Here is a 144,179-nt window from a genome sequence, read left to right on the forward strand (position 1 = left end):
CTACACTCGCGGCTAGAGTAGTCCACAGCAGCGATGACAACGCTATCTGTACGCTGATAGAACTCGGTGATAATCACTGCGACTACAACCACAGATGGCGAAACCAGTGAAAGCAGCCGCAGTAGCTATAGCCACAACCGCGTGCAACGGTCGCGCGAGGTGACAGCGGGCGTGTCGACAAGACACCGGGCAACCAATGAGATGCGTTCAAAACGCACGTACTGCCGCCGACGGTGGTGTCGCGCGCCCGACGACGAGATGACCGTGGACACAACGTCGACATTCTCTTCGCACGCTCTCGGCCGACAACACGCTCGACGGACCGCGCACGCGCGCCGACACGGCCGGCCATCGGCCACGGTCACTCTTCGGCGCCCTCCCTATACGCGCGCGCACGCACACGAAGCCGTTTCTGCCAACTCTGAGAATATTCCAATTTTTTTCATGTTCCGTTCTTTCACCGCTCACTCATTCATCCATCTCTCTCGCTCCCCGTTCCGCCCGAAACATTCACATCATTCGCTCACGCGCCGCCTTTCCCGCAACACACCTAATATTATGTTTGGGATCAATTCGTTCATTTTTTATTTTCTCCAACTAAAAATGGTTATGTCTCGACGTGACTTCACGCGTTCCTATAATATTTAACCGATTTTTTTATATTTATTTCACCGTCAATGCCGCCACCGCTGTACACTAAGGTCAGTATATCGTTATTAAATACATATTTTATATTTTTACCATAGGTTCAAATAATCAAATAATATAATACACAATACTACTAGTGAATTATATATATATAAATATATTATAATTATGTAATCGATGGTTTCTTTCCGTTAAGTTCAATAATTTACTGTAATTTAATTTATTATTTAAATTTCCAAATCTCGTCTTATAAGATAATAATACCTACATTGTACTAAAACGTATAATTGTTGTAAGTTTTTGTTTAACGGTTATAACATATTTGTTATATCCATACATAATATTAATAAAAAAAATATATATAAAGATCGATGATTGTTGTCTAAATTGTGTTTACTAAATGATAATTAAGTTTCGCAGATGTTTTTTCGACAAGCCAAACACTTTGATAATAATAATTACATGTTTAGTATTACGATTTTTTACCATAACATATTTTAAACTCGTAACCTTTAAAACCATTAAACCGTTAGTTTCTATATATAGGTTTATCTTATGTTTCGATAATGTAATATTGGTAAACACGAACATCTAAGTGTACTCACTATCAAATTTTATAAATAATATAAATAAACAATACATTTTTTAACATGTTTTATAAAACAAAAAATGCATAAATAGTATAAATATTTTGACTAAAAATAAATTATTTGTGCCATTACTATTAGTATTATTTATTTCAATGGTTTATGTATACTATTTATTTTGTATGTGATTATTTTAAAAAAACAATACTTCTTTGCAAAAAATGAAATTATGGTACATTTTATGTGAATTAATGTTTTTTGTAATTAAATTTTTAATAATATTTAGTAAAAATAGAAAGTTGTTATAAGTACATAAACTAAATAAGTTTTATATTTGGACCTACTTAATAACTATCAAGAAATGTTATTGGGCAATAATTTAATTTAAAAATATGATAATAATATCCCTATAAATAAATAATTTTTGAGATAATTAATAGTAAGTCATAATTATAATATACTAGTAATTTCAAAACAATATACCTATTGTTATGTAATTTTTTTTAAAAATAAAACAATATAGGTATACTTGGACACACAATAATTGTAAAATACGTATTACATTATCGCAGGTATATTAAATATCACAATATATCTAAATATATTCAACTTTCGTAACCACTGATAACTACGAAACCTTAATAATTCATAAATTATATTTTATTACAAAGTTTTTTTTTTTTTTTTAACTAACAGTTAATGATTTAAATTTGAGATAATTTTAAAGTGAGAAGCTATTATTTATTACATGCAAACTTTATGGTTTTAATTTTCTGAAAGGAGGTGGTTAAACGAAAATCGTTTTTATTTATTTATTTATTTATTTTTTAAGCTCTTTGAATATTCATAATATTATACTAGCAGTCGCAATTGTAATACTTAAATGTTATATGATCATGTTTCAACTATTCCTCGTTCCTTGCAACGTAATTATATTTAAAAATGGAAATCTAAACACACTTATATCAGAGAAAAAAACTAAATTCGTGTTTAAAAATAATCGTTTTGACTATTATAACAATATCGTACTTTATTTATTTTAATTATTAGTGTCTATAATATACTAGCTTGTTTACAAACTCTAACACGTTTCATATACTGTTCTTTAAATTATTGTCGCAAAGCGGGTGATGGTCTCCTGTGATATGACTGATCTTTTTAACATTCTCTGTGATATACAAGGTTTTTTTCTGAAAATAATAAATCATAATGTTGTATACGCCGGACGTAATTCTATATTACAGGCGTCTTTGGAAGACAACCAAATATACACGATGGTATGACCGGTCAGAGAATGGCACTCCTCAAATATGTGGTTTAACGTATAATTTCAACATAGGTAAATTTCAAGATGCATTTCATCATTGTAATATTATACTTTTTTTTTACATCTGAAAATTGAAAAAAAAAAATTTCCTCCAGTTTTGGAATTGTTAAAATTAGTAGTCTATCGATTTAAATTACGTTATGCTGCGGCGCATATATTTATATTATATAGATACATAAACGATTATATATTATGAGGTCAATGGCGATGACTACCGTTTACCGGTGACGTTTGCAAAAGGGGGTGGAAATAAGTGTTTTTGGCTTTATTTTATATGTGCCCCGATCCCGGGATACGTTTTTATTGGATTACCCTAACAGGGTCGATGCGTTGTAGTTGACAAATCCGCCAACGGATCGATTTTGTGTGTTAGGTCGTTCAGGACGATACCCCGACCATAAAAATATGTACAAAAAATTTTAAAAAAGGGGGTGCGGTGCGTACGATTGTTCCCTACATATACTGCACACGCACTACAGATTAATATATGAATGTTATATATTTATACATTATAGTAAATAATAAATTATAGTATGTTATATTTCTTCGATAACTGTAATATTCGAAATTGTGTCTTTACGTTTTTCCACTCATAGACTGCAATAGCGACCATCGAGTATAACGATAAAGTAATATATATAATTGGTATTTATCATATTATTATTGCTGCAATCTGTCACAAAACTTAAAATAATATTTATTTTTTTTGTCCAAACTCTTTTTTTCATATAACTATAAGTAAAAATTTTTAAAAAAATTCTGTTGTTTCCTTTTGAAAGAATAATATATAATCAAAAAATAGCGAACGATTATATTAAATTTAAGTACGTCGACCATGAAACGTTTAATTTAATTTTAAAAACTTCACGAAATAACTTGTTGATAGTATTATAAACGTAATTATTTTCAATTATTACTAATATTAAAATTTATTTTTGTGCTCGTATAATTATATTATATAATAGGTCATCAATAGTCGATAATTTTATTACTTTTCCTAATTTAATATTATAATATAAAATTGATTTTATATTATTTTACTTAGGTTTATTATTAATTATTCTGAAAACTTAACAAAAACACAAACGACATAAAAATATACTGCATATAATATAGAATACTTAGATTTAGTATAGTCGCGACTTGGTTATTTAAATTATTTCTCTTCAAATCCACTAGGTGGCAGTAACATAATATAGGTACGATTTAATATAGTAATGTACTGTACAATGATCACAGGTCAGGACGTCAGGTGATGTATAGCGTATTTCATATATACTTTATATATGTAGATAAGATTTTAATTTATTTTTCAAAGCGCAAAAATCATGGTTATAATAATTTCCAAAAACGTTAGTTCCCTAAATCGTTTTCACAAATTTTTCGAGACAATAATATTAACAATAATAATTGCATTCTAGAATCACATAATATTAACGAACGATGTCGATTTCATGCGGTGGGTATACCTAACCAACCTACCCATATACCTATGCCCGAGGCAGCGCAGATCGCTTTCAGTTTAGTGGGAGTTCGTCAGGTGGGGCCGTAAAAACTATATAAAATCATTTTTGAAAGTGCCTTCGCGTCTTCAGTGCGTTTCGTTAGTTTTTGGCGGTTAACATAGCGCGCCAGTAGTACATTCTTAAACAGTTGTCGCGTACGAGCGAAGGTTGCGCGTGTCCGGTAATATCGGTCGCCGTGGCTCGGACATACGGTTGTACTGGCGGAGTGGTGGTAGCATTTGAGAATTTGACGTGGCGCTGGCGGTAATGATGACAAAGTGGAAAGCGGATCGCGACAATGCTCTGTACGCATGCGCATCTTTCCCCCCACCAACTTATCATCTATAACGACGGTGATGATTGCGTGGCGGACAAGTGGCGCGGCCCGACGGTCGCCGATTCCGGCCGAGCGAACGCGGCGCGTCCGACCACTGGTGGTCACACCGTCCTTTTCTCCGCCACCGCCTTGACGATCGGTTGTGCTTGTCAACTATCTCTTACGCCGCACCGGCACGCAAACATAATAAACATACACTTACTCGACATCAGACCGGTGGCACCGCTGCAGACCATTGCAGGTGAGTCTCGAATTTCTTTTATGTTTTCATTCTTTCTTCACGTGTATATAAAATTTCTTGTAGTTTTTACAAATAATTAAATAAAAAATGTAAATTTTATGCTTTTTTCCTCCTTGCGAGCGCGTTCTCTTGATTTACTGAAGGGCGTGATCGTGCTCACTTGCACCATGTGTCGCGTCATCATCACATGGTTTTCGTCCAATTATTTTTTACATTTGGACATTTTTCAGCTCATGTTAACTATAATATTAATTTACTATTTAATTATTATTTTCTGAAAACCGACTGTGTATTATTTTTTTTCGACCTTTTCCGCCTAACGTAAAAAAAATACCGCGTGGTCTTAACATCTACGTCTAATTTTTAAATTGCATTAAAGGGCGTGGGTTTACCGCTAACGTATATTCGGTCTGTCGATCTACATTTTTTTCATTATAAATTTCTTTTGCGAAGAATATTTAGTATTTCGATTTTATTTCTAATAAACTTCATCAATTGTTCGTCACGTACACGTGGTGTGTAAAGTGGACCATTCTTTGTCCACCCCGTGGACGACATAACACAAAAGTAACTGCAAGAAAATATTAAATATCAAAGTTTTACAAAAGAGTTAGTTTCGATTTTCAAATTTATTTCTAAACAAATTCTCACTCGTGAGTATTACGTTGTTTTTTTTTTTTTTAATACATAATCGAAGTAAAAAAAAGATAACCCCCCTCCCCCCATATGGTGGTCGACAGGCCCGCCTGCTGCTCACTTCACGTTCTTGATTCTTCCACGCCACTAGTGTAGTCTTCAGTGCGCTGACAACTACCTGCTACTTTAGTTCTCCAACTACAACGACATCGACCGCCACATCATCGTCATCAATCTACGTTCACGGACACTTAACGGCAATGACCACTAGCGAGGTATAGAGTTCCTACGTTCAAATTTTGAATGTTACTCGTAGGAACTTCATACCGTGCTCTTGGACTTGCGACAATCAACGGTGGATATTTTCGTCTCCCTCCTTGTATTGTAGTTATTTTATTGTATCATGTACTCGTTTAATGTTTTGTAAATTTTATTTTTTTTTTCCGTATGTAAATTATTACCGTGGGTGACCTGTTAACGTTTAATAATCTTATGATTATTCTAATGATAATTATTATTATTACTGCTATAATGTGATAGAACTTCTTTCCTTGTAGACTGTAGTTATTATTAGATATTACCATGTGCATCCATCCACACATTTTCCTATAAATTAAAATCACAATCGGCAGCCTGCTTTTGTCCTACTCTGACCTTGATCAAGAACTCGCATTAGTTTTTAATTTTTTTTTTCTATTGTCTTTAGGGTGGAAACCGGTTTCGCCCAACTCGTATGCATCTGTATTTACCCTATGGATCCTCTAAGGTTAGCTCGATAAGACAACAAAAAAAAAAAATACCAATTCCTCTTGATTATCTCTTCGGCACAAAAATTGTTAATCCTTTCTTCTCTGTGTATCAAATTAAGTAAATCTCTTAGGGGTGTTTTTGTAAGTGCCACTTGCGTGTAGGTAATAATACGCCAGTTCTGATTGAAAAACCTTGCGATGAGTGGATTTATTGTAGTTATAATCGTAATATTTATTATTAATGCCATCGTCGTCGCAGGTAGTTGAATGAAGCCGACGACGACGACGTCCTCTCAATCGGCCTTACATCACCCTATTTATGATAAAGTGATTAATTTTTGTGTTATTATGACATGGTGTATCATAGAATTGTTTCATTAAAAATAATAACGCTAAGGAAATTTCAATGAGAAAAAAACCAACGCAGTCCGTTGTCGTTTTTTTTTTACTGTTCATCGCCCGGGTTAATATAAATTATTACTGAAACTAAATAGTACGTCATATGCACACGTATCCGTGTATTTACAAAGTATACCTATGTGATAAAATATAATTTACGTTAAGTTTTCAATATTATTGTAATACACTAATACGAGTGACATTAAATTCTCGGTAAAACTTTCGTGTTACACTAATGTACTCGTTAATAGATGAATCACGAATATAACGGATCTTAAATTTTGATCATTTTAAAAATTAATATTTCATGAAAAACGCGTTTTTAATTTTCACTTAATATAAAAATCGTTAGTATATTTTAATTATTGTGCAAATTTCTTGGATAAGTATGAACGTCCCAAGAAGTATTTAATTTAATTGTTGATAGTGTATCAATCTATAATTTGTTCATTATTGAATGCTTATGTATATAGTCAAACAAAAGTAACACGTCATTTAAAAGTGTTATCATTCAAGTAATATATTTTCCTTAACAAATTAGATATACATTTTTATTGTTATTCAATTCAAATATGATGGGCATAGTCAATTTTATTACGATTAACTGTTCAGTTTAAATAATTCGAATTCATACATTTAACTATTAAGTAACAATATAAAAAACGTTTTGGGTTTATTTTTTTTTACTTATAAGTAAGTTATTAGAATAAAGTAAACAATTAATTGAACAAATAATGACTATTTATACATGAGTACAAATACATTATTCTATAATAATATGTGTTTTTTTTTTTTTAATATTCAACTATTGCTATTGCGTGTGTCAGGTAACTGAACCAAAAATGTGATTTCTTTTATTTTTATTATTCTTCACTTCATGTTTTGGCTGTAAAGTAACACTACTTCAACTCATCGATTTAAAATAGTGAGCTATTTTATACGTAATACGTTATTTCTGTATACATTTTTTTTTAAATTTACCAACATTATTATGGCATACAAATTAATTGTATTACCTACTATTTAATTACTTACAAAATATTTTAAATGGTATTAGTTCGTAATAAATGATAATTAATGTAAAAGAATAACATTAAAATAGGAAAGTTGGAAAATACTTGCATTTTTTTAGTAGCGCAATTCGGGTACCTAGTTAAAAAAAAAATCATTGATAAAACACATTTTTCATTTAGAATGGTGAGGTTTTTTTTTCTACGCAAATAGTTATACTTAACTACTTATTTTTAATTTTATTCCGATGGTATTTTTAAAATAAAAAAATACTTGAATATTAATTATGAAAATATTTTTTAATAATAAGAAAAAAAGTATTTTCATTTAATTAATAATTGTATAAAAAACCATGAATGGATATCCAATACACTAATTGAGTTCGTAACAAAATGTTATGTTCGGGGACAAACATAACTTATATATGTTTAATGAAATAATGTAGTTATGTAATTACGGCGGTATTTGTAAAAAAGGAAGTCTATTGTCTATTGTTTCAACGTCAAAAGAAATCTTGACATTTGCATTCTAAATGCACAGAAAAAGTATTGACAACCACTGTTTTACAAAATTTTAGTAAATATTTTTTTTTTTTACCATTTTATACCTTTTTAACAAAAACTGCTGTCTTTGAAATGAACGCGTGTAGTTGGTTTAATTTCCTTACGTTTATTATAATACATGCATTTTAGACCCCGTCGAGAGAATTTTCATTAATACAACTGTACAAAGAATATTAACGGGCAATTCAAATCTGTGTATAAGTTTTTATTTTATTTCAAAAGAACCATACCTCTTGCCCTACCATATCATATAACTATAATATGACAAAATAGTGCAATCATAAATGTGCAACAAATATGCGTGATATGTTTTAAATAATTGCTAAATTTGGCTTAATTTGTTTAATTAATGATCTATGTAGTACATTTAAACAAAATGGTGTGGATTAGGTAAAATCAAAAAATTGAAACATTGGATTAATATAATCAATACTAATCATCGAAGTGACAACATTTTTTTGTTGTTGATAGGTATAAACAAAATATTATGTTAGTAATAAATTTGAATACCAGACGAGTTACCACTAACCAATAATCTTATCACACGCTCACGTATAGGTATTTATTAACAGAGTCCGTCGCTACAATCGGTCCCACAAAGTTTCACACTTGTTTTTCGAAGTAACTTTGTTAATATAATATTTGGTTCTTGAAAATCATTGATGACATATTTTATCATCTTTTAATTAGTAATATAATACAATGGTATTGCGTACTCAAAAATGTTGAGTTAGATTTAACAACATGATAACGTAGTTATTCGTACAATAAAAAATAAAAATGTATTAACACTCCATACTAAAAGTTTTCCATGGATACCGACCAATCACAGCATGGAAACCCGCCTTTGACAGAATGCCGTAAGTTAAATTAAATACACTTTTTTATTTATTTTCGCACATCAATATTATATTTAGTAGACAATACTGTTTGTCTATGCTTTAAAACAATTAAGAATAAAATAAACATATTGCTACCCGTATTTAAACTCCTTTTTTTTATTATACTTAATATAAATATAATATATGAATAGGTATGTAAATTTAAGAAAATCAACTAGTAAAGCTAAACTAAAATATTCACTACTAAATACTTCATAACATCTTGTGATTAATAAGTAAATAATTATAAATCTATTAAATACAAGTAAATTTATATTTTTTAGTATAAATGAGTAAAATAAATACAAACCAACTTTGACAATAGATTTAAAATGTATTTCAAGTTAATATGGATTTTTTTAAATTCTAATTATTTTCGAAAATAAATTGAAATTAGTTTTAAATTTGATTGCCATTGTATTTTTTATTTTGTTTTATTTTAATGTATAGATTTCTCAATTATTATTGGGAACTTTTTTTATGTTATCGTTTTATTTTAATAATAAATAAAAATCTAATTTTTTTTTTTTTTGATCACTAAAATAGTGTTACCTTATAAATATTTTTATCGGGTTACTATATTTTATTATAGTATTTTTCATACGTTTCTTGATAAAATGAATTAACTTTTTTCATAACTTATAACACTTGTAGAATGTGGACTTCATTAAATGAATATTATCTTTGCAGTCGATAAAGTAAATTGAAATAACCTTAATCAGAATGTTACAAAGGTTTAGAAATGATACGTCTCGTACATAAATATGTTATTAATTAAAAGTCTCACAAAGAATTGAACTAGAATTTATAAGAGTATAGTGGATAAAAACCAGTTTAGATTTATGTCATGAAAGTGTATAATGACAGAGGAAATTTTTCGTTTAAAGGAGCTAGTTTATATTGTAGTAAACAGCTATCAAGAAACAAACCGGCTGCTGTATACGAATTTTATTGACTCATAGAAAGTATATAAGTTGTACAGTAGAAATTAGAAATGGTGTATTTTCATTTAAACTATAGTGTAACTGATAAATCTTCATTTACTAAGTACCTAGTATCTACGATTATGGTGAGCTATGTAGTATATAGACAAAAATAAATATGTAAATTTCTATGAAAAAATTAAAGATATCCATCTTGTGTAAATTAACCGAAAATTAAACATAACCTCTTAATATTTAACTGCAAAACTGTTGGATATAATCAAAAATCATAAAAATTACTTGTTTAATCGACGAGGAAAGAAACCTTTTGATGACTTAAATGAGAATTAACGTTTTACGGCACACAAGTTCATTACGCGAACTCGGTCATGACGGTAAAAATACATCGTAAATACGTTTTTTTTCTGGCAGGGCATTTATTTTATAAAAGTTTTTCAAAAAAAATTTCATCCTGATCGAAAAAGCTTAAATACTTCCTTTTTTTGAATAACCAAAAATATCTGTCTTATAACCGGGAGGACAGTAACAGCAGCAGGTGTACACATGCCACTCTCCGTATCATCGTGGCTTGTGAGTTTTTTTCTTGGTACAAGCTGCCGTAATGCCGCATACTATATAAAAAAGATCAAACATATATTTTATGTAAGAGTTTATAATATATTCTTATAATGCCTACAGTATTTTACTGCATTGCTCACTATAATAATAATAATAATAATTGTCGTGTCCGAGACTTAAAATATAAGTACACTTCGTGTACGAGTACGATAAAAAAAAAAAAACCAACCTTTCGACAGGTAAAAATTAGACAATCCCTCCAAACTAAAAAAAGTAATTCTTGAAAACGGTTTATTTTTATATAGAAAATAATATTGTTTGAGTAAAAAAATCCTCGGTTTTCGCAGTGGCCGATGCATCGTTTGTGTGAACGTTGCCACGACTGCGTCCCGCGCTTTTTTCTCTTGTACCGCCGACGTCGGCCCACCGTTGCCGCGTTTGTCGCGTCGTTATAATGCCGTTTGTATATTATTATTTTATTATAGTAGGTAGTCGTCGTACACGGCACGCATATAGCCGGTTTCATCGTAGGCATGCGGGTCCCGTCGCCGCCAGTGGCGTCCAAACCACGCTATAGTGAGATTGTATGTGTACGTTTTTTATGTATAAGTGCATGCGTGTGTGTGTGTGTGTATGCGAGTACACAAGTATTTTGTCAGCGTCCCAACGCCGCCGCCGAACACCGCCTCTCCGAATGCATGCGTTCCTCTTCTGTCGGCCTATTCCGTGTGGGAACGAGAGAGAAAAGGGTTATACTACATGTATATTTTGTGGCGAGTGTTTGTGTCGACGTAGACAAGGCTATAGTTCCACGTGTCCGCGGAAAAATAGGAGATTGTGTATGAGTGAGTTTGTGTTGTCTTTACGCAAGAGAGAAAAAAAATAAGTACTCCTCGGGAATCTAGATGATTATATATCGAAGTCGATTTTCCCAATTTTGCATTATTTTCAAAATAGTACATGAAAGCACATGCTTGCTACATTTACATCGTAGTATTCTACGGAGAAATACGTATGTGATTATACATAACTATAGTATTCAAATGATTTTTATTTCAAAGGTTTCAACATTTTTATAACACCTTATTACTAAACTGTAATAATACAACTCATTTTTCCTAAATAATATTGGTTTTGAATATTTTCCAAACTATATCACTGACCCAGCTTATTTTTATTCACTGCACCATTTAAATCATGCAAATGAAAAGCTTGTCGACGTTATCATTTATGCACATTGTTTAAAAATACCAAAACATATTGCAACAGTTGACTATAGACGAATTTATTTTTCGATTAAAAACCAAAAAATACATTTCAATGGCTAAAATTTAATTAGTTTATTTCTGTTGAATTAAAGTGAGGTGGGATGGATTGTTGAGAACAAAATTACACTAATTTATTACGGTTTTAAATCAGACGATTTGTATTTCATTTCCCTTACACAAACAAACTACCCTCCTATTGGAAATGAAATACACAGTTAAACGTTAATCGATTTTTAACTGATAATAGAGGGGCCACCAATTTATTTGTGATATATTAAATCTTAACAACGTAATTGATAATTTGAACATTTACTAATGTATTATGATTATTATGGCTTGACAATACGTAAGTTTTATGAAATTAATAATTAATCTCATAAAAAAAAAAAGAAATTAGCTAACTGCTCTGCTGCGTACAGTAGTTGTTGGGTATAAACTTTATCATTGGGATGTAATTATACGCAAGTCACAACAATAATATACGAGTTAAATTTGTATTTAATGTTAAATCAATACAAAAAACGTTTCTAAGCAAAGGTTTGTTCATATTACTAATTACATTTTATAATAAATTTAAGTGTTTATAACTATTTTATTACCCAAGTAATTTATTTTACTATTAATAATACAATAGGTAGAAAGAATTCATTTTTTTTTCCAAAAACATTTTAATTGAAAATGTCATTTTTTGTAATACAATAAGATACGTTAAATAATACTGTAAAGTTTAGATTACTAAAAATCTTTATTTTTCATCTAAACGTATTATATTTAAAAATATATCTGATTTCAACCGAATTTAAACATAAAATGCTTATAAAAAACTGTGTTTTAAAATTTTTAAGAATTTTGAGTATAAACAACTTAAAAGTAACCTTGTATTAAATTTGTTTTTAATTATAGCCATGAAAATAGTATATATATTCTATAAATTTTCAACCACAAAACAATTTGAAAATTTTCGTAACTTAAAAAATTTTGTCGAAATTCTAACTTTAAATACTTGTAAAAAAAATATAACTATAAATTTTTGATATTTTTCAATTGAAAAATGAATCATTTATTAAAAATATTGAATTCAATTTTTAAGCATTTTTATGTTTATCCATTCATGAATCGGCATTTAAAAAATAAATCAGAAATTGTAATTGCCTGTAAATAATTTAAAAATAGTAAAACTATTTTAAAATTATACTTTTTATAAAAAAAAAAAAAATGATCATATAAATATTAAAATGAACATTTCAAGTTTCTACGCGGTTATTCATTTTCAAGTAACACTAAAAAACAAAATCGATTTTTTTTAAAACTGAATTTGTGTAAAAATTCATGTTCTTTAGTTATTTTGGAAAATACTAATAGTTTTTAATTTTGACCTTTTTAAAGTACAAACTAGATCCAATTTTTAGCCAAAACCTTACCCTCAAAGTTGAAAATCAAACTATTTTTTTGATTACTTATTATGTAACAAACACAAACAAAACACATCATTGTAAAATCAATACATTTTTTGTTCCTCTCAGGATCTAAATATACATACTTAAATATAACTAAATTATCACGAATTGTGATATGCTTCAATATTGTTATACATACAAGTATAATACAGATTTTTTAAAGTAAATTTGCAAACGAGTTAATTTTAGTAATACTTGATAATTAATAACCCATTTACCTGGTATTTAAGAAAAATAACATGATAAATTGATAACAATCGTATTTGAAATGATAAATTTAATAATGTTTCGAAGAAATGCAATTATTATTGCCGTAAGCTCATTTATATTGTCTCATCGATATACATTCGTTGACAAGTAGTGAGAATGATCGATAATATCTGACTGTATTATAGGTACATTAATTTGCATCTAGAACTAATGTGATAAATATTAATGTATTTAAAAATGAAATATTATTCTGAAATTTAACCACTGTGTTCTAAGTGTTCACAAATTATGTCAAATATTCATTATACACGTGTGTTATATATTATACATCTACTTCAAAGTCAATGGAATTGAAGAAAAATTTTTTCAAAATAATCAATTATTACTATGATGTTTGATATAATTATGCATTTAATTATCATAACATTTATAAAATAAAGTTATAATTTTTAGTTGTCATACTAATATATTTTACTTGGTTTTATTATCATTTTTTGTGTTTATAAACTCGAAATTCATAATTTTTTAATTCCATCACACCTTAAATTTAATGAACTACCTCAATACTGTGAAATTTATAGAAGTTCATTTTAATTATTTTCTTATTAAAAAAAAAAAATAAATAATTTTAGATATAATTTCATTTTTTAGTTTTATAATTTATATACAATTACTGTACAAATCGAGATTTTTCCTAAATACCTATAATTTTAATATACAATATTAACCAATGGAGTAATTCAAAAATCTTAAAAATAATTTGTCACATTTGGTTGATTCTATGATAATTTTTTTAAATATAATTTGTAGCTTTCTATATTTTATTATGTTAATTAAAGGTTACATTTCATATAGCATTAATCGTTACTTATATATTAATTATATGTCTAAAATAATATTTTATCTTTAATTACCTACAAAAGAAATTTTAATCTTAGATAATATTTTTAAATTAACAATCGAAACACTATTAAATCGAGCTCCGTTCATAGCCATTTTAAAAGGGCAATTATTTATTATTGCTGCATTCAAATTTATAATTATAATTATACACTAGGTACTCTTTCTTTCACAGGGATGAGAGCAGCGAAACGAGTGTTCAATATCCGGTTTCTGCAGTTGTATTTTGCCGACCTTTTTTTATATTGCTATAAACTTTTTATAGGACAATTAATTATCCTGTTATTTAATACTAAGGATAAATAATTATTATAAAACAATTTTTTTTTTTTATTTATCGATGTGCATGTAGGTGAATAAAATTGTATTTTCGATGTAGTCGGGTATTTCTGATAAAAATTTGAATCTGTATTTCTACTATTTACGAACTTTATACGTATTATACATTCACAGTACGCACCCAAAAAATAGATAAATACACTTTAAATCCTTTAACATCAGATTGTTGTATGTGTGCTTAGTTTTTTATTCTTCTCTTTCTTTATATATCTTTTAAGAAACAGTACTTAATGTGCGTTGGAATGTTAAGAGGTAAAAGCGAGTGTCCAGCGTGTTTGAAATGTGAGAATGTCAAGGTGGATTTGTGTTGTAATTTAGCGATGTTGTCCCGTATAAAAAAACTTTTAATTCTATAGGGAGAAGGGGAAAGTTGTTGATATCGATATGTATCGTGCGTGTGTCATATTGTATACAATTTACAGGAGAACTCCATCTTTAGTTTTTGGTGTCTTACGTGCCGGAGTTTTAGATATCTAAATACCTTGCTGACGCAAGTAATTGGTATCTGTGGAGAATTAAATCGCTTGTGACTTGATATAAAATAAAATATTAAAATTTTACGTACGTTTACTGTTTTATTCCTTTACATTTTTAATTTTGTTTGATTTGTTTGTGCATCATATTTAACTCGCGCAACTTTAGAGAATAGACTATCCCATATGTGGATATTGCATTGAATTTTCACATTCACGTTACTCTCACCAAATTTCTTCCTTTCTCTAAAACTTGAGCCAAAACTATCTGCGTTTAAGTACCCGCGTGTATCAATTGAATGAAACTATTAAAATAGATTTACGTTTTATAAGATTTTCACTCTATATATATTATAATCTTACGATTTTACAGTTTTTTTGATAACATTTTTTTCAAAACATGGTATTCACTATTTGGTTGAAATATTTTTGACATATTTTCACGTTGTAGAATGTAGTCTTTTTCATCATGATAATTTTTATAATTGAAAAATAGAATATATTCTATCCACTAAAACCTATTAATAAGTACCTATAGGTAAATTAATTTTCCTTTAAATAACCTGACAAGTACGTATTTTTAAAATATATTTAATTTTTTAGTAAGTACTTATTTAATTGCGCGATTTAAAAAAATGAATTCATATTTTATAATATTTATTTTGTAAAAAAATGCATGATTTTAGTATAAAACGATAATGATTGTTTCAATAAACGAATATTGCTATAATAATAATAATAATAATAATAATAATAATAATAATAGTGCTAAGATTTATACAACGCTGACTGTTATGTGTGTTAAAATATTGTTAGAATTCATTTATAATAAAAAATCCTCGATCGTCCTACACAAATATCTTTTTTTATTAATCTGAACGATTAATAATAAATGTAGTGCATGAATAATATAGAATTAACGTAAATCGAGTTATAAAACTAATATTTATATGAATTTATTATAAATCTTAATATATATTATATACAAGGCGATTCATCAAGCATGCTCACTCACCTTTTTTCTTTTAATAATAAATATATTATCATCATAATCATATTTAATTTTTGGAATTTTTAAGTACACTTAAAGATCATATTTTTAAATTACTGAGATTTTTATACTAATTAAAGAGTATCATGTAATGATAAAAACTTCTGTTTTTTTTTTTTTAAATGAAAAATCTTTTTTATTATAAATTATTTAGTGGATATTTTTTTAGAAAAAGATTTAATGTAGGTGTCTAAACCTTAAATTTGAAATTCGGACGAATAGTTTTTCAGTATGAAAATATTTGCACTTAGAATAATAGTTCTAAAAAATAGTTTTACAAAAATGTATAATTTAGATTTATAAATAAAAAATATTGATAGATTAATATAAATTATCAATATTTTCAAATTATCATAACCCCCATTGACCCATATTTTCCAAACTCATATTATTATGGATATATTTTTATTTTGGTACGCCAACATTTTCAGAAAAATATATTTATAGGTAGTAAAAATAACCTAACTTTCTCATTTGAAAACCAGAAGTTTGGATCTCTACAGAATATTCTTTAAGTAAGGTTAGGTCTTGAGAGTTTAAAAATAGTTTTTGAGTATGTTTAAAAATTCAAAGATTATTTAGAATTTAAAATGTTTAGATTATTTAAAAAAACTGAATTTTAAAGAAAAAATGGGTAAGTAAAGCAGTTAACCACTATGTATAATTTAGATTGCGATTATTATTTTAACACGCTGTATTAACTTGGGATGTTATTTAAACATTTGTATTATTTAATATTATAATAATATCAATTATTACACTTATTCTATATTTTAAAAAATTTAATGAAAAACGAAATTAAGTTTTTGATCTTAAAAACATTTCAGGCCAAAAATATCTTGTTCTTTTTTCACGATGGTCATAAACTTTCACAATTACATAATGCTATTCCTATAGATAAAAGAAATGTGTGTACATGGTTTAAACCAATCCGGTCTAATGTCGATGACCTGGCGTTTTTTTTCAACAAGTGATTCAAAAACACCTGTTCTGTTATGATGTGCTAATGAAATTAGTATTTTGGACATTCAAAATGTTATTTAGTATTAATAAAGTTTTAATTACCGTAACTTTGTATGATCATTTTGAGCAAAAATAATAAAATGTTGAACAATACTTTATTGTAAACCGTATGAAATGTAATTTAATAACTATTTATATTAATAAAAAAATAATAAAGTATACGTCTCAATATTTAATATCATGTATTATCAAATAATGTTTCTTGCATAAATATTACTAGGAAGTTTGATGGCCACTAAGTGTTTGAAAATACGGTCTAAAGTCTTATAGTATTTTTAATAATTGCAAAAATAAGAATTAAAAAAACTTTAATATTAATTATTAAATTCATTAGGATAAAAGAATAGCAAGAACAACTTATTGATGAATCATTCTGTAGGTATTCTATTTTTTTTTAATCTACCCTCTTGTTAATGTAGTTTGTTCTAGTATCATTTAATCATTATAATAAATCATTTAAAGTAATGCGTTTTTAAAATGTTCTTAAAAATTGTAATTTTCTTGTAAATTTATATGGATATAGTTAAAAAGATAAATTACAAACCAAAGTTTCTGACTGAAATTATTGGGTATAATAAGGAAAATTCAATGAAACATTATCGATAAAATAAATTCATAACACACATTATATATTATATTGAGTACCGACAATAAATATAAATGAAGTAATGTAGTAAACTGCGTTTCATTAATTTATGAATTAATTGGGTACCCATCATTTTTATTAATTAACACTGTGAAATTTGTATGGCGGTAAAGTTAAATCGTAATAATTAAAGTGAAATGGAGGGCACCATCGATTTATTTTAATTCACGGCCAACATTATATTATTGTCTAGTCATAATGTATTATTTTAACATATTACATATTATATAGGTGTATAAAAGTATAAATTCCACGCGATGAATTTGTGTTCGTGCGTGTGTATGTTTGCAATAATATATTTTGTTTGAGATTAATTAGGTGTTATATTGGGTGCAGTATGTAAAAAAAATAAGTCAAAGTGTAAAGGCACGAAGGTACTTATATATTATTTACACAGTGTGTGTGTATGCACAAACATCGGTTCTTAATTTCTTATCTAATTAAGCGTGCGTTGTACAGCGTAACAACGTTTCTGGTGAAAAAAAAAATATTATTCGATCATCTATTATATTATTATGAATTTTTTTTATATTCTTCGTTCGAACGTACATAATTTTTTCGACGACACTAGTACCCGTAAGCATATTATATAGTTATGTTCTACTCGGTGGCGCGTCGGCAGTGTGTGTGGAAAACATGAAATAAAAGACAGAATAAGAGTGAGTGAATAAGAAGAGTGAGAGAGAAGGAGAGAGTGATGAAAAGACTCGTAGGAACATACCAACGAACGGCCCAACGTCGCCGATGCCGTTGCAGTGCGGTAACCGGTCATCGCCGACGAACACGCACGCACCCGCACGAATGGTTCGCAGCCGCATTATTCGAGTGCGAGTATGGAGCGATCGTGTGCGTGCGCGCCGCTGTGTGTGTGCTACATGCATGTTACGGGCTGACGGCCATGTTTGGCGTATACCCGCAGTTCAGGCGGCGTTAGCACCGGCACAGACTCACAACTCGCGCGTGCCGTGTTGCTGTTGTCGCATTACTGTATAGCATCCGATGAAACATCACGTCACTGTGTCTTTAAGGATGTGGGTGGGTCGGCAAGAGTGAACGTCTCAGAGGTAGGGGGTGGAAAATGTGTAGGTGTATGCTGTGTATGTACCCAAGTGTAATAGTCCTCATAATAATATTTATGAACTAATTAAAATTGAAATACAATTTAACACGCGCATGAGCTCAATTATTATTGACTGATTGTGACGATTTTATCTTTACATAGGTAATATATCGAATATTACGTACTGTATACTTAATATTATGTTTGGTCGAGAAAGAAAATTACTTAAAATATTACCGACAAGCGTTCTTGTTATAAACGATTTAAATTATAATATAGTTAGAATGAGACAATGTTATTGATCAATTAGAATTAAAGAAACGTTTAATAGTTTTTAATAAATTTTTCATGCATTTACGAGGAAAGGAGCAATACTTATAATTGATAAATGAAAAAAAGAAAGGCGTCGACAAATTACTATTTAGACTATTTAAAAGATTCGAAGCGTGCGAAAAAATAAATAACTGATATATTTGTAAAATAATAATAAAAAAATAGAAAAAATTGTTAATAATTTACTTTTAAGTAATAAATATAACAAATAGGAGGGGAACGATGACTCCAAAAATATGATTCTGGTGTATATACCTATTACTTAATAATTAATATTGATAAATGTTAGGTGAGGTATAAATTATAAATATAGTGAAGTGATCGATTTCTTTCCAATTAAACGAGAAACCTACAGTAAAATGTTTATTTTATTTTCTAAAAATTTTATCCATAATATTTACGATGTTGATATGCGAGCACCAACAAATTTTGTCGATTCAGAAGGGCCAAGATGCATTTTGCAGAGGTGACATAGGAAAATTGACAAATTTAAGTTTACTATTTGTTATTTGGTATATAAAAGTATTCTGTATTTACTACGACAAAATAGCTAGACGTACTATCCGTGTTTTAAGTATAGAAATATATTATAATATTATACTTTGTCGATATTTTTATTGAAAAATAGTAGACCAACCGTGTCCTTCTGACGGTTATCGCGTATACACTTATATTATAATAATATAAGCAACCTATACTATATAGAGGATTATATTTTTTATAGGCAATAGGTACAGTATAATAAACACAAAGTGTTGAAGATATGTTAAAAAAAAATGCGTTTAATTTATTTTATAATGCGTGTTTTGGCTTATTCTTTTTTTCCTAATATGTTAAATCAAACGATTTTTTAATTATAAAACCTGTTTATGTACGCTGCTGTGTAATGCATTATGGGAAACGAGTTGGTATATATTATAATATATAGGTATACCAACTGTAAACACAAATTTCGTGTATACACACATATATATACCTGCATTATTAACTGAGATAAAATTAGACATCATAGAAAATGTTAAAAAATGCAAAACTGGTGTTGCGGCCATTAGAGATCTACAAGACAAGTTCTAATGCCAAAAGTTCTCTCACATAAATATACATTATACACTCGCATTTTTGTACATTAATTATAATTTTTATAATAATCTTATGAATAAATATATATTCGTATATTATTACCTAGTGAAATAGAATTAATTTAAAAAAAATGTTACCTAGTCGATATTAATAATATATAAATGTTATGTTATCATAGTTTTGTTTATTTCGGCTAGGTTAATTTAAGTTGAGAACAAAAATAACATGCTTACAATTATATTAGAGTATACAAAACAATTTGTTTACCAACGATTTATGTTTATTTTGAATATATTGGCCATTTAATTAACTTTAATCACATAACGCAACACGCGCCATGTGGTATGCGGATATTATTACTTATACATAAATTATAATATTATTATATATTATTTCAGAAAACAATCAGTATTACAGTTGCATTAGCATCCGGCATCGTATCCCGTACTATTTAACTGCACAGGAAAAAAACTGTACCAGTGATGTATGTAAAGGCCACGTTTACAAAACTAAATTGCGACAATACAGATAAATTTTATATAAAATATAATTTTCGTCCTGGAGTAGTATATTAAATAACATTATTAATAATAATAGTAATATTCCAACGTATATCATGAAAATCGTTTGACCTAATGTCGTTATGCAATGCTGCAACGAAAATATATACGATTGGTACCCACATTTTCTCACTGTAAATTTAGTGCATTATATAATATATACAACACCTGTTATGTATTCAGCAGGTGGTAAAGTAAATATTTTTTGTATTCTGTTTGACTCTCGGTATAACGTTAAGCCCGAGGAAAATCGCTGCGAGGAGAGAGATAGAGTGAATGAGAGAAAATTCATTGTCGGCGGAGCGGGGTGCTATAAAAAAATATAAAATCAGACGAATTTTAGTCGTAAATGAAGCACATGTGTTGTATGCAAATGTAATAAACGCCACTGTAATTTGGAAAAATGTATGTTGGTCTCTCTGTTATTACTTATTAGCCATGTCGTTACTTATAATATTATTATTAGTTATTTCTTAAGCTATATTATACGAAATATGATGAAAGTACTTATTATTATCTAATCTACGCACCCATAGGTACCTAGTACCTACGTGGTTGTGCGTGACGACAAAATATATTAACATTGTCCCAAACGTTTAATATTTTTTTTGTTTATCAATGCATTATGTTTGTATACCATGTTATTTGATTAGTGATGGGTTGTATGTATAGACAATAGTTGCTGTAGAATGTAATCTCATTGCGTTGGAATAATTGCTTTATTCGACAAAATAAAAAAAACAACTTTTAAATATTTCTACTATAGGTATTGATGAATATTGAATACCGAAAAGTGTACTATTACAATGATTTTATTAGTAATATATAGTATCAACGAGTATGTTCACTTTTTTTTAGTGTTAAATATTATATAAGTATTATTATATAATAATTATACGCGGATTAATATATTGTACAGTAATACAAATAACACTAATTAATTTAATAACTTTATAGTGTACATTTTTTAAAGATAATATTAAACTATTATAATTAGATAATTATGAAAAAAAAATAATACAATAAATATAATAATAATTTAATTCGAATAATAAGTATTATATATTTATATTATTGGTTGTGTATTGATCACAAAGTAGTTATTATTATAAAATATGCGTTTAAGTATACTAACTAATGTAGTGTTCCTCGTATATTTTTAACATTTTTTGCTTTGTTAAAAAGAAATCCACGTACTGAAGATATAATATTATCATAGCTAATACTACAGACACTTGTGCACATCGAAACGTGGGCCTTTTTAAAATGATCCTGTCCATTGTTTTATATATACAATAATATACATGATATTTTTTGAAGTTCGTAAAGACGATTAATGCTTTTTTCATAGTAAGTTATAGTGAAGGCTTCTGTTTCTGTAGTCTGGGGTAATTATTTAATGATTGGTCTGAAAATAATTATTTTTAATAGGTCTTTTAAAAGCTATTTAATGTTTCAATGTTGATTATACACAAGTACAATATTATAATAATATTCAGTTTTTGATGTACAGCTATGAATATTCTATGATCACTTTTTCCCATTCAGTATTCACTCTACAACTCTCTTCAAAAATAATATGTTCTATGAAATATTCTTTATGCTATAGTTATCAAATAAAGTGAATGAATTTCTAATGTTAACTATTTATATAGTTAAAATTATACCAGTTAGTTTCTATACAAAATATTCATGTTGTTTTTCAATACATAAACTCGATGTACATAATATGTATAGTAGTAAAATTTATTATACACAGTGAATACTAAATAGTGAATAATGAATTATATATATATATATATCACAATTCGTTAAACAATGCGTTCTACAAATGCTGTTAAAATCGATTAAAATGCAATTATGATTTAAAGGACACCTTGAGTATATGATATTGTTTTGTCATGAATCATGATCATAATATTAACTTTCTAACTTATTATAGCTTATAAGTTATAACAAAACTATTAATCTTCTACACTTTTGTATATATAATATTATAAAATAATAAATTAATTTATTATTTTTAATATTCTATAGTTAGCAAGTCGTAACTTGATATTTGAAGAAATATTTTTGTTAATTATTTTCAGAACTGAGAAAATTATACAATAATTAAACATAAGAATTTTAATGATTGATTATAATTTGCAAATGATTTAAGTACTTGTATGATATAGTTTACATAACCACGTATATATTCATTTATGTATAATAATATAATATGATATAATATATACATATCTTTCTATAATCACTTTTTCTATGACTTTTTATTGAATAATTTTAAAACATCAATTTAATTTAATACAGAAATTAAACGTTTATCAATATATAAGCATGATAAATAAATAAAACCTCATTTGAAATTATCTATAAATTTATTATAATAAATGAATATTAAACTAAAATGTGTTGTTGAACATCGATTATAGGATATATTAACATTGTATAAAAAAAAAATAATAATAAAATAATCTATACTATATTGTAATTTATTATAATTTTATATTAAAATTATTTCGTTAAAGTACGATATTTTTAAATTTAAGCGAAGCGATGAAAGTATTTTTTACTTGAGATTGGTAGAAAGTTCTTATTTTAAAACTTTATAAAACGTTTTACTTAAGGATTTCATTGAATATTCTTTTGATTATATTATAAACTGAAAAATAGTCTATTTTTGAATTTGTTGTTCTCACAAAAAGTTGAAATAAAATATGATTTTCTAAAATCAAAAATAAAACTTTTCATACTTGGAAAGTTTTTGTAGTCTTGGTATTAATAAATAGAGCAATTCGCCTTTTCATTAGTAGTAATAATAAATAAATTCAAATAACTTGCAATGCTTGCATATTTAAATGTTTCATTTGTAGCATTTATTTATTTCTATTTAAAGAATTTAAACTTTATAAAAAATAGTCTGAAATTAATGGATTGTTGTAAACACAAGCGTTGACAATTTAGTTTAAAAATAAAACATTTAAATTAAATTTTTATCAATTAAATTAAAATTATATTCAAAAGATTATTTCCAGTCGATTAGTTTTCTCTGCACAATGACGTTTTAAACATAGTTACTAGTTACTACATATCTAGTGTTGCTGAAATATTCAAATATTCATAATAGTTATGTGTACAACTTATTAGTATTCTAATATAGTTATTACTTATTATATATACGCGTGAATGTCTGAATGTGCCTGTGTGTTTACGGTGGTGTTATTTAGGTACTATGATAGTGTTATGACTGTTATGAGTGTTATGACGTTACTAATATATATTTTTATATTATGAATATTTTTTTTTCAACCTTTATTGTAGTAACAAATTTACAATATACATATATTTTATACAATGGCATTTGCTTATGAACGTCTACAGCCGTATGTTTTGGTGCCGCATTACAATATAATGTAGTGTATAAAATAATAAAAACCATCGAAAAAGTTTATTTATAGCTACAACTCTATAACCGTTACATAATATAGAGTCATATAGAATAATTTAAACATATAAGGAATACTATAATATCACCTAGGGCATTAGTTTTTTTTCACTAACACTTTTTCCCAGATTCCTAATGATAACCTTCAAATCCAAAAGATTTTAAATCGTAAGTTAATTTCTAAATGTCATATGGTACCCAATTCCGACCTCGGGCTTTATTGCCTACGTATAGGTACCTACAAAGTCATTGTTTATATAATTTTAAATAAGCGCTGTGATAGGGCTATTAATATCACTGTATAGTGTGTACTTACTCGGTGACGCGTCATAGAATCGCGTTCAGATTTATATATAAAAAAAAATGTTCATTGGCTAGTCGTTATTACGTTAGTGGTATCATTATTTATTCTAGTATTCGATTAGTTAATTATTATTATTTCTCTGATTACACTCGACTGCGTTTTATGATATTCGGCCGTGTTATTCACATCATGCTTACAGGCTGGAACGCCTATTATAATGGGATCGGGTCAGTCCGCGTATCAAAGGTCGCGGGTATGAGCACAACACATACAACTGATAGCGAGCAACGGGAAAACGGTTGCAGCGATAAGACCAAACAGAATAAACGCACATTATCGAAGCGATAGCCGTTCACAATTTTATATAAAACATAATATTAAATTATTTAAATTTTAACAAAATATTAATTTTTCTATTAATATATATTATTTTGAAAAAACTGTTCACGAAGTAAACATTTAATGAGCATTTCGTTTCCGCCAATATGAAAAAAATACGATGTTTTATACTTCTTAATCGATTTTATTATCTAATATTATTGCTATTAATAATAATATGGCATATTGGTGTTATATTATATTTTCGTAATAGTAACCTAACCTAATCTATTGGAAACAGTTTATTTTTTCCTACAATATTATAGTTAATTGTTGTTCTTTGTGTTCCTCTTGCAATAATTTTTATGTTTTTGATTTACTTCTATTTGTTAATTATTTATATGTATTATGTTTATACTTATAAGTTAAAAGTTATAACGAATTATATTTGACCAATTAGAACTTTTAAAAATGTATCATAGATAAAAGTGACTTATAGAAATGATTTTAAAAATACAATTATTATTATGTTAAAGGTTTATCTATAAAAGTACACCACAATAAATGTTAATAAATTAACGGAAAAGTTAGTTGCTGCACTACACGAATCACGCTGAGACGAAATCAATCGTACTACACATCATTTTTATTTAATTATTTTAAATGTTCCAATAAGCTATACAAGCATATTATTATGAACTTTTATAAGTATAATTATTCAAAGTCATTTGATTATAATGATTTTTTCAAGACAAGTCGTATCTAATTATGTTTTAATTGAAATGATTATATTTGGTCAAATATAAATCATAATAAACCCATAATTGATTAAGCTGCTCTGCAGTTACAACGATTTTGGAGTATCCATCGTTGGTTTTTATGTGTAGTACCAAATGAATAGTTTTGTTGTATTTAGGAAATTGTTTTATTAGACGAGTGATTATTAATTTAATATTGTATGGCACGTGTATCAACAGCCGGATGTATACCTGTTCCTAATACTTGTTTTATTATGTATATTTATATTACGTGAGAATAAAAAAATTATTAGTGAGATAAAAAAAAGCTATTTGTATTTATTTTTATGTTGATAATTTACACTCTCATAATTGTTCATGACATGTATCTAATAATATAAATATTACGATAATACTTAATAAATATTTTATTTGACAAATTATTATGATTATGACGGTTTGTACTAAAATTATAGTGCTCGCTGAGATCATTCATAAAAAATAGAAATAATAATATTACTTATAAAATATTTATTATTATTATTATTTTAACACCAATTACATCATATACAAACGAGAGAAGTGTAAAAAAAATTATTTTATAATCGCAACAAAATATATTTTTGAGGATTTCTAGAATTAATCGAAAGATACGACCTACATTCATATCGAATGACATAGCTGATTATAATTTATAAATGCCGATGTGTTTGTACATTAGTTATTTATTTTATACATCGAATAATAATTAAATAATTTAATATGACCACAAAAGAATATAATACTATAATTATCGCGATTTCCGGTCGTTAAAACATCTAGATTTTTAGTCGGGCATTTTCCCCGATTCCGTCAATACACGATTAATACAATTATACACCGTCAAAATATTGTAGATTTTCACCAAGTGTACCAACTAAGAGGATTAAACAATTATTTGTACAATGATAATGTCTATCGCAGTAAACAAGAAAAAAAAATTAGATTTAGTCATAAAATACGCAGAGAATTTATTATCACATTGAAGTATATTATTTTACAATATTATTGCATGTTCATATTACTGTTTGAATAGCAATGTTCACTGTAAAAAATTATATTTTTCTATATTTATATAACAATATTGTCTTTTTTCTGTTTTGAAAAATTGATTTGAAATACAATTATCTCAATACATCTATTTACCTTAACTAAAAAAAAGTGCGCATATTTCTAATTTTCGCTAACGAATATTACATAACATATGCATAATGTGTAAGTACTAATAATATAAATATTATAAATATAAAAATCATTTCAAATATTTAATATTATTAATTTAAAAAATTTTACTGTACAGGATCGATAGAATAATAAACAGAATGCAGTACAAAACATAGAATACGATTTTAAATTTTAGCTGCGTATACCTTACTTAGTATTATATATTGTATAATATTGTACGGTAAAGTCCTCTGCGTGATCAGCTGTAATAGGGTTATCGAAATAGTCTTTTTTTGTATTTTTTTTTAAAACAACATATTAACCGTGCGTAAGTGTGTGTTTGCCGGACACATTCACACACGTACACACTCACTTACAATAATTATGCAACGTTGCCGGATTGTATTTAAGTGTATATAACGACAACGCTGCCCTGTCGATAACAAGGCGGCGACAGTAATTATTAAGTATAATATAACGTTCGGATTAATATAATTAATAATAATTATTGTACACGCACACAATATTAAACAGAATAAATGTATGTTTAAATGTACGCGTATTCAATAGCAACAAGTAGGCATTCCAATATTTAATGTGTTGGAAATAAGAAAAAAATTTAAGCCAATAAATCTAATTCCTATAAACGTCTTGCGAAATATTTACGTAAAATTTATTGATTATTAACTATGTGATTTAAATTAAAATTTTTCGTTTTGTAATGACAGAGATAGGAATTATTGTTTTGAAAACAAATCGTCGCAGCACAACAATATAATAATATACCTACTATACCTATTAAATGTTTAATAATATAATATAAATATGATATAAATATATCTAACAGACAATAATATATTTAAACACATACATTTCAACATGTAAGAATCATCTTTACGACCATATTTCAATGGTTTTCACACGAAAAATTCGTCTATTTCAACCAAACGATGGTTGATAATATAGTCAATAGAATGTATGCTGTATATTATAATATTAAATAAATGTTTTTGTGATTTGATTGATTTATTGTTATTTCTTAATCGTGTGAAAAAGTGTGATATTATAATAATATAACTCTAATATACACGTGTAAATATATATTATATTGTATGTGTACTGTATAATATATATCTATATGTTATGTGGATATTTATTGTAGATTGATTTTTTTCCGTTATCAAACAACTAATTTTTTTGCGTTCCTCTGCTTTGCACCGGATATGTATAATATATATATGATACTGGTCCACTAAAGCCGTAGGCTTGAACCTTGAGAAATAAACTGTATTTATTATAGTGTAATCACTGAACTAGCTAGTTTTCACGCGCCAGTGTTGGTTTAACCTAACCTTATACAGCTGCACACGCACATCACAATAATAATTTATAAAACATAGTTCTTATACGCGCATAAGTATAATACATATTATGAACGAGTGCAAATGATAACGGACAGCAATGAACACCAGTATTCATAATACTATGTCATATAAATTACACACACTCACGATTGCCTATAATGTGTTTTAAAAACGATTTTTGTGTTTCCCTTTTCGCTCGCATAGCAGATCATTGTTATAATACGAATAGTCTGGTCGTATCAATGGAAATAAACGCGGACACGATCGTCTCGAGGAAATTTGTTTTAAAAATTCGTCCATGTTGCGCCCGAGTGGCACTGACAAAAAAACGTGTTCATCCATTTCCGATGCTGACGATGATATAACATACTAGAGCATCACACGCGAGTTATAAATACGACAGATTCATAGTCGTATAGGTGTAATAATAACGATTGTATTTATATAATAACAAATCAATACATAATTTTAAGAACTTGAATAATACATTTAATAATAAAATAATATAATTAGAAAGTCACCAAATAAAATATTGATCGTAAACGGGCACATAATTATTTGATGGGCGGTGTATTAATGGTTTTTGTTTTTTATGAATATACCTATTTAATTTCACAAATTAGCCATGCTTAATTATTTTACCAAGCATAGGGCATTATATACTAATTATTTATATATTTATTTATTTATTAATGAATATAAGTCTAATATGCTATATAATTATATGATAACATATTATAAGATATACTGTTACTATTAATAATTATAAACTTAGTTGCATTATACATACTTAAAGAGGGAAAAAATATAATTGTAGTTTGTAAGAGTAATATAGGAAAAACATTCTATGTAAACGGATATATTATTTTCTTGTATAACTGGATTATTTGAGTGTTTTTAATTAAATTTATCAATCTTGTAAAATTTTACCAAGCGTGAGTAAATTTATACTAAATATGAATGCTTATAGATTTAATGGTAGCTCGACAAATTACCTGTATTTAAATCAAATGGTTCACAAAAATATTAAAGAGATGTTCTATGGTTTAATTGTTACAATTTTTTAAGACTGGTAATTAAATTGTAAATATTATGTATAAATCTATACAGTATAGTAATTATATATATTTAAGTAATTAATTTTGATTTCTCAGATTATTATAAACTATTGATTAAGTTTATTAATAGTTAATGATTATTTATTTAATTTACATTTGGCCATATTTGTAAAATAAATAAAGCCAACACTAGGGTCAACAATGGGCGAAGAACAACTTGAAAGTCTCGTGTTTTTAATAGTGAAAACTAAACATAATACAAAAATAAATATTTAAGAAGCCATAAATAGATTTGGTTGTTTTTCGGGCTTACTAAAATCACATAATGATGTTTTAATAAAATAAATAAATAATAATATTACAATTAGTTTAGTTGTTAATTTTAATTTTCAAAGAATGCCAATTTAATGTTATTAATTTCAATAAAAAAATCGCTTACAATCTAAAATTATAAAAATAATGTTATTATAAGTTTAATTTTTGGAAATTTTCAAATAATAATAAATTTTTTAAAATTACAAAACCGACTGGAAACGAATATAACATGTCTATAGTTCCAATCTTATTTTAGAAGTTTAATTATTGCTGCATCCATCTAACAAAAATAGAGTTTTTGTAGGTTTTGTCAAAAAGCCACTGTTTTTAAGTTTAAATAATGATATTTACATTATGTTTTCCAAATATTCAATTGCTGGACTTAATTATTAGATACACTCCAAACACTCTAAGTATAAGAGAACTGTCAATACTATGGCTGAATCGTATTAATATACATATACCCGATACCGAAAAAATGATTGCTAGTATAATATTTACTTTTTCAAATAATAATAATTCGTTGCCTTGCATTTTTTAACACTGAAACGCAGTCACACGCTTATCCAGGTTAGGTATCATCACGTTATAAATTTTGATCATTTTAAATGAAATATAAATAATAAATTATATTAACATACTTTTATACTATATTTTACTCATGATAATATAATATATTGACATATTGTTCTCATGTATCCATTTCTGGAATACCAAGGTAGCTCTATCTATATTTACATTGTACTATTGTATGTGTTACTTACATAATATTTAAAAAAAATATATATAATAATGTAATTTAACTTGTAATAGCCTCCTATTAAAATTTAAACTTAAAAAATGTTTTATGTTATTAAAATTAATTAATTCAACAAAAAAAATTATAGAAAAATTATATTAAATAATATTAAATAATATTAAATACAATACTAAAGAAATTTATAATTTTAAAACGCTCAGAACTTGAAAAAATAAATTATCAAAAAAAAAAAAACCTGCGTGGAGCAGTAAATTTTAGGTGTATTATTTACACCTATAAATTGAATACGATAAGTTAATTCTCAAATCTAACTATTTTAAATCATGAAATAAAATAAACCATTCTGAACATAAAATTTGGTTTACTATATGTTAGACGTTATCGATATGAGATACACACGCGGTTATACTGTCCTTCTGCACTCTGTATAGACCAATAAATATACCTAATTAAAATTGTAATAAGTATTTAGGTTCTAAATTTCTAACATAAATTATTAGACATAAAATAATCATATAGTCCATCAAACCGATCAGTTTTCTCTGATATATGCTGTATGATAAAGAGATGTAAAGGATGCGACGGAGAATAATATATGCGACGAATGTCACCAATAATAATTATAGTTATTTGGTCTATAAACACCATTACGAATTACAATTATGATGCGTTCTGTACAACTTCTTTGCGTTACAGAATTGATGTAAGTTATCACTTATCACTTATCATCGTATTTAGTTGACCTCCGGGTATTTACTTTTAATATTTATATATAATATAATATATTAGGAGCATCATTATTATAAATCGTTTATCGACAAAGGTCGTTGAGGGTGCTATCGCCGATAAAATAATAATTTATGTAATGAATGTTACCAAATTATTTACCGAATATTATTATTATTATTATATAAGATTTATATAATAGGTTAAAATATAAAATAACTAATAAGTATAAACAATGTTGTATTACACACGGTGAAATTTGTTACTTTATAATATTATTATCTCTTTTGCCGCGTTTGTATTTATATCATGGGTGTATTTACGATTTAAAAGTCATTAGGGATATATCCTCACTAGTTAAAAGTTGATAAAAAACATATGTAAGTGTGTACAGTGTGATTAAATAATAATGCAAAAATTAAAAATAGTTTATTTTAGTGAAATTTCTAAATTACCGAGAGGTTATGTGATTAAGATATTACTTAAGAGTAGCTTGCAAAGCCAAATCTTTTGGCCTGCATCTCGTTGATATAACATATGTTTACTACAGATCTGGCTGTACATTTTTGCATCTGTTGACTGTCGTGTATTTCCTAATTCCAACCTCAGCCTAAAACCTATTTTTCGGTGATGTTAAAGAGCTTTATTTACGTGAAAAATTGTTGTCATCGTATCATCATTATATTTTATAAGTAGTATATTATACAGCGTGGTTAAACGAAACATAGCCGCTGCCACGTGTCAAATAATCTAATAATATACTATACTGCATGTATACCTGTAGGTAAGTTCATACCACAGTGACAGGTTGAAAGAGGTAATGGAAATCCTCTTAAATGAAATGAACAACCTACATAAATATTCCATATATTTCGAATAAGACGCCGTCGTGTCACATTTGTCATTTCTTACGAACCGGTTGTCGTCGACGAATTGGTGTTTTAAATTTTTTTTTTTTTTAAAGTATATACCGACCTATTTGGTTTTTCTACGACATCAAGACGCAAATATATACAAGATATCTGCAGGTATATACATTATTTTGATTTTAAATCATCATAATATATAGACACAGTAAAACGATTTCAAAACGCCCACTTCTTATACTATGCGGAAAAAAATTTTTACAAGCCCACACTATTTTAATACTACATTATATGCGTTATTCAATTATATTAATCGGTGAAAAAAAGTTAAACAAATTAAAAAATTTAAAATAATAGCTATTTGGATGTAATTTAATGTGCAGTGTGCACAAATTACTAAATAATTTATTTTAAATTTTAAGCAAAGCGATGAATATAATATATTGATCTGATGATGATGTATTTTTTTTTTTTTTTGTACAAGTATATAATGAGTTGTCGATGAAATGCTTTGATTTTCAAAAAAGGTGGTGGTTAAGTGGTTTTGTATATCAAACTGAATCTAATTTGTACTTTATATGAGTCAAACTTAAAAAGTCGCAGTATCTACTTATTTTTTATAATCGGGAAAAATAAGGAAAAACGGGAATTTTTACGCAAATTATTAATTATCAACAAAATCAATTTTGGTTTTTTGAATTAACTCGAAAACAAATTACCTTAAATACTTGAAATTTTCACCAAATATTGAAACCTAATGTACAGCCGAGTGGTACTTACCTACTTACCTTTTTATTATTGATTTTATATTTATGTATCCATTTGTCGAACGACGATTAATTAGTTTTTGTCCCTGAGAGAAAATGGCTGTGTAAAAGATATGTGCATTATACAATATAAATAGGTGAAAAAACGATTAATACACATTAACATTATACTGAACTTCATACTGATTTTTAGGTGGCTGGTTTGTGTAAGGATTTAATTTTATGGTTAGGGGAAGAAGTATAATTTTTATATTATGACCTTGAAATAAAGTTATTATATTTATGTTGACAATTCAACACGCATGCCAGCGGAAAAGTGATAGCTAACGTGAATTGTGTATTTTTAAATGCAATTATTGTTTTTGAATCGATTCAAAATTGTTTTGAAATGACCGTTAACTGTATGTCTGTATAGGTAAATTCAAGGCGTGCGTTTTTCAAATATTTACGTACAAAAAACTGGATATAACAATGACAACGAAAATAGTTTTTGATTTTAGTTGTGTAAATGTGTAACCATGGGTGGATATAACTGTTATGTCCACTGGGAAACCAAGATTTTCATGCTGGTCTACCTTCAAATTTATACGCATTTTTGAAAATTGAATATTTTCGTCGTTTGAAGGTTTGGTCATAAAATATGTACGATTTTATTAATTAGTAACCACAGAATACATGTATTATATTTCGTACAATAGAAATTAGAAAAGTTTGTTTAATTATAGGTACGTTTTAAACTCTGAGTAGAACGATATACAAGTAATTATTATTAAAATTTAAAAGTATTAGTAATATTAAAATATGTATATCATGTTGGAACTAATGTTTTCGAACACACTGATCCGATTATGAACTTGGGATTCATATATACTCCGCGCTATCCTTTGGGGATCACATTGATTTTATATTAGCTAAGGTTCTGCAAATACTTTGTTTTGTGAGACGGCATGCAAAGCCAGTTTTCTAGCCTTATATCATTTGTTCGATTTGTAATGGAATATGAATTGATAATGTGGTTCTCATAAACAGCTCAGGATAAATTACGAATTTAACATGTACAGAATCGCTTTCTTGGAACGATTGTCTCATGTGTGAATAATGAATATATAATAATAATAATAATATAAATATACGTATAAAAAACGAACCGCATGACTATCAACCCGTTTTGTTCGCTTTTAGAATATCAACATTAAAGAGTCGCAAGGATGAAGCTGATGATGGTTTCAAATAATATAGTTTCTGGGTATACTGATGCTCTAATGCCGTACTTTCTACTTTCTAGAGTTAGATTTTGAAGATCGGTAGTGGGTACAAGAACTTGGCAAAGATACCACATATATTATAAAAAGAATAAACTACTTAGGGGTTCATTCTCTAAGAAAAATCATGTCTCAGGTGAACTACGATGAATATTTTTTATAAAATTATATTTTTATGTTTGTGTATAAAAAGTAAAAACCCTAGTATTTACTACAAATAAAATCTGTACGGTGCTTATTGATTTAAGTAAAATAAAATATATAATTAGTAAGATTGGGATTTGTATATAAATACACATTTTTACTAAAACATGATAAATTAATTATTGCAAATGATAAATTCGTTTCACGTAATTTGCAATAAAATAAGATATTTATATAATATTATTTTACATATTTTAAATTTTTATATTATTTGTAAAATTTCCGCTTTTTTCACATATTTCGTAAATGTTGACAATTTTGGTGGTTTAGAACTTAGAAGTATTATACATTATACTTCGATAATAGTACTCGTAAAATTTGTAAGTGTATAATGCATATAGGAAATAAGTATACCTATGAAAGTATCAGTTAAATATTAATAGCTTGATTTTAGTTTATTTTATCTATTTCTGTTCGGTAACCATACCTTAATAATCTTTGGTTATACTTTATGTCCAACAATTAATTGACAAAATATGTTTATGAATTTACAACAGTGTCTATAGTATTTGTGTACGCGTGGTTATGAAAATATCTATGATGTGAAACGCTCTTTTAGTAGAAGTCAACGTTAAGATTAAATCACCGTACTTCTAATTTTTAAAAGTTAAAACAATATATGGTTTGTCATTGTTTCACTTTAAATTGATTAAAAATTAATTGTATTTTAGTTTAACACCGTTTTTTTGAATTTTTTTTATTACATATATTTTATTTTTAATCACATATTATATTTTTTAAATTAAATTTATTAGATATTATAAAAACAATGAATTGTATTATTCAAAAATTATTTAGAATTGTATTTTAATTTAACACGTTAACATATTTTTACATTTTTTTCTTATTACATGTTTTTTATTTTATACGATATATATTTTGGCCATTTTAATTACATATATGTTATGTACATACTTTTGGTTTTTATTACACATAAATCCCAGCTCTAATAATTAGTATTAATGATTTTACTATGATGTGCGTTCTTTTTTTCTTGTATTTAACGTTACCTTTTATGGTAAAAATTATAATTTTATATTCAACTTTAATATTTTTTTCTGGTATGAAAAATTAAAATTAATTAAATTAGTATTCTTGAGGGGAGGGGGAAGATCCAATGTGAAAAATTCTTAGTATATTTTACTTATCGATTGAAAAAAACAAAAAAAAAAATTAGCCATGGACGAAGCTATTATTGTTAGTATATAAAATTATGACGTGGGCCAATTGTCCATAAAGTACATTTTTTAGCGGGTACCAAATGCTCATTTACCCATGCTATCAGTGACGGTTGAATGAAAACCGTTTGTGAATTCAATACATAACACTTAGAGAGTTTACCACCTCTCTGGTTCATATTACTTTGTCAGTGGTTTCCAAGAACGTTATACATACACATACTCTGATTTACTTAAACGGTATTTAATATACCCTAATGTCAATATAACTATTAATTATATAAAGACTTGCGCATAGTTTTAGGTTAGAATTTCTGTGTATTTTATATGCGTATACATAGACATAAGACAGTCGTTCTATTTGAAGATTTGAAGTAATTATATAGTAAGTATATGTTTAATATGTATTAGTAAAAAAGATATGCTAAACAAAAATAATTTTTGAAAGAAGTGCAGTGTGACATTTCCTAAAGAAATGCAAAAGCGGCAGCATTCTATTTTTAAAATTGGTCGCACAGACTAGACGTTATAAAAATGGCGCTTAAGTTCAAAAATATATCTTCTTCCCTATTTCTTATAAATGTTATATGATGAAATTATTCAATACAAACACATAAACATCGCTGAGTCAATTGGAAAAAAATCAAACGGTCTTCGAAAAGGTCGTTTTGGCACGCACTGTATCTGCACACAGTTGGAATAGGTTTTTTCGTTCGCTTAAGGTCAGCAAACTACCGATAAGTGTACTTATCTTTGATGTCGAAGGTTGTGCCGTATTATATGTTTTTTTATATTTTACGTTTTGTCACGTACGGGGATAATAATACTACGTAAAAAAACTTACAAAACGGTTGGTGTTCTATTTTTTTTTATTATTATAAAAGGAATGATGACTAGTTTTCAATTTGGATTAAAAATATCCATCATTTGATTACAAGCTGAAATTTACAGTGGATACATTAGTTGACGGGCTCACATGATGTATATATTTTAATACCATCGCTATCTGTAGTAACCTAACTTGACCTATAGAATAAAAATTTAAATTTAAGGTCTAACCCACGGAATAGAAATCTATTATCCGGCTATGTAATATTATCTTGAATAATGATTATTTGGCGTGGTGCATGGATTCTGCGAAACAGTGATTTTAGACGTTGTAGTATAACGTTTTAAGTTAATAATATGCTATAATCAACATGGGTACCTAATAAATAGTAATAACGAACAAAATATCATTATTCCAGGGTTTGTTGGTGTAGGTAATAATAACAGTAATAACACGGTTACACGATATTGTCATATTTTATTAAATATGATTTTTCATGAAATCTAATAATAAATTTACCTAAATAAAATTATTATAAACATGTGAAAAAATAAAATGTATTTCTGTGTGGCGGCTGGCAGTAGTTGAATGAAAGAAACATATCATAATAATACTATACACGCACACCAGTTGCATTTGCATTTCTCCGAGGTGGTTTTTCTATATGGTGGGTTTGCGGGCGAGAGGTGGCACACCAACACATACACCGTGTCACCGTGTAAGTATTTTAGTTGTGTATGTTTGTGGAGGACGTTAGGGCCGGGCTCGTTTCGTATGCATGTAATAAACCTGTGGCCAAGGCCAATAATAAATATTCATGGTCAAAACCCGTTGGGCTGGTATCCATCATCGTCACCGTTTTGCCGCACTATGGTGTACGTGTAATAATAATATTAAAAATAATAAGATGACGAGAATCGTAAACCCCGTGCGAGTTCCTCCAGTACGATAATATTAGGTATAATATACCTACAGGAATCACCGTCATCGGTTGTGCGCGCATAAAACTGGTAAGATGGTGGTGGGGCATAAGAGAAGCTGAAAAAATTCCCCAAGAGCCGACGACGATTCGTGTCGGATCGCTGCGTGGTCGCAAGACGTCGTTTTGCATGTTTGGTCTCCGCATTCTGGTGTGGTATCCAGTGGTTTCCAACCACCGTTAAAGAAACGCGTATTGATGAAACAAAAACTAGACGAATAAAACCACATGTCCCCGAGCTAAACTATATGCTTGTGACGATCATATAATTCGTGTTGTTGCGGTGCTCGTTTCGTCTCTAATTATAATATTATAGTTTCATTTTATTTTTCGATACTTTATTTTCAATACTGTTTGATGACTGAGTGTACATATTAATTATATTATGATAATAACAATATTATTTCATCTCGAGTGCGAGTATAAGGCGGTCCACGTGTCTTCGAACTATAGTAGTCGACATTTTTTATTTCCGATGCACATTTCGCAATGTCGATTTTTAACCAAAACTCAACGATTTTTGTGTTTATTTTACGCTATATATTATCGATACTATGTTGTCTTATTAAATAATACAGTTGTATTATAGTATTTAATATGGCTCGAAACGTATTCACGAACAGCGTTACATTTGTTTAATTTACTAAATTATAATTATATTGGCTATGTGATTTTATCTTAGAATATAATAAACAATTTATCAGCGTTAAATATTTCATGTTATCGAATATTAATAATATATGAATACATATTTATATTTATATTTTTTGAAGTATTCATTAGTTTACCAATATGTGAATATATTATTTGAACGATAACCTTTATATTAATTATAAGTTATAACGATTATCATGAATAGATTTAAACGTAGTTTTCAGCTAAAATAGTTTCATATAATTTAAATTTTATAATATTTTACTCAATAATATTGTATCGTTAATTTATTTAACGTGTCATTACTTAGGTATCAGTAATGCGGACAAGAAAAAACGTCGTTCAAAAGTCACAAGTGCCATTCCTTAAAATAGTAATTTCTGTTTATGTGTGTTGTAGTCAATATAATATAATATATAACTATGCGTATGTTGACGAGCGACATTGTATACGCTGCGTCTAAAAATTCGATAATAATCGGATATACATAATACTATAATAAGGTAATATAAAGGACCATGAGATCATTTTTGTGTTTGGATTTCGTATGTAGAGAGTTTTTATACAGATGTATATAGTCATATTGAGTTTATTATAAAAAAAGTAAAGGACTTCATTGTAAATTGTCTTCGATCAAAACAGGTTATCTTTTATTATATTAATATATTATATTGATGCGCTCAAGGCAGTTTTACGTACAAGGTCAATTGAAATAATGTGTTCAACGGGATTTAATTTATAGTGTATACTGTAAAGTAATATTATATTTTATACATCACAGAAGATGTACCTAGTACCTAAGTACTCAGTGCGTATATTCGTACGTTAAACATTATATTATTTAATATTATATAGTTCGTATTGTGATTTGTATATATAGTATAATTGAATATTTATTAGGTATACTATCAATGTTAATAAAATATAAATTTGTGGTTTAGAAAGATAAATTTGTAATAGAATTATATAGTGAACGTGTATAAGTTTTTCAGTGTTTTGTTTGGTATAATTATGATATGAATACTGAAGTCTGAGATATTTAGTGTAACAAATTTTAAAATTATTTAATAATAATTACTGTACGTGTTTTTTCTTTTTCGATTTATATCAATTTAAATTTAATGAGTATTGCTATTTCCCGCCAAAAATCTGGTTGTAATATTTATCTATAGCTTAGCCCGTTTCCATCAAAATGTGATATTTTTTTTATACAAAAGTTTCCTTGAAATATTTTTTAGAAACCCCATAAAATATCTCGAAAATAAAAATAAAATGCATGTAATAAGTATAAAGCAATAAAAAATGTTCTAATCATTATATTATAATTGCTTATCAGTTGTCACAATTGACAGAAATTAAATTTGTTATTAAATATTAATTGGATTAAAAAAAAAAAATGCATTTCATCGCATTAAAGTTACTTCAAAGTATTCATTAACAGTATAAATATTCTTTGTTAAAATACATGTTATATATTTTAAGATTTTCATAAGAATATAAGTTATACTAGTAAATTGTTGTTTTTAAAAATCACAAATATTTTAGAAAAGTGGGTACCGCTGTGCTCTACGGTATGTCGTATGTATCAAGTGAGTCACTGTTATAATCTCAGGCACTTCTCACTACGTTTAACAATTTCTAAGAACGCTGGTCGGTTTCACGTTTGGACTTGAGGATTGGAATACAGGTGAAGAAGTGAACAGTTGATTGTAGAGTTTTCAGTAAATATAAATGTAAATATAAAATTTAAATTACACTTAAAAAATTTACCGGGATCCGGACTTATGCGATACAAGCGACGATGTTAAGGCTGGCTTATTGTCATATTGAGTTAGCTATAATGTTTTTCCATGATTTTTCATGAAAAAGATTATTTTATTAGCATATCTTCTACCAAATACAACATTCACAATATAGAATTATTCTGTGATAGGAAAATAATCAATAGATAGCCTGGATTGTGATATATCTATGTACTGTGTAGCGTGTAGTGTTAGTTAATTTAAAATTATTAATTATATATACTTACATAAGCTTGTAATTACTATAGTTATATACGTTTATGTGGAGTAATTATAATAGTAAATAGTAATTCATAATTCATAATGCAGTTTCATAAGTAGTACGTAATGTGGTGGTCAAGCGTAGTTTGTTTTATTGTGTATAATTTCTATTAATATAATATTAATACATTGAAAGGTAATTAAATTAGAAATATAAATGATATGTATGTAATTACGATGGAAGTAGGTAATTATATTTTATAATATTTATTGCTGCACATAATATTATTTTTATCATTATAATAAAATTGAATACCAACTAAATTGTATACACTTCGTAGTATTTCGTATACTTGTTAACATTTTACGCTTTTTTTCCTATCAAATAAATGTTATTTTTTTGGTTCCATGAAAATTGCTGATTCTTATGAAACATAAATATATTGTTTTTATTAGAATTGATTCGGGGTTTTCTTTAGAATCAAAGTAATAAGAATATCAATATTAAATACAGCATTATTTTAACTTCGGCAACAAAAAACTGATTGTACTAAATTTTGTCAAAAATCAAATTCCCCTATTTCTAAAAATGTTATTTGATGATATAAGAGTTTTGTCACGTTCCATTAAGTTATGACATCACTTGCTGGTATTATTATTAGACCAACTCAATTTTTTTGAATTAGGAATAAGAAGCATACGATTTTCAAGTAAGTTGGACTATGAGAAATTTCTGAATTTCACTATATATACGATAAAGTTGTTTCTTCTGCAGACAAAATATTCAATATTCTTAGATTTGACTACAATTTTATACAAAAGTATGAAAATAAATAAAAATCAGCTTATAAAATATGTTAATATTGAATGATATATTAAATATATATTTAAGTATATTCTATAGAAAAGGTTAAGATATTACGATATTATTTTATATGATTTCTTTTGATAAAATTCGTATATAGGTAATTTTTTTTATACTATTTTGTATAGTGTATAGTGTAAGCAATATTATCTACATTTTAAATATAAGATTACTAATTTTAAAATATGTAATAGGTAATCATTAGGCACTGTATATCTGTATTCAAGCATTTAAATATTTCTAAATTTGAATGCACTATATATTATATTACCGTATATAGTTCTTTTCTTTTCTATAAATATTAGTGTTTCGTTGAAGATGGTCAATATGTGCCAATTATTTTAGATTCTGAGCGGAGCGATGAACGAATTTTACCATGATGTGAGTTTTATTTTCGTGTTTCTATGCAAAATTAGTAGTCGAAAAATTGTTCGATTTTCAAATTTCAAAGTAGTTTCAAATTGGATCTAATTGGTACTTTAAGGGGTTAAAAATAAAATTTTTATTTTTCTCGATTAGAAAAACGAAAATTGTATGTCAATTCATTCTTAAAATGATTTTGTTTGTTTTGTGTTACTTGAAAACAAATTATCGTAAATATTTGAAATTTTCTCTAAATTTTATTTTATCATTTTTTATTTACAGCAAAATTTTAAAAATATCACGATTATTAATGAATTACGTATTTATAGGCATGAGAAATGTTTATTATTTCCTATCAGCTAGTGGTCGATCCAAGGGGAGGAAGGTAATAGGGTAAATACCCCACTTGAGCTTAGGTTAGGTTAACCTCTACCCAACAGAATTACGATTAATAGTCAATCGGGGTTTGGCATGACGAATTATTACTATTTCCTATAAATGTTGATAAAATTTAATTGCGGGGTTAAAATTTTCGAAAATGTAATATAAGATCTAACCAAAGTTGTTTTTATATTTATATTTTTAATAATTTAAAAATACATATGTACAATTTTTTTAAGCATTTAAAGTTAGAACTTTTTTGAAAGTTAGCAAAATCGCAAAAAAAGTTATATAGGTACTATTTTTTGATATCAGAAATTCATGAAAACTTTTTTTTTATATTTAAGTTTCGAAAATTTAATACAAGATTCCTCATAAGTATTTTATATTGAAACTATAAAATCTAAAAAATATATAAAGACAATTAATTTTTATGGACATTTTAAGTTAAAATTTGGATAAAATTGCTTATTTAAAGATAAATAATGATGTTGATTATTTCATTACAATTTAAAAATATTATTCGTGTGGATTTAAAACTTTTGTGTATATTATATTATTATAAAAATTACTATATTTTAAGATGTTATATTATCTATTTTTTTTTTTGTTACTGTATTTACGTACAGAACAATTTTATTACTCATATATTTTTAGTCATAGAAGTTAGTGTACTCGTAATATTGTAAAGAACATATATTTTTATGATAATAAAATAAATGCTATATTTTCGAAAAATATTACATCAACCTACTGTAATAGTTAAAATAAAATAATTAATTTTAATAGTTAAAGGTATATCAAAAAAAAAAAAAAAATTAATATATCATTCAAATATATAATTTGTGATACAGACTGATAGACTATTTCCGATCAGAATCGTAATTCGTAGCAATGATATATCATTGAATTCAAATTTAACACATCCAATAATAGTAACCCACTCAATGTATACAGAAGTGTAGTACCCACTTGTCTACTCTTTTTTAATTACCTATATCTACTCATTTTTTAGTTGCTTATGTTAGGCAATCATATAGCAATATGCAAGACGATAGTGATTATAACATATAAGTAGGCACGAATGCACATACTTTTAATGTAGCAAATATTTCTTACTTAATTTTCTAATTAACCAATGCAGGTTACGCTTGGTCAAATAGTATTGTCATAATTGTGGTATGAGGATAAGAGAGACATAGAAGCTGATAATTATTGTTTAAGTTATTTTTTTCTATGAAAACTAAAATAGGTACCCATCTATATTGATATTATATATTTTATTAACTATAAATGTATTGAAAAAAGTAGATAAGATGGATATATCCTTTATCTTGCTTGAACGTTCCTGTAACTAATTGAAACTAAAAAATATATACTTTATTAATACAATTCAATCATATTTTGTTTGCCAACTAAACGAGTTATTATGATATCACGTTTGTAAACTTTGAATAGTTTTTTTATTCATCGTTGGATATTTTGAAAATATTTCTAGTAGTATTTGTTTTTTTAAATTGAATATGTCATTATAGCTAGCCACGTATATCATATATTGTATTGTACATAACTATATATGTAGTGTAGAATATTAGATATCACATGATGTGATACAATATATAGGATAAGAATCGACAGAATTTGAATACTTGTATGACAATCGCGGGTACACGACAATGTGATAAGACAGCTACTTATAAAATAGTATACTTGAATGATGGCGATATATACAACAATAATAATTAGTGTCGAGTAATTAAAATAATATAATATCTGAAGGTTTTTTTCTGTTTTTGTCTTGTGATGATGTACCACAAAGCTGCCGACGACGTGGTTAAAATATTACATTGGTTTCATAATAGATCTGAAGCCCGCGAACCACGGCCTTGTTCTGACGGCAGAGATAAGTGGCTAAGGCGTGGAGCTCGTTGAACCATTATTATTATGTGAGTGTGTGTGTGTAAAAGAGTGTGCAGATAAAATTCAAATGTTTACGGGTTAAATCCACGTGTGTTGATTATTCTGAGTTTTCTAATTAATTGCCATGTTTTTGTGTTTGAAATTGTTATATATATTTATAAACTTTATATATCCATATAATATATCGTTATATAACATATAATGTTACACGTAATGTGGAACTTATCATTTGAAACGATTTTTATGCATACAGAAGGAAGAAAATGCCGTATCATGTTATAATATACGTTTAGTATAATAATATATTATATTATTATATAAATAACAATGTAGTAGTTTTAGCTTAACTTAATAATATAATAAACGAATTTGTCATACATTTTAATGAATCCTCTACAGTGGTCTTTTTTTTTATTAATTTTAGACAAAAATTTGGATGATTATTCCGCGAAATTGTAGACATCGTATCGTGTATTATTGTACAATAATTACTTTGCCTCGTGAATCAGACAATATACGAAAAAATGCGATAGTTATTAAAAATTGGTTTTATTTTTTACGTTACAATAATAGTTAATATTTAATATATTTGAATATTTCTATGGTTATCAGTTTCTTAAAATGTCTTAAAATTCAAAAAGTATTTGAAACATTTCTTTCATTTTTTGGTATATTACTAGATTTTTATCAGAAATAAATAACTTTATTCACAAAATTAAGTGCAATTTTTTTTTTGATTTTTACTAATTTATTTAATTTAATTCACAAATAAATAAACACATTACGAGCTTATAGTACACTAATAGTACAATAATTGGTAAACTGTGCATCTATTATACGATTCAAAAATGTAGAAAAATCTTTAGGTATTTGTAGTGTTAAACTTATTTTTGTCAGATTAGGTGTAAATAAAATGGCACTAGGTTTGAGTTGAAAAATAAGAGTTTCTACACATTAATTTGGATTTAAAATTATGCATAATCACTGCATTATATGTGACGAGTGACTAGTGGTACGTATTTTTTGAAGCTGTAATTTTTCTTCGAGATTTTTAACGATCAAATCTTTAAACATTTAACGTGTAAGAAAGAAGGATACCGTCAATTTGTATTTATTTGTATTTGCATGTATCCAAAAAATACATTTGTTTTTGAAATAGGCAAAAAGCTTAATATTTTTCAAGTTAAGCATACATTTGTATTTTTTACAAAGATATGATGACGTTACTTCTACGTTATGTGCGTATATGTTTATTAAAATTTAAAATAAATGCGTATTAAAATTAGTTTTTCACGTGGTTAATTACAAAAAAGTATTTTTAATACTTGAAATACGAGATATTCCGATACAGTTAATGTCTAAATATAAATGTTAATACATATAATTATTGTACTTGATTTATTTAATATATAACTAAAAGTTTAAGACTAGGTCCACATTAGAAGCTCGGCATTTACTGTTTTCGAAGGTTCATTATGTAATCTTGCTAATGATGGTGGTGTTATCGTGTTATGCGGAACGTAAAAAGTGGTAGAAGACCGAAAGGAACGTGTTGTACTTTAAAATACAGCAGTGAAATTAGGTATTTTGCTATTCAATAACCTAGTAAATTTCTAAGAACTTAATATTTGTAGCACACTTACTCTCAGTTAAAGTAGACTAGTCAAACAAATTAGTATCTTAGGCATAATCATATGCACATAAAAATAAAGAGTTTATAGACGACACATACGTTATATATTATAAGATTCAGGATTTGGATCAATCAGAACTTGTAACAATTGTATTATATATCTGCATCGCCTATTATACGAATTTTGAGACCATGCATGTACATCAAAATAGAGTTATTTAGTTAATTAGTTAATTAAATAATATAGGCAATAGGTACTGTTAATAAGATAACACACCAAGTACCTATAACCAAAACAAGAAAAATACTTGGTTCCACGGTTTTAGTTATTACTTTAAAACTCGGATTTACTGTATATTATGAATATCTTAGAATTTTTTTTAATACATAAGTTTGCAACTGGATCGAAAAGGTCAAAAACTAGTCATAGCCTATTTTGTGTCCCAGTATACTTTTAGATTACAACTATAGTTGTATCTCTAACGTACTCTGAATTCAGCATAATACATTTTACTTATAAGTAGTAATACATTACAGCAGCGTTTCTTAAACTTTTTTATTTGTGGAATCCTTTTTGATGTCCAATTTTATAGTAGAACCCCTACTTTTTTTTTAGCTTTTTAGCTTTTTTTTAGGGTTATTTGCAATAAAAATTATAATTATTTGATATAATAATTATACTGTAGAGTATAAAGTATAGAGTCTATACTATATAGACAATACTATATACATTATTATTTATTATAAAAACATTTTTTTTCCTATTAGCCACTAATAATCTTTAGTTAAATATATTAAAGTAATTTTGAAAAAATTACTTAAGCTTCATGGAATCTTGAAGTGATATTTGCGGAACTCTAGAGTTCCGCGAACACAGTGTAAGAAGCGCTGTATTACAGTAAGCTCATCTCCTTACTATCTAACTTAAAGAGTAAGAATATTATCTGTGTTTATTGGTCAGTTTTTTGTTGTTAATATTTTTAATTAAGTCGAGTTAAAGTTAAATAAAATATTAAAGTTTAGAAATGTTAATAACCTGTCTTCATAATAATAAAAAAAAACTGATGAGAAAACACAAATAATATTCTTATAATATTTTACATATTTCTTACTAAGTAAGAATATTACCTTTAAATTTGAAATTTGATGATAGGTTTATTTAGTATAGTATTAAAACTAAATAACACAAGATGGATTCCGCTGAAAATAAATTTTCTATGTTATATGTTTGTATAAAACAGAGATAACACATGTGACCATCATTTCCTCTCGGTAATATAAAATAAATAAATATACTATAATTATTAATAATAAATAATAATTTGTATAAGCAATTGTGTGTCGGAATCTTTTGAATATGTTAATAAGCTAATTGCATCTAATTAAAAAAAAAAGCAAAAATTAATATATAACGTTAATTTTAAATGTAAGCTAATAAATAATAACTAATAACCTTGCAGTTGATGTTAAAAAAATAAATGGATCGTATTTAGACTAGTTATTTTATGAGCCGATTAGGATTAGTTGAGGGTGAGCACGATTGATTAATCACTTTGTTTAAAATATATTATTTCCACTTTTCCCCACAATAATATTTGCAAACTATATTTCAGCCATTCTTGATTTTTTTTAAAATTATAAATGTTTTAGGCGGACATAATAGCTCGACGAAGAAGATTTATACATAATATTTTATACTTGCTTAGAATAAGATCCGGAATTAATAAAACTCAATTTATATGCACGCCTCGATCATTCAGCCATACACGGAATACAATTATTATAAACACCAAACACTTTTGCTAATAAGTAAGTATCGTTCATTGGCACTTGCATATGTATAATATTGCAATTTGCAGTTGTATTTATTATCATATTTACCTCTAAATATTTACACGATTACTATCACTGTTAAGTGTTTGAATTTTTCATTATGATATCGCATTATTATATCGTACAATGGTTGTAACTGTTGCCATCTTATGAAACGCCGCGAGCACTCTGTATATACATGGTATAATATTTTTATATCCTATAAAACAGTACGTTGGAGAATTTTACTTCGAACAAACTCGCGTTATGGCGTATATTGTATAATATATACTTGACGAGTGGTCGTGATTTAAAGACTAAAATATTGTTAAGACCCAAGCAATTAACATTGGTAAAATCATCACGTGCTTCGATGAGAATTTCTAGTAGATATATATGTGTACATATTTATATCCTCTGGGGTCATCACGAATTTTTCTGTTCATGGGATATACATATTATATATATTTTATAAGTTTTAATTTTTACTTGTTTTAAGTACTGAAAAAAAAGTAAAAATTATATTTTTATTAATATAACATATATATAATTGTACATCCATACTTGACACAAAAATGTATCAATTGAATTTGTTTATTAAATATCTATACAGAATAAGACCGCCCAACGAGTACATTATTTTTTTCTCTGTTAGAAATTTTATCGGAAAATTGCTCAAAAATTTTAAGTCAATTTAAATCCATTATAAATACCACGAATAACAATTACGATTCGTTGACGTACCAAAATGTATTTTCTTTTTGTTTATGACATGGTAATTTGCAGTGTGTATTAAAAAGTATGAATTTTAATTTTTTTAGTCATTTATTTTAAAACTTTCAATAAATAGGTATAATTAATACATCTCTTTATAATATGTACATTTAAAAGTTACATGTACCATATAGCACAATGTGGCGTAAGCAAGAGAATGGAAGTTTTATACTTTTATCTAATTGTAGTACTTTTATTTATACTGTGCACATTTGGTGAAAAATATTATGAACATAGCTTATCACTTGCATGGTTTACGTAGTAGATAAAAAATAATAAAAAACGCTTATTAGAGTTACAAATGTTTTCAGTTTGAAAAGTAGTTTCTAAAAACAATTTATACAAATAATTTTATTTGACATAATATCTCAGCAATTAGTGCAAACTAAATTTAATTTAAATTGTAAATACACATTTGATTTAAATATTATTGAATTAGTGTTAACGAATATTTGTATTGTTGTGTAGTATTATGATTTATGAGTCGACTTAAATAACTTATAATAATAGTTGGATTGGTTATAAAGATATTTATTAAAAGGGTTATTATTTAATTTAAGAAAGAAATATAAATTTTTTTCTATATTTATCACATACATTATAAAGATATAGATTGCGTCTTAAAAGAGAAATGGAAAGTAGTTACGGAGTGAAAGAGAAACTTAGAAGGGGATATCACGGAAAAATAAATTATACATTTTTATTTTTCCAGGAAAAAAAGAAATAAAATGTAAACATGTAGTTACATTTTTATAATATTTATTGATTGAGATTTTAGTTGAATTAATATAAATTATATTTCACTTAGTGAAATTTCCTTATATAGTATTTATCTCTCTTTCCCCCTCTCTCTTAATTCTATAATTCTATGTTTAATAGGGTGAAAACATAGATAATATATGCATGAATAGGACATGTATTGAACAAAAAATAGAGAGGACATTATGCATGAATCATTAATATCATATGAAAACAAAATTTAACGTAATACTATCTTTCTTATAATTCCAATAAACACTAGATGGCATTTTTAACAGTAAATTAAATTCTAATAAATGCTTGATGAGCACTCAAAATGCGGTAAACTAAGTGTTTCGAATACTAAGTCAAACAATTATAAATTTAAGAAGTTAAAACTTATACAAATGAATAAGTATGAGATATAATAAGATGTATATGTATGAATACGTATACAGATACTTATACATCTTTAATTTTTTCATCATGTCATTATTACTTTTTTATAACATATTCTTATTGTACCTTAGCTAGGTAAAAGTTGTGTATATTGTAAAAAAAAAAAAAAAGAAGAAGTTAAGGATGACTAAAAAACGTATTAATATTCATTGATTATTTTTATTATTATGGGTATAAATACAATAAATACACTTATAAAAGAACATAAAAAAATATGTATCAAACTTAATAGGTAGGTATCTACTATACTTACTTATATATACAATATGTTAAATAAAAATTGCAGCTTTCTCATTAGAATTATACAAATTGTGGAAATAAATAAATAACTGATTAAAATTAATTAGAACGCAGTAAAAAAAAATCTGCTCTTGCATACAAACCCAACCTCGTAATTATAAGCAAATAAGCATAATATTATAGTCAGCCTAAATCACAAAAAAAAAATTAATAAATATTGTACAATGTATATTGGGTAACAATTTATTTTTCATATTGATGACGCACTAAAAGTATTTATTTATCGCTTTACTTGTAAATTGATAAATCACCCCTTAGTTGTATTTAAGTGTGATCGAAGAGTTTACAATTTACCAAAGTGTTAAATACAATTAAGATTGTGTTAGCTTCATCAATATGATAATATTAATATTGAATAACAACTTAAATCACAGTATGGAAAATATTGTAATGATTTTTACAATAATAAATAGTATTGAAATTAATTTAATTCAATTTCATTGAATACATACATTGAAATTATACAGGAATGTACTAATAATAATTATTGTCTTAATATTTTATTAAATATCGAAATATGTACTTCAGTCTAATTATGAATTTGTGCTAATTAAAATTTATAATATGAAAAGAGACTATAATTTGGATAAATGTAAAGGTATATTAATATTCATTCAGGTATAATAATATAATATTTAAACAATTTGTCTAATTTTTAACGTTAGAAAATGTATTTTTAAATGTATAATAAGTGTTAAATAGTATAAATAAACAATTAACCTTAAATTATTTTTTCCCAACAATAATCGTGTATAATGTATGAATCTGTAGCGACTAGTTTTAATATTATTTATTCATAAATATAAATTATAATCAATGATTTAAAATTACATTTATATTTACGATATACTATAAATCATATTAGTAAAAACTAAAAAGTGTTATCAGTATTGGTATTTTTTGTATAAAATTATAAAAATACTTTAATATTTGTTGGATATAGTCAATACCCAATAATATACTTTATGTAGACTTCAAGCTATTACATATTATATTTTACAATGTAAAACAAATACTAGTCATTATTAACATTCTATAACGTTATCAACTTAAACTATAATTGACCATTCTAATAGTTACAATCTCTGAATATAATAATAATTGTTTTAAACCGATTTGGTCTATGAAAATTAATTTGTATGTTTATTCAGACACAATAACATCTATTATCTTGGCATTCGTAGCTTTTTGTCTTATGATTAAATCAATCTAACAAATATATACATAATATATATATATATTATAATCTAAGAAAAGTGAGATAAATCGAGTAAAATGAAACCTATATATTATACAGACGGGTAACCAATCGTACAGGATTACTTTGAATTAAGCATAATTTTTTATTCGACATCAAGAATTGAACTTCTGCTGTTTATCGTTCCATTTAAAATTAAATTAATAATTATCAGCTAGGTATTTCGATTTTTAATAACATGATTTTCCGTTCACAGTCTAGAATACACAATATTAAAAAAAAAGTAATATTTAATATAATTTTAACTTTTAACATAAATATAAAGAATTGACCTCAGATAAAAATGAGAGACATTTAATAATCGGGAGAAAAAAAAATTAAGGAATTAAAATTGTTTACGTTGAACCAGTTTTTTGATAAAACTGATAACAATATTTTGCTATAATTCAAAGAAGAATAACTATCGTAGTTTTTAGATCTTTTATTTTTTACTAAGTTTTTATATTAACGCTTCCTATACAAAGTAACATTTTCAAAATATTTTGATTGTTTTTGAGCTATTTATAGACATTTTTCTTTTTTTTCCCACGAATATTGATAAAAATTTATAATTAGAAAAGATTGTTTAAACATTTAATACGAGGTTCCTCATAAGTTATTTTATCTATGAAAAAAAATTAAAGTTTAACGTAAAGTTATATTCATTTTTTATGACCCTTTGAAGTTCAAATTTTTACATTAAATATTTACCCGTACCTATAATAACTATTTTACTTCAAACCGTTTTTTATTTTATTGTAATTCAAAAAACAAATAATATTAGATACTTGAAATTTTCACCAAATGCTTATATAATATATAATAATTTTCTAAATACTTTGGTTTTTGAGCTATTTATAGAAATAAGACATTTTTGATTGATTTAACTTTTATTTTTTTAAATTATGGTAAAAAATTACTTACTGAGTCAAATTTTCTTAAAAATGTTATACGAGATGTCACATAAATTGTATTTTACTTACATAAAAAAATATTATAATATATATTTGCAGTTTAAATTTTAATAAAATTGGTTAAAATCATAAAAACGTACAAGCTACAAAGATTTTGCAGTAAAATTGTTATAAATACATCAATGTACATAACTAAAGTTTGAACATATAATACCATATACCTCATAAATATAGTTCATAAGGGAATTAAAAAATCTATAAATATACAGTCACAATTATTTTTATAAATATTTGAAGTTCAAATTTGAATGAAATGACATAAGTATTTTAATAATGAATAACAATGTTAATAATTTTGTTAAAATTTAAATATATCATTAATAGGGACTTACACTTTTACATATATTATAATTTTACTTTATCCAAAATACTATTCAAACTATTTCAAAATACAATTTTACTAGTAACTACTATTAGTGATTAGACTGCAAAACCTTATCCACTTGAATTGTTTTTCGTATACAATGATGTATTATTATTGAATTCAAATTTAATAAATCTATTACAGTGATCTATTTGATACTTAGGTAATTTTTAAGAGAGCGATACCCACATATTTACCTTATTTATTTTATTTAGTTTTTGTATAAAGAAATTTTAGCAGTAGATAAAGTTCTTAAACTTTTAACTTCTGATTGCAAATTTCATTTAGTTGGTGCGTTTAGAAAATTCATAGTGCTTTTTAAAATAATTAGAGAAACAAAAAAAAAAAAAAAAACTAGGAAAAATGGGACTTTGTAAGCAAAACTGGTTTTATAAAAATCGATGTATGTGTATTTTTGTGCTTTTTTATCCTACTTTTTAATTTTTTAAACTGAATTGCATTCTGTTGCTTCTTTGGGCATTAGTTTTTAATTAAATGGTGAGATATATTTGCGTTTTTTGGTTGTTGGTTGTATTGATACGTTTTGTTAAGAATATTATAATTTACTGTAATAGGTAGGTATGTTACAAAATTTAAATATTGCATTTTATTTTTTTTTAATATAACTTGGTTATAGTACGTCAGCGATATGTGCCTTATACGATACTTCATAGTTATCATTTTACACTAAAGTGTTAAGGTAACTCATATTTTTAATTTAATTATTTTATTCTCTTTAAGTTTATTTTAGATTCTGAATCTACGATAAACGGTTTAACAATGTTGATAGTTTGTGTTTTATTCAATATCAAGAGAGATTTCTGGCAAAAAATTAAATTTATAGTTTAAATGACCCAGTAATTTTAGAAATAATCTGGTTGAGCAAATAAATGAAATTACAGTAAAATACCTTTTTTAAGATATCAATTTTGTTGTTCTGTTAAAATTAAAAATCAATACTAATAATAATAGTTTTATTGTAAAATTAACAGATTATACATTTTATTAATAATTAATTTAAATTTTAAATATTGTAGCACCCCTTTAAGGTATGCTTGTTCCGCGGGGAGCAGACCTTATCAATTTATTTTAACATTTGATTATGAAAATTATTTGTTTAATTGTTAACCGCCATAAATTAGATCATCTTCGATCAGAATTATTTTTCATCATATACAATGATTTATCATAGAACTAAAATTTAATAAATCTGTTACAGTACCTACTTAATGACGAGGTACACTTACAGTGTTTACTCAATAAAAATTAAACTAGACTCCTAATATAAACAGTAAAACGACTTCCCCGGTTATTTTATTTTATTTTTACATTTGAAATTGTGAATTTTGTATATTTTTATTATAATATGTTTATTATAGTTGTGACTTGTGGTCTGCATATTTATAATAATGAAATTTTAGTTAGGTGCCGTTTTCATTTACCTGTTTAATCAGCTTTTTAGTTTTCTTTTGTATATTGCTGTACAACAATAATACTTTGTATATAATGCATATTATTTAATATTTTAATATCCTTATTTTCATGAGTTTATAATTTTTTTGTATAATATCAATTTGTTGTTGTTAAAACCTGTATCAACACTATAGTCTGTAAGCATATATAGTTAATTATAAGATTATTTGTTACCAAAATTTCGAACACGTAGACATTAATTATTTTTAAATATGAATATTCGAAATTTCATTGTTTAATATTTAGTTTGAAATATATCAGTGTAGTTTTTTGTCGAAATCGACTTCTAGACTTGCTTCTATAGCGAGTGAAATAAATAATTTATTAATGAACAGATAGTGTGTTAGCATGTTTAAGTATTGTGAGTTTTTTTCCAGGCTAACATCAATTTAGATATATAAATGTATATATATATATATTTGTGTACTATATAATGTATAGGTTATACAGAATCATTGAGATGAAAAACATGGGAGGAATAGTGGTGGTATCAGATAACTCGGAAAATGACATAAACACACACCGAGAAAACTGTAGATTGATTATACGATATAGGTACTCAATACTCATATTAATACTTAGGTTGGACGTAAAATAATATATTAACTTGTTATAACAAGAAATAAAGCTTATTAGAATAATAAGTATAAATGTGAAGTAATAATTAATAATGTTTTAAATGTTGTTTCAAAACGTTGCTTCACAGAAATCAACTATTCCAATTCTTAATGTAAGAGATATCGTAGCCACCAAATAGGTTTAAAAATTAAAATAATTTAGTAAAAAATCTATAATGAATATTAAAAATAAAATAATATAGTATAATAAATATGAATTTGTATTTTTACTACCCGTTATCCATATCAGTTATAGGCGCACTGCATATTATAAATTTATTATTGACAATATTAATAACACTAATAATAGTTTAATAATAATTAATATTGGTACGTATTGAAAATATAAAAACGATTCAATTACTTTATCATTTTTCAAAATAACATTTTTGTCTATTTATTACTTATAATTATATAAAATAAATATTTTTAAAAACCTTAATTATTTTTGTAATAATGAATGGGTTTTTTATCATAAATCATCTAATATACTAATATTTTAATTTACATTATGGTATAGTAATGTATACATAATGTTAAAGTAAAGAATGTATGTCGTTGTATGTACGTGTAATTATAAGAGTTTGTAAAGAGTTGATTTGTAGTTGATATTATAATATATCGAAAAAAAAAATAGAATGCTTTTTATAATATATTGTATTTTGTATACTGCACGCCGTATTATTAAACTTATTATAGATATTATATTAAAATGAATAGAAATTAGTCACTTTAGAAAACTTCCAAATATTATTATGTCTTTTAATGACGACCCAAAACGTCGGTAGTAAATTTCATAAATAAAATATTATAAAATTGTATTTGTAGTATTATAAATATTTGTGATGTATAAATAATAATTAAAAAAAAAACAAATTGAACAACAAAAACTAATCGTAGAATAATGTTTAAAATTAACAATTGTATTAAAATTTACACATAAGATTTGATATTAATTATAATATAGGCCTTTAGTTTTTAATGACATTTGCGGAGTGATGAATGTAATGGTTTTATAATGAGGTTTAATTTTTGTTATAAGTTATTTTTTAAAGTAAAAAAAAATCTTTCGATCTTCAACTTTGATAGTGATTTCTGGAAGCATATCAAATTTATTTGGTACTTTTAAAAAGGGGGAGGATTAATTGAAAAAAAATTCGAGTAATTTAAAATTAAGGAAAATTAATTTTTGACGTAATGAATTTGTTTTATATTTTAACAAAATTTATGAATAAGTTTCTGTTTAGAATTTGGATTAAAGTTCAAAAACGGAAAAAAGAAAAGAAGTTTAAAAAATTCATATAAATGTAAAATGTACCTTCTAATTTTCTAACAATTCAACGCTATTGTAGTTAAAATTTGATTTAGCTTGTATACCTTTAAAGATGCCAAAATTAAAAATTTCCAGTATTTTTCAAAACAATCGAGTAAAACAAACAAAAAATTAACAAAAATCGGAAATATTTTTACCTAAAACCAATTTTTGACGAAATCGATTTTTGTGTGTGCAATTAAAAAATGAAAATCTATATTATCTAATTAAATTTTTTTTTTAAGTTGATAAAAATAATTTCTAAGTTAAAATGTTTAAAAAATATAATATATGGTTTTTCATACGTTCTTCATTTACTAATTAAAATACAAAGTTATAATTATTTTTTAGAGTCATTTTAAGTTTAAATTTTGATGAAATTACATACTTTAACATTGAATAACAATGTTAATTATTTTGTTGTAATTTAAAAACATTATTCTTAGAGACTTGACATTTTTACGTACCATTTTACAAATAATTTTATCATACTCAATGATACTTTTAAAATATGTAGATTAATTTTAAGGTATTACTTATTTATAAAATTTTACGTATAGGCGGTATTGATATAAAAATTAATAGTAAATAACAATGATATAAAATAGTATACAAATATATATTATTATAGTAACTAAATACTAATAATAAAGTAAAAATATTTAGTTTCTCCCTTTTGGGAAAAATTTGAGATCATTATGGAAGTCTATAAAACATACAGCTAACTGATCTTAAGGTTTATTTGTTTAGATTAGACTAACAAGGTATTGTAAGTAATGATTTATGATAGGAAAAGTATCTATACCTATGAAATGATATTCTGCGCTTGTAATTTTTCAATATGGAAATGTTAAATGTTCGAATGTGTATTTAGGACCAGTCATCCAGATATTTTTCACCTCATAAAATAATACGTTGTTATAATAAAGCATTTTTTCGTTACAAATTGTTTTTCTTTGACACCTCAGATATAAGGTATACTTATATCAAAATTAAATTAATCTAAGGTAATATCAGTAGCAAAATTAATTACTTATATAACAATATCAAAAAATATATTATGAAACATACTTAGAGATATAGACTGTCAGATATTTTTTTAGTTTAAGACCTTTTACGTATATAGTATTTAAAATTTAATAAAAATTTAACATTTATATATCAGTGAATAATTCCATATTTATTGTACAGCAAAGTAGTACCTACAAGACCACCTTTTTTCTATATTATTTTTATGCAATGTAAAATGTCTCAAAGTGTTGAAAACATTTTTTATTTTTTAAATGTTCTATGTCTAAGTATGTTGAAATCCTGAACCCTGATTATTATTGTATATAATATATATATATAATTACATATAATATGATTTCGGAGAATATGTTTAGGCAGGGGGCGCCCGCTTTAGACTATTAATACTCCACAGAGGTCGCGCGGACGACCTTGTAAAGTTTGGACTTTGACAACGATATTATATTCTAAATGGTTTATATACATTAAACATGTCCGCAATGTGTACGGTAAAATACGATAATTTTCTAAGTATTCATAAACAAAATGTTGGTCTACTATTTCCCTTATTTAAATTTTAAATACTTATGTTAGGTAGGTTACCTTAAGGTTAGATTAGAACTTAAAAAAATATGTTATCATTTAAAAAAGTAAAGCAGTAGAAAATTATAACAAGAAAATATATTAATTTATATTTTTTTAAACAAATGTTGTTTTATTTTGTCTGTAAGTTATGTAAGACAAAAATTTTCAAAAAAGTTAACAGTTTTTGAAATAATGAATATTTTATGAATAAAGAATCACCTTATATATACGTATGCGCGTGGTCTCTGATGGGTTCGAATGCGATGTATTCTAGTTTTTAAAGCGGCACATTTACCTAATACACATATTTATACCTAACCGTACGCTAATAATAACACCATAATATAATAATGTGAATGATATGACATAATAGTATTTAATTCGTAGACATACGATTATCACTGTCATAATTCGTAATAATATTGTTCATGTACGTATAATATATTGTAACATTGTATTGGTATTTATATTTTTATATACTATGATATTGTGTTATTAACCGTTTTTCGGTTTATATACACCGCAGTCGAGTCATGAAATATTATATGAGTAAATGAGTTATTACTGTTGTTTTTATTCTTGCTTAGGTATATTTTTTTTGTATACGATTCGAGGTACCTCCTATATGTATATTATATTTTCTCAAGGAAAACGGAAATGCGTATGGTAGAATATGCGTGTGGGAAATACGATGTTTTAAAATATATATTTTAATTGCTGATCGAGTTAAGTGTGCGGGAAGGGGAGCAACAGAACGTATGCGAGTATGAGGCAAATTAACGAAACATAATAAACAATAGTAATTAAATTACCAATTAACCGAACGCGCGTCGTTGTTCCCGAGAAGCTTCTTATTGTTATACTAATAGCTCCTATATGATACTTAATATACATTTTAAATATATAAATATACAATGTGTATATCATGAAGTTTTGACATTTTCCATTGGGATTTGTACGTTAAATTGACAAACTGTTAAGTCTTCTTGAATGGTGATACACTCTGTATAGTTTGTATATAATACGTCATACACATTACCGATACACAATATTGCTCGATGATTGGCGTAATTCCATTCGTGTATATATAATGCAGTCGTCAACAAGTAAAATATTTACTAAATCTAGACGAATTTCAACGTTGTGTAAATAGAATATATATTTAAATTTTATTTTTTAATTATCGAAAGTGTATTGTCGCTCAAATTAGGGACTGTTTTCATTATTTAAAACGTAGGTATCTGCGTATCTGCATATCTACATGTATTTGGTATTTAGGTCGCGTTCAGAGACGTGTATCTGCATTATACATTTTATTTTAACTGTTTACATGTACGTATAGTTAGGGAAACGATCTAATAGCGTGTCTAGAAGTTTTATTTTACTCTCTAATTTTGCAATTCATTGTTAGTGTTATTAGGATTAAGAATTTATGGGTTTATTTCTTGGATATATTTATATTAATTGAACACATTAACAGTGGCCAATTTACTGCTCACCGCGGCTCACGTCTTATTCCTAATAGACGCAAACACATTTTTTTCTACAATAAAAAAATATGTATTTAAAATTGTAATAATTGTGATAATATAAAAATAAAAATATTATTTTACGTATTTAAAAATTACAAAAAAAAAAGAAGTTTTTTTTAAGATTAAATTATGGTATTTAGTATTTACTATTTACATATTTTATTAAAAATGTAAATGCATTTTTTGTCTTTACATTTTTTATTAGAATTTTCATATTTTTCATTCTATGATGCACAGCTCATGAGACTCTTTAATTGTTGATCACCTTATATACATATATTTTACACATATGATGTATACTTATATTTTATAGCGAACACTGAACATTAAAAAAGTGTTTAATTTAGGATTCAAAATCAACAAGCAATATTAAAATACATCAATATAATATGTACTACAAAGTGATATGTGGTCCATAAATATTATACACCTTCCCTTGAATTCACTTACGGGTAAGATTATTGTGGTACTAAATTTTTATTTTTATTGTATTTTAGCAAACAACGGCGTAATCGGGTATATATCACGAATTCAGTGGGTGAGAAAATAATTTTTGGGAAGCAGCAATTACTTAGGTTTACGAATCGTTTTCATTTAATCTTTATGACTTAACATTAAATTATTTAGGAATATTAAGCATTATTTATAAATATACAACTGCAGTGCCCTTGACTCTTGGGGTGTTTTATATATATATATAATATATATACATATATTGGTACAAGCACAATGCACATATTTACATATATGTACCCATATAGAACTTACACAGTGATAATTTCATGGTATTACGAATATTATACTTATATATATATATATATGATCTTGTTCTATAAGTAACTGTGCACCATGTACGGTTTTATAGGTGCAACAGCTTACATAAATCTATGTAGAAATAACCGTTTGCATGCACTTTTCAAAGTGATCGAGTATGTCGTAAAATCTGAATGTTATGAAATACTATCCATGTACGCCACTATTATTTTTGTGATTACACGCGCAGCTGTTTCAGAAAAATTTAACTGCTCACGAAGAATGTGTTTATTGTTTTTAATTTTAACATACATACGAAGACATAATGTTTACACATTTTTTACGCGTAATGCACTGTTTTGAAATCATAATAAGAAGCAGTTTTTTCCTTCATTTTCCATAAAGCGTGTATCATATAATTGCATTATATTTATAAAATATATAAATTATATATTATAAACTATTTTATAATCAGTAAATGCTCATTTGCTCCACTGGTATCCAAAATTGGATATTAGTGTTGATGTAATAAAAACATTAGGAAACGTTTTAAATTTCCTATTTAGATGCAAGAATACATTTAAAACATTTCACTATGAACGTGCGAGATATAATTATTTATTTAATACAATAAAGCTAAGTAGTAGGTACATTTATTTTATGCAATATTGCATTTTTTTATTATAACTCTATTTACCTGGAAATAGTTTTATGCGATTCTTTTCTGTTTACTTACCTGGTAAATGTCTTTAGTCAATAATATGAATAAATGTCAAAATAAATCATAAATAAAGCAACGATAAGGAAGTAAAATATATTATAATGTTTCAGTTATTGCATCCATTTATGCATACTCGTTACCTATATTGAATTTGTTATGTTTAAAAAAAAATATGCGTTACATCAGTATACGTCATATTAAAAGTAATTTATGTATAGTTATAGTATAGTATTTGTATATAATGTATTTTATATATTGTTATGCATATATATAAAATATATATTCTTGGGAGTACAATATATGCGAGCATATTATTAAATAAATCATTTTTTAATATTAAAAGTATTTAAAAAAAATAGTTATCAAATAAATTATAAAAATTTAATCATAATATAATAGTTTTACAGACGGATTTTTACTATTTTTACAAAACGTTTGATTTATTTTTCTTATTGTCTACTGTTGGTTGAGTCTTTCTTCACTTACATAATCCTTCACCTATTTATTTGATATGTAATCAATATGATACGAATACATAGAATTAGTTTTATAATAGTTAATCCTGTACTGAAATGTATATATCAGTAGCGGCACTAAATTGTGGAGGCTTTGAAGTATATTGTATATTTTAAATATTTTTATCACCATCCCTAATAAGTAGCAGTGACCAAAGAGCTTTCAAACATGAAGCAATTGCTTCAAATAATCCTATATCCCGTCACCACTGATATATACGTTATTTATTTTAATGTTTATGTTTATTTTTTATTTTTAAAGTTTTTTTGACAAAGTTATCTAAACTTAGGTATATATAATAACAAATTTTTTACATTTCTTAAAACAAATAACATTAATTCATAAATATAATAGAGTATCTACGATAAAAAATTAATAATTATATGATCATATTAAAAAATTTTATGATTACACAAAATATATAATATTTATAATAGTAAGATTAATGAGCTAATTTAAAACTTCATGAGGATGACCACGCTGGAGTCTGTTAATGTATATGTATAATACATGTAAAATTAACGCTAACAGGAATTATTTTGAAAATTAGGGGTTAATAATTTATATATTTAAAATAATTAAATAGTTAATATTATTATAATTTTGGTTGATTAATCACTCAAATCCACAAATATCTGCTCTCGGATCAAACATTATTTTTGGTAATTTTCGCTCGCACACAATGAAGATAAAATGGTGTAGATATTTATCATATTTAGATCTCAATCATTGTAGAACACCTAGATTATAATAATTTCTAATTAATTTTTTTAAATATATAAGTACCATCAACATTGGATGGCTGTTTTTTAATGTATGTCAAGTCATGGAGAAAACACATATTAATGCTTATTGTAAAACTTAATTATAGATTGTTTTATTATTAATATAATTTAAAAATTCATATTATATATTCCATACTTTATAGTATATACCTACAACCCAAGGGTTACGAAACTTGCAATTTTTTATATTATAAAATATTAACGCTTAGCAATCAAAGTCGACTACAATTTTTTAACAATTATTTATAGATATAACAATAATTTAAAAACACTCTATTTTTCATAATGTTGCAGTAAAATGAACAGTAGGTATAGGCAATACAGGTGTATAAATGGAATGTGATATATTGTAATTGAATTTAGATTTTACGAATTGTAGATGTGAACATTTCGATGGCTTAATATATTTTAAATGGTTTGTTTCAACAATAATCGTAGGTCACGACCGTCGCAAACCAATCATAATATTTGCGTACACGTTAGAATAAAATCAACTGAATATGTAAAAGGTACTAATAGGTATACAATATGCAGATTGTTTAGGTACTTATATATGGTTCATTAATATGCTTTGTTTTTCGCCAAACGAATGAACGATATGAAACTAATTATTTATATATATTGTATAGTGCTGTTGTTAAATTGTGAACCATATTATATAGATTTAATCGCAACTATGGGAGGCGGCAGTCGAATACCAAATATACAGTAAATATTTCATAGTTTGTACATACATAAAATAATGATAAATTTTATTGAAATTAGTTAACTAATGAAAAGATAATAAGCAGATTATTGATTGCTCATAATGTATAATAATGTTAATAAGATTTATGTGGAAAAATAGTGCCAAACAGACCTTATATATAGGAATATGAATTGTTATTCTGGTCAGTGATTTCACACATAATATATAATAATAATAATAGAATATTATTTACACGATGAAATTCTAATCATAATAGAATATTAGAGCCAAGAAAACAATTTTTCCAGTTCCAGCTGTGGCGGTAGTAATGTTTAGTCGTATCCGTGTAGTTGCAGAGAGATGCTGTAAGATTGAGACCGGACGTTCAAAAAGATTAAAACTTAAGTTTATATATATGTGTGTGTGTGTGCCATTTATAACCACTTAATCTAGAGTCAATGCATCTAAATAATAATACGTATATAATTAGAAGATACTTATAAATTTGTATTAAAGAATATTCGTATAAATTAAATATTATTATACTAATTTTTATTATTGACAAACATTTTCCAGAGTAAAAAGTTTTAATTATATATTTATTATTATTATTTTTTTTTTTTGTGTAATTTAAAATATTGTGTAAATTAAAAAAATGTTCAAAATGTTAAAACGTTAGTCGTAGTCTGTATAGGTTTTAAATAAAACATGTATAATAAGTACTATACTATTAATTAACGAATTGTCCACACAAAATGCCGACAGTAAAGTTGTCGTTTGTTTAAAAACGTTTCATTTGTGCAAAAATATTATGTTTTGAAGTATCTAACAAAATTCAACTCTATAAATTTACCCACCATCCAACTATCCCAAAGTAAAATTCTGTACAAGTTAAATGGATTTAGAAGTATCAGCATATCTTGAAAATAAACAGTGTAATGAGAGCATTACGACTTTTCTTTAATAAAATATTAATAGTTTCAGTACTTCTGAAAATGTTAAAGATAAAATTATGAGCGAAAAAAATTCTATTTTGTGTAGGAAATAAAAGGGAACTACTCATAATATTTATTTGAAAAGAGTAAGTAGACGAAAAGAGTACCGTCCATCATTATACTTCATCTTAAGTTAACTGCTGATCGAATTGAATTAAATGTGTAGACATTGACTTATCAACTGTTTGAAGTAAATGAGAGTAAGGCGTTTTAGGTCTTACCCTAGCTATGTCACTTAATACAACTTACCTTTTTGACTCTTTGACTTTCTATAGCAAAGCCACTCATTTATAGATTCCAGTATAATATAGGTACTGCTTTCTGAATATACACGTCCATTGGATGATCTCTATATTTCATAAAAACGGTAGTAATTTTTTTCTCAGATTAAAATATAAGTTTACTAGTTCGTGAGTAAACGTTAATACATAATATAATTTAATATGTATTTATTATTATAGTAATAAATTGTTATCGATAATCGGTGCATACCTATTAGGTATTATTACGCGATAACGTATTTGACATTTTCACACGGGTTTTCACGTATTTGCATTTATACTGCGGCTTGAACCGTGTGATAAAATGCTGATACAACCTGTGTGTGCACTAATGTAATAATATATTCATACATATAAGTAATTTTATAGGTTATAGTCTCGCTCATCAATCGCGGCGTATATAATAGGGTACGGCACTGGCTGGCTCAATGATACGTCGTGGGTATAATTTTATTCAAATTTGCATTTCAAAAGATCTGTATGTAAAACTCGCGGGCCTACAAGAGTAGTGTATGTTTAAGAAGGTACTCGCGGACACACGTTTTAAAATTCAAATTAAAAAAAAACATGCGTACACACACATCCGCGTGTATATATTATAATATTTGTATTTATAGGCATACACCTGGATAAACTACGTACGTATACGTAGCGTATTACGAGTATAAACACTATACAGAGTGAGCTACCAAATTTTTTTTCGTTTTGTATAGCTGAAAGATGGGAATACGAAAAAACTTGGTAGCCAAAATTACCTATATAATACAAAATAATAATAATTATTATAATTACCTACATTATACAAATATTATATTTATAAAAGCGCGGGAATGGTGTTTCGCGTCTCCTGGGATCGGTTTAATTTAATCATTTTGTACATATTGTAATAATATACTGGACATAGTAGACACCGCGGTGAAGACGTGTAGTGTAGGATAGATTTGTCCAATCGGGCGTTCGCACGCAGGTCGCGGACCCTATGCAAATTCTTGAGGCCACTTCCTTTTTCGTGACGCCGTCGCCACACATGCAATTTGAATACGCATGAGTTGGGAACTCGTATAACATACGCCATATCATATACAAGGTACATAAATACGAGTCTATTATATGTGTGAGTATACTCGCATAATAATGTAATACCTATTGCACTACAATTGTAAATAGTCGAATATTTTGGAATAAATGTCAATCAATAACTTCTTCCAAATTGGAATTCATCACCTACTTCTTATTGGCCATACATACATAGCTAAAGTTTTTGTAATCTTTGCGAAATTTAAATGCATGTTATAGTTAGTAGTATAGCGAGTATAGTTGTATACTTACAAGTTATAATAAGCCTATAAGCTATATATATATATCAATGTTAGTTTGAAGTTATTGTAAGGCTTGTTTCCTTATTTTAAGAAAATTTTATTTAAAGTTGTTACTATTTGATTTATAAAAAACATTTATTTTTAGGAATATGTGTAACTCATTCAGCTTACTTATTGATAACATTATAAGTTATAAAAATTCTTTATTTAAGGGAAAAATCAGGAAAATGTATATGCAGAGTGTCAAAATATCAGGGAGCAATGTCTGTAACGTGATCGAACATTTTATAATATGGTACTAATAAAGCATATAGTATATATAATCTTTAAATCTTTTATTAAGACAATTTTGTACCTATATACTTGCAATATTTGTGTATACGTTGAATAAATTAGTGCCGATGTTAAGTTAGATTAAGTGATATAGAAGAATTATTACATTTTAATTAGAACGAAAAGCATCCCTAATTCATATGATATACAATATTTTCTTATGAAATAAGAAAACAAAAAGAATTGTTATCTATTGTAAAATTTACACATTTACACTATTATCATAGTTGACAACAACAGCCAATACGGGCACCATATAATATAACGCGCGATAACATGCGTGTGGGCACAATGAGAGTGTAACGCCAGACTGGTAGAGTTAAACGAATAAGTTATTCGCGTGTGGCAAATTGCCCACCACCGTGCGCTTATTACATCTTGACGTAGACGATGCCGACAACGGTAGCAGTTTTATAATATATATAAATATAAAATACAACATATATGTATATTATACAGTGTATAATATGAGCTTTGCACGTCGTTTATTATTAAATGTTAATCGGGCCCGATGAAATCGATTTGGTTTTTTATGCTATACCGATAGTTTTATATTTTTTATACATACATTCGTACAATATTCTTATGAACGTTTATTTTTGAAAACTTTTTTTTCTATTCTGTATTCTTGAAATCGAATCACATGATGCTTACAATAATTGTAAATTTATAATATATTAATAGTTGTTAGTTATAAGTTATAATAAATTAAGAAATAATAATTCTTTTACGGTGGGGCTTATAATCACTATTGTATTATTATACTTTTTAAATTTATAAATTATTATTATTATTCATAACGAACAATTAAATATTTATACATTTTATTATTATATTAATATACATTTTCCATAAATTAAATTTTATACATAATTATTTGATTATAAATTTACAAATTTACGTGCATATTTGACAATTAACACAACATAAAATATACGTTAGAACGCATGGAAGTTAAACAAAACACTAAAAATTACTAGATAAATATTGAAAAGGCTATACAGTGCAAAGTACGACATTTGTAATAACTATCAACATTGTATGTTTTTATTGATATATATTATTGTAGGAAAATGTATATAAAAACGGTACACTTAACATAATAATATAATAATCTTAAATTTTTAAGAGTACGCTACACCCGCATGCGGTGTCTTTGTTCTACAAATGCATAGCAAAGCAAATTGTACATTCTAAATAATCCATTTAACTCTAGCATGGTTAATATATCAGTGAATTTATGTATTATTAAATTTAAAAGTAAGAATATTACAAAGTAAACCTCATAGGCTTTTTTTATACTTCATTTTAAAGTGAGTTATGAGCGTTTTAAGAATTTAAATTTTTTATACATTTTAAAATACTTATAAATATAAATTTAATATAATATAACTTGTACCTATATTTTTATTAATTTTTAATCTGGACTACATAAAAATAAGTCACAGGCCACGTGTTTGACATAGCTTGTGTTTGTGTATAAATTCTAAATAAATATAAAATATAATATTATATTGTTATGTGCAGTACCTATAATAACCGCACTACTAAAAAAAAAAAAATCAGCCGGTCAATCTCTTGTTTGCGTAATACTTAGCATAGGGACTAGTAGGGCTTAGTTTATTTTATAAGCTTCTTACAATATTCGGTAACTAAAAATCTTTAGGTATCTACCTACACATCGTTAGTTTTTCAGGAATTTCACATGAATAGTTCATATGAGTTTACAAGAGAACGTGTATTATATACATATCTTATAAATAATTTCTTTTTTTCTCGTACAAGGCACGTATATTAAATTCGTAACACACTGACGTATACACACAAGTACACACTACTGTTTTAGCTAAGTGGATTATTGTCCCCGCGCATTCACACACACTCACACACATGCGCGAGAGCGAGAGTGGTTGCCACGGCCGAGGGAAATCGTATAGGGCGTGTCGGGTGCGGGTCGTTGATCTTGGGCCAAGTGGCTGCTGCTGCTGCTATGTACAGGGTACACATACACATAAATACAAATAAACGTAGGATTGAGATTATTCATCTCTTTTTTCTCTGTCTCTCTTTAGTTATCACTCAGTCACTGCTTCTCTGCACGTCTCTCTTTCTCGATGTTCGGCACTTATTTGTACCGAACAATTCACTTATTATATTATCATACATATTTATATGAATAATCTAATAATATATATGTACACGATAAGTCTATGAGCGCAACGGTATTGGTATTTAAACATCAAATTATATTGCTGTCGGGTGTATACATATTACACATACTATACATGTGTAAGTATTAAAAAATAAATCTTCGTAATAAATTCATATGTTTATATATATATACACACATATATTTAGGTAATATTATTATATTTTATGGCATTTATGGTATCCCTCCACAGGTCGACCAAAGATGAGAGATAATCACGCATGTCGAGTCCAAAACCGGTTTCTACCGGTTTAGTGTGCTTCCTCTTATCCATCTAATACATATATATATATATACACACATCATATTATAAGTACATCATAAGTCAAGTGATTTTGTTCTGCTGTATATTATAAATATACACTTGCGCGAGATTATATTTTTTTAATAACGTATAAGGCAAAAAATTGTAAAAAACTAAACACGTACCCTGATAAATAATTAATAGCAGATTAAAATTGAATATAATAATATTATATTATCATATTATAATTATTATTAAGTGGAGAACTGGGTAGAATACTGTATATCGTGTGTGCGTGGCTAACGTTGGTATATATTTTTTGTTTCACTCGACACGATTAATAATAGTAATTATTACTATTTTTAAAATGGTGTAAGTGGAAGTGCTTGGAAGACCGCGTACAAAATAATTTTGACTCTCGAGTACTGCTGGTCCGTCTTGACTGTCAATTATCAAATGATTATAACATAATTATTATACTATTTTAAAAATATTTTAATAAAGGGTGTTGGTTGCTTTTTTTACACTTTAGCCATTTGTTCGGCCCATAGACTATTATTAATATATATGATATATCTCCCAAAAACCAAACCTTGTTGACATTTTTAATGATCTAAAATTGTTAAAAATGCTATTTTGCGATTGATCGTTATAGTGTTGTCAAAAAACTAAACTAAGTGCTGTCCAATAGCAGGAAATATCGCTTAATATTTGGTCTATAATACGTATTTGTTTTTAATTAAAACATAATATAATATATTCTACGGTATTATTATGAATTACTTTAAATTGTTAAAGTTAAATTGATTAACTTGTATAATTATGGCATTCATCACACAGTAAAAATGTGTACATTTCATACTACACTTAATATACTATTTAGTATTTATTTTGAAATTAAATCAAAACATGGATATGAAAATGATATATATTATATGTGTGTATTATATACTTGTGTAGTTTTGTGTAGTTGCTATAATATTATTGTGAACGATGTTGTATGCATTTTGAATAATATAATTAATAATTATTTTATGCAGGAAGAATGGAATTAAACATTTTCTTCTTTAAATATATAATATAATATAAGGTGATTGATTTTTGACATAAATTAAATTTCATTTTTGTTTATATTGAGTAAAAAGATTCTACATTTAGTAATAAGTGATAACGTATTTGTGAGTTTTACGTGTTGGACTGTTTAATATCTTATTTAAGTGAGAGTATCACAATATTGAAAAATAATATTTTTAAATTATAAGTACTAGGTAGAAATTTAGAATTTGATATAATTTTAGATTCATTATTTTACTCAAAATCTATTGATTTTACAACTGTTCGTGTGTTTTTTTTTTGTACTTGTCGTTACTTATAGATCAGTAAAAATGTGTTATGATTGTCAATTTTAGGGGTGGTTTCTAAAAACAAATTTGATCAAAAGGAGAGAGTCTAATGTAAAATATTCTCAGAATTTTTCTCAATAAGGAAAATCAGTGAAAACTTATACTGACTATTTCATAAAGTGCGCAGTTTTTAAAAATGCAATAAATCAACCAAAGTCATAACTAAATTTAAACTTTTTATTTTATTACACTTAAAATACATTTCAATTTAATGCTTAAAAATTATATCCACCTACGCTGTCTTTGTAGGCCATAATTTCCAGGATTTACATTTACATTCTCTTGTACTAAGTACCTTAATGTTTGGCTGTGTATGAGTTGTACAGTTTCGACCTGAACTTTTTTGTGTTTCAACAGAACCTGTTTGTTAAAATTTCCGTATTAACCTTAGAACTATTGATGCAATAGGAGCTTTCCCACATTCAAAAGTCGTGTTAAGTTTACGGACAGTCGTCAGTCATAGCTGAGCACTCGCCATTTTTGTGATGAGTTTTCAGTATGAGTATACACTGATGATTTCTTAATCGCTCCACGACAACGAATTATCTTTTAGTCGGAGTGATAATGGATAACAAAAATAATTAAAATAGGGTTGACAACTTTTAAACAAAAATTTCCCCGCATTTCAAAAATTATGTACTTTGTGAAAAACTCTTTACCTTTTTTATTTTGGTACAAATATACTGTATTTAAAATGAATTAGTTTTTTATTTTGTGCAAATGGTATTATTTTTTTTTTTAATAAGCGTTTAAGGTTAAAAGTTTAAAAAAATGTCTTAAAATCTTTATGATTACTAACTATTTTGTAGTTAAAAAAATTTGTAAAAAATTTTCTGTTTATATCTAAGATTTAAAATTCTAATACAAAGTTCTTTATAAATCATACAACTACATAAAAAAAAAAAAATTCTAGTGCAAAGTCGAATTAATTTTTTATGACCGAAGTTCAGATTGTTAAAACATTAGATGATCAACCGTACAATAGTTATTATATTTCTTCTCAAATTATTTTTGTTTTTTGTTGTAATTTAAAAACGAATAATCGTAGTTACTTAACATTTTCACCAATCGTTTAAACAGTGAACTCACAATTATCCGCGTTTTCCACGGAATCGAGTTATATTAAGAAATATAAATTATATACACGCATAATAACAATTCTTCATATGTACATAATGCATACCATGTATAAGAAATCATTATGGTTCTGTAAATATAAATGATTATATTGTGTAGCCAATGGCCATCGCTGCCGAGGCTTAATTCTAATAATAAAAAAAAAAAAAGATTATATTGTAATAATAATAATGATTATGTAATAATTTTATATTAATAAAATATGTTAAAATCATTTTTGCCTTAATTCTTGGCTTTTTCCATCTTATATTGTATTATTTACGGTTGCTGCGCAACCCAATTTCACCGATAATCGAAAATTTACTATAATATGTTACATAATAACTCTTTGTATATTATATAATAATATATTCATCGGTTTACTATTTATCGAAATCAAGATGAGTGGTTATTAATTATAGTGTGCACAGAATCACGCATTCACAAAAAAGTTATATGTAAATTCAACTATCGAAATTTCCAAAATATCTATTTATAATATACATTTTTCTAATAATATAAAATTGGTTTTGTTAAAAATGATAATCTATAAAAATACATTTATCTATTATTGAAGTTTTAATACAATTTCAAATTAATAAATTCATGTTTTGAATATTATGGCAGTAGACATATTTCTAAAATAATAAATTTTTCTATACCTTAAGTTCCCGTGTAATTTATTATTCTTCATTTAAAATTTTCATTACTCATAAAAATTAAACATATGCTTGGCTAAATTCAATTTAATTTCACTTTTTTTTTACTTTCTTGAAAAAAATATGTTATAAAGTAGATATTTTTAGAATTTTACTATAAAAATTTAGAGGGTGGTTTCTGATAGCAAATTGGGTCTAGTTTGTTCTTTGAATATGTTAAAATTAAAAATTTCCAGTATTTTTTAAAACAATCGGTGAAAAAAGAAATTTTTACGAAAAACTAGTTTTTGAAAAAATCAATTTTAATGTAACTAAAAAAGAATAACCATAAATACTTGATACTTTTTATCAAATATTTATGCGATCATGCTTATACATTATAAAATTTTAAAATATATTTTTGAGTTATTTATAGACATTTGAAATTTTTATTTTCATATAAATTTCATTTATGAAAAAATTTTTGTTTAGTCAAAAAGCTTGAAAATTGAATATAAGATCCCATATAAGTTATTTTCACAGATTGGTTAAAATATTTAAAATAAGAGTACATAGGCACAATTTATTTTTTTTAAGCATTATTTAAAGGTAAAGTTTTTACAAAATTCGTTAAAATGATGGCAATTTATAAATTATTATGCAGTTGGAAATGTATAAATTGTTCAATTATTATAGGACTTAAAATTTTAGAATGAAGTTTCTTAAAAGATGTTATACCTTTATTAAAAAAACACAGTTAACCGGAAAGTAACATACATTTTTTATGAGTTTTTGGAGTTCAAATTTTGATGACATTGGATATTTACCTTTTAAATAATTATTTTCCCTTTAACGATTTTTGATATTTTTTCGTAACTTAGAAAAAGAATAATCGTAAATACATGAAATTTTAAATAAATATTTTTTTTAACATTCTATGTATATGACGTATCCAATATATTAAAATAATGTAGGGTAAACATTTAATATACTCTGCATGGCATTGTTATTCAAAATCGTTTTGTCGTAACAAACGCATGTGAGTGTGTTCATGTGTGCGTATAGATTGTAGGTACCTACTAGTTTATACGAATATAATTACGTTTTGAATATGTAATTGGATTTTTTGTAAAAGGTTTGGCGAAACACTATACCTTCTCACGGTTGCAGTGGGTGCTGCTGAGATTTGCATTATGCGCTTACCTGTGGGTATGTCTACAATTATCCGATGGATACCTATTCGTCCAGAAAAATAGGATTTCTTCTTTTATTATTCCGATTAGAAAAGCGTGTAACTGCAAACGAACACCGCGGTCGATTTTTGAGTTCAACCGACTATATTAATATATTATACATAGCCGTGTATCTATATTAATTTTACCATTTACAGTACACATATATAATTTTGCGAAGCTATGTTAGTAATAAATATATAATATACTAGTTGGCCTGAAATAATTGCAGTGATTTGTGCGTTATTTATTATTTGTATAAACTATAAATTACCAAAGTTTAAAACATCAGACTTCTACTTCCTTATAGATACCAAAAAATACTTGTCATTTAAATCAATACCAAACCACACTCATGTATTATGTCATATTAATTATATTTAAACATCATACATTCAATATTTACATGATTGATAGTAATATGATAATTCATTATGATGAATATGTTTGGTTGCCTATAATTATAATTTATAACATTGTACTGTTTTATGCGTTTTCGTATCATGATTTTGATTCTTAATATGATAAAATAACAAAAAGAATTATAATATTTAAATGTCAACGCAGATTTTAACTTGAATAAAAAAACTACTGTATTATAATAATTTATAAAATATAACAATATATTTAGATAATTTGGTAAGTATCAAGTTTGAGCGTGTGTATAAATATCTAAGTATTTATTGATGCATTATATTTTAAAATGTAATTTGTAAATAACGGAATAACGGTCGTCGTTTGTATCTATGTATGTATAAGCAATAATACCTATCAAGTATGTTTTCGGTTAGCAGCTGCACGAGACGATAGTGTGTCATCATGATGTAATATTCGATTTAATATGCCAACGATTAGTTATAGGTGATATATTATATTAATATCTTTGCGTTATAACAGTGTCGATATTTCTCTAAACGAACTGATGTGATTTCATATTTAATTTATTTGATGTGCGATTTAAAAAGTAAAAATTAAACGTGTTTAATATATTTAATGTTTATATAATATGGTAGTAAATTTAATAACTGTATAATGTTTTAAACAATCATAGTAAGCACTCGAGACACGATCGGAAATATGTGTTGCAAAAATGGCAGGAATTGTGTAAATGTAGAATCCAATAAAATGTAATCCCCGCTGTGTAATCTACAAATTACTATAGAATCTTAATTTCTCTTTGTATAAAACGATTTCTTGTTACAGATGACGATTTTGATATATTATAATATATTTTATTCATTATCTGCGCGCTTAATAAAACCGCATTGTGAATTTAAATACACTATAAATATATATTCTTATTAAATTCATGCTATATTTTTTAAATATCGAGTATGAAATAAATTTTTTAATATGAAATTTTTGTTGAGAAACTTGTAACATACCAAAAATAAAATTTCTTTGCACTATTTTGTGCTCCTCAAGATCTTGAAACTTTCTGTGAACATACTTGTGACAATATGTGACAATAGTAGGTAGGAATAAATACGTATAAGCACGAAGTTTTCCATTGATTTCATTTGTAACCATGCGGGGTGATTTGCCTTCTGTGAGTATACATATATATAATCATGTGTATAAATAAATATAAGTAAGGGTTCTTTAAGGAGCACGCGTATTTCGTGAGTTATTCTAGGTTTAAGGTTATTTGAGGTCTCTTTCTCTCTCTTAAACTCACTACACGCTACCCCTTCCCACATCCGTATAATGCACAACTTTTCATCCCCTTCCAATGGGGGACAAGAGTTGGCACCACGCAGCAGCTACTCCGCACGCTCATTCATATGTATATATATAATATATATATATGAATACAAAAAGGGTCGCGCGTTCTCGTCTCTTCGTACGCGGCCGGTCTTTATACTATCATACTGTAGCTATACGTAAATATATGAACGCTACCATCAGTATTGTCATAAAAAATAACGCTTATGAGTTATGGTCATAACAAAAATGCTGCAAAAGTCTCTTAGCGTATTAAATACTATGTTTATAGGTTATAAATGATGACGTACAAAATATGTGCGTATATCATTATATTTTATTTTTTCTGAAATCGGAATGCGTCGTCACGTCAACCTTTATACTATTATTATTTTTTTATGGCACATAATGCATTTTTTTTAACCACATGTAAAGCGAGAGTTGGAATAGAAAGGTTTTAGGCTCACATATACACCTTTCGTCCTAATAATATTATGTATTCTTATTATGCCACTCTCTTTATGTGCGTGCATAAACACAATGCTGTATTAGTGCGCGCTACGACTGAGAAATATTACTCGTCGTCGTATAATCGTCGCGGGGGTATACACGTATATTCACATGCGGATATTACAATAATATTGGTAGACTGCATAGGTGCCTATATAGTATAAATATATCTACGACGTACGTGAGAAACAAGCGTACATTATTATTATTATTGCCGCCGGCTGCAGGGACGTGCATATATTTGCATGTTGAAGGGTCAAAAGACCGCTTCGTCGTCGTCATTTCGTATGTGTATAATATAAATTATAATATATTTATGTACAATGTCTATATATTATAGGCTACAGTCGTTTTCGCGGAGCTCTGCGAGAATCAGTTTCGATTTGCGTCTCGGATAATAATATTGTAACATCTTATAACGTTCATAATAATAATATGTTGCATAAGTATAAAATATTTTGTATTGGTTGCTATATATCGGCTAATTCATGTTAAATATAAGTATTTTTAGTTCGTCTACCATATATTTATTTATGTATTATGGTGTAAATATATATAGGGTATTTATTTATAATAATTGTAACATTGTGAGTAACATAATTTATATCACTCTGTACATAAAAGCGCACGCACCTATACTTAATATTATATAAGGCGTGTGTTGTTCGGGATTATATCTGACGCCGACATGTCGTGTCATTTCAAAGTAAATTGCAGGTACGCTAAGAATTTGTTTTTATTATATATAAATATATATATATGTATGCATATGTGTATAAGCGGATTGTTTTTAATCAAAGAGTTGTCCGAAGTTTGTGTGCATTTAAAAGAAATATTTAAAAATATACATATACCTTTATACATAAGTTTGATCGTTATCAAAAATTTGAAATGCGTATGCCATATTATTCAACTATGGGTTTTCATTAAAATGATATTCATTGTGCCAAAAATTTGAATCACCATTAGTTATTATAGACGTTTTGTAAATAATTAACCGTTGGTGGTTTACTGGACGTACTACGTAGAGCTTTTTATCAATTGAAAGGAAAAATATTTTTCTAAAAACACTACAAATTGTATATAAATTAATTAATTAACTTAATGTTTGTTTATTGTTAAAAAAAAAAAAAGAAACATAATTTAATATTAATTTAATATTTTATTATTATTTATTTATTTATTATATAATCATTTATTCCGAGAAAGTATATTTTATATTTGTACATATTATATTCTTATTAGAAATGAATATTTTATTTTATATTTTAGTACATTTATTTATATTATGCTTAACAATTTCATTATTTTAAAGATGAACTTTGATTTTTTAAATGAGTTTTTGTCTCATATACAATTTATAATAATTTTGTATACCTATTATTATTAGCTTGTACTGTAATTATTTTGTTTGCATCAGGAATGGAAAATCTACTGACAGACAATGCGAAAAATGTATACTGGTTAAGAACTATAACTTAACTATTTAACTGAAAGCCAATCGGAAGGGATAATTCACAAGTTGGGGAGAGAAATAATGACCCTCTCATGCCCACTCATAATTCAGTCTACTCGTATATGGTATATCAAAATTTGATCGATGGCTTTAGACATTTAAAAATTTAAATAATATCTAAATAGTAAAAATCATTGACAAAAAAATCGCCTCACGCGTATAATTATCAATTTTTTTTTTTTAATATTCCACGTGCCATTTAAAGATATACATATTATGTTATACAATGATACACTGCAGTATACAGAAATTTTGGTAGATGAGTATGTCCATTTAATTGTCGTTACTTACACAACAGGTAGGTACTTCGCGTGTCGGAATGAAATTAACTAATTTAATTGTTTATACAGTGTAGATTACAATATTAAAGTAATGAATAAAACTATAGCACATTAATTTTGGAATAGATGCCTAATTATTTTTAATTTATTCAAATTGCAACAAGTCTTTTTGTTTTTAATTTATTTAACGCTGTATAGATTAGAATTTAAGTTTTGTTTTAAACTTTCGGTTTTATATTGTGTGTATGTACTATGCATCAAAGAAATATTAAAAATAATAAGTTGGTGTACGACGTATTTATACAATACAAAAGAGCATTTATTTATGGATTTTCAACAATTCAATAATAATATATTATTATTATGTACGTATGATATAGAAATACTCCGGAGGTAAGGATGCTTATTCGCCTTTAAATTATCAGGAAGTCAGCTGAAACACCACAAGTTTTGGTTTGGTGTTGTATAATTAGGAGATTATCAGTTTTTAAAATCTCAATATAGTTAAAAAATATTCTTTAAATTTATCTAGAAACTAAACAATAACAATCAAACATTTTTTTTTTCAAAAAAAAAAATACCCAAAACAAAAATAAATAAATAAATGAAATGTATATTTTATTATAGTAAATACTTTCAGTATTTAGAATTAGTCGAAAATTTGTTGTTCTAAAATGTATCACAGATCAAAATAATATAATTTGTTTTTAAACTTGATATTATTATAATTTAGATTTTTTACTAAGCAATGTGTAAGATTATCTTATGAATAATAAACCATCTTGTGCTGAGTCTCTCTATATATGAATATATACCAAGTTTTTGCATTAAAACACTTAAATATAATGAAAATAAAAATAAAATGTTCACTTTCGTTAATAGTTGAGCAAAATTTTTTAATGTTATAAATTTGTTTCAATAACACGTAATGAGATATTTTTTTATGCTTTTAATATATCTTAGTAGATGAAACGAAAAAAAAGTAGATATTGTTGTATTTATTTTTCGCACATAAAATAATATTATCCTAAATTTTAGAGAATGATTCTTAACATAATATAAGCTTATGTACACACACACATTTACGACATAGGTACACATCATTCATAAATGTATTTACATTAAGTTTATAGGATACAATTAATAGCTAAGTGAAGTAAGGATGTATTACTTTTTATAATGTTCTCAAATATTATATGATATATTTATTATTTGGTTTTGAAAACTTAATAATTCATGTGTCATTACAATATAATATATTAATCGTATTAAAATCGTATTAAAATCATAACTGTTCAATCCTATTAATTATAATATAATCAGTATTTAGTAATTTAACATATAAAACATTTAATTGATTTATCAACTCAGTAACTTTTATATTTTTAAAAAACTTTGAGATACCAGACTTCAAATTATTTACATTTTGAGTTTCAGTACGCGATAAAAAAGTAATAGTAATACTATACGTTTATACACCACTATAATCATTGCTAACTCTTAGCATCTATAAATAATATAATAATTATAAAGATTTTAATAAATAAAATTTGCCACGTAGGTAAAAAATAAGGAAACAACGAATTGAGTATGTATAATATAATATAATGTATATCAACGATAGAAGACGGCAATAGAATCTCAGAGCTCTTGAAGCGAGTGCGTTAATAAATCATTAAATATTTTTTTAAGAACAGTGCCCCTATATTAATGTATAATATTATGCATGCATGCATTCTGCACATATAATATAACAGGGACGTTTGCCTGCAGTTAATGAGCAGTGTTTATATTATAATATTATTATTATATACGAAAGCGGAATACAATGATGCTATAGTGACTAACGACGACGGGTGGTTAGCTTGGAGTATATGTATATTTTTATTATTACTGCGTGCGAACTAATAACGCATACTTGGCTATTATAATTATAGGCGTGCAGATTTAAATTATAAATATATACACATTGTAGAGACTGTAAATCTCGTAATATTGTTTCAGTCAAGTAGGATATAATACACACGAGGAGATTCGTTGTACATCTTATTAGCTTATACAATATTATGTGTTGTTCTTAGGGTTTAAAATAAGATTGAAGAGAGGGGGGGGCAATATCGATCGGATTTCAGTCAAAAATTGGTTTTTAGTTAAGTTTATATTCTGTATCATTAAACTATTTACTATACTATTGTTCGTAGACTTACACTCTCCAAGAAATTATAAACTGCAGAAAATGGCTAATTTAAAAGTCAATATCTCTTGGACCATTGCAGGGATATTCGATATAAATTCCTGGGTATTATTATCATTAAAAATTAAAACAACGTTTTTAAATGTTAATAAGGCTGTAAAGCTACTCTAAATATCAATTATCAAATTCACTTGTTTGGTTTTGAGTGCATGATGTTAACGTTAATAAATAATAAAATCTATTAGATTACCTAGATTTTTGAGGAAAAATTGAATAACTTGGTAAATTATTTGATTAAATAACTTATTCAGATTCTAGAAACTATTATATTAATAGATTGGTTTTAATAAATAAATAAAAATAATAAAATAATTTAATAATATAGTATTATAATTACATATTGAATTGTAGCAGAACTACTTTTTTTTACACAAAGTAGATGAAATTGGAAAAGTTAACGCAACTTAAAATAACATACCGTTTCAATTGAATAATATTTAACTAAAAATATATAAAAATTAATTATTATTTTGATGGCAATAGATATTATGATAAGTATCTATGTAAGTTATACAAAGGAATTAGATGTATGGTGTTAGATTTATAATTCAAGGCTTATAATTATAATAAACTTATAATAATTACTGTTAGTTATAGTAAATATTTACATAATACAACATTATTCAATTTTTAATTCGAAAAACATTATAATCTTAACATCAAGAAAAATGTATAGTTGTAGCATTATGTTTTATGTATGTGGGCCATAAGAATTGCAAAAGAAAAAAAGCATTTGAAATTTGTTGCTAAACAAAAGATGCAAAAGATAAGCTAAACTAATAGGATTACTAATGAAGGAGTTTTAAATAGGATTTCATAAGTAAAAAAATATAAATAAAAGGAGCAATGAATGGATATGTCATACTATCAGATATCGCGAGTTGTTAAGGTCTTAGACTAATTTTGTAAGAAATGATTGAGGGAAAAACCAAAGAGGAAGATTACAATTAAAATTTATAAGCTTCGTGATATAGAAGATTTACTGGAAAAGAATATCATTTGGGCAATATAGATAATATAACATTTAATAGTAAAGTATTGTCAAAATATTAGAGCTAGATTAAGTACTGACTATTATTTATAGATTTGGATTAGTTAGTGTGTTTTTCGTTTGTTCTTATCGATTTCCTCACAATAGGAAAGTCCACACACTAAATATGACATATTATATTATGATTGTAATGTTTATCGTATAATACCATAATCGATAAGATCTTTTACTTATACCGGTTAAGCAGTGGAGCAACTAGGTGAGTGAAAAAGAGTTTTTAGCACCCTCTAGTTAAAATTTAGTACTCCTTATTTTTTTTATACCTAACTGCTATTGTTTTAGAGAAGTATCACGACTCTGTGAGGCATAGTTTTAGCATCCCTTGTTTTAGAGGTCTAATTGCACTTATAGAGTTAATTCTCGTAATATTAACTTTTTAGAAACCACGGACTATTTGCATAATGTAGTTAAATTATGTACCTACTAAATTATAATTAAAATATGGAAAATTTTAATGCAGATTTAAATAATTTGTTAAAAAAAAATGTTTCAAATAATTAATTTTTACCAAGATTTATGGAAGCAGTACATGCGAAAATAAGTATAAATATTATAGTTTTAATATATATAATTAATTTTATTTTGACAATACTTTACTAACAAATATTATAAAATCTATATTGCCAAATATACGAAGGCCATTTTATGTAATGCCCAAATTGTATACTTTGACCGTATAACATATGTAATTCACACCAAGTAATAAAGAGGAAGATCAGAGACAAAAATGCATGTTAATTGCTGCAAATCAATCTTTATAGATTTAAAACTGCAGAAGAAGAATATTGTTTTTTGTATAATAATAAAGGTACATTATTTGTTGAATCACCGTAACTAAAATCATTATCTGTTTTATCATAAAAATAATTGTATGTTTAGGTATTGGTGTTATAATTTTAAAAACTAACGCCAATATACGATATATGTATATTACGTGTATTTAATATACGTATAAGTAAAATGAATGTACGTGGGCGTTATATTTATTTTATGTACATGGTATGGAGTCATGGCGTCGGCGTCGCTAGCATTACTTATCAATATAAAACAGATAATAATATATATGATATTTTATATTATGTTAGTTTGAGTCGTGTGCAAGGTTAGAAAATGTCCACATATAATATATATTATACATGATATGTAGAAAATTCGATTTTCGTGGAATGACTTTTGTGGTGTGCCGTGCTACGATACACGGTGAGGGTGAAAATGCACACGCTAACACATGCGCGCGCACATACACTACACATATTGCCGCGACGACGACAGTCGTCACATGCACACGGCGGCGAAGGGTTTGTAAAAGTCCCGAGGGACTATATATATATATGATAACATTATACTCACCGCCACCACATGATGGCCGGGCGGCTGGCGCGTCCCGCCCACGAAAGCGTCCCGCCGACGTCACACAAGATGGCCGCCGCAACCCCGAAATCATAATATTTTATAATATATACATACAATACAATACGCAGTGGCGAAATTAAACTGACGTCACTAGAGCCACTGACGATTGTACATTTTTATGGATTTTTTCTTTTGGTCGTGCAAAACTAAAAACTATAATAACAATATTATACAATAATAATTATAATACATATAAAACCACCAGTAGTGTGGTGTATAGGTATAGATATATTTATCATTGCTATAAATAACTTTGATCGGAAATTATAATGAAAAACGGAGAGAGTGTATGTGTGAGAGAGAGAGTAAAAGAAACCACTCACCGCTGTTGCGTGGAAATTAAACCGCACCCTTGACATAATTTTCGGCACCCCGCCGTTCATATCCGCATCATCAGCGCCGCCGTCATCCCATTAATATATATGTATATAATATGCGTTGTTCCACCCGCTCTCGTTTGACTCAAGTTCATTAAACCCTCAGGACCGTCTGCTGACCTTGGTCCTTGTTTTTACCCTACTGCCATAATCACATTCCTCGTTCACCGTTCCGTGATTATTATTATTATTACACCGCGCGCGTCACTCATTGACCAACGCAACAATCACTTCCGTCACTGTAATGAAACTGCTCACTCGGTGCAGTACACACTATTGTTCGTGACGCATAACTTACATTTTAGGTACCTACATATAAGCATAAAATCATCGGCATCATACATTATGCATATTGTCTGTTTTTAGTTTCTATATAAATAGTGTTTATATAATGTAAAGGTAACGTAACAAAATACAATATACATTGATAGCTTAATGCGTCACATATAATCATTTATATCACTAATATGATAATAAATACAGAAACAGTAAATTTTGTTGTTTTTAGAAGTTAAATTGAATTTTTTTATATTGACAACTGAAATTTCAATCTACATAGAAAATAGATTAACCTATTGCTATATGACGGTATTAATAAAAATAATTTAACACTTTATTTGATGGACTTGGGTAAAAAGAATCCAATTTTGAATAAAGTGGACTTACAATAAATGTATATATAAACTATAAACTATATTTTAAACAATATAACTATACAATAATTTACCAAGTCATAGTTTTTTGCATTTTTTTTAAGAAAGTTCGTACTACACATTACCATTAGTATATGTAGGTTTATATATTATGAAAAAGTATATTATTATATAAATACATAATATATAATATATTTTGGATTGCTATCATATAATAAAACTGTAATTTAATTTTTATTAATTTATACCAATTTACAATTCATCAAAATGTTTTTTAATTTATTCACAGGATCTAAGTAGTTACTAAGTACAGTCGATTCCGTTTAATAGAGACACCGGTTAATAAGGACAACCGCTTAATCGGGACAATTCTAAAATTACAAAAATAAATGTATACTTGTAATGTAAAAGTACGCCACTTATCTGGACCGCGAATCCGGATAATTGGGACATTTTTAATTGGCACAAAGCCCGATAAGTGCTTTGGATACTTGTTCGGACTACATTCGTAAACAAACATTAAAATGTAAAAAACAAAGTAATATTCATAATTTTTTTAAATAAGATAAAATAATAAAAAATATATATATGTGTGTACTTTTATAAATATTTAGGTTATAGATAAAACTATGTTTTTCTTTTTGTATAATTAAAAAATTTCTATAATTGTGTTATTGTAATAACTAATATGTATTTGTAATAATAAAAACATAAAAAATCAGTTTTTCAATAAATTCATATGTTTTTTTTTTCATTTCGGATTATTGGGACAAAATAACACGCAACCAATGTGTCCCAATAAAGCGGAATCGACTGTAGTACAAATTGTGTACCTGCTACTTTATGCGTTTTACTATATATTATACATGATTGATGTTAACCTTATACTATAATAATTCCATATTACAATAATTATCTATACTATGGCTCAGTTAGAAAATGTGTATAACATACTATAATCTTATCAGAATCGTGAGTCTGTGCGATTGGTATTGCTTAAAAGAACCCACAAAAGAATTTTAAATGCATTAAAAAGGCAAATTCGGTTACTGTTAAATACAAATGTTGAATAAGTTGGCGCATCTACCTTATATCGATTTTCGAATCATTGAATATTGAGGTGATGTTCATGTATATAATAGGACTATATATTAGTTATCTACTATATTATGTAAATATAGCTTATTATAATTGTAGTTTTATCATCTATTTTATATTTGTATGTTTAACTATTCTATAATTACATTTAATTGCACCTGCTGTGGATGTAGTTTGTCTAAACGTATTTAATTGACGTTTCTGATACATGATAATAATTATATTATTATATTATATTGTCTTATGTATATAGATACCTGTAAAAGTAAAGTCAATTTGAAGGTAACGATAAAATATGTAATGTATTATATCTATACATGCGTGGTGACTAATATAATAAGTATAATAATAAGTAATAAGTATACTAAGTTATAATAAATATTATAACATAATGATATGTTATTATAAAGGTATAAGTGTAAATATTGTTTATGCATATTATACTTAAATATGATTTTTCATTTCCCTGCTACTAGGAAATGTAAATTATCTACTATTATCGCCTGTACATACATTTAATAAAAATAAAAAAACGTCAAGTAATGCGTATATATTATTATCAGGGCTCAGGACTTAATGCGCATAATATGCGTATTTGTTTTGGAAATATAAAATACATTTAGAAAAAATTGAATTCGAGTATCTGAATTCTGAATGTTATAAATTAAAGTGTATTGCGCATATAATTCAATTTGATTTAATAAAATTTATAAATTAATTTTATTGAGTAGTATGAATAACAGGTATATATATATATAATATACACTATATATTGCAATATTAAACATTATTTGTGTAATATTATAGTTACATATTTAGTATATGTTATCCATTATTTATAATATTCAAGTGCCTATTTCATCTAGAATTTTGTACGATATAGTCCAATAAATTATTATTATACACTGTACTAATAAGTTCCAAATTTATTCTCGGTGGATGAAATTAATTTATTTAACGACAGTGTTTATCTATAGTGTCTGTATGAATTGTTTATCAGTAACTGATTTTATGTTAATCCGTTTTGAAATAAGCGTATGTGTTCGTATATTAATTTCCTGTCATTTAAAGTCTTATAATAAAGTCTATTCGATACATTTATTATATTGTAGTCGTTATAATAATAAAATATTCGCATTTAAACATCGTCATAATAACACAGATAAATCTTTTTTTTTATCGAACAATAATATCATCGTGGGCGTAGCGTTCTTTTTTTGTTTTTCGATTAAGTATGGATTTATAGTCTCGTGGCCAATAAGATCGAACCACATGACAATTTTCAATCGAATCGCGTTGGCTGACGTCGTCGATAATGTTCTAATATTATGGAAATATGACGTTTCGTTGATTCCGTTGTATTTCATTTTTCATTCATCATATTATTATTTAAATGTACGAAAAACAACGCAAAAAGCCTCTTCAGCCATCGCTGAGTGGTATATGCAATATATATTCGTATGTTACAGGTAAAGTATATTATTTGGGTATTTTCTCAGACATCTTTTATAAAATGACCGGGCGTTATATAAAATGGCCTTCATAAATTGGGCAATATATATAATATAACATTTAATAGTAAAGTATTGTCAAAATATTAGAGCCAGACTAAGTACTGACTATTATTTGTAGATTTGGATTAGTTAGTGTGTTTTTCGTTTGTTCTTATCGATTTCCTTACAATCGGAAAGTCCACACACTAAATATGACATATTATATTATGATTGTAATGTTTATCGTATAATACCATAAGTAAGATCTTTTACTTATACCGGTTAAGCAGTGGAGCAACTAGGTGAGCGAAAAAGAATTTTTAGCACCCTCTAGTTAAAATTTAGTACCCCTTATTTTTTTTATACCTAACTGCTATTGTTTTAGAGAAGTATCACGACTCTGTGAGGCATAGTTTTAGCATCCCTTGTTTTAGAGGTCTAATTGCACTTATAGAGTTAATTCTCGTAATATTAATTTTTTAGAAACCACGGACCATTTGTATAATGTAGTTAAATTATGTACCTACTAACTTATAATTAAAATATGGAAAATTTTAATGCAGATTTAAATAATTTGTTAAAAAAAAATGTTTCAAATAATTAATTTTTACCAAGATTTATGGAAGCAGTACATGCGAAAATAAATAATACAAAAATAAAAATAAATATTATATTTTCTAATAATATAAATATTACAGTATGAATATATATTATCATTATTATCCATTATATTTCGACAATACTATTAAATATTATATTATTTATATTGCCCAATATACGAAGGCCATTTTATGTAATGCCCGGTCATTGTATAAGATGCCCGGGCATTGTAGAAAACTCCCAAATTGTTTACTTTGCCCGTAACATATATGATATATCGACGTGTATGTTTACTGTATACCTATATTACCTATATAATGTTATTGTGTGACTAAACATATCTATGCGTACTATTCATGCAAAACGAAAACGCCACAAACACGTTATTATCGTAAGAAATAAGTACTTATGAGCTACGTTGTATAGTATATACAAGAGAAGCAGAAAAAAGGCATATTGAGTAAAGATGCAGTTCGTATTTTTAATGGTTTTTTCGACAACGACGCGATGTCGCGACGTTCGGAAAGCTGAATTACTATGAGGTATATACATATTAAATATACACACGTAAGCCTTTGATGGAGTTTTCGAAGATTACGGTTTATATGCCCACAATATAAATAAATATTTTTTACATTGTATACCCCTTTAACTACCTTATTCTTATTATGTGGAAGTATATTTGATTTTGATTTTAGGTTTAAGCCACACACTATATATATGCGTGTTTGTCGGGATAAAAGGAAAAACGCCTTCACCGTGTGTCGAGTGTATATTGTTATGTACCTATATTTTCTATTTTAGCGGCGGTTTTATAAAATATTTAATATTTTTTGGTGGTATGCAAAAATATTGCTGTGGAAAACTTTAATATAATAAAAATATTTAAAAAAATGTTCCTACGAGTTATTGCGTTCGTATTTATCACGTACAAAAATTATTAAAAGTAATAAAATACAAGCGTCTAAACAGTTTATTTCGTCGTTATAATATTTCAGTCTTATGGTGTTTTAACCTATAAGTTGAATATCATATAGCGGCATTAATATTGTAAACTGTACTTCATTATAGATAAATGGAATAATTTAAAAATCTAGACTACGTTATTTTAATATTATATAGGGTTACAAGGATGTCTATGAAAAATAAATTCAATAGAGATCTTTTTTTTTAATTGTGGAGGTGAAAATACGCATAAAATTTCTAAATAGTGTGTACGTGAAAATTGTAGGATTTTGTATATATATACATACAACATTATAAACTATAGTACTTGTAAATTGTACTTATAAATTGTTGCAATATATCTATGAAACATTAATGTTAGATGTGTAAATTTTATAAAATTATATTTTACTTCTAATGTATTTGCATCAAGTTATACTTATTTTTAATGATTTTTTAAAATACATTCGGTTTTTACATCATGATAAAATAACATAAATACATTTTAATTTAAATAACTGATTTTTATAACTTTGTCATTTCCCAATTATTATTCTTTAATAATTAAAGAATAATAAATAATAATAATAATACTAATTAATTATTGATTATTAGTTTTCGATTGGCAACGCACATTTTCCTAACGTATATAATAATAAAACATATCAGTAAGAGTCGACATGTTTTATTTACATTACCTCCCTTTGTGCGTGCTGTTCATATAGGTCAATTCGATTTAAAATACATTAAATACGTTGGTTAATTCAAAAATTGAATAGCCAGATTTTTTTTATAAAATTTAAAAATGTAATTTTTTTTTCAAGTTCAAGAGAATTAAAAATATAACAAACTGTTATTATTGATTATAATATTACAATAGCACTACATGGTCTATAACAGGGGTCATCAATTAATAATTTTGAAGGGCCACATTAAGAATTTGAAATTTTTTCGTGAGTCATCAAAATTCTAAATACCTGTATTTAACATATAATAGGTATTATTTTTAATTGTATGAAATAGGAATATTATTTTTTTATTTACTATTTGTCATTATTTATAAAAATTAAGAACATAATTAATATTGAAAAAATTGAAAAATTGAAAATAAAAATTAATTATAGATACAATAACATATTATATTATAATTTTGTCATAATAAATGTTATTTATTCTTCGTCTGTGGATCGGATAAAATTTGTTCGTGGGCCGCCCATTTGGTGACCCCTGGTCTATACAATAACAAAAGTCTATACTAAAGAAAAGTTATCGACTGGTTTAAGCATGGTGAGACCCCATGTATGTAATATATATTTTATTTTCACATGCATAACAAAGTAATTATTTATACAATATACAATGTTATAAATAATGTACCTATAATGTATTTTTTCTAACGTGGGACAATTACTATGGTTTTTTTTTTTTTTTATGTGAAAATAAGTTTTATCTGATTATATAATTATTACTTGTAAATAAAAAACACGAACAAATATTATAAATTCCATTGTAAAGTTTTTCGAATATTATTTTTATATTTTTCAACAGAAAGTATACTTGTATATATTATATATGTATTTACACACGTTACATGCATATCTAAAATTAGGTACTACTTAATATAATTAAGTCGGACGTTCAAAAAAACATTCTTGAGACTCAAATAAAATGATCGTATAAAACTAAAAGGGTTTAAACAGTGGTTATTTTGAATAACTAAAAGATAAAAAACTAAATAAATATTATTTTTATGTTTAGTCGTTGGACAACCGTGATCGAATTTCAGTCATTATACTGAATGCATCTCAAAGAAGCCATATACACGCGAGGTAACACCTTGCAGGGACGTTCGTCGGTTATCGAATAACACAATCAAACTGCACGTAATACATTTCAATACATACGTAACATATGAAGCACGATGATGAGTTGATTATTATTATTTGAGCTCTTTACAATATTCCAATGATAATAATAATAGTTTGTCAAAAATTTTCAGTATAAAAATAACTACTCGAAGTGCTTATCCCCCTGAACGACCAACGTTGTGAGTCTCAACGGTGAAGAATCATTGACTGAAAAAGAATAATTAATAAAAACGTGTTTGTTGTAGTGGCAACAACATCGAAATCGGTGAGTATTATATGTACCTATAGAGTTAGTTTTATAGATTTCATTCACATTAATTATCGTACTTTATCTAGTATTAAAACTACTATTTTTTTTTATAACCAAACAACTAAGCAATAAAAATATTACATTCGCATTGGCGTTAATTGAGGATCCTAGTCCCTCAAAAACTCGTCTATGCTCCAATATAAATATTTTTGATGTAAATGATTGGAACCCAAGTTTACTTAAATTGTTAATATAATACCTAGCACTGCGCTTGTCGTAAACGTTTATGATAATAATTCGACGTTACTTTACATTTATTATTGAACATATATATATTTTAGAAATAGTTATAATAATGGTATTACTAAAGTAGTCTTTGTATTATTTATAGTATTATCAGCGGTTATATTTGTCTAGTTTATGTAGAACCCGGGCGTCGATGCGATACCATCTCTAACTCGTTTGACTAATTATTTTAATTACCATGAACCCTAACTCATATGATAATAATATACGATGTATATACTGTAGTCACACGCTCGCAAACGTTCGTCAGCTGCAACAGCCGTTCGTAATAAAAAATTTGATATGATGTATTATTACAACTCTCGAAACACACGCAGAGTGGTCGTCAAATATTATACTGCACACACTGTAGTGAGACAAGCGCTTTCGATCGTGCAGGAAAAGATATTTTATTGGAGCGTAAGAAAGAGACGAATTTTTTGCCTTCCTTAAAATATGCTCGTGCGACCACCGGAGAGATCGTCATCGTCACTGTCACACACGTGTACCACATATGTCAGCGGGAGGGCTGTACGGGTCTGTTTTTTTGCTCTTGTTTTTTTATTGTGATGGCATTTTTTTCAGACAATTAATCGTCATTACTCACATGCACACCGAGAAAACACACGAGATTTAGTGATATTCTCAGTCTATGTTATATTGTATATGTATTTGTATAGTGATTTTTTTTTAAGCATTCTCGCTTCATGGTTCTATAATAATATATTTATTCTCCGAATTCTGATTTTTGAATTTTTTAGATCACCTAAAGATCGTATTTTTAATAATATTGCCTATACTATTTCAGATTTATCTTAATATGGTAATAAAACTCAACATATCATTAAATTAGCAGCAGCAAATATTTTTTTAAATGCCAATACATTGAATTTAAGGTACAAAAGATAATATTGAATATTTAAGTATTGATATTACAAAAAAGTATGAATTTAGAACCTGTAACTATAAATAAAATATATGTTAATCACTATTAATAATAAGTCAATTTAATTATCTTAAAATTACCTATGTTTTATTGAAAACTATTAACCATTGGTTCCAGATATATATAATATTAAATATGCCTAATTATAATTTTAATTAATTTAAATTTTTAATAGATTAATTTGAATATTACACGATGTAATTTTTATTTCAATATATTAAATAAATCTGATTAAAAACTCGCAAAAAAAGGTTTTTTTTATAAAAATCATTCTTTATTAGCCATATACATAAAAAAATTGTCTTTGAGGAGCACACACTTAAAAATTCAAAAAATAATTTTGAAAAGTAACGCTTATAATTATCAAATTGTAAAAACGGGGTGAGCTATAAAAAATCACATTGTATATAGTTCGTCAACCAGTAGAATTATTACGATAGTGTTTCCGATTGTCCACAGAGTGGATTCGAACACCTCTATTTTTAGAGTGATCACACGAGAACGAAACTGAGCCGAGTGACTTTCAACGCGAGCTTTGCGCGTGCATCACCGTTTCTACCTATATACTATATTGTTGGCTATCTTCCACAGAAAATCGCTGCAACAGAGAACGCATGTGACGCGTTCCAAAATTGGACTACGTACACGTATATGCCGCGCGTTCGCATATGTATAATATTATGTGCTTAGGATAATCAATATCTCATATCTGTACACACTAAACTAGGTCAACATTTACAAGTTCGTACAGCAATCTTTAACAACGACAAAATTGTTTATCACGTTGCGTCTATGTAACATATGCATCCTTCCTTTAAGGGTGCATTAACCATAGTTTAGAACAGGGATTGGCAAAATTTTTGGTGTCAAGAGTAAAAAATAAAATAAAAAAAAATGTTCACGGATCATACACCTTATTTTATTTACATTTTACAGTTTAATTTAATTTATTTAAGTTTCATCATCATTTAGTACCTATATGAATTTAATATGGTATATATTAACAAAGTTAGGTTATCAACTAACATAATATGATATTTCATATTTTTATACCAATTATAAATTGTAATTGCGCGAGCCATAGGTTGCCGACCCTAACGTCGATTTAGGTTCAAGAAGAAAAGAAAGGAAAGAAGTTCAAAAGTTGCAAGTGCATGTAAAATGTAGCTATGTAGTAAATTTTTAATATTTACCAAACCTAAACTTACAATAATATAACGAGAAGTAAATTTACTCATTAAACTTAAAAACAACTAGAACTAGCTATACTCTCTTTTAGATGGTTTTTAGATTTTGAGAGAAGCGATTTTACAATGATATGTACTACTTTTTTGTCTTCAAAAAAATGCTTAGGTTTTAATTTGAGGATTCTAGAATAGAAAATTTGATTTATTTTGTAGTTTGGAGAAATCGAAATTTAAAACTACAGTATTTTTCAAAATAATCGGAAAAAATAAACAAAAATAAAGGAAAAATAGAAATTTTATGTAAATCAAATTTTTTACAAAATTGATTTTATTTTTTTTTTATGTATCTCAAAAATCAATAATTGTAGATTTTGAAATTTTCATAAAAATGTTTTATAATTATATTTTTCATACATAGTAAAATTTAAAAAATATTTCGATTCTTTTTGGATTACTTATGAATATTTCAAAATTAAAATTTTTTTTTTATAAATGTTAATAAAAAAAAAATATATGCTAGTTAAAAATATTTGAAAATTTCATACAAGATTCCACATATTAAGTTTTTCATACAAATATCTAAAAATGTTTAAAGTAAGTACATAAGCTCAATTTATCTTGATTATAAGTATTTGAAGTTAAAATTTTGACATTTCTCAAATTCACGAAAATTTGTAAATCCTTTAGTATTTTAAAATTTTTAAAATGTGAAATTTTTATAGTTAAGACTTCAAAATGTAAAACGAAGTTTTCCATGAGTCATTAGTGATTTATATTAAAACTAAAAATATATAAACATAATTTTTAGACATTTTAAGTTCAAATTTGGACGAAATTACATATTATTTAAATTATGAATTATGACAAGGGCATATTTAAGGGGAGGCTCATGGGGCCTGTGCCCCCTTCCCCATTCACCGTATTTGATCACTTTTTTTTCATTATTGAGATTATTAGTCTCTTGGGAAACTGGCAGCCTTTTTTATCTGATAACCTTTTTTTTGTTTTCTATGATTCTAGCCCACTTGATTTTTTTCTTTTTGGCAGTATATTTGGTAAAATTTTAAGCAGTGTGTGTCCTCTCCTCCTCTCTAAAAACAATTCTAGATATGCCCCTGAATCACAATATTCATTAATTTGTTATAGTTTAAAAAAGTTATTGGTGGGGACATAAAACATTTACGTATATATTATTATATTTTATACACATAATCAGAGGCGCCGAGTCATATAAATTTAAGTGAAGCAAAACCAAAATATTTATACACCTCCACTACTGAGAATGTTATCTACCTCTAATAATTAATAATTTAAGTTATTTATTTAATTATTTAGTGTAGGTATTATATAATGAAAAAACAAAAACATATATACAAATAAAACCACCCACTATTTTTTTTATATGAAGTGATCGCTTCAGTTCATATATAGGTTTGGTGCCACTGCCATAACGATATTTTTTAACGCAATATTTTTGTCAAAAATTATTTCAACTTACAGTATTACTAATATTAAAATAAATTATTTTTTCTGGTAACAATTTAAAAAAAAATAACATAAAATATACTTAGTAATGGTTAATAAACTGTATAGAATCACTTTTCGTAAACATTGATATATCATTTAATTTAAATTTAACATATCCATTAAAATGAATCCCTCAAGATCTATCGTACAGCAGAGCGATGCCCACTTGCTCAACTTTTTTATAATAGTTGGTACACATTTGTCTAATACGGCGGGTAGATGTGTCGTTTAAATCTATTTCATGATTTTGAAAATAAACTAAATATTTAAACAGTAGAATTATTTTTTAATGTTGATATCTATAAATATATCCACAATTCAAAAATATAGTTTAATTTATTAATAAGCATTTCAAGCTTATATTAGCAGAATAAAATGGTAAAGAAAAATTGTGATTTAAATTACCAACTATACCTATTAATATAGTTATGTCCATTTCACTTAAGAAAGTAACAACTGTTACAGTTGTAAGAACTTTAAACGTTTATTATTAAAAAAAAGAAAAAAATTATGTGCAATATTCACGATATTTTTACATATTTTTTTTAAGTGTTCTACTCCTGATCACTGTATAAAAATATCTAAAAAACCACTAAGAAATTATATTTTTATGTAAAATTGTAGTGGTATACTAATATTACTAATACATGAATAATTTTACAAGTATACTTCAAGCCGTATAAAAACAATTTTTTCAAAATAAAAAAATCACGACCCTGCAGTATTACATATGTAATATGATGGAAGCACTATTTCTGTCTATAAATCTTTTTAAATAATACCTGCCGGCCTTGTGTAGTTATAACAAATACGTGTGTTTCTTGCGTTTGCGCCATGCCATAGCGGTCTTACGACACGCATAAATACGCATATATCTATGCGCACATAATATCATAATAATATAAATCGTATTTCCTGTACAGTATATATATATGATATAAATTATACATAAAACAATTTGTACCCGCACATAAAGTGATACAAGCGATTAATAAATTTTAGAGAATACGCGTAATTTCGAATAGGTAAACGTTCTTGTATGAGATAAAGATGATCAGCGGAATAGGTATGATACTCAGGCTTGTAAATGTTTCCCCTTCCTCGTTATCCGATCACATCATGATTATTGTTTTCTGAAAACTCACACCAGCGCTTATAACATTTAAAATGAGAGGATGCGACCAGAGAGAATAAAATTATTATTAATATAAGGTCGAAATATACTATTATAAAAATTAGCGACGGTCGCGATTGTTGTCTCGATTCTCGAGGGAATTACGGGAGCCACACTGCAACGTCGTGCGCATATGGCTCGGAAATAATTGTAATAATAATTATCATTCAATTGGCAACGGTACTTTTTTAACTAGAGGGCACCCGCTCCTCTCAACGAAATGTCGCCTTTTAAGTATATTGTACAACATATATATTATATAGGCTAATTTAAAACTGTCGTGACCTCAAGCACTGGAAATATCACGATCAATCCGTTTTCTACATATTAAATCACACTATATATTGTATGGCGATAAATACAGAGTGGTTCGAGGTTTTTATTCATGAAACAGACAGTATCTTAAAAAATTTAAGGAATTAAATGTGTAAAAGTCCGCCAACAAAATATTTATTTAGTAACAATTATTGGCAGAATAAATCATATAAAAATAATATATAATATATTATTCACGTGCTTATAATTCTTTCATAAATAAATACATGATACAAAGTATCCTGTATATTAATTTGTAGCTATTTTTTCGTGTTGCTTTGTGTTATATGACTGTATAACTTTTGAATCTATTATCAACATAAAAGTCAGATAAAAATTATTTATAACAATTTGTCTTCTGTAAGTCAAATTTAGATTAATGGAGTAAATTTATTGGTAAAAGTGAGTATACGATTAGAAACAATAATTATATACACTAATAAAGTTATGAATAATAATAATAATAATAACACCACACACAAAGTATGTAAATATATTAAAAATACGATTTTATATATAAAGTAAGCATTTTTTAACAAAATAATTTCATGGTTTTCGAACTCAATTATTATCGTAATATTATATAAAACTTGTGTATATATATATTAATATGACATCATTAATAATGGCTCATTATATTATTATGTCATGTATCTAGGGTAGTATTATAGTATTTAATTATTGTTGGAAAGTGAGAAAATAAAAGCGAAAGCCATTTTTGAGTGATGAGATTGTTTTCAAGTGAATACGCGGTGTGTGCAACGACGATAAGCGTTGCACATGCATATTGTATATTATAATACTCGTATAAATATATATATTATATACGAGTATATATGATGTATACGAGTATCATTATCATTATTATTATTATTATTATTATTATTATTATATAACGGCGAAATAACTAGTTAAGTTTTATGAGAAGTTGCCCTTGAACGATAATCCGTTGATTCTTACGCTAATATTGCAAACATTACACATTATACAGTATGATCATGGATCGATAACTATTCAATATATTACGACATTTTTCAAAAAAAAAAAGCAAATCTTGTGTTCGAGTGTATGTACATATGTTTTTATTACCTTAAACGTTTATATTTTTACCGTTTCCGTTTAACCTTAAATGTATTCGTTGCGTACATACAATAATAAGTATATGTACGTATACACTTCAAACGATAAAACTAGCAAGCACGTATACGGTATACCTTATATAATATTTTATGTTTTCTCGATAAATAATAATATCAAAGTTCTTTTATGTGGTACTCTGTTTGATTTTTGACGAAAAATCGAAAATGGTTATGTAATATGATTGATAATATATGGGATAGTCATAATTCGTATAACATATTTTTATATTCAACAGGTAGGTACGTATTCAATTAATTATTAAAGGTACTCTGCACTTGTGGTTTTGGAGTAGTGGAGAGAGTTTCTGATCAAAAGTAAATAAAGATACGTTTCTTTAGATAAACTTGTATAAATTCAGATCGTTTACCACAGAGTAACGAGAGATTTGAACTTTTAACTCTGTTGAAAAATACCCTTTTTGTATACGGTTGCGTGTGGACTGTATACGACTATCGCAGAAACAAGGTCTTTATTATATACTTCTTCAATGCATAAAAGATACTTTGAAGCTATATGAAGACTCGTTTTTATTATATTTCAAAAGTTTATAACTCATTTGCGCACAAAACTGTAATCAATGAAAACCAGTTTAAGGTTAAAATTGTAGGTGCACAGGGTGTACTACTAAGATGATAATATAGATTGTTATCATATTTTAGACTAGTATCATACGTAATAATATTTATATTCATGTACTTTTTAATCGGTTATCTCCTCTCAATACCTAATTTGTAGTGTGATTACTCAAGGTACATGAGTTGAGTGGACAGGCTTTAATCTTTATAACTATATTCCTGCTATATTTCTAGTATTACATTTTTTTAATAAAAATTTTCGCTAATAATTAATAAACCTTATAGTAATTTTGACTCAGATCACCTATAAATTTTGGTTTAGCTACAAATTATAACGTAATAAAATTGTACGCTATCTGTTTAAAGAAAATACGTTGATTAATATTGAATGATTTTAAATTTTACAAGTATCATTAAAAAAGTAGAACTATTAATTTTTTTATTGTAATAAATTGCTGGAGTTCTGCCATTAGGCGACTTCTCCATCCATGTCTCTTGAATCTTTTCCTTATGATATCACATTTATTTATTTTATATATTATATTTTGTAAAGATTGTAAATTTTTATATCTTAAATAAATAAATAAGTAATACATTGTGTAATTCCAGTTTAATTGTAAGCAATAACTATCAAATTATCAACAAATTTAATTATTTGGAGCAGAACCATGATCGGCGTTCAGATCATGCTAAAATATAAACAGAACTTGTATGGAGCTCTTTCAAAAGAAAAACGGAGAATAATCAGTTCAAATATCTAAACAGATTAATACGCCAAAAGTTAAAAAAATGTATTAATCCCTCTAGTCTATGGCATTAGAATATAATTAAACAAAAAGTCTTAAGCTTTATAAAAAGTAAAGAGAAACGTGATACAAGTAAAATAATTTTTTACCATTGGTATTATTATTAACTTGAAAATTTGGAATTATTCAGGTTATGTTTACCAAATATTATCTAGTTAAACTTCTTTAAAAAAAGGTTACATTTGTTCGTAAATTGAGCGCAAATGAGTTTTAGCCGTTAAAATTCAAATTTCAGTTATATTATATATAACAGTTTAATTGTTGTTTCATCAAGGATAGCCATCACAAACTAAGAAAATAAAATCGTATCTATAGTGCATTTATATTTGATGTATTATATGTAGAATAAATGTATCATTACATATTTTTGAACAAAAAATAAGCGTTAGTGCACTAGGGATGGGGTACATCTATTCTCCAATTTTATGTATTTATATAAATACTGTAAACAAATTATAGTTTCGTTTTTCAGTGTACTTGAAGCACGTTTAATAATTCAAATTTTTACAATGGTATTCACGCGATGACTATAATATAATATAATACAATAATATTGTTATTGTCCTCTATTCAACACACCAAGAAACATCCTCAATCATCCTATAACAATGGAGGAAGCACCAGGAGAACACAGCTCAAACTTGATCTACAACTTCTTCAAAACCATTGGTATCGACAAAAAAATTTAATTTTAAGCTAAGACCATATAAAAAAAAAAAAAAATAAAAAAAATGTAAATATCTAATACTGTAAATACTACATATCCTACTTATATAAATTAATAATGTAAATCTAACCACAGGCTAATGACTTAGTTGTTGAAGACTCTATCCTAAATAAGAAAAAAATAATAATATATTAATATTATGTAAATAGTTATAATTATTTTAATTCATACTTTATCACAAATATAATGAAATCGTATTATAATATGTCATCGTAGTCGTCATCAAGTTTCACCCTTTTTCATGTAATAATAAGACAGGCAAAATATATTTTCTCACGATTCGCCATTATTGCTCCGCAACGGATACAAACGCGTATATGCAACATAAATAATATATAGTTCTATAACACAATAAATCCGGCACGTCCACAACGACCGAACGGAATCGTATACATATTTAAATATTATTTAAATTTGACGACGGTGAGTAAAAAAAACAGCCGTCGGATGGGTGTTAAAACTTAAAAGGCACCATCATATAAGTACCACACCTTTTTTACCATCTAATCCTTCTCGTTTTTTTACCTTTATTACGCTGCGAGCGGTGTTTGCAATATATATAAATTTGTTACCTCGAATGTGTGTGACGATGACGCTAGAAGGTTCTCAGTTCCCACATGTGTTCATACCAACTATGGAAGTACAAAGGCGACGCCACACGCGTATAATATGTAAAATAGTATACCTTTTATGATATGTATATGTATTTAACTAATGTGTGAAAACGACGTCTTTTTAATAGAATTTTCTTTATTATATCGCCACTCGATAGATGTATATAGATATTCGTATATTCGTATATAATTATAATTTATTATATTATATTATTGCGGGACGTGGGACGCGATGCACTCATAGCATAGGAAAAGATTTTCCTTTTTTTTTGCCGGAAGGTTAGAATAATCTTACAAAAGTGCTTCTATACTTTCCCCCTCATACATACATGAAAAATAATTCAAATTAAATAATATTTATTACAATTTCTACATACACAGAATTCAAATAATAGTTTTATTTTAAGATAATGCATCTATTTTTATGAGAGAACCGTAGTTGGTTCAGGAATTTTCACCAAAACATATTTTTAGATTTTATTAATACAACAAAAAACTTTAAAATTTCAATAAATAAATAAAATACTATTGAATTTACTAAACGGACATAGGTTACAGTCGAATCGTTATTTAAAATAAACATAACAAAAACTAAAACGTGTTGGTAATTACTCGACGGACATTACAATTTACGATAATGCAATAAGAATTTCAGGAAAAAATAATTTGTGAAATTACAAGATTTTTTTAATAGTTGTTAAATAAATATTTTATACTTTGAATGATGTTCAATAATTTTTTTTGCACGAATAGTCAATGTTTTTGGGGAGACTAAGCACTCCAAGCATCCCACTTTTCAATCTCCGTCCCTAATTCATGGTCAATGTATTATATAGCTGCAGGTACCAATATAAATGCAAATATCTCGTCCTAGGTACATTTTCAGTTGTGGCTTATGTGTTTGCAGTGTATCTGTGAATTTACTAGAAATATTAATATTATTGTGTGTGCATTTTTTTTTCTACTATATCTATTAAAATTAAACATAATATTGTTAACCAACCTAAGTTATAAAAAGTACAAAAAGTATAGCGTTATTATCCTAAAATACATAGTTTATAGATACAATAACGATCATTATTATTACATGATAAGATTCCTTATTGTTCAAAATATCAGTATATCATAATGTAATTATAAGTCAGAACTATCTTCTAAATTCATCTAACCCTTTCGAAATCACTTGAAATGACCTTAAATATTATAAAATCAAAATAGTGATATGGATGATAAATGCAATGACAGATAAAAAACTTAATGATGTTAAGATTTATGAGGATACTGAAGTCATTTTGGCACCATCATAGCTGTGTCTACGTATAAAGATAAATTGGGAAAATATTATTGCAGACCTCCGAGTACTAGACGTTTTCATAATTATTTGTATAAGTTATAATATATGAGGTGGTATATACGAGTATCGGACTATGCATTTAGACATGCGTTAGTCGTACTCAACTGTCGATAAACAAATATAAAAACCGTTCACTATCTTTCGTAATAACGAGAGCATTTATTTTGTATTTTCAAATGTTACTATCTTATATTAGATACTCGTGAATTTACTCGTTTATATAAATTACAATCTACAAAATACTACAACGAACGATCGAGTATTTTTTTATGTTTAATAACATACTAATAAATACATGTATATATTATACATAATATTATATCATATTTATACATAATATGTGTTAGATTGTAGACTGTCTATTGAAATAAAAAAAAAAACAGTTACCTCTTCCTTCACGCGATCACTAGTTTCTCAATTATTTTAGTAAGTCTACGTTATATTTATCGCGTCAACTATATCTAAATATTATATATTAAGATGTTTTAGAACATAATTATTTTTTCCTATCACAGGTAATAATATAAGCTTTATAGGTACATAAAATTGTTTAAACTTTAAATACATTGTATAACATTAAGATAATATATAAGCAAATTATTTTTTAGTTGAAATGGTCCCGTTAAATATTTTTGCTACCTGCACAAAATGATTCATTATATAATTTATTTTTCAAACTATTATATGCGATCATTTGATGAAGGATTTTATACATTATATACATAGTGTATATACAGGCTGCATAATATAGTGTATATTATATAGTATATATGTATATACGCGCAATTCACATTTCAATATTCGTTTTATTTAAATTATTCATTTGGCGTATATTATATTATACTCGTATATTTACGTGCATAATAATATGCGCGCACCGCGCGCCACACCGTTTAAGTTTACAATATTATAATATGACTTTGTGCACGACCATGACTCATATATTATTACTATATTTACGGTACGTATAACATTATTGTTATTATTATAACTGTATGAATGAATATCACATATATGTGTTTTTTTTTTTTTTTTTTGAAAGGTTAGTAAAAATTCTACAAGAAACCTAAAAGTTTTGCATATAGTATAAATTGAACAAAATCTGTACTTTGTAGTAGCACGGAGATACACGATTATTTGCAATGACAAATATATGATTATTTACTTATTCATCGGCGGACGCTGTATTATATATTTATTCTGTCAATTTTTCAAACAACCCGGTGAGTTTCGATTTACTTCCATCATTTTTTTTTACTTTCCATTTCCTTATGTTAACGACTTCCGGACGATAACGACAACAGCATTTATAATAAACACCATCGTCGTTATTTCAGATGCGCGATAATTCCAGGAAAGCTTCTATACCATTTGTAAAAATCTCCCCTGTTTCGCGTATATGTATATAATATATAGAGCGCAGACCATTCACGTGCGTCTCCACCGGAGATGATCTATATAAGATTTTCAGGCTGTATAGGATGTGGGATTGCGTGGGAGAGATGATCTAAAATACGGATCGTCCGTTATACGACAATTTATTAGACTAGAATAAAAAAAATCACCCTCGAAATAAAATATGTATGCGTGCAAATATATTATATGTATAAGGGTTCTAGAAAAATGAACACTACCATCGGCATCCCTTGCCCGTTTATTGTTCATTGTGTCGACGGCAGCAGCCTTAAGCGTTATTAATCTGTTGAAATGACGTCTCGAAGATTTTTGCATGACGAAAATATCATAACGCGTATTCATTTCTGGGCGATGAAATGCGCTATAAAAATATATATATTATCGGTGGCGGCTATGGGACCTGCAGTAGCCGAAATTTATATTTTAGCACATTTGCACCCTAATGCGATCCAAAACATTACGACCATAATGTAGATTTGTAGTCTCTATGTTATATTATTATACTCATGCGCCAGCGCACGTACACACACACACATGCGTATATATGTATGTGTATTGCGTATAATATATATTTTCTGTCGTCTTGTTCGGCGGTGGTCCCAGCGCGCGCGTACGACATTCCCCTATCAAGACCTCACCCCTACTAGAAAATTGATATAACCTTTCTTTTATAATTCACAAATATTATAATACGGGTATATCGTACGACGGAAACCAGGAAAAATTCAGCTTGTGAGATTACGACGACTACGACTGCGAAATTATTCATTATAATTTGGATTTTAATATTGCGTTATTATTATGCATGAAATGAGTGACGACGTCTACTTTGTCGTCTATTCACGGCGTCTTCGGGTTCAAGTCATAGAAATTTACTTTGGTAGTATTACTTTTTTTTTCTGAATCTTATTGCGACATTGTTGTTTTGGAAAAAAAAATTGCTTATAGTTTTCACTTTTCAAATAACTTGAATAATTTAAAATACCATTAAACGTATGTTTATTTTAGTTGTAGATGTAAAAAATCATTAAATGGTTCAGTAAAGAATAAAGGCTGAGTAAGATAAATTGTATTTTAATTTCGTAATGTGGAAATTTTGTCTGACGATCTAAGTAAAACATTATTATTAAAATCTATTAAGTCTTACGTCAATGTATCGATTCCTATTCAATTGAAAACCTCAGTTCGGTTATAATTTCTGCAGAACGACTAAATAATGTTTGTTCGTCATTGTAGGTACCTGTATCGATTACTACATATATTACGTTATAAATCCCGATTGGGTGTATGTGTTTTATACACAAAGTTCTTCGAAAATAAAACGCATGCGGTTATCGTTTTTCAACGATTCACATTATTTTACGACTGATTATTGTAACGTAATTACACTTATTAAAGTTATATACATAATACAATACATGTACACAAGTGTGTATCATTTTCCGATTTTCACCACAATACGATGTTGAATAATCTATAAGTTACATTATAATTAGATACCTATGTAAACGCAGAAAGCAAAAAAGACTTCAGATGTATGTAATAATAATAATAATAATAGCAGTAATATAAAACATAATACAGCCGACATGATATAACAATAGGTCTCTCGTGGGTACGCCGAATATTGCGCTCGGGCACTCGGGCACCTGCATCGTACGGTGCACATAATATATAAATAAATATAATAAAATATTATACTTGGGACTAGACACTTTAGAGCGGCGCGCGCCACTGTGTAATATGTATAAATATTGTACACAATACCCTTCTATACAACTATACCTACGTATAATACGCGCGTAATAATAACAATAATAAAAAACGTACCTAACACTACAACACTGTATAATGATACAGCTATAAAGATATTAGTTTTGTACACATAATGTAATATTAATATTAATAATGAAAAAACGCGCGACGGCACGCATACTCACGCAGGAAGCGGAGACGGGACAACCTAGCGAGCAGAGGTCAAGGATGTTTCGAAAAACAGTTAAAATGTCAAAGTTTCCCCGTTGTGCTGTACATATATAATATATATAAAATATATGTAAAATACAATAACTACATAATACACACATAATATAACTACTGTAAGATGTTATGTAGAGCGTGTGTGTGATAAGTGAGTAGGCACTAGGCAATGACACACAATATGCGTATATTATATAATATAACATATACACACAATTATGGGGTAAATGCAAAAAAATATATGATGATGATTACAAGTAGAAGAAATTCGTAAAAAGTACGTATCTCTCGGCCTCAGGCATACATTAGTCGGTCTAAAAAACGCACACACTCTTCGTGTATAATACGAGTATATGTATTGTTGTTGTTGATAGTATATAATAAACATTTCAGTTAAACTAATATGTAGCGCACTAACACGTGTTATAAGTGCACAATATTATAGCGATAAAGACGCTTATATCACATGTATAACCTACAATTGTTAACTCAACGAGGAGTTGAGTTTATAGTAGACCAAAGAAAAGATCAAGTTTTTATAGGTACGTACACGCCACACACTCATAATAAGGTATATATAATAGACGCGCGTGTGGGGAAATTTTGACGAAGAATGAGAACGATACATATAATAATAAAGAATTTGTCGGTTCAGGGTGAAGAAGTGTGATTTCCTGCAAAGGACGATGAAACACCGGCGGCGATAATTGTGAAGAGACGTCGAATTATAGGTTACAACGAAGATCTGTATCACATATATACATCTGCGATGACTGTTATTATTATTGTTGTTTCGTTGATGTCAGGTGTAAGTAAAATATAGCAAAATAAATTATATAACATAATCATACGTTTTGCGGAGTCGTATATGCAATCAGCACAGCGTAAATTGAACACTTTTCAATTATACACCAGCAATATTTTGGTTGTGTGCAAGCGGGTTGTGAATAAACTACGAGGATCATCGGCTTTGAATCCAAAATTATTTATTTCAACTAAAGACAATCAACACCCAATCAGGATAATTTAAAATTCAAAATTTGTAACTTAAATATCACTCTCCGAGAATAGATATTTTTATACAATCGAAGGCTTTAGTGCAGATTGGTAAACTAACGACTTAATATACCACTGTTCAGAACTCAGGGGTAATACAAATAATTGCTTATAACATCACAAATCTAGTCTAGTTTTGAATATTTATATGTAATATTAAATATATATTTTACATTTTTAAACGTTCTTGTGCCCGTTAATAGATTTTTAATGAGGAGATGAATTAAAATTAAAAAAGTTTAAATCCGTGATTTTTAATCTTTTTTTTCTTTATTATTATATACATAATCTGTTCCTCATGGGTACAATGAGAGTATTAACTAAAATAATATAATACATAAAAAAGGTTGATAAAAGCAGTCACCCAGTGATGACACTTAAATTTTTTTTTAATCTTAAGTTTATATAATTACATGATTATTACAAAAAATAAAATCTGGAATCTGTTTTTATGTTTTTTTTTTTAAATTATGTAATTTACACAGTATATGTATTATATTTATATTGTATATTTCAATATTTATGATACCTGTGTAATATGTAACTTCCAATTTAAACTTTGCCTAGAAATTAAACAAGTATAAAAAAATGTTTGCTTAATTAAAAAAAATTGTCGTGTATAAGTCTAAAGGAATCCTTAGTTTGAAGTGAAGGGGACTCTACTCATGTTGAATATAGTGCGATACACAGTATATTATAATATATATATACACTAGAAGTGTACGTGTGCATTTTTTTTAACTATATACGCCTTTTAGTTCTTAGTATTACTATTACATTAACAATAATAATGGGTATATTATAACTAATCGGGAAATTCTCATATTATGTGTACTTCGACGGTTTTTTCTGCATTTTGTTGTTACAGTCAGCCCCGCAGGCTCGAATTAACGTTTTTTTTTCAAATGCAAAACGCCTATATCGACATATACATATATTATACGATTAGGTAGGTACCAGCTATCCTTAATAATAAAGCCCTGCCACAAGGCGTTACCGGCTCGGTGGGTTATAATAATATATAATATTATATAGACGGCAATAAATTGCAGACCCGCCAATAACAATATTTTATTATATCGGATATACGTACATATAAACACAAACACACATATAATAATAATAATAATAATAATCACCTTTTCAATTATATTATTATCGACTCGTCCGCAAGTTACTATTATCACAGTACAGTCGCTATTATTGCAGTGTATACGTACGTATATTACCTTATTATGTGTATGCTAATACTATCGTACATAATATACGATCAATGTCAGTGTGTGTGTGTATGTGTGGACTATAGAAGAGGAGGTACTCGCATGCATAATAATGCACGTAGGTTACACCTTTGCACCTACCCCTGGGAACAAAACAATACGATGGGTTTGAAGACGAAATCGTTGACAGTATACATATTATACTATATGCTTTTATAATATATCTACCCGCGTGTCCAATTTTGGGACGCGTTTTATCTCGTTTAGTCGTCGTTTTGTATTATAGGGGTGGTGTGTGTGACTTGATGTCATGAAATATGCAAATCGGCCTCAGCACTCGCACCTTTTTTATTTAAAAAAAACGACCTTGTAAAAAACATTCAAGACACTCGGGCGTTGGCACAGCGATAATAGCAGAGAACGTACACACACGCAGACCCGAACGATCCTCCGTGGTTAAAAGGGTTGAAAATACCCAACTCCACCACTACGCCTGGGAATCTATTATATATATTTATGTAATATCTTTTGTAAACAAAACCACGCCAATGGTTGTGCGCACCTATACATTATTGTTACGCGTGTACATAGTTTTGAATTTTCACGATTATCGTAATATATTATAATCGTTTTTGACGTATGGACGGGTGTACATAATGCGACAATACTCCGTGGGGAGTCTTTATACATAGCATCGAGAACGCGTATTATTAATATTATATATACAGTGCAGAAATCAATAGGTAATCGGAAGCATGTGTACAGTATTAACATATTATATTATATCATGTGCTTATGCTATACAGTTATACCTAATAATACACGTGATTGTATTTAAAGTGCCTAATTTATAAAGATTATAAAGTATTTCGCTAAGAAAAACTCAAAATGTAAAAGTTTACAAAGATTTACTAAAAAACTTATAGCTTAGAAAAGAAAAATCGATTTTTAAAAACACAATATTTTATTCTGTTAACAGACATGTCAAACAGAAATTATTTTTATAGGAAGGCGGGTATAGAGTAGTATAATATAATTTTAAGTTCTATTTGTATACATTACTGTTGAACATATGTACTTGCATTTAACGAATAATTATTATGATCGCAACATGTATAAGTATAATGTACACAAATTCAATGTTATAATAAAATGTAGGTATATATACTTTAGCGATAGTTAAGTATACGCATACGTCATATTGTCATCGTGCCGCCGAGTAACGACGAATTAAAATTGAATTATTATACTCTATACTCTATACCTACTCTACATTACGGTTTGATGACTATTTAATTTACCGTCATTAGCCAAACTATATAATATAAAGGTATGTAGATATATTTATATGTATAAAAGAATGCCGCTTCGGCGCCAAATTTGAAAAGAATCTATTAACACACTAGTCGTTATAGGGAGCTATGTCATTTCATATCAAATAAATAAATTGTACTGAAAAAATTATCAACGCGTTACTAGAGACCTTAAATTACAAACATTTTTATGTTATAAAGGTTTATAATTTGTTTATAACTATTTTAAATATTTTGAATATTTGTCAATAAATCGCATATAAACTAATATAATATTTGTTTCTTTCTATAGGTTAAAACTGCTTCTAATATCTATATACAATCTACTTAGGTTATTCAAGTATAAAAATATACTACTAAATATAACTCTAAGTAAGTATCTATTCTATATAATTTTTTTTTTAAGACATTGTATTTACACGCTTAAAGCTACTTTTAAATGTTCACACTGTTCACAGTTTGGGTATACTTACATTCGACGATTTTTATCATAAAAACAAAAATGTTCGTTATATTTTCAACGCCAATTTTAGTGCTTATAAATTTATTGATAAGTCTTGAGTAGGCAGGGACGTACACAGTAAAAATTTTTGGGGGGTGTTTTTGAAAATCAGTTAGTGAAAGTAGAACTTTTTTTTAAAATGAATATAGGAAATACACAATAGGTATAATTTTATTTTATTTTTAAATCCTGTTTTAGTATTTTTTTCAAATTAAATTAAAATTTTAATTTGTTAGTATTAAATTTTTATTTTGTTTTAGCCGATTTTTTACAAACATAATGTAATATTATACCTGTTTAAAAGTATAATATAACAATTTACATTAAAATTAAATAAATAAATAACCCTATAAAAAAACAAATATTTCGAGGAGGGGGGGTGTTTGAACACCCAAAACATCCCCCTATGTACGTCCCTGTAAGTAGGTACTACATAGTTATAAGTCCTAAACATACATTTTTTTGTCGTACATCACATCATGGTCTAGATTTTCTAAACATATAACATTATTATGCGTTTTGTCGACGTCTTGTGTATCAAAGCATTGTATTAGACGATATTAGCCACATTATTTTAAATGTACATCGATATGCTGAAGATAATTTTTATATTAATCTCCAAAATAATCGTATACATAAATATAGACGTTTTGTAAAGCGCAAAACTCTTATACTACATAGTACATTATGTATACACTATACATGCGTATTAAATGTATATATTTAAGCACTCGATGGACATCACGACTTGAACGTTTAATGCGTTTTTAACAACTTGCATAGTTATATATATATATATTTGTATATTTGCACGTCATGTACCTACACGTCGAGAAGAAAGAGAGAATGAGAAAGTAAGAAGAAAATAATAAAAAAAAAAATGTGATTTTTGTTGGAAATATGTGCCAAGATCTGTAGTTACAATATAAATACACCTATTAATAGTATTAATTTATGGATGATTAAAAAAACATGCGAACGTCTGTCATTGAGGTCTGTGCGTCTTTCTTCATATTATTCTTGTGTGCCTTTACCTTACTCCCGAAAAATTAGACACACTGTTAAATAAAATAGATATGTATATATACCTAACTATATCTTCAAATTTGTTTTTTTCTTTTCTTTCGTTTTTTTATGCCCTGATGATAACAATACTTATTCAAAAATTCTTATTACTCATTTTATTATCATTACTTTTTTATGTATGTATTCTGTATAGTGTGAAACGATTGTTTTTAAATTTTATTATCAGACTTTCGATATCCACGTAAATTGAAACAATATTAGATCAAGCGTTCCCATTGGCGTAACAAGGGTGGGACAGAAAGCACTTGCCTCCCCCCTTGGGCTTCTAACTAAATTCCATTTCTTATGCCAAAGTGTACATTTTACTAAATGTAAAAAAGCAAAGTAAAAAAGGTCATCAGATAATCTAACCAACCAGCTAAGTGCCCCCCTCTGCGCTTCACACTAAATTTTATTTTTTGCACCAAACATATAAGTTTTACTTCGAAAAAGCAAAAAAAAAGGTTATCAACTGTTTCTTTCCTGATTAAATGATAAGCGTTCCTATATCATAAAAATATTATTCAACGACAAACAAATAACTAGATTACTCGTATTTATTTTTATTTTGTTCTAAGTGTTTGTTGTACAAACAAACAGAGGATTTGTATTCACTGTTTGAATCAAATATCATTTGATTCCCGTTTATTTAATTATGTTTCATTTTCATTACGAACTTAGTAAACAGATTGAATGCATTTTAAGAAGATAATTTTTACATAATATAAACACTGATATTGCTGTTCTAAATAGCGTCTAAATTTTATTTTTAATAATATCTATTGAACAATGAGATTATACAATGGATATAAATTATAATTTAAATTTTTATATTTTTATACATTTATATAATAATCTATAACTAGACTAGACAATTCAAAGAAATAAATCATATCTTTTTATAATTTTTATTAAGTACTTACTAGAAACATGCCATTTAAAGTATTTTATTTTGTTATAAAATATTTGATGTTAAAAATTCGAAATTTTTATTATTTATAATACAAGAAAGTTGGATAAAAATAAATCAAAACTCTTTTACCTTTTAAAAAGCCGTTCCCCTCTTGAAAAAAAAAAAAGTATTTTAAAAATATACTTTTTTTATTCAATCACACTGTTTACATATTTTATTATTGATTTCTTAGATAAAGTATTTCAAATGTTTTCAGAAAGTTTACATTTAAAATATTTTTATACAGCAACATTATCATCTAGATTGTACCAACTTGAATTTAAGTTAATAATATAAATAACTAATAGAGTGTTGTGGTCATTCTTGCGACACTCGTAAAATATAATATAATTTTGTGATTAGCCTGACGCCACTTTATTAGCTACTGATAGCGAGAGCGTTATATACTCCTAAATATATTATTCATGTATAGTCGATATCTACGTGGTAAATCCGGAAAACGTTGACAAGAACCGAAACTTGAATCTAATGATGTATATTATATATACTTACACTCGTATGTAATACTTGAATTGGGTTATATTATCCATTTTTTTTTGTGTCCAAAAAAATATCAGCTTTGACGTTTTATACTAAAATAATATAAAAATATTGTTAAGAATCATAGTAGCAGCTAAGATGGGTTAGGTTATAATATGGAGGTTACCATCTCTAAAAATTCAAACCCTCAATAAAATTTAATTTTTTAATTTTTAACGTAATTTCGCCTGAATACAACAATAATGTTTTCGTTTAATGTTTCGTTGGTTTTTGTTAGTTTAGTTCGGATAATATTATTATTGTTGTTTATTTATTTATATAGATTTAGAGCTAAATAATAAATTGATTGTATTGACTTTACAATGATATGTGTTCTTGTATTTTGTGTGTGTGTGTGTCTATGTACACCACCATACACAGTTAATAAAATTCTTTGGTTTTCCACTTTGAGAGAGATTTTAGGTTACCGGTTAGATATAGTTTATATTATGAACAAGTTAAAATTCTTATTATTTTTTAAAATAATCGGAAAAAATAAATGAAAAATAAGAATTTTTACACAAATTCAGTTTAAAAAAAATTAATTACTTTAGAAACTTGAATTTTTTACCTAGTATTTAAATTATCATTTTTTATACATTGTTTAATTTTTATGTAGACATTTTAAATTTTTAATTTTATTCCCCATAAATAATATCTATCAATATTTATGAATGGGTAAAAAATAATAATACATAGCACACTTTTATCTCATATATGAATTTGAAGTTCAAAATCTTAAAAGTATACAAATGAAATTATTTTTTTTATAGATATTTGTAATTTATATTAATTTGGATGAAATTACGTACTTATATTTAATAATGAACTATAAAATATTAATTATTTCCTTATGACTAAAATAAATTATTAGTGGAGATTTAAAACTTTTATATACATTATGAATTTTTCTATATAAGCAATTATATTTTTAAAATATTATATTACCTAATTAATTTTTAAATAATATTTTGTAATATGTTTTATAGTAAGATATTATTAATTCAAAATATTATTATAATGTTTAAATACTAATAAACAATAATAATAAAATAAATGATTTTAATATGTATTTTACAAATTATAACATATCATAAAATATATTTAGTGATATAGGTTGTAGACGTTTCTGTTCCGAATCGATTTTTGAATACAATGATAAATCATTGAATTCAACACTCATTACAGTGCCCACCTATCTAACTTTTTAATATTATTTACCATTCTATCGCCAAATTATTCATGTAATAATTCTACCATTTAGTAGTCTATAAATTTAGGTTATTAGAATAATATTGATATTGAAGTATTTTCATTGGTTAAAATATGTATATTTATTTTGTACGTACATATGCATGTAAATACATTATGCTATTATTCCTTGTTAAATTGATCTACAAAGTTTTAATATTTCTATCAATTTAAGTAGGTATATAAGCTAATTATTATGTCCCTACTGCTAGACTATAATATCCTATTTTTTTTCCTACAATTAATTTAAATGTTTTGTATAAGGTTTAACATTAAATTTCTAAAAATTGTTATTTATAATTAAATAGCGTATATTCTCTCAGAGCTATTTCTTCAGTGGTGGTTGGGTAGTTTCTAATGTATATAGAATAAATCTATCTGCAGTGTATCAGAGGTGACGCAGCGTTTAACTACATCGTGTTTCATTCTAATGAGTTTGTACTCCGTACACTGCAGTAGTTACCATTATTGATCTACAGTAAAGATATATTGGTTTTAAGTTATAACTTACAATCGATACAAAAATCAAAAATAGCAACCTTATGTATCTATAAGTAATGCATTTTCTGAACGCTATTTCTTTTAATTATGGTTTCATTTGATTTTTAGAAATTTCAGCGGGAAAAATGTAGTCACATCCAACAATTGCTGGAAATATACAATTGTAATGGAATACGAGTTCAAAGTGGTGAGTATACGTGATGTATTCATTAATTGTCACATAAAATGTGTAAAATATGAAAATGTCTGATTTTATTAATTCATGTATATTCATTATTCATATTTAGCATAATTAGGTATATGTGGTCTTCATAATCAACATTTCCAAAAAATTGGAAAAAGAATTGAAAATAAACCGAAAAAATAGTTTTTGAGATCAAACATTGTATATATTTATCTACAACTTTCACACTACAATATAAATTAATATTAATTAAAAATTAAAAAATAAAGTGCTCGAGTTTTTTTTTTTTTTATAGAACATTCGATTTTCTTGTAAGTTACTGTATAGGTTTCACTGAATATATCGGGAAGCAAGCTATAAATGTATTCGATTAAACTTATTTGCGTATTCCGAATCACGCATATTTATTTATGCCGAGGACAAGCTCACGCACGATGATGGTTTTACATATAGTATTATTATAATTATATTATACGCATATGCACACGCACACTACATTTATTTTATGCACGCATATATGTATATAATATTATGATGATAACAATGATGGCTCCCGTCCATCCATTTTTGCAGTTCGTTTATACTATTTGTTTTTCTACCCCGCGTTTCAGGCATTCATTGTTAAGTCATGTTATAGACCAACGTTTCATCGGCGCACCCCTGCATGCAGCCACAGCGGAAAGTCCGTCGTACGACCAATGCATATTTACTTATTTACTGTGTATGTATTATAGTTATACCGTATAAACCTATATAAATATGTGTGTGTGTGTGTGTGTTATATACAGCACGTGCGATTTGCATACAATACGAACGGGACTCGTTGCAGTGTATTGCATAATATCCGCTGCATAACAAAACGCGTGTATCGAATGTACACAGAACGTTTACTATGAGTCTATATGTCGTAATACTGCACATTCAAGTTGTAAAATAAATAAAAAAATACCAATACTTAATAAAAAAAAGTGAGGCACTATGCTCAAGTACATCCGTTTTATTTCTTTAAAATAAATATTGGCGTGCGGATCGCTCTGTATATAAACGCACGCACACATGAAATATACATACACAATATTAGCCGCCATTTTGCACATGTTGTACATGTGATATGTATTATTTATATATGGGTTAGGCATACATGCGTGTGCATATAATTAACCTATATTATACATTATACAGTGTTTGTGCAGTATTACATAAAGACTTCGGCCCAGTAATATCAAGACGGTACGAGTCTGCACTAGGAGCGTCGTCGTATATAGGTATATATACTTCTTAGTACATTTAAAGTTTTACACTGTTGCGGCCTTGTGTTGCATTGTGAACGCAATATTGCAGCGGTACCTTAGGAATGATGTATAATATAAGCACGTTTAAAATATCATTCACGCCAGCGTATTCGTATACTGCTATGTATGCTATACTGCAGGTGTGGGTCAAAATGTTTCATACGCCACGAAGCATCACTCCACAGTCAATCTATATTATATACATATATTGAAAGTATAATGAATAAATATAAATACTGAGATTTAGTAAGTATGAACGCAGAATAGTAGACAGTTTTCAAGAAGATTAGGAAATTCCTGGTGAATGTTGGTTAATCAGGTACCTACGTAGGCAGACAGACCGACACTGGACTAGTTCAATTATGTGTTTCATCTGTACACTGTATAGTTGTAATTTATATATTTTTATAATCGTATTTTATATGTAAACAACAATTTGTAAGTAATAAATAGTTAGATAGCATATCTAATACTTAATATGTAAAGTTTAGCAATTTTATTATAATTCAGTAAAAACAATGAATATTTTTTTTTTTTATCATTATAATGTCTGTATAATTTCTTTTTTAAGTTTAATTTATAATCTGAACATTAAAGTTTTCACTGTCTCTTCAAAGTTCAAATTTGAATGTGTATTTTTAAATTTTAAATTTATTTAAACATTACTATTTCATTGTTTATTGTTAACTAAAAATAAGAATCTCCTAATGAAAATTGGTAGATAGATTTAATCTATGGTAGTATATTTTATCAACGATTTATATTTTTAATGGGATTACTTTGGTTTTTCATTATCACACAACGTTTAGACCATTTACTGTTAAATATATCTTAAGTAGGATTAAACTTACAATAACCTATTGCAATATTAAATCTATCAAACAGAAAAATTTGCTCAGTTATTACATCATAATATTTTATTATTATAGCGTAATATAAGTTATGTTATTATTAATTCTGTCTAATCGTAAATATATTTTTTTCTTATACCTACTAATTTATTTTTAAAAATCGAGAAACTACAGACATACAACGCACGATCTCCTGATATTGACACTGTAGATAAATCATTGAGTTAGTATAAAATAACGATAACGTATAATAGAATATACTAGAAGTACTAAGTAGGTATTATGAGTAGTTCGAGTAGGTATGTAATGATAATAAACATTTTCAAAGACATTAAAAATCTTATGCTTCCCCTCATCTTTCTAAGGGCCCGTCGTTTAGTATCCGATCCACTGAAAAAATATAACTTCTATTATATTCACTATTGTTATATTATCATTGTTGTGCTGCTATGTAATGCATTGATCGAACGTTGTCGCAGTCGGACAAAAAAAATACCGTATATTAGTTGCAGGTACGCGTTTATTAAGGGTTGATAATTGGTATAATCATTTCTACCTGTACAGCAATATTTTATTATTGTTATTATTATTATATAAAAAGGGCGTTTTACGGATTTAACTTACGTCGTCAACAAAAAATGATGTTCGTTTTTTATCGTATTATTATACGTATTTTTTATTATTATTAGCTATTGCGAGATGATATTTTACAAAAATCTTAAACAGTTATCATCATTATTGTCATATATTATAATTGGATTTTCATCTTCGGATAGTTATAGCGTTCCGCAATTCCGTTCGTCTATTGCAGGGAGGTAGGCGGGTTTATATGTGCGCATAATATACCACGGTCATCATTAAAATAATATATTATAATATATTATTATATACGTTTAAAATGCAAGTCATACGAACCACTATAGCAATAACAACGTGAGTGCAATATTATACGTCTCTTTTCTCACAATTAAAACGTACAAATAAGCATTTAATTTAAGTTACGGTGTGGTATTAATCTTACGACGTAGATACTTTTATCTATATGGTTGTGTTTGTAACCAAGAAAATGAAGTTTAGCAGAATACATATTATATTTTATTTTATAATACTGTATAAGCGTTTAAAAAAAAAAATTACTGGAAGTTATTATCGATTATGATTATTATTACCTTGTCTGTCCGTATATAAAAGTTTATTTATAATATACAAATATATAATATACGAGTACATATACAATAACATATTATAATTTTACTGCTGCAAACGCACTAAACATGTAATTAATGGTGCAGCCCTACTATGAAAAACGGCGATAAAGAGTGCAACGCGATAGTCAACTGCATTTTTTGGTATCCAGTAATATATATTCGTACAATTGTGTTACAATAGTCAATACATTATGGATATTACACGATATCCTTATATAATAAACAAGAAAAAAAACGACGGGAAATATAAACAAAATAGATAAACATAATAATAATAATGAAGTAAAAATGATTCATTGTATGAATTTCTCTCTAAATCGTGAATTTTCGAACGAGAGCATTTCTCTGGATTATTTTATTTCACCCGTCGTCGTCTCGAGATTAACGCTGCGTGCAGTAAATCGGCGGCAGACCTCCTGAGCGCATCGAAAATAATTAAACGCTGCACGTCACAAATATAATATACATACCTGTATTATACTTGCCACACTTGTATATAATATGCTAAGTGTATAACGTTTATTATATGTATATATTATATTCGTATAGTTATTTAGTCAAACCTGACTGACTGACTGAGCAGGGAAAGGGTGATGGTGGCAGTGGTGGCGGTAAAATTAAAAATGCGGGTTGGGCCAAGTTCAACAAACTCTGTACCGGTGCCGAGCTGTTATATGTATGTGTGTGTATGTGTGTGTGTGAGTGTATAGTGTATAAGTTGGTCAACCGGTTTTCTCGAAGAAATTCTAATCGAACCGCATCGTCCCAGACCCGCGCGGTGTGCAGCACAATATGTACACGATAGACGAGACTCTATAATAATATTGTACATGTCAAGGAGTAGTAATAATATGTAGAAAAAGACGATGGAGACGCGTATACATAACCCGATATTCGTTTATACATTATAATATGAAAATAACAGTAAGAAAGAAGACAAGATACAGCAGAGTGTATAGTAGTGGTGAAGCGTGTGGACGCTGCAAGTGGAGATAGTAGAGGTTGGGTTGGACTCGTGTGTTGTTAGGACCGGTTCGTTGGAATTTCGACAGCTTTGACCCTCCGGGGGCCCCGAAACCGAACGATATTTATGTATGCCTTACAAACATTAACGAAACGTCGTCGTATAGTCATAGTCGCCCTATCCTCTACATACATCTTCGCTGCTTCAGTCGCCAACTCGTTTAATATTTCTTTCGTCTTTCTCTGCGCCCATGTATTCATTTATACATCGTGCACATTATAGCCCTTGACGGATGCGTTTCTACATATCGTCTCGTTTTTTCGTATAAATAATACATGTGTGTAATACAGCCTGTTCCCGTTCACATAGACGAATTTTTTTTCTCATATCCCTATACATACAAGGTCACTTTTCGATACGAATCTTTACCATCGAAAAAAATATAATAGAAGTTCAGGATTCGTGGTTTGTGAATTTAATGTATTGTTATGATATTTTTTTTCTTATTACTCCATAAAAATAAAAACATAAGATCATTATGACATGTACACATAGTATGCTTTGTACTCTATAGTTGATATATAAAATAATATGAACCTATTTTGCTTGTTTGAGATTTTACTAGTAGTATTTGTATATTTGCTATAGATTTTCCAATCTATAATATACTCGTATATAATTAAGATTTTGACGCCCCTTAAAAAATATACAAACCATGATTGGATCGATTATTAAATGCTTACCTAGCTATTTTGACCGTCCACAGAACTAATAATTAATATACAACTCTTTCAAACAAGAATATGGCATTTTTTTCATAATTTAATTGATTCGACTGAAGATTTATTACTAATCAGTATCAGTTTTCCGTCTATTTTATAAAATAACTTAACCTAGTTACCTGTTTACCACTCTACTTAATATTGTCTAGATAGGTTAGGTTAAATTACATTGCCGTTATATTATTTATGTGCAGAGTGTATTCAAAAATAAATCTTAAATCATAAATTATAATTACAATTTTCTATACTACCGATGTATTTTATGTCTATATTCGTACACCTCTCAGGTCTTTTGGACGTTTTTGTTTTATCAATCGGGTTTCCACTGCAATTTAATATATTGTATCACGCATGAATATAATATATTACAGGCGCGCTCCTATTCTATAACATGATATTATATTATGTTTTACGTGTGTATATTAATTACGTCACGTCATACAGCTGCCGCGCACGTTATGCCGCGACCAAGGTGGCGTCGAGCACGATCATTTGGCGTTTACATATTATAATATACATCACATAATATAACGTGTTATTGATCGCATATAGTTGTGACCGTTATGAGTTTTTACGTTTTTTTTTTTTTATTTTATTTATTTTGAAGTGCATGCACAAAAGGCCTTTTCAACCTTTTGTTTTAATATATATTCGGGAGAGAAAAAATATGTACAAAAGAAAAAATCCCGCCAGTGGCAGAACCCTTGAACCGGTGGTGGGGAAGGGGGTTAGCGTTTGTAAAAACAATACAATACTGTTGTCGCAGCCGAATGTACCTACCGACGATGTGCCCGATATATTATGTACGACGATCTAAGCGTATATTACTATTGTGTCACGTATAATAATTATCTGATCACAGTCCTCGCGTGCACGTCGCACAGCTGCTGCTATTGGGTAAAGAGTCGCAATTTGGGTGGTGATTGCGTTATTGCGATACGATTTTTTTTAGCCATGAATTGAGCGTCGACGGACTGAAAAAAACAAACGAGGCTTACTGATAGGTAGAGGGAAGATAGGGAGGAGAGGGGACGAGGAAAAAAATTCATCGGAAATTAATTCATTCCCGAGATGGATGAAAAAAAAAACGAATTTTAACGAAGTTTTATTCACATCCAAAGGGCGGCTGGGATTTAGCAGCGGCCACGATGTCTAGGAATAATAAAAAAAAAACTATCACGACTTTTGACACTGATGAGGGTGAACGGGTTTTTTTTGTTATTTCGATTTCGATTTCAATTTTTTTCTTCTCGAGGTGTTGGACCATAAAAGCGTCTCCCACTGAGAATGGTTGAAAAAATAATTATAATAAAAAAAAGTCCGAGAAACAATGGAAAAAAATTAATAATACCGAAAATAATAATGCGCGACCCCGACGACGTACCCCCCGTTTTAAACGTCTCTTTGTCGCGTATCGTCGTATAGCCGTCGTCGTCGTCGTCAAAAAAATACTAGGGAAAAAAGGGTTATCGATTTTCGAGCTTAAAAAAAATTCTTTGAGCAGATGTGGATAACGCGCGCATGGGTCACATGATTTGCATATATTCGAGAAGTCGACCGAAGTAAAAAAAAAAAAAATGATGAAAAAAACGTAAAAAAAAACATAAACAGGAAAACAACAAAAGATTAGATCGCGTGCGTGCTGCAGTCGGGTAGACGGACGCGCACACGTCGCATTATATACGCGTCATACGCGCATAGGTTATAATACATATATTATGGTGTATAAACACATTATACATATGACGTGGTAGTGTGGTACCTATATACCCAGTGTCGTGTTTAGATTTTATTTCCTTTAACCGTACAATTTACGCAGCCCTTGAACGCGTATAGCCTACACGTACGTTTTTTCATATAGCTGCATACATGATCGAGCTATACTATAAATTATGTCAGTACTTACATATTTGGGGGCAAAAAGATCAAACAAGTTTTTATTATTTTAAAACTTTTTTTCAAACACGACATCATTCTAATGGTGAATACCTAATCAATCGATAAAAATTAATAATATTAAAAGTATTTTTTTTTAAAATATTTATACAATTTATTATATAATACTTAAAAACATTTGATGGTAACTCAACAAATATTTTTTTCACTTGCTCGAAAATTGGTAATAACTAATAATGCGTTATAACTATGCATAGATTCTCTTTAAGCTATACCCTCAATAGAATGTGCCATATGTGTGTTTGTTTTTTAATATTAGTCTACCAAGAAAACTAATTGTTGTATCAACTACAAAATATATACAATTTATACAAACGTTCGATAAATAAATAATATTTGGTTACACTTTATACTTAAAAGTATATTTTTGGCGTACCTAATAATATTTAATGTTAATATTTATTTTTATATATCATAATAAAATAATATATGCTTGAATTAGTTTTTATATTAAATAAATATGTATAACGTTTTGTATTAATGTGCTTTGTATAATTTACCCACATTTTATTTTTTAGTTTTAAATTTTCATTCAAGCAATTGAAACAGAATCCATGCTTAAATATGTTAGATAATCAATTAATTCCACGCTAATCTGACTGCGGTGGTTTAGCTTAAAACGATAATACTACTGTAATTATAATTTAATTTACAAAAAATAATATATGTATAATATGTAGTTTCTACAAGTTTTTATTGTTTTAAGCTAATAAAGTAATAGGTAAGTAATATATGATCAAATTATTTCCAATCAACGTTTTAATTCATTTACATTCATTTATGGGTGTTTAAAAAAAATTATATTCTGTTAATGTTCTTTGTTACACATAAATGGGTCTCAATTCTCAATTATATTAATAATTTATAATCAAAATTTCATAAGTTGCGTTTTTAATAATGTCATTGAGTTATTTCTTAAATGAATGGTCATATTTATAATTTAATAATTATTTTATTTTATTTATAGTCAGGAACAAAATGGCCTCACGATTCGTATATAGTTTGTAAATCTTCATTATTTCGGTAACAAACCATACAGCAAGTAGCTAGGATGAGCGTATTGGTCTGATAATATTCATTCATTGTGGAAGTAAACCTAACGATAAAGGTAGATGCGTGGCAACTGACGAACACTTTTATTTTTTACCTAATACATAATATTACGTCTTATAATTCTTAAGTCAATATAATGTTATTAGAAAATTACCACCTTTGATCTTGTCGTTCATGATAATTATTTTATAAGTACGAAATATTTTGTTATAAGTTATCTTGTCTTAAATTAACACTAATATAATTTATTGGTAAAGGGCAAATTAATTAATTGTAAATTAAAATTATATGTATTATTTTATTATTATTATTATTATTTTTTTTTTATCTGACATTTTTAACTCTATTATATTACTATATGCTAGTAAAGCTATGGAATTGTTTTGACTAAGTTTTCAAATTTTAGATTGATTAGTAACTTTTGCACGTGTCGGTTTATTTAATAATTGAATTATAATATTATATGTTACGTACCTATTACATTAATATTTCATTGTTTTTCTATTTTAATAAAACGAAGTACCTACTGTAAAGATTAAGTTATACAAAATACAAATGTGTATCGACGATTTTTCGATATTTTAAAAAGTGATGTTACTTATGTTATTATAATATACATTGCACATTTGTATAATATCTTTTTATGAAAAAATAATATAATTATTTCATATTATATTCGGTGATATCGATAGATTTTCTAATCAATATAATTAATTATAATTACTTGTTGGATGATATTTTATCAAAAATGACATTGAACATATCAAGTAAAAATGCGTGTTTACGTATTTCCATTTAAAATTCAAATTTGAATATACATATACTTTAGTTAAATCAGTTAAATGTGAACAATTTATACGTGCAGTAATATTATAAATTATATTATAATATTATGCTAAAACGTTTTAAAACTCAATTTGTAAGAACCGTGAGACGTAATCACTGTAGCCATGTCTCTTGTAGAAGATCTAATAGCGAGTATGTACTTAAGTGGTGTGTACATCATAATTCATAATTAAACTTGCATCAAGAAATTGTCAAAAATCTCTTTTAAAATCTGTACAATAATGTTATTATCAATGTACACTTGTAAAATATAATATTATGTACGCGTGCGAGCATTTATTAAAAATAATATCGTCGATAACGTATCGCAAACTAAGCAGACCTCAATAAAACATATAACATATTATATTAATAATAATAAATGACGTGTGATATTATTGGAGCGTTCTTAGGACAATTTGAAACGAATTCCCACGGTTTATCATCGCCACGCAGTCCTCTACTGATGTGAGTAAAACACTGATAATATGCTACAATTGTATGACGGCAAGACTGTTAGCACAAGCTAGGCGACGAGAAGCTGAGAAAAAAAAATTGAAAATTAGAGTTTTCGTTTTATTGATACTGTTAGATATACACGTGTGTTTGATTAAGGTTGATCCCTGATCCATTATGCGCCCTATATAGTAGCTAGCCCTTTTCTACAATAAATTATTAAAAATTTCTTTTTTCACCTATAGGTACGTACCTACAAGACGAAGATGCAATGATAATTATTAATTCTCTACCATACATTCACATGTTACATTATAGAATTCAGTAGCATTGCTGCACAGCATTGTCCTCGTGCAGTTTTACATTTAAAATGAACCCGACACAACGTCTGCGTGAATAAAAATTGAATTTTTTTGCCGCCCACCTGTTGCAGTAAACAGCTCAATCTTATTTGCAGTAATAATTTATACGCGCTAGCTGTAATTGCATACCAAATCAACAAACTCAGACAGACATTTTGCCGCAAAGAGATTCTCTCCACGAAATATCAATAATATCAATAATTTATTTATCATTAAAATATCAAATATTAATATACAAAAAATACAAAAATAATGTAATTTTTTCAAACCTCACCCATCCAACATTTTGAATGCGTTCGTTTTTGATTGATACACTTTGAGTTTAGAAACATCAATTTTGATGTTTCTCAATTTAAATCAAGTATATGTTATCACCAACACACTAGAATTTGTAGCTATAATTTTTGTTTGTGTATAAACGCACTGCTCATATGCGTGTGAACGGGGTAAGCAGCCATGCGCTTACATATTTTAGGACAGATGCTTTTTTAAAACGCTTAATATGAATAAAATCCCGCACAACAATACTTTTAGGAAAGAACAAATACCAAAATATTTACTAAGTACGACTTGCATTTTTTACGGTTTAATATTATGTAACAAGAGTTATAAAATTATTATATGCTTTATATTTTTAATAAGCACTTAAAAAAAAAAAAATATATGTATTAAGTGTTCAACATGGAAAAATATTTTGAAAAATGTATTATTTTCGAAATAATAAAAATAGGTATCATAAACATTTTAAGGAAATAATATGAGCATTAATTATATTTTCAGGAAGTACATTTTTATAATGTAATGATTATATTTTTATTGTTTTAAGAAATGAAGTAAGGTATAAAAAATTATAGTAATTAATCGGTGTAATATTAAATTATACTTTCGTATACAATTCTACATGTGCGTTTCTGAGTCTCACAACATGCTTTTTTTTTTATACTTCTTTTTACTTTTTATTTATTTAATATCTCAAAGGATTTTCTGTTTATTACGTATTTTTGATGTATATATCTAATTTTGTGTACAATAAACATTATAACACTGAAACCGTTTCTTCGTATCTGCGTATCGCACCCTACCGTGCATCAACTCTTATATTATATTTATATACTGTCATTGAAGTTACAGTCATTATTGTTTACTTAGTCCGACACAACATTCGCATCTTCATTCGCCGTCGTATTTATTTTCTGTACACAATACTATAATATATTTTTTCCATCGAAGTTATACTTTCGTCGTTGTTGAAGAAACACAACAAAATAATATACATATAATAATATACTATTGATACAGTATTTTTTCTCTTACACGGACTGCATTATGATTGCAATCGCCACGCTTTTCGTTTATACTATATAATATACATGTATATTGTATGTCAGGTGAGGTTTTACAAACAAATCATTTCTTGTTAAAACGATGACACGATGGTTACATAATATTATACTTGTATTGGTAGGACACATAATCTTTATTTTTTATTTCTTTCCCTCAACGTGTTGATACACCCATCAATTCGGTCGTAATACAGCAGTAAGCCATAATACGGGTGCTGTAAAATAGTTATACCATATGGCATACATACTATCAGCTGGAGTTCTATAACGAAGTACTAACATTTTTAATATTTATATACGTACACGTAGCATATATTACCTCGTATTTATAATATAAACCAAGCAATATCTTGAGGACTTGTGGCAGTCAACTTGTTAAACAAGAAATTTATAAATTATTATTTTTAACGTTTAATGCATTACTTATATTATCTATATTAATATATTATTTTAATGTCTGTTAGAATCTTTTATCAGTATTCGTTCTCCAAATTTAAAATTTAAATTCTCTATGTCATTTTATATATGGTATGATTCAATGATAAAATCATTGAACTGTACGACATATTATCTTAAAAAGCGCGTTTAAATGTAAAACAATATTTTATTATAATATACTTCATAGCTCCTATAACTTATAAGTACTTATGTACCTTGTCGTATAATGTAAATATTTATATATAGTATGCGCAATCATCAGGGTGAAAACAGTGCATAAAGTTAAACATATTATGTAACATAACTGATAAAATATTATACACTCGAGAAAATCGAACGAATAACGTCAATTTAACGGAAGTGATGGAGAGCAAACTGCAGCATTATAAATAAGCTTCGTATAGACGCAAACCTTGGCTCAGAAGTCATCGTTCGCCGTTATTACAGCAGCAGCAGAAAGAATAATTGAACATATATATATAAAATACTATAATATATAGTTGCTAGCGGGAGTCGTCGTACTACGTATGTATATAGTATATGGTCTATTAGTGTATATACTAAAGTAATACTAAGTGTACACGTGTTGAACGGTTTTATACGATATACGACTATGCATTCGCGTGTATACATTTTTTAATTAAAATCAACTCGGTCGACTTCGTACCGGGCGCGTTAATGAATAGCATACCTTTAATAATAATTACATACGAACATATTTTTTATTCCCGCTCGCCGCTGTAGTAGGACTTTGGATATTATAATATTATGATCATATTATACACGCCGCGTGCTCGCGCCTACCTCCTGTTTAATATTATTATTTGGATTCCCAGGCACATTGTAACACAATGCGGCCGTACACCGTGTCCGACTGATACATAAATACAATATTAAATATCTTTATATAGGTATATATCGTCGTCTTCGTTTTATTTAATAACATGCACGTCTTCATCGTGTATGTTGTTTTCCGACTATACAATAATATAATATGTATTATATATAATATTATACTTAGGTACTAGGTAGTACTATTCGTCTGCTATACGCGTTTATTTTATATAATAATAATTTATGCCTTATGGTATATGATAATGTATAATACACATGTGCATGTGTATTTTTCTATCAAAACTTTTGTTTTGATTATCGCTTTCAACGTTACATCGTCTTATACTATTTACGATTTTGAATGTGATATAAACATGGTATCATGGAGATTTGACAATTTTACATTAAAATTACATTTTAATATTTCAGATTATTGTGATCGTTCTGTATACATGCAATATACATGTATACTACTTGATAATTGTTACTATGAACGGGTGCCTTTTGTATTATGTGATTCGGCAAGTAGAGAGGTAGAGTATATTACATTATGTATTATAATAGTTTACATTCCACGTTCCAATCCACGAGAAATGGCATTTATAATACAAGCATACGCATATATACTTTCTTGCCCTTTACAGTCAACATTTGGTTAATTCTATCAAATCGCTATTTTGTAAAATAATATTTGATATTTTGTTTTTTTTTGTATTTTTTCTTTACCTAACCTTTTAGTTTTTTTAAGTAACATTTTCAAAATAAACATACTATTTAGTATTTATATCACATAACTGTAACTAGTGTCACTGCAACAAAACTGCTTATATTTATTAAATATTTTTCCTTGGGGAAGGAGACAAAACAGTAAGTTACTTAGTAGAGCCAATCTTATCTTAATTTCTACTTAAATCAATTATAGATAAATTGCAACTATATTTTATTATTAAATGTGCAAATATTTGTTAGATACATACGATACACAGTCACACGCGCCTGAAGATATTGCATGTGGTCAACGTGATAACTAATAAGAATATCGGTGAATTAATAATTATTAATATAATGGCGAATGAATTACCATGACGTTAAAATGAATATGATTGAAAATTATACGATAACGACTTTGCGTAATGGTACACCGTTGAAGTTTCAATATTGGACTGTTTTTTCATTAATAACTATATTATATTAGATAACATTTGCCAATAAAAATTATTATTGTTAAGTAATTTTGTTCGTTGATGTTGTTTTGTAGAATTAACTAAAAAACAAAAAAATGATTACGGATCAAATCTCAAGTTTATATTTATTTAATTCTCTAACATTGTAGCCCACGAGAGTTTTAAATCCTAATTCAAAATATTATAACGATCCATACACGTACCTCGATAAGAATATATGTACTATTTATTTTTTAAACCACTGGTTTCAAAATACGACATTATGTACGAACAAAATTAATGACGATACGCGCGCTATGTACGGCATAATATTGTAGGAACGATTTCAAAAATATTTATCAGACACGCACGTGTTGACCATAAACTCATAACTTTGTAGTATATTCATTTATTAGTTATAAAGTGCTCACCACACCACACCACACTGTTTTTAAATGGTATTCTCAATGTGTTTAACTTGTCTTTGTATCTATCCATATGGTACTTTTATATATGAATGTACAATAATGTGATCGTTCTGTACATCATCGGGTCGACGAAACACATGTCCGTCTAAACTAAAATACTGTAATAATAATAATAATAATAATAATAACTGTGTTTTTATAATAACGTCTGTGAGTTTGAAATTCGTGTACGATTTGTTTATATACAATTCCGCAACTTGGTTTAACAGTTAATCTGATGTTTCAGCTAAATTGTCGCGATATCATAATCACTCTTAAAGTGCTGTCTAGTTTTTAAACGCTTGGTCGCGTGATCAACACGCGTCACGTACTCACGCGTCGCATCATCGTTGGCGACGGATCTCCGATAAATCGCATCCTCGGTGAGAAGAACACAGTCGTGCGCGTATAAAATTCTTATACTCGAATATTCATTTCTCGTTTAGTTATTTGTATAACACATTAATCACTTCAATTAAATTATAATCTTAAAGAATTCGCTGATACGAACTTATAAAGTATAAGGATGAAACGATTAAAAATCTTTTTTTTTAACTTTAGTTCATAATATATTATGACTTTATGATGGGTACTGTAACTGCTAAACTATCCGAATTATCCTCCTCAATCACCAAAACAGGACAATTTTTTCCGCATATTTTGTTCTCTTTGAGAAGTTAAAATTATATACACAGTCATTAAACAAACATCAAGTAAATAAATGTAATTACATACGTTTACAAGTTGATCAACTACGTATTTATTTTATTACAATTTCATTAAAAATCACTATGTTATTTCAACCATTAAAATTAACCAAAAATGAATTAGCACAAAATAAAGAATAATATTATTTAAAGCTCATAGATTTCAATTTTCAAACCTGTATTATAAGAATGAAATATGACATTGATGAGGATTTTTAATTAGAAGTTATTAAATATTAATAAATAAGATACCATTATATAGCAAATTGATACTATGTTAAAGGAGTGAAAGATCTTTTTTATTTGAATCTGTTAGAAGTTAGAAATAAAATTCAATATAATATTATAATATGGTTATATTCATTATTTTCGTATTCTTGATAAATTAACATTTGAAGAAACCTATACCTATTTAATTAAAAGAGTTGTGTATTTAAATTTTATTTTCATAAATTATAGTTGTTTAGTCTGTTCAATATTGATCATGTTATAAAATGATCTATTCTACTTATAAATAAACTAAATATACAACCTAAATAACAGAAAAATCGATACAGCGGTAGTTTTATTTTCGATTATTAGAGGAGGATTTTTGGATTTGAGTACCTATTATAATGTATTTTTTACTACACAAATTTTACCTCAAAACTACTATAAAATAAAAATAAAAAATTCCACGTGGTGATTTCATAAAATGAGGTTGATAAACTAAATGACGGTCAACCAGTTTTTATTCGATTTATTAATCAGTTATACGAATGTCGTTGTCATCGTACCTAATATATATTTTGTATGTATTCGCCGTGCACGCATTATTAAAAAAAAAAAATGTATAATCGATTATTAGGCCTACTTAGGTATATATAAATAATATATAGAATATTGCAGATACTACTAACCAATCTACCAGTTTATGTACCTACCCGTAGTAATACTTATTTATCTACACTCTGCAGCGTATATTATTGCGTACCCGGCACGACATGTATGTAATAATATACTAGTGTTTTTAAGATGTGCGTCTCTTATAGTATCGTCTTTTATTAAAAAAAAAAAAATTATTTGAGAATTATTAATTTATGTAGATAAAATAATAATAATATAATTATCGTATGAAAATCAAAAACGAATTTGTTGCATGCGTTTTATATGTGTGTTATGCATACCTATCCCATCTACCTGAGAACATGGCTCTTGTATTTGCACTATTTATAAACGAAATGTAAAACGTAAAATAAATAACGGATGTTAAGTTGTTGGACGAATTTTTTATTTTAATACAGTGAAACCTTTATTAATGGACACTTTTCAAGAGTGAACCCTTCTTAATAGTAGACACTTTTAAATTCCCTGGTAAAAATGTATTTACATAATAGGAGTTATATTCTCTTAATAGCGGACACTAAAAACTGGTATCAAAATTAAAACTTACCACTCATAAATGGACACAATACATAAAAATATTCGTAGTTTAGGAAACGATATATAATTATTACTATTTACAGACTAACGATATTTCTTATGTTCGTAAAAATGTTTATAATAAGAAAACTAAATATCACCCTCTACTTTCCAAGAATATTATTAAGTATATGAAGTTCTAATAATATAAATAGTATGACTAATAAAAATGAAAATTTTTAGTAATTAATGATACAAAAACAAAAACAAATATAATTATATTTACATGTCTCACAAATTTAAAACACTTGTTGAACGAGAAAAGTTTTAATGGATGAAACATTCCAGTTCTGTACTAAATATTTTATTAATTTTTTGAATTGTATCGCTTTCAGAATGGTATATTTGATATATCTATTGTTTTTTAATAAACGTAATTGACCTTTGGACATTTCTTTAATAGGTTAAGTAATCCATGTTTGAAGGTTTTGTATTTAATTCAAATATGTTTGTAATTGGTTATGAAATCGGAATTCACGAAGCAGTTTGTGGTCACTAATCAACAAACATAATTCGAAGTTTAAATCTTCGTCTCGGTCAAGCGTGGTTTAGAAATTTTCAAAATTTGAATTCTTCTAAATTTTATACCGAAGAAGACACAGATAAAGAAAAATTTTCAAGTTATATTTTTAGTCTTCCATTCCTCGAATCTGATGAAGTCGAATATCGTTTGTTTTTGATTTGTTTTCAGATGTTTTATCTAATGATAAAATAGTATGATCTTGCAATTATTTAACAGAAACTTATATGCAAGAAATATTTTATTCTTTTCTGTGAGCATTAAAACCAGAAGTTATAACAAATAATGCGTATGAATCTTTCCATTAAAAATTTAACGCATATTTTTAACTTCATCATTCATCGCTATACAAATATATAGATGCTCTACAGCTGGAAGTTCAAGTCGACACATTTGCAAAAATTAAAAATGCAGAAGAAAGTGTAATACAACAAAGAAGTAAAGCAACAACGCAAAATACAAATTTATTAACAAACAGTGACAAATGAAAGAAGATGCTCAAATTTCAAGAAATGAATTTTTGAAATAAGTATGTTTTAAGAATAAAGCCAAAATGTTAAATAAATTAGAATAAACAGTTATTGTACTCCTATTGGTATGTATATATAGTATCCAGTAGGTATTATATAAAATAAATTGCTGTAGTTTGTAAAATGTATCTCATCGGTTTTGTCACAGATTGTACGGTATCAAATATTTATTTGTCGCAGTTTATATAATATCGAATTTTAGAAATGAGATAATTTTTCCGCAATTTATCATATCCTGTAAATTTAGGAATTTTACGAGGTCCATCAAATACAGTATACCCACTTATTAACTAAAAATGGTAAAAGCAAAATTATAAAAATAACATTACAACTTATCAAAACTCATTTAATTTTCCATAAAAGTAATATTTAAATGATAAATTTCTTGTCTGTGAATGTGATAAAGGTCGTTCACTGACTGAATCTTTGAAGACTTGGAAGATTTTAAACATTAAATCATAACCTATATGAATACATTTTATCAAATAATACAGTTTTATACATATACTTAGTCAATACATTTAGATACTAACTAGAAACAAGCACGCAAATAATAAGCATAGTCTGGACTACTGATTGTTGTTATTACTATAATAAATATGTGTATGTTAAAATACTTAATTAAAAACTTGATGTTAAAGTATAATTGTATATATAATAGAAAATCATAATATTTTATTTGTGTGATGGTATATTAAAATTGTTTTATGGTTTTGTATAATACTTATATAGATTATAATTTATAAGTATATAATATACATACACCCAGTATTATAATTTTTACGAGTATACGCATTTAAGAACATAATATAAAACCCAAAACATGTCTACCTATTTTACGTATATTTTATAAGCGCCTTGAGTGCCTTGACTCGTGTATATTATAATTGTCTTGCAACATAATATGTACAAAAATATACAAATTATTTATAATATATTCATAGTTAGTCTATATTTTTTGGACATATTCTTTTTCTAATTAGGTACAGGGTAGTAAGTACATATGGAAATTGTTTAAAAGTAATTTTTTTTTTATTATATTGTGTAAAGATAAAGTTAATTTTATTGTTTTACTCAAACATATTTATTGCATTTGTACAGAGTATATATTATGTACTACAGTTTGCAGAGGTTCTCTAGTTGAATGTTTTCATTATTATTGTTTAAAATGTATTTTATATGTTAAAAAGAGAAAAAAATCAAATATAGTTTATAACATTAAAATTATAAATGCATTTCTGATTTTTAAAGTTTATAGAATGTTTTAATGTTTTACAAATGTTTATTTTGTTTTTCATTAATGCTCTTAAAACCACGAGCTTTATTGTTACTTTTTAATTTTCAATAATAAAATAATTTATGTCATACTTGTATAGCTTATACGTTTAACTAAAAGTATATCAACCTACATATTGATATTAAAAATACTGTTATAACTCTGTCATGATCGGTTATACACGGTAAATTGTTGGATATAAAAAATAAATGCAATAGATAAAATTTAAAAGTTGTTAGTGGAACTATAGTAGTATACACATAATTCTACACTTTGTAGTATGGTATACAAAATAAATTATTGTTAACTTAGATATTAATGTTACTTTCTATCTAATTTTTGTCCAGTTTTACAATATAACCAATTTATATAAACTGAACGTAAAAATATTACCTTAAAATATGCTGTTACAATATTATGAAATTGATTACCTGGTTTTACATAACTATTGAAATATCTACATTATACATTGATTTTAATATTGTATAACAAAACGTTAAAAAATTAACTTATGAATAATACATAGATCAGAGTGTCAAAATTACGTTAAACGCACAAAATGTAAAAATAAATTTCATTTTCTCGGGTTTAAATATATATGATACGCATTATGTGACTGAGTTATTTAAAAACGTTGAGGCAGTTATTGGTTGCCTTATTATTCACATTTCAATGTTACCTACAATTATTAATATTCATATTATTATACATTATGCTTTGTTATACATATGTATTGTATATATATTTTTCTATGATGGAATTATAATATTGTTAAAATATCATAGTTTATTGATTATGTAATAAAAAAAATGTCTTCAACATAGAATTTGAATTTGAAAAAATACTGACAGAAGGTAATATATTTTAAGTGATTTCATGACTTTATGTAACATGAAAAAAATGAATTTCTCCATAGAACTCTCAAATACTTATCTAGAGTTATCTATAAAGTTCAGTATATATTTCAAGAATGTTTCTTGTGGCGTAATTATTTTAATATTTCGGTATAACGTTATGATAAATATAACAACATTTTCAATTATTGCAATACTTACTTATAAAGTTTCCTGCAAGTGGAATGGAAATCATATACTTTTAATTATATAATATAAAATATTATACTATAGTACGGTATATAGTAAATTAATAAATAACAATATTGTTTACTTACCAACCATATTTACGTGTAAGTGTTAAGTTTTCACATAAAATTAAAGTAAGATTACCTGCAGTGAGGTTATGTCTCAGTTAAACCATTCCCATATTGTTTACATTCCCAGTGTTTTGATTTTTAAGTATAATTGTTTAAAAAATATGAATTAATCAAAATATTTTTCGTAACATCATTACATCGAACCAGATTTACTATAATAATATTATTATGTTTATATTTTCCATATACATTTTTTGCTTTGAAAATTTTATACTAAATTAGAGCTGATACCGTAGGTGTATTTTAATCAAATAATATTGTAGATATTGTAGCACTATTTACAAAAATCTAAATAGACGTTTTTAGTTGAATTATAATTTTTTTTTTTTTACTAATATTCTATATGTATTTTTAATATTTCAATTTAATTTTTCAATTGATAAGATTTTTCTTGATTTAAGCAAATATAAAACAGTAATAGTAGCATAGTTACTATGGTGACATCTATGGATACTATACAGTATAAAATGTAGGATATAAATGCTATGCATCTATTTTGTTTAAAGTTTGTTATTAAATCATACGTTAATAATTTTTTATAGTATAAAGTTCTTATTTTAATTTTGAATTCACATCTATTTTTATTAGATTTTTTTATAGTCTTATATGTAATTTCTAAAAGCGAAGTTGAAAAAGTATCAAGGTATTTGTGTTCTAAATATTTATTATACGTTACGAATGTCAAGCATGATAATGTTTACATTAATATAATTTAAAATATAATACTACTATAGAACTCTAAATGTACCTATTTCAATAATAATATTGTTGTATCACGTAGTTTATACTGGTACATACTAAATATGTTAAAATGACGGTAAAAGATTTGTTAAAATATAATTATTAGAAATTTAAACCTATAATTATTGAAAATAAAAAAAAAATAAAATTTTCGACATGAATATATTTTTTGGCTTGTGGTCAATTTGAAATTCGTAGACGCTTTTTGCGATATTTGTTATCAGTTATTACATATTGACTACATTTGCTAGGTATTATGATGAACACATACCTACATTATATCATATGTATGACACTAAATAAAATAGTTATACAATAGTAATCATACACGTCTCAACACATGTTGAAATTTAAGAAGGCTTCTCATATTATGTGTTTCATCTTTCACGCGTTTGATTAGAGAAAAACAGACGCTAGTAGAGTTAAATATAGCTAAAATATTTAATAGTCAGTAAAATTAAAAGATAAATTAAAAATTTCAGAAAATAAAATATTTTGTACCAACATTTTAAAAGGTGATGGGTCATGAACTTTTCAAGAACTGTAAAGTTTTTTTTTTTTTTTTAAACAATATACGTTATAAATTTATAATATTATAATAGAGAAAACATAAAACTCGATATATTTATAACATGTGACACGGTTTATGGTTTGAATGCAATATTCCAAAATTAAAACGAATATTGTGTTATTGATAAAAATATTTTTAATATTATAAATGTTTTTAATTAACTAGTGTTCAATATAATATCTCTTGATTTTTGAATGTAGTAATTCGTAACACGTATTATCAGTTTTATGGAAATTAGTTTATGTACCTATTGATTAATTGTTTATATTTAAAACTGATAATATATATACGTCGATTTTACCTGTTATAAATAATATATGTATACCTAATATTATTCATATTTCCATATATGTGTCTACCTATACGCGTTACTTAGTTACTTGTAGATACCTATCGAAAGATTGTGATAATTTATTATCATTTTATTTGTGAAATAATTTCAATTAAATGAATTAAATGTTCGTATTTTTTTATTCTATCGAGTCTTAATACAAAATCAGATTTAAAATTAAAAAAATAATGTTGTGACGACAAAGGAAAATCCAATTGATGTTTTAATTTGAATATATTTTTCAAAATAATTTCTATCACTATATTTTATTGAGACAAACACGTTTTCATCTCGGGAAACATAGCCGGAATTAATTGTCATCTTGTGAACAAATTTTGCTCATTAAAGCGATCTATAATCGCAGCAAAACTTCATTGACAGTATTCAACCATAGCGTTGACTATGTTTTCTTCCCTATTCTAATCGTCTCTTCATTGCTTATTTCCGATAGTGTTTATGTACCTGTAATAATGATATTATTCTTATTATCATTACCATCATTATTCACGGTGGCCTTTTGGTTTTTTTTTTTAAGTAGTCATGGTAACATGTCTTATGATCCGTACACACTACAGATTCATCCCGTATATATACTGCGATGTCGACTCTGTACATCACATTTTATGTATAAATAGTGTAGCGACTAGCAGTACGCGATCAACCCATTAGAAGCACTCTTCGGTTTTAATTTATCGCGGCAATTATCTACTCGTTGGCATCACACATAATACGCACTCTCACATACGTAGAGTATTTCAGAAATAATAAACAGCTCTGTGTACCTTCACAATTCATTTGCCTAAAAAGCGTACTCACGGTGCACTTAACATATACTCACATAAACACTGTATAAGATACATCTAAAATGCACTGTGTTCAGATAGATACATTATATTAAGCAATATATAACACTTAAATTGTTACTGTAAAATCGTTTAAATACAGTCTTGGATCGGAACTGTCGAAACTTTAACATTCATTTATAAGATTTGCTTTCTGATTATTAACTATTGTTGTCGAAGTATATAACTAGATATAACACTCAAATTTTGAGTCGTTGTTCATTATCTTAAAACGCGGTAGATCATGACTTTTCAAATTCTCTAAGTTAATCAAAATTAAAAAAAAAAATTATAATATTGTATACATACGACTGTGCCACAGGTGTCGCAAGGGTATTCTTTTAAGTCATTGATATGAAAATTGTAGACTTAATCAATGATATGTGTATTTTATGATTAACAAAATGGTCTATTGACTCTTCCTATTTCCCTGTGATTTGCCTATTGGAAATAACAGGAAAAATCAGAGGTACACCATGTCACCTTGTGATTGCAAACATTTAGCTTATTCCGGTTTTTACGTGAATTTATACTATATTTTTATATATTCTCCAAATTGTATAGTCGGAGGGCCAGATTTAAAGAGAAGTTAAGTGGGCTACAGCCTTGAAGGCTATCACAGTTTTGTAAATACAAAAAATATGTATAATATGAAATTTATTATTATTATCATTAATTTAAGTATCATACTTTCTGTAATACATTTTATTGATCGTACATCATTTGCGCATCGTTTGTTTACCTGTGTCAAATTATCACACATTAACTGCGCATTAACATGCTGAACAATAGAATTGTATAAAAGATAATTTTCGATTAAAAATTTAATGATTTTCATAAATCATATGTAATAAATAGATACAAATAATTAAAAATAAATTTAATAGTAGTTATAATCATTTAAATAATGCATATATTGAAATGAATACTTTTGTTGACACATTACAATCATAGTTAAAATACAAATATACATTAGTTGGAGTAAAAATGAATTAAAAATAATAAAATTTCGGACACATAAATTTGATCTTACAAGTTTTCAGTGTTTTTCTTTCCGTATAAAAATACTTTTGGAAAATTATTCCAGTTTTTCCACGATTTGAGTTAACAAATTTGATTTGACCATTCTTACTTATACTCAAAACTCAAAAGTTAAAATTACAGTATAGTAATTTAATGTTCACGTCTCTTATGTCTTGTTAAGCCATAGATACGTCTCGACAGTGTCTCACGCGTTTTACTATCCAGTAATCTACTATCTCGTTTTGATATACATATGCGATAAAAATCGATTAGTCAACCGTACATCTTAATTGTGTTATTGCTAACTGATTACCTATACAGTATTATAACAATATTAATTATCATAATTTTACCTATTGAATATTTAAAATAGAAATATCTGTACAATATTTGAAAATTGGATGTTACGACAGTTGTCTTACAAAAAAAGATTAAAATTAATAATAGTGATGAGCAAACGACAAACGGTGATTTTATTACTAAGTAAATTAAATAAATAGCATATAAAAAATATTAAATATTTTAAAATTATTAAAAAATGTATTATTCTGTTTATTTGTTTTTGGCTCCCGCAATAAATTCCGCTCATGGGTAACCATATACCTAAGTCCGCCCCTGTATAGATGTATGACTAGTTAATACCGACCAGTCAATAATTTAGATTAGTTAGACTAAAAAAATACATAAATAAATAATTAATAATATAATAGTTTAAATGATAATAATAATTAATAAGATATTATGTCTTCACAAAAGAGTCGATGATTTTGTACGTACCATGAAGGTTTGACATAGTATTGTAGTTAAATTATATAATTAAGTATAATTAAATATAGTTAGTGTTATATAATAGTTGAGTTATAATTAATTTATAAGCGTCATCGTTAAATTCATGCCTTCTTTAAAAAAAGATTTTTATTTTATATTCATAAACATATCATATTTTCCCGGCCGGGAAATACCGATTCCATTTATTGTACTCTGTGCTGTATGATCTAAACATATTGTACCAAAAATATAATTTATTTTAATAAAACATAAATACAAAAATATTATAAAATATGATATGTTTATGAATATAAAATAAAAATCTTTTCAAGAAAGAGGCATAAATTTAATGATGTCGCTTATAAATTAAATATAACTCAATTATATACTCAATATTTTAAGTATGTGCCCCGCTATCCGGGTCTACAAAATTATATTTGAAAGTATTAAGTATTAAGTATAATAAAATACGATAACGGAATCGGCATTTCCTGGCCACCGCCGCCGGAGTTAGAGTACGATAACCGAAAAGTACCGTTATCTTTGTACCTATACACACAAGCCGCATAGACACATGGCAAATTTGAGTTAAGCAATTTCAATTTTTTGTTGTTGGGTTTAATATTAAAGTGACCTATTTTCAAATTTAAAATTAAAAATAAAATTTATGTTCACTCGTTAGTTTATTACAATATTTTAAGTTTTAAGTAAATTATAAGAATTTTTAAATTTTAATATTTTACATAGGCACTAGTAACTTGTTTAAAAATGAAAATATCTATTAAATAAATGATAGTACATTGTAGATATAATATGTTTACCTTAGAATTTAATCATAAGTGAAATCTGCACTCTAATATTAAAATAAAAAATATAAAATTGGTTTTAATGAACATAAATTTGGTGTTGTACCTTTACAAGACATAAGCAATACATGCGGCGATGTGGTGTGCGTAAAAACAATTTGTAGTACTAGGCAATATATATCTTATAATAATAAAAGAGGCAAAGGAACGCCTTCTAAAAATTTAGTTTCGTTCATTTTTTATTTTTATAAAATTATTTATTTATTTATTTTTATTGTAGGTGTAGTTTTAGTTTTAAATTCACTTTTTAATAATTTTTATAGATTATAATATTTTTAAATCACAGAAAAATGTATAAAATCATTAAAATCAGATACTTATCGTTATTATCTTATCTAAACAACGTAGATATATTATACCGAGTGTTCAATAAGTTTGGAAATAGTTATTCGACTAATTGGGACTGATAAACGATAATATGATATCATTAATGAGGTTATTAATTGTTAATTAATATTTTACATTATATTATATGTACAGTGTTATCTATTATTGTTGTATTATTGTATTATTGTTCTATGTAGATAAGTAATTTAAAGTTTCCAAACTTATCGAACATTTAGTAAACAAAAAAATAGTGAACCGGTATTTGATTTATATATTATTTTGATTGAGTATCAGGGATGTAAGTTTAATGCATTTGAATGTTTATTTTCATAATTATTGCAAATATGTTATGAATATTCAAAGATTTGGATATATCACGACGCATTTTTTTTGAAAGTAAATTATTCTTAGTTAAAGTTTTTTTTGTATAGTTTGATAATTAAGTATATTTTAAATTACAATATGTTTCTTGATATTTTTTTTTTTTTATATTTTTTTTCATGACTGAATTTTTTATTTAATTTTGTTCTTTAGTTAAATTATTGTTGAACTATTGTGATAGGTTCCAATAAAGAAATATTTGTACTGTCATTGATTGTATAAAATGTATAATAATATAAAATTATTTGTAGATAGCTATTGATTTTGATTGTTACTTATTGATATTTTTAAGTGCCAATTAATATCTACATTAAATAGTTCAATTATAATTGAAAATTGGTATTTTGAGCTATTCAATTCTTTCTTTAAGATTCTGAGCTTAACGAAGAATTTATTGATTTTACAATAGTTTGGGTTTTTTTGTGTTTGTCATCACCTTTAGAACAGTAAAAATTCTTTGATTTTCAACTTCACTTTATCTTTTCTAGTAAAAAAGTAAATCTAGTTAGTACTTTGGCCTTCTGAGAAGAATCAAAAGTAAAAAATAACTGGCAATAATAATAAAAAAAAAAAAAATTATGTAAAACTAGTTTTTGGCATTTATTTTCTTATTGAGTTGTTATTAAAGAACAAATAATCGCAAATATTTAAAAGATTTACCAAATATTTAAATTATAATTTTCAAAATATTTCTTTCTGTAATTTTTGACAAAAAAATGATTTGCTCGGTCAAAAAGCTTGAAAATTTAATTTAAAATTCCTCATAAGTTATAATTATAACTATTTAAAAATATTAAAGAAACATTGGTGAATATTTTTTTTTATAAATATATAATTATTAGAAGTTGAGAGTTTGATGAAATTAGATACCTATTTAATGTAAATTAACGATCTCAGTTTTTTGTTGCGATTCAATAATAGTTTTCGCGGGAATTTAAAACTTATACATAAATCATATTAATATGTTTTATATGATATACATTACAATAACTTTTTCAAAATATTTAAATTAATTTTATGCTAATTCCTATTTATATCACGAATTTATTGATACTGTTCTATAATAAGTCGTTTTTGTCTTAAACATTATTAACTATAATATTTTAAACAAGTAGGTATAAGCTATTATAATAATTAAATGTTATGATAATATAATAAACGCAATACTTTTGACAAAAAAATCAATCAACATACTGTAATATGTAATACTATAATATTGAAATCAATTACTTTAATATTAATATGAAAAAAGAAATAATCATGAAGTGTACTTAAAGATAAAGGGCGACAGACCGTCAGAATTGTGTTTTATAAGCAAGCATTCATCATTCTTTATTGATTTTAAATTTAATAAATACTGCCTTATAGAAACTTACTCAATGATAAGGCACTTCATCACTTACTGTTCAGCAAAACGGTTTTTTTTTTTTAAACTATTATATTTTATTATTTTACTTAATGTATATATTATATTGGACGCTTTTTATGATTATGGTTTTTGACGATTCTTAATGCATAAGTATACATATATTTATCATTTTTTTAGTTTATTTAATCTAGAACCCAGATTATAATAATATATTTTTGTGTCACAGCAACTGAGATCAAAACTAGTTTTTTCTGTAAATGCCTGTTGATTAGGCTACCTAATAGGGTACCTATTAATATTATCAATACGATATTCAGTATATAAAAATTATTAAAAAATATTGTTACACGACATAGTTATTATAATATTATTTATATTCTCCAACAGTTCACCTCTGCAATGATTTATTGCGTCCTCCGCCATCTTCATAGCTGATTAGATCATAGGTAAGTATATTTAATACGAATAACTGGTACCTAATTATGGGTGTTAATCGCTTATCAGTTATCTATGATGAATAGTAGAGTGTAATGTGTGTGTCATATACATACTGTATCTTGTGATCTAGAATTGATCTAGTGCGGGTTAATAAGCCGTTGGATTTCAAGATTGCTTAGTCATTTGTGTGATAGCCTGTCTCGAAAAATGAATATTCACGTATACACTTTTCAATCGTGTCATAACAAAGGTCGACGAATATAGTTTGTTTACTTATTTAAAAATGAGTAGCGTGTATACATTGATTTTAAAGACTCATAATTATCTTACAACAAGTTTAATTACGAAATATTCTACTACAATTGCATTTTAGAACATTTGTACGCCTGATTGTAGTAGAATAATTTATGGTACAAAGTTGTAAGTTGTAACCAAAACTTTTTTTATTTAAAGACTTATTGATATGTTGTAAGAATTTCTCCCTTAACATCGCAAACATATAAATCTCCATATTATTTTTTAGATAACACTAGCCAGTTCACGTGTCATGTTGAATAATGACAGGACGTTTATCGAAAGAGTCATTTTAGGCATAAAAATGTAAAAAGTTAAATCGCGTTTCAGGTTTTCTGTTGTAGAAACAAGTAAATAGGGTCGGGCGAATTTCGCTGTCGGCTACAGTACATGCTACGCTTGATATAATATATTAATATGTTATTTAGATTTTTGCAATGCTTGCAAACGTTATAATAACGTTATGATTAGATACCTATAACGTTATATTTGACAAAAAAATGATTGAAATTTGTTAACGTAACTATATCAGAAAACGATAAATATAAATAATTAAATAAAATAAAACAAAAAATTACGATTAACAAAATAATATGATAAAATCATCAAACAAAACATAACGTAAAACGTTATATGTAGTATATCAATAAAATAACTAATTAATTTCCAATTATTTATTAGTTATAAATTAAACAATATATTAAGAATTTTAATTCTAAATAACGATTAACTCAAAATAAATTTGTATAACGTTTTAATTGTAAATAAAGTATAACAAAAGTTTTTTTTTCAAATGCACGCCTTAGTTTTTTGTGATTGGGATGGTGTTTCACCTTGCACTATGCGTCTTATTAAAACGATAATCGTTGATATCATTTTCATTATTATTATTTTCATGGATTTCGTTCTGAATATATCTACCGTTATTATAAGTGTATATCAATAAAGAAGAACTGGTCGACCCCACAACACACGGAAAGATGTATATCAATAAATATACATACCAAAACAATCGAAGAAGGTTTGCTCAAAAAATAGTATTGGCACGTAAAATATAAACAGCTGATTTTAAAATTCTACTGACTGACAATATTAATAATAAATACTATATAAAATGTTGGATTCATTTATGTCTGATGTTATTGCATTAGAAATAGATTGGCTATATGTTAGCACATTCAATACGCCTATAATATATGCACATCCTTGTATACAGACTCGTGCGTCGTTAATTTATTATTGTAATAAAAATCTACCTGATATGTGTCAAATGATTTACGAGCCTGCACCTATACAGCAATTTTTTTTCTGCAGTCGTTAAATTAAAACGTTAAATATGAAGATATATTCTATTATACAGTGTGTGTGGTAAATAATTGCTATTGGAGTATATAATATAATTATTATGTTATTATATCGTATATTATAAAGTCGTTAAACCATAGCTACTATAAGTGGATGTTATAAAGAAAAAAATTGGCTGCGTGTTCGGCATGGAATGTAATAGTAGTTCAAAATATTATCGTAGCTATCAAGTACTCAAAACAAATGCGATGATAATTGTAAAAAAAATGTGTTTAGGATGGCTGAAACCATGCCGCCGACGTCGTATCGAGTTTCGTGACAAAGCGTACCGACGCCGCGACAAAATAGCCGACTCTAGCTGATATATAACAATATTTGCTTTGTACATGTCGCCGTAATCTCTAACGTGTTTTATTCTTGTCAGTGCTCGGCATTATTATAGAAATGTGTACGTCACATTATATTTGTCATCAAAACCGCACATTTTCAAACAAAAATGCCGATCGTTTGATTTTCTATAGGTAATTTATGTGGACATTTTTCCGAAATCCTAACAAACAATACCAAACAATCAGCATTAAAAAAGAAAATATCATATAATTGACATTATTCATAATTCCAAAAATTATTTTATTTACTAATCAATAATCATATTGCTCGATATTATAAAAATATTAAACAGTTTTTGAACTTATAGGGTTGCATTTGTTGAGGGGGGGGGGGCTCAATTAATGATGTGATCAGCCCAAACTATTATTGGGATTTACTTAATTTTTTTTTATGAATTTAAATTTTCTAGATTAATTAAATGTATTATCATATTAAAGTTATGTGTACCATTGATCATACATTTTATTATATTTATCAGCATCATACGGGGGTTTATTTATATCATACATTAATTTCAAATAATTATTCTGCATAATTTTTTGTTTTTATAAAGTAGAAAAAATAGTTTTAAAAAAAATCAAAATCTATGTATTCATTGTTACTAATAAATGTTTAACAAGTACCTATAGAAGTAGTAGCTTTATGCTTAGTGCTTACTGCTTACCCATACTTAAATTAAAGATAACAAATGTATACAAGTGCGACATACTTTATTGCAGTATATAATAGCCAATAGGTAATATTGAATAGTCACTTAAATATAATAATCAGTCATATTTAAAATAGGTACTAAAACCCGTAATAGCTCCTTTTTTTAATGCATACCTAAATATCATAGACATTATAACGATACCTACGATATAATTGTTACGTACGTATACGTATTAATTTATTTAAAAACAAAAAACTCGTATACATATTAAATGTATACTATTATATATATAATATCTATATATATATTATAGCCTATAGGCTCTGGTAAGATATAACGTCGTATAATACTTATGGGTGGGTCTATACGATTCTCCGCGTCGTCCGTCCATCGTATGTGCGTGGAGCATTATTTTATTTATAAGTATAATCCGACCGTGCTTTTTTAAGAACGCGGCCGCACCCAATACCCCCATGAATAATGCTAATGAACCCGTTGGAAGGAGAACTCGGTTCATAAATCATACACATGTTGTGTATAGATATATTTATGGATGCAGTCGTGTTTTGACCGCCGACGCCGTCGGCCCCAAGTTTTATCTTATATATATATATATTGCATGTGTGTGTGTATAGTTTTTATTATTTTTTAGTTTTTTCTACCTGCCCGACCCCACCACCCTTCGATGGACTACTCCCAATCACCCGTACTATCGTCATTTGTACCTATATATTATACATCTAAGCCCTTTCACGCGAGACCTGTAGTCGTTCGGCGAAATTATGTTACACACGCGCGTCATATACATATGCCTACTATACTACCTATATCTCGTATAATATCGCTGTATATTATATATTTCCGACAATAATTGCTTGATGTCGTTTTGTATATGCACATACACGTTTACTTTTATATGAGCGTCACGCTAGCCGCGACTCACTCGCCTTGAAAACAGTCGGACTGAGTGTGTTTATATAATAGGTATACATAATATTATAAATAAATACCAAAAAACTGGTGGTCGATAATATACAACGATCCATATGGGTTTAAATTTTATAAAGATAGGTACGTAAATGTCTGCTCCTTTAGATAGTCTTTGATTGTAGGTAAGTCACTTTATATCGTTTGGTTGAGACTCGGCATACAAAATATGTAATATTATTATACCATGTGAGCTTTATCTCATATTGGTATTGTAGAAAACGAAAATTAGACAAATGTGTTGACCAAGCAACGAACAATTTTATAACTAATAACGTATCCACTAATGACAAAAAATTTTATTAATTAAAAAATCCTCTCATCTTGGCAAAATCATTGGAATTCAATACCTCTGCCTTAAAAAAAATAAAAACAGTCAAAAAATGGAACATTTCTTCTAACTTCAACCACCACCAAGATATCGCGATCATACGCACCAAAATCTGACACTCCTTTCTCACTCACTCATATTCAATTAACAAAGAACTCCAACCAATATGCGACTTATGTCATACTATATTAACCATCAAACACAACTAGGAGTGCACACAACTCTCTTCAACACGCATTGATCTCAACATGCTATCTAGTATAGTAGAAGCGCTCAACCACGAAAATCATAGCATTTTTAAGTACCACACATATTATTAAAAAATTTTAACCTTTGTAACTTGTATATTATAATGTAAAACCTAACCTTAAGAAACAAATACCATGTAAAATTTAATGTTAGGGTAATAATTTTCAATGTTAAAGTCCAAATTGTTTATAAATTAAAAAAATATCATTATCCTTTCCCTTCAACCGGCCATTATATGAAACTATTCGAACATAGCTCATGTCGATATTTTAATATATTATACATAGGTACTGGGTATAGATAAAAGCTATATCAATAGTTATACAAAAAAAAAAAACTCATGATAAGCGATTCTTGGTTGTATTATATTTTGTCACTTTTGAAAATGTACACTTAACATTTTTAAGCATTTATAGGAATTTTGGTAAAAATGGAATATTCTTAACACACTGTATTTGAAAATAAATTCAAAATAACATTAATACTAATATAGTGATACAATTTGATACATTTTTTTTCGATATGAATTACAACTAAATTTTGATATCTTTTTTCCGCGGCTTTGCCATTTCAAAACATAACTATTCAACGCTTTCTATTGCGGAAAAATGTCTTTCACTAGTCACACTATTTAGAGAAAGTAAAATCAATGCTAAGAAGTTCATAATAATGTATAAATATACATTGATCAATATACCTATAGCTTTATACTAACCGTGAATTGTTCTTTTAATTAAGACACTTGGATGTAAATACATTTTTTTTGCTGCAAACTAATTTTTCTATTTTAAAGACCTAATGAATTAGTGAATATTTATGAAACTAGAAGAAAAGCTAAGTCATCACCCATAGCTACCTCTCTTTTATAATTGATAAATGATAGCCATTGCCTATAATTTATATAAAAATAACAACATAAACAACGAATATATTGTTTGTATCTTAATATTATATTATTTGCGTTAATCATAACATCGTGATATATGCGCACGCGAACAGATCAATAGAATATATACTTTATACGAGCAGTATATAGAATATACAAGTCGAAGTATTGAGAATTATGTATCCCCTTTGCCGATCTACAATCGTTGATGCTATTCTCTCCTCTCGCCCCGTATCTTTCTTTGGGACGTAAGCGTTACTGTAGGGGTCGTTAAAGTCGAAGTGACAAAGAAAAAACTCCTCTACAAGTTCGAACGAGGGAAAACTTCGTCGAAAAATAAAATAATACCTCCACCTACCCCCGTTCGAATAATAATAAAGTCTGCGCGTTCAGCAGTGTGTGAGAAGTATCGTTAAAATCTCATCCATAACGTGTACGGGTGCGGTGCTAAAACGGTGGCAATGGACGCAAAGGTCGAGGAGGAGAAGAGATCACGAAGAATCACGCATAAAAAAGGGGTTGCGGATGGATTGGGGAGCGGGTGGGTGGCTTTTGACTCTCGGCAACGACGTGTATGCAACACACGAGAAATGCGACCTTTTCGGATGTTTACGGGCGGACGGAAACGGGAGAAGTGTAAGCGCGGCGGTGCGCGTGTGTGCAGCGCGAACCACGGAAAAGAAATGGAAAAAAGAAATGAGAGAGGAAAAAAAGTACGAAAAAAAGTTAATATGTATTCCAGAGTGGATGTCGAAATCACGGTCGAGGCGACGTGAGGGAGCCGTTTATGTACAATATTGTGTGTATAGTTATAATATATACGCGTAAATTGTTGTCGTCGTCGTCGACGATTTTCGTTACAAACAAGATTGCTGCTGTAGCTTATAGTTATATCTATACGCGAAGATAGGTACTGAAATATTTCAATTTTCATGTCGACGAGTATTATCTTCGATCTTTGAGGATGCAAAACATAATTTTTAATAATTTAACGTTATTGTGTTTACTCATATATCTTAAGAGAGCATAAAAATATTAATACAACGGTACTGAAAGTAATTTTTTTTCTTTATCCAGTATTCCAATATTTTCGGTTTGTATAAAATATCGTGCATAAATTAAGACGGGAATCTATCTATTTAATAATAGTATAAAAAAATCAGCTTACTCAATGCAGATATCAGTTAATTTAAGTCCATTATGTTTTCCGCAAAATTTAGAAAACTAGTTTTGGAAAACCAACCAAATAAAAACTGCTTCAATTGAAACGAAGAATGATATCGAATTTTTTTACTTAGTCCTTTATTATAAAGGTTGAAAATAAATTCTGTTTGATATGTTTATGAGAATAAATTTTGTTGTTGGTCTTCATACCATTTTATTATCATTATGACTTCGTATTGTGTCTATATAGATATTTATAAAATATTATAATATATATATATATGGAGTTCTTATTTTATTTTTCCTTAATAATCACAGTTAGGCATAAGAACAGAAATACCATTTTTATAAATATACAATATTTTTAGTAAATGCCTTCGATTATCGAATATCGATTTATATTATTGTCTGTGTATATTATACGATATGATACATTATTATAATAATAAATTACACATCTTCATTCAAGATATGAGATGAATTAGTTGCATACACGTACTTTATTCGAGAAATAATTTAGTTTTGACCCTTCCAAGGTAAAATTATTTACAATATTTGTTTAATATAACAAAAATAAATAAG

At 26.9% G+C, this 144,179-nt stretch overlaps 1 long non-coding RNA gene across 3 annotated transcripts; it reads left to right on the forward strand.

Moving 5' to 3' along the window:
• Window positions 1-302: 302 nt before the first annotated feature.
• On the forward strand, window positions 303-111,696 carry LOC112596409. 3 transcript variants are annotated; one of them, XR_003114770.1, is made up of 7 exons: window positions 303-701; window positions 20,625-20,710; window positions 86,992-87,161; window positions 87,233-87,366; window positions 109,906-109,984; window positions 110,593-110,702; window positions 111,164-111,696. It is a non-coding gene; the product is annotated as an uncharacterized LOC112596409 (long non-coding RNA). The 3 variants fall into 3 exon arrangements; XR_003114771.1 differs by having other exon boundaries at window positions 86,992-87,116; XR_003114772.1 differs by lacking the exons at window positions 303-701; window positions 20,625-20,710 and adding an exon at window positions 73,920-74,269.
• The last annotated feature ends 32,483 nt before the right edge of the window (window positions 111,697-144,179 follow it).

The sequence above is a fragment of the Melanaphis sacchari genome, unplaced genomic scaffold, assembly GCF_002803265.2.
Source record: "Melanaphis sacchari strain LSU unplaced genomic scaffold, SCAv2.0 Contig31_pilon_pilon, whole genome shotgun sequence".
Taxonomy (NCBI): Eukaryota; Metazoa; Arthropoda; class Insecta; order Hemiptera; family Aphididae; genus Melanaphis; species Melanaphis sacchari.